General features: G+C 41.8%; 1 protein-coding gene across 15 annotated transcripts; it reads left to right on the plus strand.

The window, feature by feature from the left end:
• Positions 1–1,823: 1,823 nt before the first annotated feature.
• On the plus strand, positions 1,824–95,500 carry LOC101121244 (nuclear body protein SP140-like protein). Of its 15 annotated transcripts, XM_012148287.3 has the most exons (22): positions 1,824–1,953; positions 34,442–34,604; positions 35,915–36,083; positions 38,096–38,179; positions 39,634–39,684; positions 39,952–40,023; positions 44,216–44,365; positions 44,882–44,965; positions 48,054–48,200; positions 48,895–48,975; positions 53,953–54,006; positions 54,617–54,700; positions 61,313–61,366; positions 74,686–74,733; positions 75,993–76,097; positions 78,574–78,716; positions 81,220–81,258; positions 86,974–87,089; positions 92,593–92,713; positions 92,998–93,069; positions 93,579–93,722; positions 95,202–95,500. In XM_012148287.3, exons 1-22 carry the CDS (start codon positions 1,922–1,924, stop codon positions 95,301–95,303), a joined length of 2,115 nt encoding a protein of 704 aa, XP_012003677.3. In that variant the 5' UTR covers positions 1,824–1,921; the 3' UTR covers positions 95,304–95,500. The 15 variants fall into 15 exon arrangements, with proteins under 15 accessions (XP_012003677.3, XP_042100317.1, XP_042100318.1 ...); XM_042244383.1 differs by lacking the exon at positions 81,220–81,258; XM_042244384.1 differs by lacking the exon at positions 74,686–74,733.
• The last annotated feature ends 26,046 nt before the right edge of the window (positions 95,501–121,546 follow it).

Genomic DNA, 121,546 nt, shown 5'->3' on the forward strand with positions numbered 1-121,546 from the left:
ACTCTGTGTGACCCCATGGACTGTAGCCCACCAGTCTCCTCTGTCCATGGGATTCTCCAGGCAAGAATAATGGAGTGGGTTGTTATTGCCTTCTCCATGGGATCCTCCCAACCCAGGGATCGAACCCGGGTCCCCTGCATTGCAGGCAAATTCTTTACCATCAGAGCCATCAGGGACGCCTGTTTATATATACATTCTCTCTCACACACACACATATATTCTTTTCCATTATGGTTTATCATAGGACCAACCTGCCACCTGTCCTTTCCCAAACCTGAGTGGGTCTGACGTTATTTCTTGGATCAAAGAAACTGCTTTCTCCACAGAGGACTTGGGGTGCTTCAGACCCTCCCACCCCACTGCTCTCATGGGTGTGGTGCGGGCCCAGCTTTCTCTGACCCACAGGAAGGTCTCCTCCAGGGGCCAAGAGCAGCCCCAGCTCGGGAGTGTCTGTCCTGCAGATGGTCCAACATCAGCTAAGCGGCCTCTGACTCCAGGTTCTCATCTTGGTGGCCCTAAGCGAGCCCACAGAAAAGCTGGCATGTTTATGTCAACATGCAGCACGGCGATGACCTGGTCCACCAGCCGCCCAGGAACAGAGAGGAGAGAGAGGGGACCCTAGACAAGGCAGGTGTGGTCTGTGCCAGCCTTGTGTGGACCCTGTGCCCCATGGAGTCAGGGGCAGAGGACAGTCCTGCCCAGACAAGGCTCAGCTCAGTAGTCCTGCTACCCACTGGAGTGAGGGGGGCGAGAGAGGGGTCCATGCGTGTGCAGGACCAGGTACCCCTGAGACCCTGCCCACTGGTAAAGAAGTCCTCATTGGAGTTCTGGGCTCTGTGAAAAGAGCCCACAGTGAAAAGAAAGAAGTGAGCAGAGAGTAGAAACCCTCCTCTTATCCTCACACATGATTTGGTTTCATTCTGACTCACAATCTGGTCACTTCTGATCCTTTGTGGAAGGATGACAGAATCTGAATGAAAAATCTATGGACAGACACAACTCCAGGGCCAAGGGTCATCCCCTCAGCTGGGGTTACCTGCTCATTCATTTCTACATGATCTGGGTCCTAACCTCCATCTCCGTCTGGAGAGAAGCCTCTTGCCTCTGCATTCCCATGACAGTGTCCCAGGTTTCTGCTCGTCAACCCCTGGCTACACTGGTGAAGCAACCCTGTAGTCAGGACACCTTAGACCCTTGCACCTAAGATGTCAACCCACATCACCAACTGGGCTCCACTCTCCAGCCCCAGGGCCTTGGAGGTTCTTCTCCTACCCCTGGCTGATTTCTAGGAATGCTAAAAATGTTCTCCCCACTTTATAAAGCTGAGCATTTGGGCTCGCTCCTGCTCGGTGTCCAAATGCTGGGACCTGACTCGGTTGGTCCAGGCTCTCTCACAGGCTGGAGAGAGGATCTGAAGTCTCTGTCTTTCCCTCTTCCCCTGACAACCATCTCAGCAAAGGGGAAGGGGCACACCTGAGTTTGCTCTTGACCCCATACTAAACTCTGAACCACCCTGAGAAGGCAGAAGCCTGCAGACAGCTGGGGTCACGCAGATATCATTGTTGCCTTTGCACAAACAGCTGGACCCCTGGGGGCTGACCCAGCCGCTCCCTTGGCCCTCCAGGCCCTGAGTGTCACTCCTTGTCTTGCATCCCTGGGACCACATGTCTTGATGGCTGGAAGCACCAGGGAGCTGCAGGTAGAGGGAAGGAGCCAGTGTCTGCCCAGCGCAGCTCACTGGCAAGTACTTTCACTTCTGTTTTCCGCTCCATGGGCGGAGCCGCCAGCCCTGGATGAGACCCAGAGCTGACTTCCTGCTCGGCGCTCAGGGCTCCGGCAGCCTCTCCGGACCCAGGCTGGGGAGGCTGGAAGAATCAGAGGCCAAGCCCAGGCCCAGGCCCAGGCCAGGCTGGGCGGGAAAATGGCTGGAGAGGGCAGAGAGCTCAGCACCAGGTCAGTCTTTCTCCCTCTTCCTTCCGCCTTTCCCTGTGGCCACACTGCTGTTCAGTGCTGTCTTTGGACTCTGCACCGAACCTTTGCTTTCCACCTGGTGCAGGGGAACCTTTGCCTGCCATATAAGGCTGGCCAGGAATGTGTGCCGAGGAGATGGGATTTCGAGCTGCAGCAGGGCGCCTGCCGGTTGAGTCCTGCTGCCACACACACATGACTGCTTGTTTTGCAGCTACGGCTCCGCTGGCCGGTCTGCCTGAAGGCGCCTTGTCCTTTATGACGCTTTATTTCCTCGTGACCCCAGATTACTCTCATTTCCCTCTTGTCAGTTCTACCTTTGCATAGATCATTTCAAAGAAGGTAGTTTAGAAAACACGAAATTCAGGGTAAACCCCTGACTTATTTTGAAACCCTGGGTGGTGTGGGCTCACGTCTGTCCTATGAGTGACACCTCTGTCAGCTCTGGATATAATCTCATTTCTGACTGGGGGTCCTGGGCTCCTCCTCCAGCCATCCTGAGCAAAGAAACAAAAGGAAGAGAAATGCCTCAAACTGCCCAGGGCTAGCACAGGCTGAGTAATTTTATGTTTGGTTTCATTTTCTATTCTGGAACAGGTTACATCTCTACAAGGAAAAAAGTCGTGTTTCTATCTTTCTCTAGTAATGGATCAGAAATAACATTACTTAATATTTTAAAATTTTAATTTTTTTAATACAGAAGAAATACATATGCAGTCTGGCTCATAAAATTTCAAACAATACGGAAGTAGAGAGAGGGGAAAAGTCCTGTTCACCACTCACCCCCTCGCAGCTTCCAATCCCGGTCCTGTTAGAGTTGTAGGCATAACCCTCCAGATTTGCATTTATGTATATAACTCATTTTCCTAAATACATAATGTGAGCCCTGTTTTTTAAAACATGGAATTATATTGTAAATGCCATTTTGCATTTTCACTTAGTTTAGTAGTGAAAATCATAGAGATCTTCTTAATAATCATGGGCTTGCCTTATTCCTTTTAACAGCCACATATAATACTATTCTATGGAATGGACACACCATAGTTTTATGTTGTTGTTTGTTTATTTCTTTAATTGAAGTATAATAGTTTTACAATATTGTGTTAGTTTCAAGCGTACAGCAAAATAATTCAGTTGTACATATATGCGTATATATGTATATACACATATTCTTTTTCATTCTTTTTCCATATATGTTATTACAAAATACTGAGTAAAGTTCCCTCTGCTACGAGCAGGTCTTTGTTGTTTGTCTGTTTTATATAGTAGTGTGTATATGTTACTCCAAAATTCCTAATTTAACCCCCCTCCATATGTTCCCTTTGGAAACTGTAAGTTTGTTTCCTATGTCTGTGAATCAGTTTCTGTTTTGTAAATAAGTTTATTTGGATCAGTTTTTTACATCCCACATATAAATGATAGATGATATTTGTCTTTCTCTGACTTACTTCACTTAATATGATAATCTCTGGGTCCATCCATGTTGCTGCAAATGGCGTTGCATTTTTTTCTGACTGAGTAATATTCTGTTGAATGTATATATCACCTCTGCTTTACCCATTCCTCTATTGATAGATATTTAGGTTGTCTCCATGTTCTGGCTACTGTAAATAATTCTGCAATGAATACTGGGTTGCATGTATGTTTGTGAAGTATGGTTTTCTCTGTACACATGCTCAAGAGTGGGATTGCTGGATCATATGATAGTTCTGTTTTTAGTTTCTTAAGGAACTTCCATACTGTTCTTCATAGTGGCTGCACCAATTTACATTCCCATCAATAGTGTAGGATTCCCTTTTCTCCACACCCTCTTCAGCATTTATTTGTAGACTTTTTGATGATGGCCATTCTGACTTACACCATAGTTTTTAAACCACTCCACCGTTCTACTGACAGACCTTCAGGTAATTTTCAATTGCTCACTTTTGCCAACAAGCTATGATAACAAAGATAATTTATTTCTTTATATTTTTTGCACATATACAAGTGTCTGTGTTGTGTCAATAACCAAAAAAGTTATAGTGCTGAGGCAAAGGGCACTCATATTTAATTGTTTATAGATTCTTCCAAATGCATAAGTAGCGGAACCAATATATCTTCCTACCAAAAGTTAGGCTTCCCTGGTGGCTCAGTGGTAAAGAATCCATCTGCTAATGCAGGATACGCAGGTTCAATCCTTGGGTCAGGAAGATCCCCTGGAGGAAGGAACGGCAACCCATTCCAGTATTTTTTGCCTGGAAAATCCCATGAACAGAGGAGCCTTCAGGGCTACAGTCCATGGGGTAGAAAAAGAGTCAGACACGACTTAGCGACTAAAAAACAACCCAAAATTAGACAAACCATCTCCCCACACCCAAACTTTGCAGATGTGGTGGATAAAGAGTGGCATTTTGTTAACTTCATTTCAGTTCAGTCACTCAGTCCTGTCACACCAGGCTTCCCTGTCCATCACCAGCTCCTGGAGCTTACTCAAACTCATGTCCATTGAGTCAGTGATGCCATCCAACCATCTCATCCTCTGTCGTCCCCTTCTCCTTCCGTCTTCAATCTTTCCCAGAGTCAGGGTCTTTTCAAAGGAGTCAGTTGTTCACATCAGGTGGCCAAAGTATTGGAGTTTCAACCTCAGCATCAAGTTCTTCCAATGAGTATTCAGGACTGATTTCCTTTAGGATTGACTGGTTGGATCTCCTTGCAGTCCAAGCTACTCTTAAGGGTATTCTCCAACACCACAGTTCAAAAGAATCAATTCTTTGGCACTCATCTTTCTTTATAATCTAACTCTCAGATCCATACATGACTACTGTAAAAACCATAGCTTTGACTAGACGGACCTTTGTTGGCAAAGTAGTATCTCTGCTTTTTAATATGCTGTCTAGGCTGGTCATAGCTTTTCTTCCAAGAAGCAAGCATCTTCTAATTTCATGTCAGCAGTCACCACCTGCAGTGATTTTGGAGCCCCCCAAAATAAAGTCTCTCACTGCTTCCATTGTTTCCTAGTCTATTTGCCATGAAGTCACGGGGCTGGATGCCAGGATCTTAGTTTTCTGAATGTTGAGTTTTAAACCAACTTTTTCACTTTGCTCTTTCACTTTCATCAAGAGGCTCTTTAGTTCCTCTTCACCTTCTGCCATAAGGGTGGTGCCATCTGCGTATATGTCATTACTGACATTGCTCCTGGCAATCTTGATTCCGGCTTGTGCTTCATCCAGCCTGGCGTTTGGCAGGATGATGTACTCTGCATATAAGTTAAATAGGCAGGGTGACAATATACAGCCTTGACAGACTCGTTTCCTGATTTGGAACCAGTCTGTTGTTCCATGTCCAGTTCTAACTGTTGTTTCTTGACCTGCATACAGATTTCTCAGGAGGCAGGTAAGGTGGTCTGGTATTCCCATCTCTTTAAGAATTTTCCATAGTTTGTTGTGATCCACACAGTCAAAGGCTTTGACATAGTCAATAAAGCAGAAGTAGATATTTTTCTGAAATTCCCTTGTTTTTTTGATGATCCAACAGATGTTGGCAATTTGATCTTTGGTTCCTCTGCCTATTCTAAACCCAGCTTGAACATCTGGAAGTTCACAATTCACTTACTGTGGAAGCCTGTCTTGGAGAAATTTAAGCTTTATTTTACTAGCACGTGAGATGAGTGCAATTGTGCTTTGAAGTGAAGTGAAGTGAAGTCGCTCAGTCGTGTCCGACTCTTCGCGACCCCACGGACTGTAGTCTACCAGACTCCTCTGTCCATGGGATTTTCCAGGCAATAGTACTGGAGTGGATTGTCATTTCCTTCTCCAGGGGATATTCCCAACCCAGGGATCGAACCTGTGTCTCCCGCATTGTAGACAGACGCTTAGTTTCAACATTTTTGGCATTGCCTTTCTTTGAAACTGGAAAGAAAACTGAACTTTTCTAGTCCTGTGGCCACTGCTGAGTTTTCCAAATTTGCTGGCATATTGAGTGCAGCACTCTCATAGCATCATCTTTTAGGATTTGAAACAGCTCAACTGGAATTCCATCAGCTCCACTAGCTTTGTTTATATTGATGCTTCCTAAGGCCCATTTGACTTTGCATTCTAAGATATCTGGCTCTAGGTGAGTGATCACACCATCGTGATTATCTGGGTCATGAAGATTTTTTTTGTACAGTTGTTCTGTGTATTCTTGACACCTCTTCTTAATAACTTCTGCTTCCATTAGGTCCATACCATCTCTGTCCTTTATTGCGCCCGTTTTTGCATGAAATGTTCTCTGATTTTCTTGAAGAGAATTATTGTCTTTCCCGTTCTATTGTTTTCCTCTATTTCTTTGCATTGATTGCCGAGGAAGGCTTTCTTGTCTCTCCTTGCTGTTCTTTGGAACTGTGCATTCAAATGGGTATATCTCCTTTTCTCCTTTGCCTTTAGCTTCTCTTCTTTTCATAGCTATTTGTGAGGCTTCCTGAGACAATCATTTTGCCTTTCCTTTTCTTGGGAATAGTCTTGATCACTGCCTCCTGTACAATGTCATGAACCTCCCTCCATAGTTCTTCAGGCACTCTGTCTATCAGATCTAATCCCTTGAATCTGTTTGTCACTTCCACTGTATAATCATAAGGGATTTGATTTAGGTCATACCTGAATGGTCTAGTGGTTTTCCCTACTTTCTTCAATTTAAGTCTGAATTTGGCAATAAGGAGTTCATGATCTGAGCCACAGTCAGCTCCCGGTCTTGTTTTTGCTGACTGTATGGAGCTTCTCCATCTTTGGCTGCAAAGAATATAATCAATCTGATTTTGGTATTAACCATCTGGTGATGTCCTTATGTAGAGTCATCCCTTGTGTTGTTGGAAGAGAGTGTTTGCTATGACCAGTGCATTCTCTTGGCAAACTCTGTTAGTCTTTGCCCTGCTTCATTTTGTACTCCAAGGCCAAATTTGCCTGTTCCAGGTATCTCTATCTCTTATTAATTTGATTCTCTTAATTACATGAAAGATTGAAAAATTTTTGTGTTTTCTATGATTACTGGTTAATTTATTGCCAATGTGAGTTCAGATGATTGTTCTTTCTTTAACAATAAGAATTTGCTAAATATTCTGAAAGTTATGAATATACTTTTCTTGCCTTTTAACTTTGCTCATGGGGACTTTTTCTTTTTTAATATAAATTTATTTATTTTAATTGGAGGCTAATTACTTTACAATATTGTATTGGTTTTGCCATACATCAACCTGAATCTGCCACGGGTGTACACTTGTTCCCCATCCTGAACCCTCCTCCCACCTCCCTCCCCATACCATCCCTCTGGGTCATCCCACTGCACCAGCCCCGAGCATCCTGTATCATGCATCCAGACTGGACTGGTGATTCATTTCATATTTGATATTATACATGTTTCAATGCCATTCTCCCAAATCATCCCACCCTCTCCCTCTCCCACAGAGTCCAAAAGACTGTTCTATACATCTGTGTCTCTTTTGCTGTCTCGCATACAGGGTTATCATTACCATCTTTCTAAATTCCATATATATGTATTAGTATACTATATTGGTGTTTTTCTTTCTGGCTTACTTCACTCTGTATAATAGGCTCCAGTTTCATCCACCTCCTTAGAACTGATTCAAATGTATTCTTTTTAATGGATGAGTAATACTCCATGTGTATATGTACCACAGCTTTCTTATCCATTCATCTGCTGATGGACATCTAGGTTGCTTTCATGTCCTGGCTATTATAAACAGTGCTGTGATGAACATCGGGGTACATGTGTCTCTTTCAATTCTGGTTTCCTTGGTGTGTATGCCCAGCAGTGGGATTGCTGGGTCATATGGCAGTTCTATTTGCAATTTTTTAAGGAATCTCCACACTGTTCTCCATAGTGGCTGTACTAGTTTGCATTCCCACCAACAGTGTAAGAGGGTTCCCTTTTCTCCACACCCTGTCCAGCATTTATTGCTTGTAGACTTTTGGATCGCAACCATTCTGACTGGCATGAAATGGTACCTCATTGTGGTTTTGATTTGCATTTCTCTGATAATGAGTGATGTTGAGCATCTTTTCACATGTTTGTTAGCCATCTGTATGTCTTCTTTGGAGAAATGCCTGTTTAGGTCCTTGGTCCATTTTTTGATTGGGTCATTTATTTTTCTGGAATTGAGCTGCAGGAGTTGTTTGTATATTTTTGAGATTAGTTGTTTGTCAGTTGTTTCATTTGCTATTATTTTCTCCCATTCAGAAGGCTGCCTTTTCACCTTGCTTATAGTTTCCTTTGTTGTGCAGAAGCTTTTAATTTTAATTAGGTCCCATTTGTTTATTTTTGCTTTTATTTCCAATATTCTGGGAGGTAGGTCACAGAGGATCCTACTGTGATTTATGTCAGAGAGTGTTTTGCCTATGTTCTCCTCTAGGAGTTTTATAGTTTCTGGTCTTATGTTTAGATCTTTAATCCATTTTGAGTTTATTTTTGTGTATGGTGTTAGAAAGTGTTCTAATTTCATTCTTTTACAAGTAGTTGTAAAAGACCACTTTTCCCAGCACCACTTGTTAAAGAGATTGTCTTTACTCCATTGTATATTCTTGCCTCCTTTGTCAAAGATAAGGTGTCCAAAGGTGCGTGGATTTATCGCTGGGCTTTCTATTTTGTTCCACTGATCTATATTTCTGTCATTGTGCCAGTACCATATTGTCTTGATGACTGTGGCTTTGTAGTAGAGCCTGAAGTCAGGCAGGTTAATTCCTCCAGTTCCGTTCTTCTTTCTCAAGATTGCTTTGGCTATTCGAGGTCTTTTGTATTTCCATACAAACTGTGAAATTATTTGTTCAAGCTCTTTGAAAAATACCTTTGGTAGCTTGATAGGAATTGCATTGAATCTATAGACTTTTTTCTTATTAAAGCTTAAACTTCAGGCATAGACTTCTTATTCTATTGATTTTTTAAAACAGATTCACCCTTGTTATTTGGAATAAATAAAGCCATTCAGAAAGTTACTGATGAATTCCATGTGCGCTGTCTTTAACCATAGCCCTTGTGCTCTTAAGGTGATAGATTCAATTCTACCTTTACGGTAAGGTTCTCTTCTAGTATATCCAAAATTATTTTCTTTTTCAATTTTTGGATAAAATTATTCTTTCATTGTAGCAGTTTTAGCCTTCATAGCATTTATCTGTCTTTCAACTTTTATATCTTTAGCATTTTGCTTTCTGCTCATACTGGTTGTCTCAAACTTTTCTTCATGAGAATTATTTAATATTTAGTAATTTCTGGTTTCTTGTTTTTTTTTTCCAAGTTGACTGTGTTTATTTGGGGGATCTTAATTTGTTTCTACAGCTCTCCTAACTTGAAACATTTTGTTGTTTTATCCCCTCACCTTCGTGCTCTTTATTGTTTAGGTCTTTGTGTGATGCTCAGTGCTTTGAGGATGTTTTCTTCATCCTCTGGGTTATCTTTCCAGAGTGATTCTGTTTGCAGTTTGGTTTCACGCGCTGTTTAACTTTCTCGTTCATGCGCCTGCCATGGATTTACAGCCCATTTCACTTCGACTTGACGTGCACAGCTCGCTGGTCACCCACAGTCTTAAGTTGAGTAAATGTTTTTGTTTTTTTACCCATATTTTCTTTAGGTATCTGAGACCAAATAACTTCCTGTCTGATAAAGCGTCTACTTTAATTCTTGTCAGTTTCAGTTTGAGAACCCTGTGATCCGTTAAACCATCCCTTTCCCCACTGATCTGCTGTGCTCCTCTTCTCATTAGTCAAGTGGCCATATCTGCAGGGTGCTGTTTAAGTGCTCTCTCTTCTCTGCCATTGACCTATGGCAGGCTTTCCTTACGTGTCTCCATACCATCATGGAAACAAAAGCTTCACATGAACTCCTGAAAATGGTAGAGTAAATCTTCCCATGTTCTTTTCTTTTTCCAAAGTGTTTTGGTTTTAGCATTTCCAAATCAGTTTGTCAAAATCTTGTTGAGTTTTTGTTTAGGATTGTGTTGAATATGTAGGTCAATATTGTCTTCTATGTCATTATATGGCATTTGTATGTTATTAATTTTAAAATTTTTCTAATAAAATTTTCTGCCTAGAAGTCTCACACTTCTTCTGCTAGATTTATTCATAGATACTTGACATCTTTCTGCAATTATACCTATGTAATTTCAAAATCAACTTACTAACTGCTTGTTACTAATATATAAAAATAAATGGAAACTTTGCCAAAAAATTCTAATAACTTGTATGGAGATATATACTTTTGTATGGACATAAATTTATGAAACATATACACAATGATGGCTTTGTTCCTTCTAATCTAATCCTTATTCTTCCTACCTCTCTTTCTAGCCTTTCTGTGTGGGCTAGGACTTTGGGTATGGTGAACACAAGTAGTAGCAGTAATCATCTCTGTTTTGATTCTAGTTCCAAAGGGAAGGCCTTTATCATTCATTGTACAATTATGAATGATGTTTGATGTAGGTTTTCTTTTTTAATAAAAAGGCTTACACAGGTTAAAGAAGTTTTATACTTGACATCTGACACTTTTCATAAATGAAGTGTTTGTGGCCCTGTTTTCTCTTGTTTCTGCCAGTTCTCACACACAAATTTTATTTTTTAAGTAAACTTCTTTTTTGGAATAACTTTATATTTACAAAAAAGTTACAAAGGTAGTACAGAAGTTTCTAAACCCTGCACACCCAGTTTCATATCCTGTGATGTTACCCTCTCATATTATTGCGGTACACCTACCAAAACTAAAAAACCCCATACTGTTAGGTTATTCAGTTCAGTTCAGTCGCTCAGTCGTGTCCGACTCCTTGCGACCCCATGAATCACAGCACGCCAGGCCTCCCTGTCAATCATCAACTCTTGGAGTTCACTCAAACTCATGTCCATCAAGTTGGTGATGCCATCCAGCCATCTCATCCTCTGTCGTCCCCTTCTCCTCCTGCCCCCAATCCCTCTCAGCAATAGGGTATTTTCAAATGAGTCAACTCTTCGCATGAGGGGGCCAAAGTATTGGAGTTTCAGCTTCAGCATTAGTCTTTCCAATGAACACCCAGGACTGATCTCCTTTAGGATGGACTGGTTGGATCTCCTTGCAGTCCAAGGGACTCTCAAGAGTCTTCTCCAACACCACTATTCAAAAGCATCAATTCTTCTGCACTCAGCTTTCTTCACAGTCCAACTCTCACATCCACACGTGAATACTGGAAAAACCATAGTCTTGACTAGACGGACCTCTGTTGGCAAAGTAGTATCTCTGCTTTTCAATATGCTACCTAGGTTAGTCCTAACTTTCCTTCCAAGGAGTAAGCATCTTTTAATTTCATGGCTGCAATCACGATCTGCAGTGATTTTGGAGTCTGACACTGTTTCCACTGTTTCTATTTCCTATGAAGTGATGGGACCAGATGCCATGATCTTCATTTTCTGAATATTGAGCGTTAAGCCAACATTTTTACTCTCCTCTTTCACTTTCATCAAGAGGCTTTTTAGTTCCTCTTCACTTTCTGCCATAAGGGTGGTGCCATCTGCATATCTGAAGTTATTGATATTTCTCCCAGCAATCTTGATTCCAGATTAGGTTATTAGGTTACTATTAACTAAAGATGGTGGCTCAGACGAGAAAGAATCTGTGTGCAATGCAGGGGACCCGGGTTTGATCACTGGGTCTGGAAGATCCCCTGGAGGAGAAAATAGCAACCCATTCCAGTATTCTTGCCTGGAGAATTCCACGGACAGAGGAGCCTGGAGAGCTACAGCCCATGGGGTCGCAAAGGGTCAGACATGACTGAGTGACTAACATCAACACTAAACATACCTGACTAGAGCCCAGACTTTTTTTGTTTCACCAGTTTTCCCACCAGTGTTCATATTCTGCTGCAGGACTGAATCCCGGGCACCGCAATGCATTGAACTGTCCAATCCCCTATTCTCTTCTGGTCTGTGACCGTTTCTCAGTCTCTTCTCATCTTTCATAACCTTGACAGTTTGAAGAGCACCAAGCAGGCATGTGGTAGAATGTCTTTCAAGTTGGGTTGGTCTTGATGTCTTCCTCAGAAGTAGGCCGGGGTTACAGGTTTTATGAAAGAAAACCACAGAGATGAAATGTCCTTTTCATCACATCCCATCAGGAAACATGTCAACTGACTTATCACCAGGGGTGTTGACACTGATCATTCGAATTAGGTGGTGTTTGCCAGGCTTCTCCACCTATCAAGTTACTAGTTTTTTCCTTTTTATGCTCTATTCACAGGATTATTTTGCTTATATAGCTGGTTATCTTGGACTATATACTAGCACTGTATTTGGAAAATTATTTATAGGTAAAATTTGGGGCCGCAGTGAAGGTACGAAACTTTGGAAAGGATTTCTGTTTGTTACATCCGGGTGCTTCAAGGCACCCCCTCTGGAATCTCTTAGGTACAAGCTCAGAGACTGAGAGAACCTGGGGGAATCCAGGTGATTTCACCAGGAATGCAATTCAGTAATTCCAGAGCTGTTCCTTCTTCTCTTTATTCTCTCTATGAAGATATCAAAGTCAGGAACTGGACTCCCATTGGACTCTGCACCCTGTGTGGACTCTAGACTTTATTTCTGTCCATCTCACCTCTTAAGGCTCTCATACCTGAGGTTCTGATTTTCTGGGATCAGCAAATACCCTCAAATCATAAGTGTCTCTATGCTTTGTCCCTCCCCCTTTGCTTTTGCTGGCAAATCCTTACTGCAGTTTCATCTCTTCAGTGATTGATAACATTTTAAAATGCTCTTTCCAACTCCTAAGTTTTTTCAACAGAACACTGTACTGCTTGTGGGAGCTGGTGGGAGACAGATGTTTTGAATCCTGCTCCACCACACCAGAAACTCGCTGTCATTGATTGAAGGATTGATTAATTGGTTAACTGCCAGTTTTCAAAGTCTATGGTTTGAGGTTTGATGGTGACTCATGAAGTTTCCTCTGACTGCTTCTGAGATTTTTCTCTTAGCATTTAAACAGTAGTGAGCCTAAATTTGTTTGCCTTTTGCTTTTGTTTTGCATTTATCCTATTGGCGTTTTCAGTTTCTTTAATTTGTGACTTGATGTCTGCTTTAATTTGTGACTGATCACTTTTGGAAAACCTTAGCCATTATCTCTTCAAATATTTCTTCTGCCCTCCCCCCAGCTTCTTCCTCTCTCTTTCCAGGACTGAAATGATTATACTAGAACTTTGGCAGTTTCTCACATATTTCATGTTTTTCTGCACTTTCCCACTTTTTAAATATCTGTACCTTGGTTGCATATCTTTTATTTAGCTGTCTGTCTTCTAGTTAGCCAGTTCACAAATTTTGCCTTTTTAATTCGATCTTCTGCTAAATCCTGCTATTGAATTTTTAATTTTTTAAAATTGAAGTACAGTTGATTTATACTACAATATTAGTTTCAGGTGTACAACAGAGTGATTCAATATTTTTATAGATTATACTCCATTTAAAGTTATTATAAAGTAATGGTTATATTTCCCTGCGCTGTATAATATATCCCTGTTGCTTATTTATTTTACACAGGGTAGGTTTTGTCTCTTAATCTCATATCCCTATCTTGTCTCTCCCTACTTCCCTCTTCTCCCTGGTAACCATTAACTTGGTCTTTATATCAATGAGTCTGTTACTGTTTTGTTATATATATCCGTTTGTTTTATTTTTTAGATTCCAGGTACAATGGATAACACAGAGTTTATGTCTTTTTCTGACTTATTTCACTGAGCATAATACTCTCTAGGTCCATTCACAGTGTTGCAAATGGGAAAATTTTTAATGACTAATACTCTGATTGGTGTGTGTGTATATTTCATCCTATTTCATCTACTAATGGGCACTTAGGTTGACTCCATGTCTTGGCCATTGTAAATAATGCTGCTATGAACCTTAAGGTGCATGTATCCATGTCCATATACTCATGTCTACCAAGGTTATCCTCCTTGTGTCTTTTTTCAAAGCACCTTTCATATACTGGGCTTCCCTGGTGGCTCAGACGGTAAAGAATCTCCTGCAATGCAGGAGACCCGGATCTGATCCCTGGGTCAGAAAGATCCCCTGGAGGAGGGAATGGCAACCCATTCCAGTATTCTTGCCTGGAGAATCCCCATGGACAGAGGGAGCCTGGCAGGCTACAGTCCATGGGGTCACAAAGAGTCAGACACAACTGAGCAATTAAAACTTACTTCATATACTCAGAATTCTAGCCACATACTCCTATATATTATACTAATGCTTGATTCATTCATCCACAAATATTTCCTGACACCCTATTCCCAGCACTTAATTAGGTGCTGGAATATAAGGGTGAGTAAAGCAGACCAAGTCTCTGACCTAATGGAGATGACATTCAAGACAAAGAATAAGCAGATGAACAAATAAATTTATAATTTAATGACAGAAGGTAGTAAGAAAAAAAAACCTATAGGGTACATGAATAGGGTGTAATGGAAATGTTTTCTAAGAGGCTAGTATTGATATTTAATGGAAGTCATGAATGAATGAGTGAAAAGCACCACATAAATTCCTGAAGAAATGGTCCAAGTAGAGCAACAGTCAATGAAAAGTCAGGTATAGAAACATGCCTGGAATGTAAGAAGAAAACTTGGCGATTACAGTGCCAAAAGGCAGTGATCCAAAAGGAGTAGAAAAGGAGACTGGAGAGGTACCAAGAGATAGATCATGTTGTTTCTCATAGGTCACGGTCAAGAATTTAGAATATAAATTGTGGGGGTCAGGGGAGGGTTTTTCAATAGAGTGAAATAATAGAATTTCAATTTCGAAAAGATCTCTATTGGTATTTAGAGTTTGGAGAACAGCTGCAATATGACATGAGTGTAAACAAGAAGACTAGTTGGTGGTCATTGCAGTAGCCTGGTATTATTGTGGTTGGGACCAGGTTAGAGCAGTGGATACAAAGAAAAGATGTGGGATACTGGATATGTTTCTATAGTAAAGTGAAGGACTGTTGAAGATGGATAAAACATTAGGTATGGGAGGAATAGAAGTGTCATAGAAGACTGCAAAGGTTCTAGCCAAAGAAACTAAAGGATGGAGTTGTCATTTACCTAGAGGGCAATATTATGTAATGATTAAAGGGTCTAGACTCTGGTCCAAAGCCTCATTCTGTTCTTTCGTAGTTATGTGGCCTTGCAGATATCTCTTAACATCTCTGTACACCTGTTTCTTCATCTGTAAAATGGGATGATAAGAGCATATACCTCATGGGGGCTGTTTTATGTATTTATTAAATCCTATCGATGGAAAAGTTAGAAAAAAAGTATGTTTCAAGATGTGGCTCAGGTCTGCAATCAGTTCCTACATGGCTAAGTGTAAAAAGCCTGCTGGCATCATCATAGTGGAGATTATTGTTGTTGTCTTTTAATCACTGTTATGTCCAATTCTTTGCAACCCTATGGACTGCAGCATGCCAGGCTCCTCTCTCTATGGGATTTCACAGGCAGGAATGCTTGAGTGGGTTGCCATTTCCTGCTCCAGGGGATCTTCCTGACCTAGGGATTAAACCCACATCTCTTATATCAGCAGGCAGATTCTTTACCACTGAGCCACCAGGAAAGCCCAAACATGCCTACTCTGTTATCAATGTTCCCCAACAGACTGGTACATTTTTTACAATTTTATGAACTTACATTGACGCTTCACTGGTGCCTCAGCTGGTAAAGAATCCGCCTGCAATGCAGGAGACCTGGGTTTGACCCCTGGGTTGGGGACATCCCCTGGAGAAGGGAAAGGCTACCCACTCCAGTATTCTTGCCTAGAGAATTCCATGGACTGTATAGTCCATGGGGTCACAAAGAGTCGGACACAACTGAGCAACTTTCACTTTCAACCTACACAGACACATCATCATCACTCAGAGTTCATAGATTACATGAGGATTCATCCTTGTACACTGCTGTTGCTGTTCAGGCACTAAGTCATGTCCAACTCTTCGTGACCGCATGGACTGCAGCATGTCAAGACACTCTTTTACTATCTCCCAGAGTTTGCTCAAATTCAAGTCCACTGTGCACTGTGGGCTTAGACAAATATATAATGACATGTGACCACCATCACGGTATCATAGAGAGTCATTTCTCTGCACTAAAAATGCTCTGTACTCTGCCTATTTATCCCTTCCCCGAATCCCTGGCAAGAACTGATCTCCTTACTGTCTCCCTTATTTTGCCTTTTCCAGACTATCATATGGTTGGAATCATACAGTATGTAGCCTTTTCAGATTATCTTCTTTTACTTAATAATGTGTATTTTCTTTTGGCCTGAATAGTATTCTCTTCTCTAAATGTACCGCAATTTATTTATCCATTCACTCCCTGGGGGACATTTTGGTTGCTTCCAAATTTTGGCAATTATATATAGATTTTAAAAATTTATATATAATTGGCATATAATGTTATATTAATATCAGGGGTATATCATAGCAATTTGATATTATGAAATGATCACCACAATAAGTCCACTTAACATTCAGTACCATACATAGTTACAAATATTTTTCTTGTGATGAAAACTTGAAAATATACTTTCTTAGTATTTTTAAGCATACAGTACAGTATTATTATCAATAGTCCCCATGCTCTGTGCTGCAGTAGTTTCAGGCCTTACAGTTAAGTCTTTAATGCATTTTGACTTAATTTTTGTATGTGGTAAGAGAGATCCAATTAGGTTTCTTATCCCTTCACTCTGTGAAGCTGGCTACCACCTGGGCTTCCCCAGTGATTCAGTGGTAAAAGAATCTGCCTGAAATGCAGGAGATGCTGAGAAGACCAGGATCCAGTTCCTAGAGTGGGACGATCCCCTGGGGAAGGAAATGACAACCCACTCCAGTATTCTTGCCTGAAAAATCTCATGGACAGAGGAGCCTAGCAGGCTACAGTCCATGGGGTTTCAAAGGGTTGGACACGACTGAGTGACTAAACGACAGCAATATACATCCACACCTCATCTTCAGAAGTGTCTGCTCAACGTGTGTTCAGCGTCCGCTTAACGTGTGTTCAGTGTCCGCTTAACATGTGTTCAGTGTCCGCTTAACGTGTGTTCAGTGTCCTTCCTTCCTTCCATTCTCTCATCCTTGCTTTCTGCCATATCACTTTCTGACAGATGATCTCATGTCAGAAGGACATAATGCAAGTATGTTCAATCTGCCAGGTTTAACCAGAAGCACAGAAAGATGTTCTAACCTGTCCTGTCCTAGAATTCCTGAGATGATTCTTATCTGGTCATATCACACTATGTTTTCATCTACCCTTGGACCGAGCTCACTAATATCTTATGAGGGGATTTAATAGTACATGTTTATAACCAATATTAACCTACAGTTATCACTTATCTTGTGTTTACCTGGATTTGATAGCAGAAATGTGGCAGCCTCATGATGATTTGTGGTGATTTAAATTTTTTTTAACTTATTTTAATGATTGAAGACAAATATGTTCTGATCTTTGAAGGATGACTGGAAATTTCTCATTAAACTCTTTGAAACCGATTTCTGGGAGGGAAATGAGGAGAGGGCAGGCTTAGGACAGGTCTGGAAGGATATTATACATTTCTCCTATTCATTTTAGTTCTATTTATTTCTCAAGTTTTCTCAGTTTTGATCATTTCTATTTTCTTAAAAAGTAACAATTTTTCCTAGATTGTCAATTTATTGGTAGGAAATTATATAAGAATTTCTTTTATAAACTTTTAATCTTTTCTTTAACTAAAGACATGTCCCTTTCCTTATTCCTAGCATTGTTCATTTATGTCTTTTCTTTCATTTTCTTGATCAAATGTTCTATTTTGCTGTTCTTATCCAAGAACCTTTTGATTCTTTTGGTTCCATTACACTTATTTTTTGTTTGAGATTTAATTACTGTTTTTAAAAATAATATTTATAAAAAATTATATTTATATATTTTTCTCTTCTTTATTCTAGTCTTTGGCTTTCTTGGGGGATTATGTTGATTTCTTATTCTAACACCTTGATTTAAAGTTTAATTTACTTTTCAATAGAGGAGAAATATCGTATGACATCCCTTGTATGTGGAATCTAAAAAAGAAGTTATACAAATGAACTACTTACAAGACAGAAAAAACTGACAGACTTAAGAACGTATGGTTGCCAGGAGGAAAGGCTGGGGGAAAGGATAGTTAGGGAGTTTGGGATGGGCATGTAAACACTGCTGTATTTAAAATGGATAACCAACAAGGATCTACTGTATAGCACAGGGAAGTCTGCTCAATTTTATGTGGCAGGCTGGATGGGAATGGGGTTTGGGGGAGGATGGATATGTGTATATGTACATACGTGTATATGTATGGCTGAGTCCCTTCGCTGTTCATCTGAAAACATCACATTTTTAACTGGCTACCAGTTCAGTTCAGTTATTCAGTTGTTCAGTTCAGTAATTGGCTATACCCCGATACAAAATAAAAAGTTCAAAAAAATCAAGTTTAACTTAGTATATAGTGTTTCCTATTTTTTAATAAATGCATTTTAGGCCATGAATGTTCGCCTTTGTGCCGCTTTGAGTATGTTTGTGGTTTTGTATGTATTGTTTTCATCAGCGTTTATTGCTCAACCATGTGTAATCTATATATTTTTAAAATTTCATTTCATTTTGTTTATTTATTTACTTCTGTCTGTGCTAAGTCATCATTGCTGCATGTGGGCTTTCTCTAGTTGCAATGTGCAGACTTCTCATTGCAGTGACTTCTCTCCTTGCGGAGCACGGGCTCCGGGCACTCAGACTCAGTAGTCATGGGGCACCGACTTGTTGCCCCTTAGCATTTGGGATATTCCCGTGGCCCTTGCATTGGTAGGCGGATTCTTTAGCACTGGACCACAGAAATCCCTGTAATTTATATTTTTATTTTCTTTTTAACTTTTTTTAAAAAATTGGAATATGGTTGTTTTACAATGATTTGTTAGTTTCTGCTGTACAGTGAAGTGAATCAGCTGTATGTACACATATATCCCCTTCCTCTTGGACCTCCTTCCCACCCTCCCCACAGCCTACCCATCTAAATCATCACAGAGCAAAAGCTGAGCTCCCAGCTAAGGACTGTTGAGGAGCTTTTTTTTTTTTTAATATAAATTTATTTATTTTAATTGGAGGTTAATTACTTTACAATATTGTATTGGTGTTGCCATACATCATCATGAATCCGCCACAGGTGTACACGTGTTCCCCATCCTGAACCCCCCTCCCTCCTCCCCTCCCGTACCATCCCTCTGGGTCATCCCAGTGCACCAGCCCCAAGCATCCAGTATCATGCATCAAACCTGGACTGGCGATTCGTTTCATATATGATATTATACATGTCAATGCCATTCTCCCAAATCATCCCACCCTCTCCCTCTCCCACAGAGTCCGAAAGACTGTTCTATACATCTGTGTCTCTTTTGCTGTCTCACATATATGGAATTTAGAAAGATGGTAATGATAACCCTGTATGCGAAGAGGAGCTTTGAAATTTTCTCAGAGGATGATTAGGAAAGGTCTTTCTTTGCCTAGTTACTTATTCTGATCTTTTCACATATGATTAAGATTTTTTCACTTAATAGTCTACTGTTATTTCTTTTGTAGTCTAATACTCGTCATCTTTGAGGCTTCTCCGTGTTTGAAAGACAGTATTGTGTAATGATTAATAGTGTAGTAGCTAACACCAGATAGAGGAAGGGTAGAAGGTGAAGGGATAGGTACAAGATTGCGAGGGATGTTTTGAACCCCAGGTCTGCCATTGTGGAGGTAGGGCAGCCTGAGTTTCCTACCTGTAGAATGTTGCTGTTCAAAAAAAGTACCCATTGCATGGGAGAGTTAAAGTGTGTTAAACCACATACAGGAGAAGGCAGTGGCAACCCACTCCAGTACTCTTGCCTGGAAAATCCCATGGACGGAGGAGCCTGGTAGGCTGCAGTCCATGGGGTCGCTAAGAGTCAGACACAACTAAGCGACTTCACTTTCACTTTTCACTTTCATGCACTAGAGAAGGAAATGGCAACCCACTCCAGTGTTCTTGGCTGGAGAATCCCAGGGACGGTGGAGCCTGGTGGGCTGCCGTCTATGGGGTCGCACAGAGTTGGACACGACTGAAGCGACTCAGCAGCAGCAGCAGCAAACCACATACAAAGCCCTTAGAAGAGTGCTAATAGTGAGCATTCAAAAATACCAAATGCTTACTTACAAAACAGAAACAAAGATATAGAAAACAAACTTTTGGTTACCAAAGGGAAAGAGGGGAAGGGATAAAATAGGGAGATAAGGATTCACATATAAACACTACTATACATAAAATAGACAACTAATGAGAACCTACTGTATAGCACAGGGAACTCTGCTCAGTACTCAATGCTCCTTAGCTTTGTAATTGTTCGGTGTATCTATTCCAGTCCCTTGGGTTTGAATCCCATTGAGTGGTTTCATTCACATGCCCCTTAAAAATAGAATATAACTGGATTTTGTTTTCTACTCTACATACATATTTCTATACCTTGTCAGTTTTTACATTAAAATTTATTTTGACCATTAGTGTGTTTGTATTTATTCTTGCTATTATTCGTGCTTTGTGTGCATAAGGTACTCAAGAAAAATCGAAGGACAAAGCAGACAAAATTCCTATGCTTCTGGCATATGTATTTTGGGAGAAAATAGTCAGAGAATAAGATAATAAGCACTAATTAAAATAAATAAGTTATTTAGTATGTTAGGGAGTGATAAGGACATGGACAATAAAAATAGAGCCAGATTAAGAGGTTGTGAGTATGTAGTTCGGGTGGGAGGGCTGTGGTTGTGGTTTTGAGTAGGTTGATCAAAACGGTCCTAATTGAAGTGACACAGAATAAGGATTTTAAAAAGATGAGAGAGTCATTCATTATATAAATGTCTGGACAAAGAACATACCACATGGAGGAAAGAGCCAGCATCTCATTCCTAGAACTGTAGTATGCCTGGTATAGTCAAGAAAAAACAAAGAGGATGGTGAGTTACCCCAGACAGAAGTGAGATAGAGGAGAGGAGAGAAGGGCTGGATCATTTTAGGTCCTCTGAGCATTGTAAGGACTTGGCTTTTACTCTGGGGAGAAGTAGGGAGCCATTGAAAGTTGTGGAGCTTTTTATATGCATAATGGTGCTTTTATTTCCACAGGATAATTTCCAACAGTAAGATGGACTTCTGGGTCAATCTATGTGTCTTAAAATTTACTAAATATTGCTAAATCTTTTCTGAAAAGGCTATAGCAATTCTTGCTCATTCCAGCAATGCATGTATGTTTCTTTGAATCTTCTCCCACATTGCAAGGCCATTTAAGAAGTTATTTTTGCCAATCTAAGGGGTGAAAAATGGTTTCTCATTACCATTTTAGTTTGTATGTATTCATATGTTTATTGGAGGCTTTTACTGTCTCTTTTCTAAACTGTTCAAGTCCATTTTCTTTAGAATTATTTGTCATATTTTATCAACAGGCTGGAGCCTTTGTATATCATATATATTAAGCCTTTGTCATATTGGTTGAAAATATATTTATACATTGTATTTTAATGTCTATATTGTTTTTTACATTTAAATGTATTACATCTTTTTCTACTTTCTTCTTTTAAATTAATTGTTATTGGGATAGAGTTGATTTACAATGTTGTTAGTTTCTGCTGTATAGCAAAGGGAATCAGTGATACATATCCACATACCCACTCTGTTAAATTATTTTCCCATATACTAATAGGTCATTACAGAGACCTGAGTAGAGTTCCCTGCGCTATACAGCAGGTCCTTCTTAGTTATCTAGGTTCTTGGTGGCCCAGTGATAAAGAATCTGCCTGCCAGTACAGGAGATGCAAGAGAAGTGAGTTTGCTCCCTGGGTTGGTAAGGTCCCTTGAGTAGAAAATGACAACCCACGCCAGTATTCTTGCCTGGAAAATTCCACAAACAGAGGAACCTGGTGGGATACAGTCCAGGGTGTCAGAAAGAGTCAGACACGGACTGAGTGACCAGGCATACACACAAACACACATTAGTTTTCTACTGTATACAGTCATTTGTATATGTTAATCTCAATCTCCCACTTTATTCCTCCCCTCTTTCCCGGCATCGTGTTTATTTTCTACATCTGTGACTCTGTTTCAGTTTTGTAAATAAGTTCATTTGTACCATTTTCTTAGATTTCACATATAATTGATATCATATAGTAGGTTATCTTTGTCTGACTTACTTCACTCAGTATAGCAGTCTCTAGGTCCATCTATGATGCTGCAAATGGCATTATTTTGTCCTTTTTAATGGATGGGTGATATTCCATTGTGTATATGCACATATATGTACATACAAATGTGTGTGTATATATATATATATATATATATATATATATATACTGCATTTTCTTTATCCATTCCTCTGTTGATGGATGTTTAAGTTGCTTCCATGTCCTGGTTATTGTAAATAGTGCTGCAATGTATGTTTTCAAATTATGGTTTTCTCTGGATATATGCCCAGGGGTGGAATCACTAGATTATATGATAGCTCCATTTTTAGTTTTTTCAAGAAACCTCTGTACTATTCTCCATAGAGGCTGTACAAATTTATATTTCCACCAAGAGTTGCATTCTCCACACCCTCTCCAGCGTTTATTATTTGTAGATTTTTGATGATGGACATTCTGACCAGTGTCAGGCGATACCTCAAGATGGTTTTGATTTGCATTTCTCTAACAGTGATGTTGAGCCTCTTTTCCTGTACCTTTAGGCCATCTGTATGTCTTCTTAGGAGAAATGTCTATTTAAATCACATACAATTTCGATGGGATTACAAGCTGCAAGTGTACCACACTTTTACAATAATTTTGGAAGGATTGACATTTTAAAGTTATTATGCTTTCCTGATTGGAAGCAAGTTATATTATCTCTATATATTTAGATCTTGTTTTACTACCTTCATTAAGATTTTATATAAATCTTATATTTTATATGAATCAATAATAAGATTTTATAGTTTTTCTTCATATTTTCAGGTGTTTATACACACATATATACTTGCTATTACATTTGAAATATTGCTTTATTTCTTTTCAATTTATGGTGTTCCAAATAACATCTATAAATTTTGTTCATGCACATTGGCAAATTCTTTTTCTAGTTCTTATGGACTTTAGTTAGAACTCTGGGGTTTCTATGTATGTATGTTTTTAGCATTTATACCAGTCACTTCATCTTCTTATCAAAACTTCTAAAAATATGTACATATATAGTATACATATAACAATGATGGTAATAGTAGGCATCCCTGTCTTTTTTTCTATTAAAATTATTTCATCATTTCAATGTCTATGGTAATATTTGTTATTTTTGTAGACTTAATATTGTGTTCAGTATCTGTATATTTCACGTAGATTTTACAAAATGGCTGTTAGGTCTTAAGAAATTACCTTTTAAAATTATTATGGATATATTTATATACTTTTTCTCCTTTTGTTTGTTGAGGTAATAAATTGCATAAAGAGATTTCCTGACGCTAAACTATTTTTACTCATTCTCACTGTACTATTTCCCATTTTCTTCCACTTTTTAAAAAAATAACCTCTAAACCACAAAATATCATCTTTGACCCAACAGAGTAATTTTTGTTTTGTTTCATAAACCTCTGGGTGGTTTATTTTCCTTACTATGCAGTCTATTTAGCTTCTACTGCTTATAACTTTTTGTGACATCATTTATGTTCAAGACTGTGATCTGTATTGATCTGCGTTTAAAGGACACTGGAGGGAAATGTTCTGTTTTCAGGTTATAAGATTAAATAATAAAATATTTTTGCTAATTTATCCAGAGCTTATATATTTTGATCATTTTTAAATATGTGAAGAGTCAAAAGCTAGAAGTGAACTGTTTCTCAATATTCATGAAACCTTTGCCCCATTATTTGTCTTTTGAATTTTGCTTTGAATTGGGTATTAATACCTTTATTTTTTGTTTTGTTTATATTTGAATACCATAACTTGCCTATATTTGATTTAACAAATTTTGTGTCACTTTTTTTGTCTCTTGTTGGATTCTATTTTTGATCCTGTGCCTTTCAATATAATTTTTCATTTACATCTAGTGTTCTTAATGATACATTTTTCATGCTTTTTTCTTAGTTTTTAGAATTCTATTGTTTTTCTTGTTTTGTCTTCTCTAAAAATTCAAACAATATTTCCATTTTATGTTATCTTTTAGTGCTTCACAAGGCTCTGTAAGAGTCTGATTTCACTCAACCAGTGGTTACTTTCAGCTTTTCAAAATAATTTAAATCTATATTTCTATATTTTTAGTGTTGAATTTGAAATCATATATTCAAAATTTTCATATTTAAAAGAAATAATACAAATTTTCCTTTACCAGTGAAGTCAATACTGTTTGTTTATATAACTCAAAATTTTACATCAAACCAGTTACAGTTATGTTTTTATGCCAAGTTAAATTTGTCTCCTTCTAGAATAATTTTGTTTATTTCGATTCTGTATATATTTTGTTAGATTCATACCTAAATATTTTAAATTTCAATTAAATTAATTTTTAAAATACTTAGATATAAATCTAATAAAATACATACAGAATTGCTCCATGGAAGGAAAGCTATGACAGATCTAGACAGCATATTTATAGGCAGAGACATCACTTTGCTGACAAAGGTCCATCTAGTGAAAGCTGTAGTTTTTCCAGTAGTTGTGTGTGGTTGTGAGAGTTGGATCATAAAGAAGGCTGAGCATTGAAGAACTGGTGCTTTCGAAGTGTGGTGTTGGAGAGGCTTGAAAGCCCCTTGGACTGTAAGGAGATCAAACCAGTCAATCTTCAAGGAAATCAACTCTCAATATTGACTGGAAAGACTTCCGTATCAGCTTGGGAGGCCAAAGATGAAGCTCCAATACTTTGGCCACCTGATGTGAAGAGCTGACTCATTGGAAAAGACCCTGATGATGAGAAAGACTGAGCAGGAGGAGAAGCGGCGACAGAGGATGAGATGGTTGGATGGCATCACCTACTTAATGGATGTGAGTTTGAGCAAACTTAGGGAGATGGCGCAGGACAGGGAAGCCTAGCATGCTGCTGTCCATGGGATCGCAAAGAGCTGGACACGACTTAACGACTGAACAACAGCAAATACCTAAATATTTTATATTTTTGGTGCTATTGTAAATGGTGTTGTCTTCAGTTCAGTGCTCAGTCGTGTCTGACTCTTTGTGACCCCATGAATCGCAGCACGCCAGGCCTCCCTGTCCATCACCAACTCCCAGAGTTCACTCTAACTCACGTCCATCGAGTCAGTGATGCCATCCAGCCATCTCATCCTCTGTTGTCCCTTTTCCTCCTGCCCCCAATCCTGCCCAGCATCAGAGTCTTTTCCAATGAGTCAGCTCTTCGCATAAGGTGGCCAAAGTACTGGAGTTTCAGCTTTAGCATCAGTCCTTCCAAAGAAACCCCAGGGCTGATCTCCTTTAGAATGGACTGGTTGGATCTCCTTGCAGTCCAAAGGACTCTCAGGAGTCTTCTCCAACACCACAGTTCAAAAGCATCAATTCTTCGGTGCTCAGCTTTCTTCACAGCCCAACTCTCACATCCATACACGACTACTGGAAAAACCATAGCCTTGACTAGATGGACCTTTGTTGGCAAAATAATGTTTCTGCTTTTCAATATGCTGAATAGGTGTTGTCTTACTGCATTTCAAATTCCAAATTTGCAATGCTGGTATATACAAAAGCAATTGATCTTTGTCCAGCAACCTTGCTATACTTAACTATTAGTTTCAGATTTTGTGCGCATGTGAATTTTGGGGATTTTATACATAGACAAACATCTTATCTGCAAACAAAGTTAGTTTTATTCCTTCCCTAACTCTGTACCTTGAATTTCCTTTGTTTCTTCTTCTTCTTCTTCTTCTTCTTTTTTTTTTTTTGGTGCTAGCTGTGCCTTCCAGCACAGTATTGAATAAGAGTAGTGAAAGAGGGGATCTCTCCCTTGTTTCTGATCCTAGGAAGAAAATGTGCAGATTTTCAGCAGTAAGTATGATACTAGCAACAGAGTTTTTATTAGATTTACTTCCTCATTTTGAAGATGTTCCTATCTCTAGTGTTCTAGGGAATTCTACATGAAAAAGTGATAGAATTTGTCAAATGACTTTACTGCATCAATTTAATAAGATCATTCAGATTTTTTTCTTTTACCTTGATTGATATCAAATGTTACATTGATTGATATCAAATATTGAACCAGCCATGCATATCTGAAATAAGTTATACTTGGTCATGCTGTAATTTGCTAATACTTTCTTGAAAATTTTTACATCTATGTTCATGAGAGATATTGACATGTAGCTTGTCTTTATCTGCTTTGGGTATTGCAGTAGCTCTGAGCTCATAGAAGAAATTAAGTGTTCCTTCTGCTTCTATTTTCTGCACAAGAATGTGGAAAATTGGTATCATTTCTTCCTTAAATGTTTGGTAGGATTAACCAGTGAAATTCTCTGGGCCTAGTACTTAGTTTTTTCAAAGTTATTAATTACTAATTCAATTTTGTAATGAATATAGGCCTATTTAAATTATCCATTTCTCCTTGTGTGAGTTTTGGTAGTTTGTGTCTTTCTAGGGTTTGGTCAATTTTATTTATCAAATTAGTGGGAATAGATTTGTTCATACTAATCCTTTGTTATCCTCTTAATATTCATAAATCAGTTGTGACAATCCTACTGTCATTTCTGATATTGGTAATTTGTGATTTCTTTCTCTTCTTTTCCTTAGTTAGCCTGGGTAGAAGTTTATCAATTTTATTGATCTTTTCCAAGAACAAGCTTTAGGTTTTGTGGAATTTTCTCTTTTGTTTCCTATTTCCAATTTCATTGATTTTTGCTCCTTTATTTCGTTTCTTCTACTGTTTTAGGCTTAAGCTTTCTTCCCCCACATTCCAGTTGGAGAAACATATTGTTGATTTTACATCTTTCTTCTTTTCTCAATGGAATGTATTTCTTTGTAGTCACTGCTTTTTCAGCATCCCGCAAATATTGATAAGTTGTGGGTTTATTTTTATTCAGTTCAAAATATTTTAAAATTTCTCTTAAGACTTCTCCTTTGACTTGTGTGTTACCTGAATGTATTTTTAACTCTCCAAGAATTTGGGGGAATTTTTCATTTCTTTCTGTTATTTATTTGTAGTTTAATTTCCTTTTGTCTAAGAATGTACTTTTATGATTTCTATTCTCTTACATTTAAGATGTGTTTTATAGCCCAGAGTGGATTCTCTCTTGGTAAGGGTGATTATTCCATGTGATCTTTTTTAAAATTTATTTATCTTTTAATTGAAGGATCATTGCTTTACTGATTTTTGCTGTTTTCTGCCAAACCTCAACATGAATCAGCCAGAGGAGTATGTATATTCTGCTGTGGTTGCATGGAGTATTCTAAAAGTATCAAATAGATCAAGTTGATTGGTAATGGATGTTCAGGTCAGCTATATTCTGATGGCTTCTCTACCTGCTTGATCTACAAATTACTTTACAGAAAAAAAAGGGGGGGCTGTTTGTGTATCAAACTGAAATAGTGGATTTGTCTATTTCTGTCACTGTTCTATCAATTTTTACCATACACAATTTGATGCTATGTGTTTACCATGTGTAAATAACATATTAAGGATTGTTATGTCTTCTTGGAAAACTGATCCCTTTGTCATATGTAATGCTCTCTTTCTCTTAGTTAGTATTTTTTTCTTGTCCTAAAGTCTTTTTTTCCCTGGAAATAATATAGCTACTCTTTCTTTTGATTAGTGTTGACATGGTATCTCCTTCTCCATTCTTTTTTTAAGATTTTTTTTTTTAACTGTGGACTATTTTTAAAGCCTTTATTGAACTTGTTGCAACACTGTTTCTGTTTTGTGTTTCAATTTTCTGGCCATGAGACATCTGGTATTTTAGCTCCCTGACCAGGAATTTAACCCCCACCCTCTACTTGGAAGGTGAAGTCTTAACCACTGGACCACCAGGGAGGTCCTTCTTTCTCCATTCTTAGCATGTGTCTTTATATTTATGGCTTTTTTCTTATTGACAATATAAGATAAGATCTCATTTTCTCAGTCATTTTAACAATCTCTTTTTTTATTGAATTATAATTGCTTTACAATGATGTGTTCATTTCTGTGATACAATGAAGTTAATCAGCCATATGTATACATATGTCCCCTCCCCCTGGACCTTCCCACCACCTTCCCCTTCCCACCCATGTAGGTCATCACAGAGCACCACGCTGAGCTTCCTGTGCTTTATAGACAATCTCTGCTTTTAATTGGAACATTTAGGCCATTCACTCTGAAAGTAATTATTGATATACTGGATTACATTACCATGTTTTAACTCTTCTTTATTTATTGTATTTGTTTGTTTTGTGTCTCTTTTTTCCCTGCTCTTTTTCTGCCTTCTCTAATTTAAATTAACATTTTATATGATTCCATCTTAGTCTTCTATTAACATACTAATTATACTTCTTTTAAAATGTTTTTGATGGTTGTCTAGAGATTATAATACACGTTTTATAGCACTTCCTGTGTGGCACACATACCTTATAGCAGAGTATATGCAGTTCCCTTCTCCCTTCGCTTGTGACATTGTTGTCATTCATGGCACTTCTCTGTATTGGCCTTCCGGGTGGCACAGTGGTGTGAATGGAAAGGAAAATAATGATTGTATAGAAATTTTAGAGCATGTGTAAATTGTGTTTTTTAAATCTCAAATCTATATATTGACATAAGCATAAAGGAAAGAAAATTTTAGGAACAACACTCAAAATGGATGTTTGTAGAGTGAAATTTCTCAGCCCTGCATGGCTGGAGTTGTCCTGATTCACTCTGCATTTTGAAGGCCTAGATCTGTTACTGACGAGAGGTCTCAAGTTATTCTTGCCATCATCCTCAATAACTGACCAATTTCTTAATTCCTTCTGGAATATTTTAAGTTCTTCTCTGGTTTTTTAGGTGTTGGCATTTCATCACTATGTGCCTTGGTTTGGTTCTCTTTCTTAAGATTTTATTTATTTATTTATTTTGGACTGTGTTGGGTCTTTGTGGCATGCAGTCTTCTTGGTAGCTTCTGGTTTGGTTCTTTTAAAATTTATTTTTCTAAGTCCTTTGAAGAAATCCATGTTATTCTACTCTATAGAGATCATATCTCCTTAAATAATTCTCCTGGTACGGCCCTCCTCTGCATTTTCGTGAGTATCTTCCTTGACTCTAATAAGGTTGCTGTTAGGCCTCTGAAGTCATCTTGGACTCCTGTGTGCTGTGCTGTGCTTAGTCGCTCAGTCGTGTTTGCCTTTTTGTGATTCCATGGACTATAGCTCTCCACGCCTCTCTGTCCATGGGGATATTCCAGGCAAGAATACTGGAATAGGTAAGCTATCCCTTCTCCAGTGGATCTTCCTGACCCAGGAATCCAACCTAGGGTCTCATGCATTGTAGGTGGATTCTTTAAAAGCTGAGTTACACTGGGAGCCCTAGACTCCTGTATTGTCTCTCAAATTTGCTCTTTTGTGTTCTTTTAATCTCTTCATTTTGGACTTCCCTGCTGGCTCAGTGGTAAAGAATCTGCCTACAATGTAGGTCGGGTCAAGAAGATCCCCTGGAAAAGGAAATGGCAACCAACTCCAGTATTCTTGCCTGGGAAATCCCATGGAGAGAGGAGCCTGGCGGGCTGCAATACATGGGGTCACAAAAGGGTCAGACATGACTTAGCAACTAAACAAGAACAACAATCTATTTAATTTTCTGGGGAATTCCCCCAACTTTATTTTACAACCATTTTAGTAAATCTTAGTACATTTCTAAAAATCAATACCACTATCTCTTTCTCTGTTATTTCCTTTTCCTTTTCTTTTCTTTTCTTTTTTTTTTAATTTTTATTTTTACTTCATTTTACTTTACAATACTGTATTGGGTTTGCCATACATTGACATGAATCCACCACGGGTGTACATAAGTTCCCAAACATGATGTTATTTCCTTTTTCTTTGTAAACAGGGGTACAATGTGTGTTCTCAAATCCTATAAAAATTTTAGAGATTTTGGAAGTTTCTCCTACAATATCTCTGTTTCTCCTGGGGTAACCTTTTTCTCTTTTTAGTGTTATTATTTCTTCCTGAAATTGAAGAATTTCCTCAAAAGTCTGCTGACCTGTGGTTATCTGTTTCTACTTAAGAGGAGGCTCTGGAAATCAATGCATCTGACTCACCACATTAAAGAATAAAGAAGGAAAATCATTGCAGGAAGGGGGACCCCTTCCAAGGCCCAAAACTGGGCTCTTGTCTAACACTCAGAAATGAATTGTCCAAGGAGACACATGTGCTGACAAAGCAAGAGATTTTACTGGGAAAGGGCAGCCGGGTGGAGAGCAGTAGGGTAAGGGAACCCAGGAGAACTGCTCTGGCTCAGTCTTGGGTTTTATGGTCATAGAATTAGTTTCCGGGTTGTCTTTAGCCAATCATTCTGGCTCAGAGTCCTTCCTGGTGGTGCACGCCTTGTTCAGCCAAGATGGATGCTAGAGAGAATTCTGGGAGGTGGTCAGACCTGTGGGATCTCCTTTTGACCTTTCCCAAACTCTTCTGGTTGGTGGAGGCTTATTAGTTCCGTGTTCCTTACCAGGACCTCCTGTCGTAAAACAGCTTATGTAAATGGTTACTATGGTGCCTGGCCAGGGTGGAAGGTTTCAATCAGTGTGCTTCCCCTAACAAAACCATATGAACACCTCAATAGATGCATTTCATAATAATCAACATCTGACCATGGTAAAACTCTCAGTAAACTAGTAACAAACAGAAACTTCCTCTGTCACGTGTGTGTATCTGTGTGCATATGACATCATACTTGATGCATACATTAAATGCATTTTCTCTAAGGCTAGAAACAAAGTAAGGAAGAAAGAAAAAGAAACAATTTTTGGAAAGGAAGGAGCAGAGGAGTTTTATTTTCTGATGCCATGGTTATTTTTTCTATAAAATCCAAAAGTAGTCTACAAATATATTACTAGAATACGTGAATTTAGAAAGGTCATGAATACATGGTTACTGTTTCTTAAAAATCAATTCTATGTTCATACAATTGTTAGAAATAATTTAAAAAGCAGAATCACTTAAAGTAGCCCCACAAAGAATAAAATAGCTAAGAATAAGTTTAAGGAAAGAAGTGTATGACTCCTGTGTGTGTGTGTGTGTGTGTGTGTGTGTGTTCAGTCATGTTTGACTCTTTGCGACCCTGTGAACTTCAGCCCGCCAGGCTCCTCTGTCCATGGAATTTCCCAGGCAAGAATACTGGAGTGGATTGACATTTCTTACTCCAGGAGATCTTCCTGACCCAGCGATCGAGGCCACATCTCTTGCTCCTCCTGCTTTGGCAAGCAGATCCTTTACCACTGCACCACCTGATACTGAAAGCTATAAACACTTCTGGCAAGACTAAGGAAAATTAAATAAATGGGTTGAACTCAGTGTTGTTAAGATGTCACGTTTCACCAAATGAGTCTAAAAGTTCGATGCAAACCCTATAAAACTCAAAAAGGCTTTTCTTGTAAAAATTGACAAATCAATTTTAAAAGACATGTGGAAAACCAAAAGACGTAGAAAATCCAAGGTAACATTTTCCTAATAGACTTCAAGTCTTTCTATATGCTGTAGATTCAGATCACTATACTGTTGGCACAAGGGTAGGCAAACAGACAAATGGCACAGAGTAGAAAATCTAGAAATAGAACCAGGATTACACTTTAAATTAATTTTTGAATATTTTAATTAGCTTGGGGGAGGCAAAGATTTCTCAGATAGTACCTAAAGTTGTTAGCCACAGGGGGGAAAAAATGATAGCTTTGGCTTTGTCAAAATTAAAAATTTCTCCTCATCAAAATACATGGTTAAGAAAATGAAGGCAAACCACAAAATGGGTGAAAATGTTCACAATACATTTCTGTTGCTGTTCAGAGGCTCAGTCGTGTCCAACTCTTTGTGACCCCATGGACTGTAGCATGCCAGGATTCCCTGTCCTTCACTATCTCCTGGAATTTGCTCAAACTCATGTCCATTGAGTCAGTGATGCCATCCAACCATCTCATCCTCTGTCATCCCCTTCTCCTCCTGCCCTCAATCTTTCCCAGCATCAGGGTCTTTTCCAATCAGTTGGCTCTTCAAATCAGGTGGCCTAAGTGTTGGAGCTTCAGCTTCAGCATCAGTCCTTCCAGTGAATATTCAGAGTTGATTTCCTTTAAGATTGACTGATTTGATTTCCTTGCAGCCCAAGGGACTCTCAAGAGTCTTCTCCAGCACCACGATTCAAAGCATCAATTCTCTGATGCTCAGCCTTCTTTATGGTCCAACTCTCACCTCCATACATGACTACTGGAAAAACCGTAGTTTTGACTATACAGACCTTTGTTGGTAAAGTGATATCTCTGCTTTTTTAATACACTGTCTAAGTTTGTCATAGATTTTCTTCCAAGGAGCAAAAGTCTTTTAATTTTGTAGCTGCTGTCATTGTCCGCAGTGATTTTGGAGCTCAAGAAAATAAAGTCTGTCACTGTTTCCACTGTTTCCCTGTCTATTTGCCATGAAGTGATGGGACTGGATGCCATGATCTTAGTTTTTGAATGTTGAGTTTTAAGCCAGCTTTTTCACTCACAGTGCATATATTAAACAAAACATTTCTTTTATAATATATACAAACTCCTACACATCAACAAATAATAAAAGACAACCCAGTAATATAAATGGGCCAAAGGCTTGAAAAGGCACTTCAAAAAAGAAGATTATGAATAGCCAATGAGCATATGGAAGTGTGCTCAATATTATCAGTAATTAGAAAAATACAGGTTAAAACTGTATGAAATACCATATTATATATTATAGACTAAAATGGCTAAAACTAGAAAGCTTATTTCTAACAGACTTTGGAATAGTTTGATAGATTCTAAAACTATTAAACATACTCCTACACAATGACCCAACAATTCCACTCCTAGTTATTTGCTAAAGGGAAATTAAAACATCTTGTCACCAAAAAACTTGTATAAGAACCACAGCTTTAACCAAACTAGTCCCAAACTAGAATACACCCAAATGTCCATAAATAGGAAAATGAATAGGAAAAGGAAGGTTGTGGTCAGTCCACACAATGGAATATCTTCAATAATAAAAGAACCAAATTTCTGTTCATCTAACATAGATGATGAGCAAAAGAAGTCAGACACAAAGCACACGTGATGTATTGTTTTCATGTATACAATGTTAAAGTGTTAGTCACTCAGTCATGTCCAACTCTGCAAACCCATGGACTATGGCCCTCCAAGTTCCTCTGTCATGGAATTTCCTAGCCAAGAATACTGAAGTGGGCAGCCATTCCATTCTCCAGGGGATCTTCCCAACCCAGGTCTCCTGCATTGCAGACACATTCTTTATCATCTGAGCCACCAGGGAATATGAAGTCCAATCATGCCTGCATGCTCAGTCATGTCTGACTCTTTGCAACCCTGTGGATGATAGCCCACCAGGCTCCTCGGTCAATGGAATTTTCCAGGCAAGAATATTGGAGTGGGTTGCCATGCCCTTCTCCAGGGGATCTTCCCAACCCAGGGATTGAACCCACGGCTCTTGCATCTCCTGCACTGGCAGACAGGTTCTTTACCACTACTGCCACCTGGGAAGACTGTGTGAAGTTCAGTAACAAGTAAAATTAACGTATGGTTACAAAAAGGATAGCACTGTTTCCCTCTGAGTGGCTGTCTGGGTACAAGTGGTCAGGATGCAAACTGAGGGTGGAAGGTGTGATGTTCTGTTCTTAATTTTTCAAATAACGCAACAGTTTTCCACAACATGTCTCCCTTGTGATCTCCACTGGGTCTCCAGGGTCCTGAAGGACTCACTGGTTGCTTTCCTGACCTCTGGGAGTACTTTCCACCTACAACAGTGGTTAGCGATCCTCTGATCACTTTTTGTCTCATAAATTTTGGTAGAACCCTCTTATCTGCTCATTGCCCCTGCCATTGCCCTTGTCATTGTGAATCCAACCCCTTTATTAGCATTTTTAGTAGGGAGGCGGTGGCAATAATAAAAAGAAGATAAATTATTTTCTTTAATTGGCAGTATTTAACCAGAAACATTTTTTACAGGATGTTGATGCAATAAAGTGATTATTCCCCAATGCATTTTGGGTACTGAAAGGTATCCAAATATACCAGACAAAGGTGGATATCTTTATGATGGTTTTGATTGGGACAGACTGGAATGGGCTTCTTTAGTCCTGTACTTCAGTCGTTATTAACTTCCACACTTCTCTTCAGTTATATCATTGTTTGTTGTTTCCATTGCTTTTGTTTCTTTACTGAAACCACTTATTTTATATATGTTGGTTCTTCACAATCTATCCTTTATATATAAAATGTTACAGCCTTCACAAGCATCTCGGAATCTTGATGACCATTTTCACATGATATTCTTCTTCCTTAGGATGTCCACAGAAAATCAGAACGTGGAAGAAAGGCTTGTCTTTGAGACTGCACTCAGGCACTTCAAAAGACATAAAGTGGAGATTTCAACTGCAATTAAAAAGACATTTCCTTTCTTTGAAGGCCTTCGTGACCGCGAACTCATCACCAATAAAATGTATGAAGTAAGTGAGGTTTCTTATGTAACCATCTGGTAAACCATCCCCAAACTAAGTTATCCTTTGATATCCTGAGCACAGCTAGCTAACTGAGGAGTGTCCTACGAATAGAAGACTTCTTACTATTGTTGCAAATGTTCAAGTATTGTTGTGAGGTAGAAAGGGGAAAAGAGTGGAAACAGGCATCACTGGAGACAGTCCTTCCTCTGATTGAAGGGACGGTGCTCTTGGCAGCCACTGGAGTCAGGCAGGCTGGATCTAAAACAACTGTGTTCCACAGATGTTTAATACACCACAGTACAGCATAAACTAAGAATTAAAAGTAAGTGTAATTTAAATGAGGTGATTTAGTGAAATAATAATTAACACAGCATTCCTTTTTGAAGAACATCAATTTAAACAGTTGGGCTTCCCTCGTAGTTCAGTGGGTAAAGAATCTGCCTGCAATGCAGGAGACCTGGGTTTGATCCCTGGGTTGGGAAGATCCCCTGGAGAAGGAAATGGCTACCCACTCCAGTATTCTTGCCTGGAGAATCCCATGGACAGAGGAGCCTGGCAGGCTACAGTCCATGGGGTCACAAGAGTCGGACATGACTTAGTGACCAAAGCAACCAATTTAGATCTGAGAACATTAAAACCCACAGGGAACTGATGTATTGTTAGGACAAACTTGGGAATAGATGCTTACTATTCTTTCTCCGACAGTTTTCTTTTTCCAACAGGGGTTTTTCTTTTTTCATTTATTTATTTTCTTATTTATGTGTTTATCTGTACTTTTTCTGGAGTCTTGGACTTTGAGCTAACTTTAATGATAGGCATTGTTGGAGATACAGGGGTGCAGGTCCTCAGCTTGTCCTCCGAACATGCTTTCCCTGTGGCCAAGTTCACAAAATGGAGCACTGTCCCCTGGCTTCCTTGAGCTCTTCCAGGCGAAGTCAGGATTGGTGAAGGGGCAGGAGCTGTCCAGTCAACAGAATAGTGGCTCATCACCTGCCAAGTCCATTCCTCCAAGAGTTGACCAGGCTCTTAGCTACATATTCATTAACTTTGAACCCACTTTTAATCTTCAGAATTGTGCCTTCTTACATCTAATGTAAGTTAGGATGAGCAGATCAGATTCACAAATGGATAGTTTTAAGAAGAGAGGATTTATCGTTTCACTTAGTAGTCATACAAATATACAGAAATGCTAACTCTCTACATGAAAAGATACCTATGTATGGAAATTGGAATGCATTAACTTGACATCTCTTTCTAGGGCTCTCTTGTAACCTGGAAGTCTGTATTTATACTTTTCTTCATTCATTGTTTTTAAGGACTGTCAAGATTCTTGTACAAACCTGGTCCCTGTACCAAAAGTGGTGTACAATGTTCTCAGTAAGCTGGAGAAGACATTTAACCTGTCACTTCTGGAAGCTTTGTTCAGCGACGTCAACATGCAGGAATATCCTGATTTAAATCATATTCGCAAAAGCTTTGAAAATGGTAATTAGCTTATTTTCTACCTTTTGATGTTCAAGGTCAATTCTGTTCAACAAGTATATATTGAGCTCCCATCACGTGCCATACCTGGTACTGAGCAGTGGGGATATAACAGTTAACAAAGCACACTTGGGTCTTCTCAAATCAAACCTAGGTCTTCTACGTTTCAGGCAGATTCTTCACCATCTGAGCCACCAAGTTCTTCTCAAAGCTCATGTTATAAAGGCTATGGTACAACACCCACCTGGAGGTCTGCTTAACTAGACACTTAGACTCACGGGAGGACCAGAGCCACAGTGCCATCCAGTTTAGATAGAAGGACAAGTGACAGGCTGGCAGTGGCCTGCACAGCAGTCCACTGAGTTGGTTACTACCCATCTGAAGCTTAGCTATGGGTATAGGATCCATCCTGGCTTAGAAACAGCAGATCAACAGGGTCAGTATCTCAACAACTCCAGAATCATAGCTTTCAGGGACCCCCTAGAGGGACAAGCCAGATTATAAGAATCACCACAGCCCAAGAATGTGGTGATTCAAAGAAGACCCAAGAACAGTCCATAAGTAGACCCTCCCAGTCCCATGTCATTTTAAGCCCTCAAACCCTGGGTTGACCTGGTAACACAGAAGAAAGGCCACTTTCATCAGATTTCTAGAGTGATTAGCACAAAAGTTAACTTATATCAAATTTCCCCTTAAAGGAAAAATGGTTTTAATCATATTTTCTCCTCAAATAATCACAAAGGCTATTCTCTTCCAGGGCTTATTTTTGGTGCCACATATAACTAAATGTTGGCTTTTTCCTGAGAAGGTATAATTTATCCTTTTTAAATGCTAATGACTCACATCTACACTTGCTGCCAACCCCTTGACCCTGGCAGAGGTCACTGCTGTCCACAAGAGCTTGGGTCAGTGACTAAACTCCAGAGGATGGGGACTGTGTTCAGGGCATGATATCTCTCCTGTTTCTAGGTTCCCCCTTCATCCCTGTCTCATGTGCTGAAGTCCTCCAGCCCTTAGGCCTCCTTCACCTTTTCGGGGCTTTGGGCCACTGTCCTCCTCATACCTGCCATCTGATTTTGCTGGAACTTGACCCATGCTCTGGGGAAGACAAAGTAGTACCCGTGGCTCCCACAGTCCTGTCCATCCCACCCCTTAGTGGGCATTTTCCCAGGAGGCGCTCCTGCCATCAGCTCTGAGGCAGCGTCCCACCATGTCTCCTTCCCAGACTCCTCGCAGTGATCTACCCACTAGGCCCCTTGGTTTATTTCCTTCCTCCTACATCTCCTAAGTTACCTACATGCAGGGTCTCTGGACTGGTGTCCTGGCCTCCTCTTGTTGGCAGCCTCTTGGGTCCGTGGTCCAGGAGTCGTGGGGATGCCCTGCAGTACCGCAATAGGCAATCCCCGCGTGCAGCTTCAGAGTTTCCTTTTTTGTGGGATCTGGACCACTCTGGGAGCTCCAACTAGCAACCCCAGCATGCCCCCCACCCCCTCTGGTTTGTCTCTTTGGAAACTGAGCATCCTTTCCAACACAATTAAGCCCAAACCTCCTCTTATCTAGAGCTCTCTTTAAAGTCTTTGGGCTTTCTCTTTCACACGCACACACACAGACACACACACACCTCTCTAGGATCCTAGTCATTCTCCAGAAGAAATTTGTTTCTTTCTTACATTTTGAACAGTGCAGTTAACACATTTCACTTCCCCTATTTATTTTGACATGTATTGTCCGCATGGTGTGACATTTATTGTACATGACTGACAGCCTCAGGATGTTCCCAGGACTCCTTTGTCCTTATATTTGAGTGGCTCATTTCTATGCAGGGAACATAACTGCTCCCTTGCTGGGGTTTCTCTTTTATGTCCAAGGATGATGGGGGAACTTTACCATGAAGGTTGGGATCCACTGAGCTCTAAGTGACCCAAGAGCTGGAAATACCTAAATGTATAATTCTGAGATGATGTTCCTGGTCTCTGGTGGAGATCTCTAATTGTGTTTTCTCTTTCTCTTTTCAGCAATCCAAGAGAAACTTAGTTATGAAGAAACTGATGGAGAAGAGAGGGAGGAGAGGCCTGCCATCCAACTGAGCCTTGAGCAAGGTGATTGAGACCAAGAACAAACCAATTCTCCCTTGCTAAGAGGAAAAAGAGAAGGGGAGGTGGAGGCCCGAGTCCTGCGCAAAGATTGAGAATCAGGGAAGAAACGATGAAGGACCACGGAGAAGGCAGGCAGGGATGAGCATCTAACCAGAGGCTAAGTCCTGGAAGAGTAGCTAAGACAAGAGGTTTTTGCCTCAAATACCAAGACAAAGGAAGAGGAACCCAAGGTGTCAGTAACCAGATTTAAAGAGAATGACTGCCTGGAAGTCATTGTGATTTAGAAAGAATCCTATAGGAGAAGATCAGTGTCAAGGTGTGATGGGCTAATCGCTATGGGCCCAAGGTCAATGTAAGAGAGGAGGCCATTGATGATGGCAGCAGAAAGGACTGACTTAAATGTGGGGGAGGTTGTTCAAGAGCAGGAATATTCAAGGAGAAAGGTGGTCATATGGATTCAGTGGTGAGGAATGGTAGAGATGCAGAGGAGAAAATGTGGGTATTTGAGAGAGGGGGGAGAAGAAAAAGAAGAAATGAAAGGAGAAAGGGGTCAAGGACACAACAAAAACAAGCAAAGTAATAACAGCCCACTTGATTGAAAGTTTCTTCTGGCAGTTGTGGGTTTAGTGCCATTGGATGGTATTATCACTTATGTGCCCATTTTGCAGATAAGGAAGCTGAAATCTAGAAAGACCATGTATGTAGTTGGCCTGGGATCAAATGAGCAAGGATGGAACCAGGCATTCTGAACCCAGAGCCTGTGTTTTCAACCCTGGATACTCCCTGGTAGCCTAATGGGACAGACAGGACCCAGAAACAAGAGGAGGGCAATATACAAAGAGGGAAGTGAAGTGAAAGTCACTCTGTCATGTCTGACTCTTTTCGACTCCATGGACTGTAGCCCACCAGGCTCCTCTATCCTGGAGGATTAGGATTTCCCAAGCAAGAATACTGGAGTGCGTTGCCATTCTGGAGAAAGTGGAGGGGAATCAGATGTTGAATCCTCAGGGAGAAGCTAACAGTACAGATTAAACAGATTTGTACAGGGAGGGAGTGGACGAAGAGAGGGTGGGGACTTTGTAGGAAGTAAGGTAAGGTCGCCAGTCAGGGCAACTCTAGGGACGAAGGCCGGTTCACCATGGCTGTGGAAATCAAGATAAGCCATCGCTAGGTACTGAATGGCTGGTGGAGATCATGCAGTGAGATGGCCTGGCCAAAGCCCTCTCAGCCAGGAGTGCCCCTGACCTGCCTTCCACTCGAGGATTTGGGGTCAGGCTACAAGAGTTGGATGAGATCCATCAGACCCAGATGGCCTCTGTATTGTTGTCTACCGGGGGTCTCAAGCTTCTTATTTATAAAAAAAAAGAAAAAGAAAGAAAAGAAAAGGGGAATTAGGGGAGGGTGGCTCTTCATTCCCTACTTCAATTTCTGAAATAAATTTTAAATTTTCCCCCTAGGAACTTCCAGAGGCCTGACTTGGTCTGGTGGAGGATCCTCATCTTCTGATGGTCTGTTGCTGACTCTGTTGTGTGTGATGCTCTGCTGCTTGTGCCCCTTCTAGGCTGTGCTGGGGGCGGAGCGGCTGCTTCTTTGTGTCAGAAATCTGTTAGTATTTGCACCTGCAGTTTCTCCAAGGGTCAGTACTCTGAGTTGCTGGAAGGTCGCTGCTTCTGGGCTCCTTAAATGCACTTGCTGCCAGTCCCCAGGGACTCTGGGCCTGACTGTTTTGCCCCAGCATCCGGCTTCACCATTTTCTGTTCTGCTTTTTTGATCAGGCAGTGATCTTGGTGCTTCGATGTCATGTCTGGCAGAAACCAGTGCTACAACCAGAACGGTGGAAGAAGCAGGTGATGGGCGTTCCTCGGGGCAGGGGGTGGGGGTGCGGGAGGGGGAGTCCTCCCATCGCTTCAATTAACCCATAACATTCTTAATGATGTTATTATTTAAATTTTATTGCTCAGCTTTCTCATTTGTAATATAGAGGTATTACACGCAGATTGTCATGAAGTTATGAAATGGAACAAGGATGGGAATGCATTTAACAGTCACTAGGTATTCACTGGGTTTCCCTGGTGGCTCAGTGGCACTGTTGACAATAGCTAGGACGTGGAAACAACCTAGATGTCCATCGGCAGATGAATGGATAAGGAAGTTGTGGTACAAATACACGATGAAATATTGCTCAACTATTAAAAAAAGAACACATTTGAGCCAGTTTTAATGAGTTGGATGAAACTGGAGCCTATTATACAGAGTGAAGTAAGCCAGAAAGAGAAACACCAATACAGTATATTAACGCACAGATATGGAATTTAGAAAGAGGGTAACGATGACCTATATGCAAGACAGCAAAAGAGACACAGATATAGAAAACAGACTTTTGGACTATGGAGGAGAAGGCAAGGGTGGGACAATATGAGAGAACAGCATTGAAACACGTATACCACCATATGTAAAACAGATGACCAGCGCAAGTTCGATGATGAAGCAGGGCACTCAAAGCTGGTGCTCTAAGACAACCCAGAGGGACGGGGTGGGGAGGAAGGTGGGAGGGGGGTTCAGGATGGTGGGACACATGTGCACCCATGGTTGATTCATGTCGATGTATGGCAAAAACCATCGAAATATTGTAAAGTAATTAGCCTCCAATTAAAGTTAATAAGTTAATTTTAAAAAAAAAAAAAAGGAGAATCTGCCTGCAATGCCGGAGACCCAGGTTCAGTCCCTGGGTCAGGAAGATCCTCTGGAGAAGGGAATGACTACCCACTCCAGTATTCTTGCCTGGTAAATCCCATGGACAGAGGAGCCTGGCAGGCTACAGTCCATGGGGTTGCAAAAGAATAGGACACACCTTAGCAACTAAACAACAACAAGGTACTCAGTACATGTTTGTTCCCTGAATAAAAAGTACTGGTACAAAAAGTATATGTAATGATTTGATTTTTTTGATCATGGTATCCCATATATTGATGCAGCCAGAAGTTCATTTAATCTTCCCCCAAACCTGAAAATGTGTATATATTATCCTTGTTTTTCAGATGAAAAAGAATCAGCTTAGAGAATTCGCTTATTTGTACAAGTTCACCCAGCTGAAAATTAGGATTGAGCACTGCTCTACGCAGTGTCACAGCAGGAATTCAGGGGCCCGTAGCCTGGCTTCAGCTTCTACCTCAAGATCTTGGGGTAGTGACTAGCCCTCTTTGTTCCTCAGTTTCATCATCTGTAAAATGGACATGATAATAGCACCTATTTCAGAAGGTGATGGATTTTAAACAAGTTACATCATATAAAGCGTTCACAGTCTTGTCTGGGGTTATATCGGTGTTCCATGCATTTGTCGTTATTACTACCTTTAATCATCATCTTTATTTGTGTCTGGTGCCAGAGTCCATGCTTTTAACTGTTACATTCATGGTACACTTTGAGATTTTTTTCTCTCATAGGTGTTCATTGGATTTACTGATTCCCCAGGCTGGAAAAGCAGTGAGAATAGCCCAGGAAGATAGATTGAAGGTCATAGTTTTCCCTGCTTACAGCGCACTACTCTGTAACAAATTTTAAGTCTTTATTCCATGACTCACCTTAGTAAGGAAGGAGCATAGAGGAATCTTAGGAAACTACGTACAACATGAAAGGCTCTTACTATGTAGCTTCCCTTAGGGATGTATTACTTTAAAAAGAATGTTCTAAATTAGTAATATGTTTTTATAAAAGAAATTTCAAAGTGATTTTTGAAAGCACAGTAATACTTTTTTGCTACTTTAGCTTTTTTGAAGGGTATTTGCTTTACAGAACTTTGTGGTTTTCTGTCAAATACTAACAAGAATCAGCCATAGGTACACCCATGTCCCCCCCCACTCCCATTTTCCTCCCCATCCCACTCCTCTAGATTGTCACAGAGCCCATTTGAGTTCCCTGAGTCATACAGCAAATTCCCATTGGTTATCTATATTATATACAGTATTGTAAGTTTCCATTTTACTCTCTCCTTTATTTCATCCTTTCCCTCCTCCTCACTCCACGTCCATATGTCTGTTTCTCTCCTGCTGCGCTGAAAATTTATTGATCAGTATAATCTTTCTAGATTCCATATGTAGGTGTCAGTATACAATATTTATATTTCTCTTTCTGACTTACTTCACTCTGTATAACAGGCCCTAGGTTCATCCTCCTCATTAGAACTGACTCAAATGCATTTCTTTGTACGGCCGAGTAATACTCCCCTGTTATCTGTAGATGGACACCCAGATTGTTTCCATGTTCTAGCTATTGTAAAAAATGACACAATGGACATTAGGGTACATGTGTCTTTTTCAATTTTAGTTTCCTCAGGGTATATGCCTAGGAATGGGATTGCTGGGTCATATGATGGTTTCATTCCTAGCTTTTTCAGGAATCTCCATACCGTCTTCCATAGTGGCTGCATCAATTTACATTCCCACCAGCAATGTGAGAGGGTTCCCTTTTCTCCACACCCTCTCTAGCATTTATCGTTTGTAGACTTTCTGACATTGGCCATTCTGACTGGTGTAAGGTGGTTATCTCATTGTAGTTTCAATTTGCATTTCTCTAATAATGAGCAGTGTTGAGCGTATTTTCATATGTTTGTTAGCTATTTGTATGTCTTCTTTGGAGAAATGTCCGTTTTGGTCTTATTCCCACTTTTTGATTGTTTGGTTTTTTTTCCTGGTATTGAGTTGTACTAGCTGCTTGTATATTTTGGAAATTAATTCTTTGTCAGTTGTTTCCTTTGAGATTATTTTCTCCCATTCTTGTTTATAGTTTCCTTTGCTGAAAAACACAGTAATACTTTTAACAAATCACATTTATTCAAAACGTTGAGTTAAAAATACATATGGATGAATATATATTGCCCATTCATCTGCTATTACAGCTGATGGAAACAGGGAAGGATAAGCGGATGGACTTGTGACAAGCAATGAGTAGAAGAGAAAGGATTCAGTGTGTGTGTGTGTGTGTGTGTGTGTGTGTGTGTGTGTGTGTAGGGTGTGGAGAGAGGAGGCAATGAAGTTCTCTGAAATTCACAGCATGGTCTGGGAGCACCCTTACCAGGAAATGAAATCCCAGAGCATCTTGATGTTGGGGAACAAGGAATATAAAGAGAGAAACTTCAACCTAGGACCCAAATGATACACAGCAAGTCACCAGTAAATGTGTTCGAGCATCTGACCTGACAAGGTGGGCTGACGTGCCCAGGTGAGAGGAGCACTGTGTCTCACGCCCGCCCCCCACCCCAAGGGGAGGCTCCCAGTCCTGAGGATATGGCACAAATCAGGCACCAGGACCCACATTCCATACTAAAACTTTGGGAAATAATTTTAAATCATGCTTCATATTAATTACTTTGTTCAGAAAAATAACATTAAGAGAGAAAAATCCAAACTGCAGTGAAAAACATGTCTATGTGTTCACACATTATTGAGGCTGGAGGGGACAGAGTGGGAGAGGTTGATGGAATCAGTGAGGACCAGAGATGGTTGCCATGGAGGAAGGGCGTGTGTGCTGGTCCTGGGTGGTTTGCCTGGGGATTCAGTCCTTCCCCTCCCCTGCTCTGCTCGGCCCTCTGTCTCTGGCTGCTGGCCCCTGTGGACTTGTTTGTCAGCTCCCCTTGCTGCTGACTCCCTGCTGGGTTCCTAACATGCAGACTCTGGCAGGAGAGTGGGAGTAAGGGAGCAGCCAGGTGTTTCTCCATCACTGCCTCCAGCCGCAATTCTGGCAGCAGCCACATCTCAGCCTTGACTGCACCTTCCACAAAGCAGGCAAATCATGGTCCAGCCTCTGCCTGCCCAGTGACCTCAGCCCGTGACCTCCTCTATCCCTCCCGTAGCTTCCTGCTGACTCTTCTTTATGTTGCCACGTTCTTCCCCTTGGTCTTCTGTGCTCTTCCGTCAGCTGTGTAGCCAACCCCTGGATTAAATATCCTCTGCTCTAAAAACTTGGAGTGCTTTGTATTTTCCTGTTGGATTCTGCTGGACGTTGGAAGAAAATAAAATATTTATAAATCAAAATGTGGTTTAGGTACAGCCTCCCCTGAAAATAGACTCTCAGATTACCTCAGTGAAACAGAAGAGATAAATACAAAGAGGAATGATACACCCAGCAACCAGAACGATGCCCTGGAAAGCCAACAAGCAAATGAACAGTGTGACCAAGAATCTGAACCAGCAGGTAAGGCTGGCTGGATTTGCCTGGGGAGTAGAGATGCTTACCACAGGGGAAGGGTACGTCCAGGACGTGCTGGTCCTGGGAGGTTTGCCCAGGGATTCGGTCCTTACCCTCTTAAAGGGGTCAGGAGGGCCTGACTGGTGGCAGAGAATGAATTCATGCACCACTTAAGGAAACATCTATTAACAAAGAAAGGGGAAATTACCCGGACACTGAGGGCAGGAACTGAGCCTGATGTACTGATGGGAAAGACCTGGAGGAAGAAAGGGAGAAAAGAAAAACTAGGAAGGTGAAGTGTCCCAGCCCCACCGAGGAAGAGAAGCAGAAACAAGGGTCAGGGAGAGACTGGCTCCAGAATCAGTGCAGCGCGGCACTTTCTTGGGGTAAAGTAGCAATAAATGCAGACAGGCTCAAAGCAGACACATAAGAAGGAAAGAGAAGTTGGGGAAGAGGCAAGAAAATGGAAATAGGGCAAAGCAAAGCTCTGCTGGATGTAGCTGTGCTCTTCTTTATTTTCAGAGTTCTGTGAACCAGCACCTATCCAATCAAATGATGCAGATGCCGGGGAGGAGACACCCAACCCATTGCCTTCTAACAAAGAAAGTAATTATTACTTACCTTACCTATTTTCTTTCTTTTTTTAATTTTTATTTTATCCTTTTTTTTTTTTAATGGCCATGTTACATGCACGTGAGATCTTAGTTTCCTGAACAGGATTGAGCCCATGTCCCCTGCATTGGAAACGCAGTCTTAACCATTGAATTGCCAAGAAAGTGTCATATCTTACCAATTTTCTAATTATAGCTTTGTTTTTCTAAGAGCCTAAAAGCTTTCCTTTGCTCTCCCATACTACCTCACCCCTTCCAGATCCTAACACCATCCAAGACAATGCAGCCTTACCCACAAGCTCTAGCTGATTTAGCAGGTGTAAATTGCAATGGAGAACGAAAGTTGAACTCTGGTGGACAGGGTGTCCCTGGGAAGACGGTGCAAAAAGGAAGAATAGGAAAAGGTGGACTGGGAGCATCAAATAACAAAGTACAAGAATGAGATAGATTTCAGATACATTGACATGGAATCCAAATAATGCCATGTTGTGGAGTTGATGAAAAGAATTAAGTTGCAACTTCCTTTTCAGAAGTTACAGCAAAAACACGGAAATCACGTAAGATGCTGCAGGTCGGATTTGCATGAAAGGAAGCTCAGATGAAGGGCCTTCTAGAAAGAAAGTAACAGGTAGAGGAATGTGGTGCTTTGGACACTGGTGAAACAGGGAGAACTTTGGTGATGATCTGAGAGCTTAAATGAGGAAAATATATTAAATGACATAATTGACACAGAGGAGACATACAGAGTATTAATATGACCTCTGAGAATAGGAGAATAGGAGAAAGGGAACTTAATAGAGAATGGATACATTGAAAAAGCAAGTAGGGGACAGCAGGGTCAGGTCAAGGGTGAGACCCTGGGGCACACCTAAGGACTGTCTTACTAGTGGCACCTTCGTGAGTCCTGGGCACCTCCTTTGCCTCATCCTAGACACTGCTAGGTCTTGGAGACAGTGATTTTTAAAATGCAGAGGAAAAGAGATGAATAGAGAAAGATATTAATGAAAAAGAATACAAAAAAAAAAAACACAGGAAACTGGAGGTGGGAGAGGCACAGAGGATAACTTGACAACAAATGAAAAATTGGTAGAGAGCGGACCATACAGAGAGAGGAGACAAACCAAGATGCTATCCCATTAGAGGAGACTGTCATCAAAAAGGAGGCACAAGGAGTCTGTAATGATCAAAATAGCCCTGGAACCCCCTAGATAAAAACAGACCTCTCCCCAATCATCTTCACCCTCCCCACAGTCTCCACAACACCCATGAGCTATTGTTTCTTGAACGTACATCTTTAGCCTCCACTTGATCTTTAGACTCATTCCGCCAAGTGCCTGGAGATCTTTATTCAAAGATCTGTTGGAAGGATTTCCCTAGTAGTCCAAGGGTTAGGGCTCCGTGCTTCCACTGCAGGGGGCAAAGGTTAGATCCCTGGTTGGGGAATTGAGATCCCACGTGCCACACAGCATGGCCAAAAAAAAAGGTCTGTTGGACATCTCAATTCAGAAGCCATATCTATAACTATCTATTGCTGTGTAACTAACAGTCACAAAACTGAGCGGATTAAACCAATCATGGTTTTCCTTCTCACTTCCATCGATTCTAACTTTAAAATCTTTCCAGCTTGTCCAATTGTTCTCCAGTCTTTGCCGTGCCCATGCTAAGTCGCTCCAGTCGTGTCCGACTCTGCTACCCCATGGGCTGTAGCCCACCAGACTTCTCTGTCCCTGGGATTTCCCAGGCAAGAATACTGGAGTAGGTGGTCATGCCCTCCTCCAGGGGACCTTCCCAATGCAGGGATTGCTTCTGAGTCTTTATAAGTCTCCTGCATTGGTGGGCGAGTTCTTTACCACGAGGCTCGCTGTGATCCACGTCTTGTCACTTCTCACTTCAAATAGAAGAACAGTCTCCTGCTCGTTCCTTCCCTCCTGTCTCACTTCCTTCAGATTCACCCTCTGCATTTTAGCTCAGTAGACCTTTCCAAAATGCAGACCAGTTCATAAGGTTCTCCTGTTTAAAGCCCAATGCCATCCCTGGGTTGGGAAGATCTCCTGGGGGAGGGCATGGCAACCCACCCCAGTATTCTTGCCTGGGAAATCCCATGGACAGAGGATCCTGGCAGGCTATAGTCCATGGGATTGCAAAGAGTCAGACATGACTTGGCACGCATGCATGCACCTTCTTGTGGCCCTCAGCATGAAGTCAAAGCTGCAGGTGTGGAGTACTGACACATACCTACCAGTTGTGTATTTCCCCATTAAACTACATTCCCATCACACCAAACTCCTTTTAGTTACTTAAATTTGACAAGCTCTCTCAACCATCCCTGCCTTTTCATATGCTTTTGGAAACAGTTTTGTATAATCTTTCAAAGTAGAAAGTACAGGTAGCTTATGACTTAGCAATTACACTCTTCAACAAATCAACAGAAATGTATATTATCACCACACACACAAAAGAATGTTCACCATAGCATTATTTGTCATAGTCTAAAACTTGAGCCAACACAAATGGAGATTTTTTAGTTTTATTTTTTAATGGATAATTTCTGTAATGGAATGTTATACAGCAGTGAGAAAATACATATAACTGGATACAGATGACTATTGCACACATAATGTTGATAAAAGAAGCTAAATCCATATCCACCCTGCCCCCAAAAGAATAGACAGAACAAGAGTGAATGATTCCACTCAAGAGTGTTAGTCACTCAGTCATGTCGGACTCTTTGCAACCACCTGGACTGTAGCCCATCAGGTTCCTCTCTCCAAGGAATTTCCTAGGAAAGAATACTAGCGTGGGCTGTCTTTCCCTTCTTCAGGGGACCTTCCTGACCCAAGGATCAAACCCGGACTCCTGCATTGCAAGCAGATTCTTTACCATCTGAGCCACTAGGGAAGCTCTGATTCCACTTAGAGTTGAGAGGGGCATGAAGAAAGGGACAGAGTTGAGCAGCAAACAGGAAAAGGGTGGGGTGGAGCCTCCCTCTGTAGTAAGATGACAGGAAGAAGACTTCTTAATGCTAGTGAGCTCCTTTTGGGGGAGACAAATTAAATTTTTTCATTCGTTAAAATTTGATCTAGGAGCAAAGGCATCCAACTATGGACTACAAATCAATTCCTGTTCTGTCCATCTAGTGGATATAAAGAAGGAAAAGCCATTTTTTAACTCAGAAGTTCGACTGCGAGCCCAAGCAAGGACTGGCTATAACCGAGTATCTGACATAATAGGTAAGGCTGACAAAGAGAAAGTGGAGTTGGGGGTCATGGGAACCAGGCAAGAGGCTGGGGCATCAGGGTCCAGCCAGCCAGTCCAGGTGGCCTTGGGCAGAGGAAAGAAGGGCAGGGAACCAGCACCCTGTGCTGTGAGTTTAGCAGAAGAGATTCCCCAGGGACCCAAAAAATACCAGAAGACAGATGACGGGTAATAAATATTGATGTCCAGGAGATTATTTCCAAAGTAAGAGAGGAAAGTATGAGAAAGAAAGAAAAGGAGGGAAAAAGTAGAGAGCCAAGATATTCAAGAGAGTAGATGGAAAAGAAACACGTGAAGACAAAGTGAGGTATCAAGAGATACCGTCCCTGGAATGAGAGGCATAAGTAAGGAAAAGGGGCCAATTGGAAAGTGAAGAAGTAAAATGAGAATGGAAGAAAGAGGTAGAATGGAGTAGAGGGTCAGAGGTAGATCTAGGGTGGGGGTGAGGGGTAGCAGGAGGGTGGGGCACGGAAGTGTGGGCCCTCTGCGTGTGAGCGTCATCACTGTTCATGCAGGACCGGGAGCTACCTGCAGCTCACCCACATTCAAGCACAGACCACGTGCCTTGAATTAACTTAGCTTCTAGGTCTCCCCGGTGCTCTCATTCTGGGGTTTCCTGCTGTGTGGGCTCACCCTGAGATCCTAAGGGGAAGTTGTTCCTCTGTGCAGTGATCAGCAGTGAGGACTCTGCAGAATCCAGTGATGGAGACGAGTTCCCAGAACCCTCCACGTCAACACCAAGGATAACTGGTAAGGAAGTGGGAGAGCAAGGCCAGGGCTGCAGGAATCTGCACGAGAGCTACTGTTTCTGGAGCATCTTACTCGGAGCCCTTTCTGAACCATGGATCCAATTTTTCTCGGAATCGTATCCTCTGAATTTTACTGTTATGGGAAATGCAGGATGATATGAAATCTCTATCTGAGGATGAGGTCTATTAACTGATGGTTGTTGCCATTTAGTCATTCAGTAGTGTCCAACACTTTTGCGATTCCAAGGACTTTAGTCCATCGGGCTCTTCTGTCCATGGGATTTCCCAGGCAAGAATACTGGAATGGGTTGCTATTTCTTTCTCCACTATTCATTGATGGGTCCCATTAATTAATACATGTTTTCTATTTTATTACATAAAGAAAGAAATTTTAAAAGTAATGGGTGTGTTTAAAACTACTAGTTGCTATGTCTATAAGACGTTAGATTTTTTCAATGATTTTATTTATTACATATTTATTCCTGGCCGTGCTGGGTCTCCATTGCTGCCGTGGGTTTTCTCTGCTTGTAGCGAGCAGGGGCTACTCTAGTGATGGGCCTTAGGCTCTCTCATTGCAGTGGCTTCTCTTGTTGGGGAGCACAGGCTCCAGGACACAAGGGCTTCAGTAATTGTGGCCCACGGGCTCAGCAGGTCAGGCTCCTCTAGAGCATGGGCTCAGCGACTGAAGCACATGGGTTCAGTTGCTCCGCTGCATTTGGGATCTTTCTGGATCAGGGATTGAACCCGAGTCTCCTGCTTGGCAGATGGATTCTTTACCACTGAGCCACCAGGGAAGCCCCCAAATGTTGGATTTATATGGTGATTTCTACCAAGAACAGAAAGTTAAATGTGGTTGGCAATGCACGGGTTAAGTGCACCAACTCTCAGCGCAGTTGAAAATCTGCTCATCACTTATACTCAGCCTCTATATACACAGGTCCTCATCCATGTTGTTGTTGTTTAGTTACTCATTCATGTCCAACTGTTTGCGACCCCTTGGACTGCAGCACACCAGGCTTCCCTGTCCATCACCCACTCCCAGAGCTTGCTCAAACTCATATCCATTGAGTCAGTGGTGATGCCATCCAACCATCTCATCTTCTGTCGTCCCCTTCTCCTCCTGCCTTCACTCTTTCCCAGCATCAGGGCCTTTTCTAATGAGTCAGCTCTTCACATCAGGTGGCCAAAGTATTCGAGTTTCTGTTTCTCAATCCATGAATTCTACCAACTGTGGATTGTCTAGTGATGTAGTGTTTACTATGGAAAAAAAAAATCTGAGTCTCATCTGGACCTGTGTAGCTCAAATCCATATTGTTCAAGTGTGAACTGTATTCCTTTATTGGAAAGTCATATTATTATCTGGATAAGGAAAAGGCAACCCACTCCAGTATTCTTGCCTAGAAAATCCCATGGACGGAGGAACCTGATAGTCCATGGGGTCGCAAAGAGTCGGACATGACTGAGCGACTTCACTTTCACTTCCGTATTATTATCTGATCACAAACTTGAATCGTGTCACAAGATAACTCATCTAGCTCTCTATTATTACCAGAAATAAAGACTTCAGATAAGGTATTCTGAAACCCAAAGTGTTTTTGACAATTCTTCAGCAAGTCATGGCATATATAGTGATTTTTCAAAGGACTTTTTGCAAACAATCTTACAACAACCTTAAAGGGTAAGCAGGACAGACATTGCTATCATTGTTTCTAGATGAGAAAACACAATCACGTAAATGTTTCAAGGTCTCTAATAAGTCTCATGAGAGATGAAAGGGAATAACAAAGCTGGCATTCTGGATTCTACATTATTTCCTTTGTAAAACTGGAGCTCCAAATGATTCTCTAAATGCTGTTTCCTCAGTCCTGGCGACAGCCAGATTTGCCATAAGATCTGTATCTCTGTAGTGTACAAAATGATTTTTTCCTCCCTTTCCACTTTCTAGACACAGACAATATTAGAAACATACCTATTTATAGAAACACACTAGGAAAAGTGCTAAAAAGAAGCAAAAATATTCCTTGATCTTGATGCTACAAAAGAGTAATATTTTAAATAAAATGTTCAATCTACTTACTCACTAGATTTACCAAGTATATGTTAGTTGCTCAGTTGTGTCCAACTCTGTGCGACTCTATGGACTGTAGCCTGCCAGGCTCCTCTGTCCATGGAATTCTGTAGGCAAGAATACTGGAGCTGGTTGCCATTCCCTTCTCCAGGGAATCTTTCCAACCCAGGGATCAAACCTGTGTCTCCCACATTGCCTGCAGAGTCTTTACCATCTGAGCCACCAGGGAAGCCCCAAGCAAAATATAAATTTGCTTCGGTTTTGGGGGAGTCCACCTTCTACTTTCATCTTAGTTGAGTAGGTAAATGGCTCTAAAATATAGTCCCCAAACAAATCTATGGTTCAGACACATAAGAAGATTATTTTCCAGGCTTGCAAATAGTTCAAAGGCAGCAGGTTGGCAGGGGGTGGAAGGAGGTGGGAAGAGGAGACTCAGTCTTGAACAGGTTTTCAAGGTACCCTACATGAGAAACAGCAGATGAATGACGTGTGAAAAAGACAGTAGAAGGGGTCAGAAGTAGAAGGCAGAGAAGGGTAGGATGGTTAAGTTTCAAGCAGAGCAAAGTCTCCCCTTGCATTTGAATTGTCTCTGCTGTGGGGAGAAGGGATGGAGCATCACTAACCTAAATGGCAGGCGACTTAGATGAACAGACCACACTTTCCTTGGCTTTTCAAGACTTCATGAGTTTTCTTATTAGGGAATTTCCTGCTCAGTGGGTTCCTTGGTCACACACCCAGTCTCTTCAAGCAGTTCCTTTGTGCAGAGGCCAATAACCTTGAGTCTTTAGGATCAAGTGAGGGAGGAGAGGCCCAAGAAGCCACCGTCTCTCCATCCTAGATGGTTCAAGTAGGAAGATCAGGATTGCAGCCCTGGACCACAAATATCCAGAGTCTAAATCCAGAGTTCCGTTTTCCTGATGAATCTTATTCTGACCATTCTCCATATGCCTTGATTTAATTACTTCTAGGATATCATTTTCCACATTTAACTTCTCTGGCCATGTTGGGAAGTGGAAAGAGGCAAGAAGGTGTTATATATAAACTGTTGTTTAACTGGGTGAACCCAATCTGTTGCTATATTGAAACTATACTAAAAATATGTTAGTAAAATGATATTTTTAGTACATACTATCACAGCTACTAATACTAAAGAGTGGAAATAGTATTCTCCAGCATGCTTTTATTCTATAGAGCATACTAAGCAAAGTATTCCTCTATGCATTGTTAATATTGTCTTTAGTCCCCACTTTAGAAAGTCTTCACAGAGTAATTTGTGCTTCTGTTAAATTATTGATGCAAAATGGCTTCAGACTAAATACTCTCAAACCCTAATTATAGTTAAACCATTGCCTAACAGTGATTTCTCATAGGGTTTTTGTAAATAAAGCTTCATCTTGTTTTTACAAAAACCTTAACAGGGAGTGAGGGTAACCAGCTTCTCCCAGGTTTATAGATGAGGAAACTGGAATTGGTAATGTTTGAGGGTCTTTTGATCTTCCCAGTTGGCCCTAGTGGTAAAGAACCCACGTGCTAATGGGGGAGATGTGAGAGACTCAGGTTCAATCGCTGGGTCAGGAAAGGTCTCCTGGAGGAGGGCATGGCAACCCACTCCAGCATTCTTGCCTGGAGAATGCCATGGACAGAGGAGCCTTGTGGGCTGTGGTCCACAGGGTCCCATAGAGTCAGACAAGACTGAAGTGACTCAGCACACATGCAAGCACTCACGAGTATTTTTTATGGATTCACATGGAGAGTACAAGGCAGTACTGGGTAGGACTCCAACATGACCTACCTGCAACATGACATGGACCTATAGTCATATTCAAAAATATCTTCAGAAATAAAGTATCCTTTTATGTTCATAACCGCCTGAAATGTCAGTTAGAAGACTATTGTTCCCTCATTTCACAGGTGAGAAAACTCCAACACATAAACATTTAAGGGTCTTTTACACATCATAGTGATAAAAGCAAAAATGTTAGTCGCTCAGTCATGTCCAACTCTTTATGAACCCAGGAACTGTAGCCCACCAGGCTCCTCACTCCATGGAATTCTCCAGGCAAGAATATTGGAGTGGGTGGCCATTTCCTTCTCCAGGGGATCTTCCCGACCTAGGGATCAAACCCAGGTCTACCACATTGCAGGCAGATTCTTTATCATCCTGAGCCACCAGGGAAGCCCCAAGAATACTGAAGTGGGTAGCCATTCACTTCCCCAGGGGATCTTCTCAACCCAAGGCCTGAATCCACATCTCCTCCTTGGCAGGTGGATTCTTTATCATCTGAGCCACCAGGGAAGCCCATTACACATCATATATGGAAACTTACAGAAACTCACCAGAAGAGACAGAACTAACTATCTGGACTCTTAGGAAACATTTGTAATCCTTTATTCAAAATCTTTAACACAACGTTATAAAGCAACTATACCCCAATAAAAATTGATAAAAATTTTAAAACCAGATATAAAATAATAATGCTTTATTATTTTAGAATGGCAGTGTGGTGTGTATCCTATAGATTACAAGACAACCCAATAAGTTTTGGACAGAATCTCATTCTCAAATAGACTGTGTTGGTGTTCCTGCAACAAACTGTGTGAATTCACATCAACTGTGATAAATATTTATTGAACTCATGGCTGCCAAAGTCCAAGTTCGTTGCCAAATTAGTTAGCTGCAAGCCTATGAAAAAATACTGGTTTTCAAAACTTCTGTGACTTTGCAACTAAGATTGAATGATTGGGGGTCTTCACTCCATTTGGTAGTGATCTTTTTCCCTTAGATGAGACAAGACAGTAATGTTCATCATTGCATCTTTATAGCCTACATCCTGTCTGTAATGTGAGTAGTCATAAGTTCATAACTCTTTTTGATATAGATTACTGGTTGTATTTTCCTTTGCTTACTAGATCCATCAGCCATTGGAAGCACGTCTATCTTCAGAATGAGCAGTAGGAAGAGACGTAAGAACAATTAAAGCTCTTGCAATAACAAATATCTTTCTTTGCTACAAAACCCCCCTTCAACTTTTTGGTTATATCATTGAAAATGAAGCGATAGATTTATAAGTATTTTAGATGATTTACATTTATTTTGAATTAGGTGAGCTGGGCTAATTGATGTAACACATAGACCTCAAGAAGTTGAGTGTCGCAGTGCAATACAAGTTTACTCTTCACTCACATGAAAGGATAAAGCGGTTCCCAGGTTGGAGGGGTGCTCATTGAGGGCCCAGCTGATGGAGGTTCTGATGTTGAAATTGTTGCTTCCATGGTCTCTTTGGATAAGAGACAGAGTGGAAGAAGGAATGTTAATATGTACAGACAAGAGAAAAGGGTAAAAGCTAGAGACCAAAGGGAGTGCCTTCCATAGCAAAAGTTGTGCCCACTTCCAGCCTTGGGGGTGGTTCCTGGAGCAACTTTGACCGCCAGGTCAGATGGAGCCATAGGGTGATTATCCTTAACCCTCTTACACAAGCTTCCCTTTTCCAAATTTCCTTTTAAAGAATTCCATGCTATATTGGTCCTAGGACACAGACTGAGATTGTAAAGGACTTTTTATTTCTTTCGGCAGGGATGAGCGGTGGTGACTCTTCAGACTTGAGTAACGAAGGAGAGCCTCAGGCAACATCTAGTTCAGCCCTAAGAGATGGGTCAGGTAAAGATTAGGATGTCCAGCCTTGGCCTGCAGCATGTCAGGAGTCTGAATTTAAAGCTACTGCTTCCAGATGCATTTCATTCTGAGCTCCCTGACTACCTTGTATCCAGTTAATCCTGGGAACTACTTCTGGGATTTTTAGAAAATGGAAGGAGGCAGGAAATTATTATAAACTCACACTTAACAAAATGAGTATAATAATATAATATAATAATGTGTGCGTGCTCAGTCATGTCCAACTCTTTGTGACCCCATGAACTGTAGCCTGCCACGTTCCTCTGTCCATGGGATTTCCCAGGCAAGAATACTGGACTGGTTTGCCTTTTCCTACTCCAAGGGAACTTCCCCATTCAGGTATTGACCCCACAATTCCTGCACTGGCAGGTGGATTCTTTCCCACTGCACCACCTGGGAAGCCCTAGTAAAGAAATGTGTACTTTTGTATTTCTATTTTAGCAGAAAAAATTACCACAATGATGGTATCTTTTTAAGCACTTACTGTCATGTCTACTAACACCGAGATCCTAGATTTCTATAGTGCTATACTGGTTGGCACTAACGCCATTTGTAATTATAAAAACATCAAAAGACAACTGGTCCTGCTGTGTAATTATAGGCAGAAATAAAAGCTTCAGATGAACCATTGTAAAACTTTAGCATAGATTTTGTCAGATACTCAATGTATTGTGTTTGGATTGTCTGGCAGTATTTTAAACTCCTTTGGCAAATAAGACCTTACTCTGTCATTGCGAAGTCTTTAAGACTTAGGCAGAATAGCTATTGCTTCCCCATTTGGGGATGAGGAAATATTAATGGATGTACAGATGTTTAAGGATAAAAACGAGTGACTATTTTATGTCACAGGAAGACAAGAGCTGTGTTGTGTGATCAGAATCCAAAGAGGAGATACCGGGATCTGGCATAGTCACAGGAGAATGTATCAGTGTCTGATGCAAGAAAGTATATTTAACAATAATAAATGCATGTCATCCAGTCCCATTACTTCATGGCAAATAGATGGGGAAACAATGGAAACAGTCAGAGTTATTTTCTTGGACTCCAAAATCACTGCAGATGATGACTGCAACCATGAAATTAAATGACACTTGCTTCTTGGAAGAAAAGCTATGACAAGCCTAGACAGCATATTAAAAAACGGAGACATTAATTTGCCAGCAAAGGTCCATATAGTCAAAGCTATGGTTTTTCCAGTAGTTATGTATGTATGTATGTGAAATTTGGACCATAAAGAAGGCTGAGCACCGAAGGACTGATGCTTTTGAACTGTGGTGTGGGAGAAGACTCTTTGAGAGTCCTTTGGACTGCAAGGAGATCAAACCAGTCAATCCAAAAGGAAATCAACCCTGAATGTTCATTGGAAGGACTGACGCTGAAGCTGAAGCTGAAGCTCTGATACTTAGGCCACCTGATGTGAAGATCTGGCTCATTAGAAAAGACCCTGATGCTGGGAAAGATTGAAGGCAGGAGGAGAAGGGAATGACAGAGGATGAGATGGTTGGATGGCATCACTGACTCGATGGACAAGAGTTTGAGCAGACTCCAGGAGTTGCTGATGGACAGGGAAGCCTGGTGTGCTGCAGTCCATGGGGTTGCAGAGTCAGACACGACTGAGCAACTGAACAACAAATAAATGCACGTGTATATATGTATGTGTGTATATGTCACACATGTATATATGTGACATATACACACATATATGCATATATATGTGTATATATTGATGAATATATTTAACCACCAATATTAGTGTGAATATTGAAATATATATATCCAGATTGAGAGGGAAAAAGCTAAAACCATAAACAAAGAGGGTGGGAATGGAACCAGCTAGATGGCGCACAAAACACCTAAAAAGATAAGATGAAAAAGGATGAACAGAGAAATTTTTCAAAAAACAGATGTTAACAATGTAACTGGACTTCCCTGGTGGTCCAGTGGTTAAGAGTCTGCCTTGCAATGCAGGAGACACAGGCTCAATCCCTGATCCGGGAAGATCCCACCTGACATGGAGCAACCAAGTCTGGGTGCTGTAACTACTGAGCCCAGGCACTCTGGAGCCCATGTGCCACAGTTAACACCCAATGCAGCCAAATAAATAAACATTAAAAGTACAGGACCTACAATTAAATTTGAATTTCAAATAAACAAAGAATAATTCTTTAAAAAAAAAAAGAGTATCACTGATGAAATGAGAGAAATCAACACAGAAGACACGAGAAATCAGGGGCAGAGAAGCTCACAGAATCAAAGTGATGGAGATAAATTTTCTAAGGAGACCATAAAGGGGAAAAGAAGTAGGAGGTGTGGCTAGGTAGAAAGAGAGCAAATCTCCATTGGATATGAAGAGTGGTCATCGGAGCAGATGTGTTTCTCCTCAGCCCATCTGAGTTGTGGATGTTTGAGTATGTTTCAAGCTTCACAAGACCCAAATGTCACCAGATTGGGAAGTGTTATAGAGGAAGATGGGTAATTTTCAAGGTATCTCTAGGAACTTTCCCATAAACATGATAATAAAATCTTGTGATTGACAGGCCTGTGATGCAGGAAACTCATAGAGAACTGGCAGAAGTAATAATAACAGAGTGGCCAGCATCAAAAGAAGAAGCAAATGGTGACGATGAAAGTGATATACTGTGAGATGAAGCTAAATAGCACTGAAGGAAAAAACAGATAAATGCAAAGACTGTAATATTTTAAAGCCAAAAGATCCAGGTAAAATTGAAAGAAAAGAAAAATTAGAAAGGGATGTGACAGTATAGAGAGGATCACTTCAATAATAACACTAGCTCCAGAGACTGAAGCATAGAAAACCAGATGGAATGAGACACAGAGGGGAAGTAATCAGTGGAGGGGATAAAGACGAGGCACAGAGAGATGGTTGGATGGCATCACTGACTCAATGGGCATGCATCTGAGTAAGCTCCAGGAGTTGGTGATGGACAGGCAAGCCTGGTGTGCTGCAGTCCATAGGGTCGCAAAGAGTCAGACATGACTGAGTGGCTGAACTGAAATGAACAGAGAGATAAATGGTTAAAAGATGAGGGGAAAAAAATGGTAGAGAGAGAAGCAGGGCAGTGCAAAAGAAAGAGAGGAGAGAGATGGAGAAGTTGTGGATCTGAGATGCTCATGAGACCAAAGCAACATTGTTCACAGTAGCAGTAAGTTTTCAGGGTAAGGCGTCCCCAGGTATCAAAATGGCTCCTGTAACTCACCCAGTTCATAAGAGACATCGCCAATGGAGTTTCATGCACTCTTACAGCTTCAATAACCATCTATAATCAAATTGTTCCTAAACCCACATTTCCAGTCCAGCCTGACTCTGTCTTCTGTGCTTTCAAACTCAGTTATACAAATATCAGAAAGACCTGTCCAAGGTCCTAAGGTTTTAGACTTCTCCACTTAGATATCTCTCAAAGACCTTCAAACTCAACACTTTCAGAACTGAGCGCATCATCTTTCCCCTGAAAACCAGAATCTGCTCCTCCAATGTTCTCTATCTCTAAAACACTTACTAACTGACTCATTCTTTCAACTTGAACTTCTCAGTCATCCGTGACAGACATCTCAATTGATATAATCCATCTGTCACCTGAGCTTCCCTAGTGGCTCAGAGATAAAGAATTCACCTGCCAGGGCAGGAGATACAGGTTCAATCTCTGGGTTGAGAAGATCCCCTGGAGAAGGAAATGGCAACCCACTCCAGTATTCTTGCCTGGGAAATCCCATCGACAGACGAGGCTGATGGGCTACAGTCCATGGGGGTCACAAAACAATCAGACCTGACTTAGCAACTAAACAACAACAATCTGTCACCTAACTCTATCAGTTATTCCTTTTAAATGTCTCCAGCCTGTCCACTTGTTTCCATCTCCATGTCGGTACCCTTATCCATGTCTGTATCACTTCTCACTTGATCTAGCTCTATGGGCTCCTGTTTGTTCTCCTTCTAACATTGTTCCCACCAAACAAAGTCTAAGTGATTTAGCTAAGCTGATCTTTCAAAAATGTGAATGTGTTCACGCTGCTCTCCTACGTAATAGCTGAATGTCCTTTAATTTTCCTTTGGAATAAATTAATTCTTTGAGTGACTTCCAAACTCCCTCCCTGAGACCCCTGCATCTTTCTCCATCCTCATCATTGCCTCTCCTTGTCTCACTCGGTATTCAGACACACTGAACTCTTCTTGGTTTCCTGCATTTGCTGAATCCAGACTTTGGTATGTGCACTTCCATCCATTTGGGGCTGTCATCTTAGTCACCTTTCTCCCTAATCTGTTTACCTCCTTCTTCCATGATTCTTCCGCTAGAAAAGGTCCCTCATTTCAAACCAGGCTAGTTCTTCCTGCCTTCTGCATCCCCAGAGTAGACTGTACAATGTGTCTTAACAGTCTCCGTGTTTCAATGTGCATCCGTCTTTGTGCATCAGTTCCCTAGTTGCTCATAAGATTGATAAGCACTGATGCGTCAGTAGTCTTCTGCCCTGCGTCGTCACCATCATTCACCTTAGCACCTGACACGTGAGAGATGTACAGCAACCTTGATGAATGAGTAGAAAGAAAAAGTCTACCTTCTGTGTTTCAACATTTGGACATTTGTCTGGCAAAAATTCATTTATTACAGTATTTATATGAGAATATCTAATAAAGTTACTTTAATAGTTGAATATGTGTATAGAGGAACTAAAAAGCCTCTTGATGAAAGTGAAAGAGGAGAGCGAAAAAGTTGGCTTAAAGCTCAACATTCAGAAAACGAAGATCATGGCATCTGGTCCCATCACTTCATAGCAAATAGATAGGGAAACAGTGGAAACAGTGGCAGACTTTATTTTGGGGGGCTCCAAAATCACTGCAGATGGTGACTGCAGCCATGAAATTAAAAGATGCTTACTCCTTGGAAGGAAAGTTATGATCAACCTAGATAGCATATTCAAAAGCAGAGACATTACTTTGTCAACAAAGGTCCATCCAGTCAAGGTTATGGTTTTTCCTGTGGTCATGTATGGATGTGAGAGTTGGACTGTGAAGAAAGCTGAGCACCGAGGAATTGATGCGTTTGAACTGTGGTGTTGGAGAAGACTCTTGAGAGTCCCTTGAACTGCAAGGAGATCCAACCAGTCCATTCTAAAGGAGATCAGTCCTGGGTGTTCTTTGGAAGGACTGATGCTAAAGCTGCAACTCCAGTACTTTGGCCACCTCATGCGAAGAGTTGACTCATGGGAAAAGACTCTGATGCTGGGAGGGACTGGGGGCAGGAGGAGAAGGGGACGACAGAGGATGAGATGGCTGGATGGCATCACCGACGCGATGTATGTGAGTCTGAGTGAACTCCGGGAGTTGGTGATGGACAGGGGAGCCTGGCGTGCTGCAATTCATGGGGTCGCAAAGAGTCGGACACGACTGAGCGACTGAAGTGAACTGAACTGAATATATATAAATGTAACAAACAGTATTTTTGGAAAAGAATAATGTCACATAAAAGTACAAATGTATGTAAAAATGTCATCAATGAGTGGATTGGAGAAGTATATAGAAGTATATAGAAAAAAATAGAAAAATTAAAATGCATATTTTGGGTGAAGAGTAAAAACAGATTAAAAGGAAGGGACAAGGACAGTGAGGAGCAGTAACAAGAGAAAGAGATGTCAGAGGCAGAGTCACCCTGTGATGTGGGAGTCAGGGAAAGAGGAGGGGAGGAGGCGTAAGTGAAAATTTCTTTACAAGCCATAACTTAGGAGCAGAGCTCCAAGGGCTTAGAAGTGCTCCTGTGTCATGTATTCTTCAAAAAGTGTTCCAAGAGGCCAAGAAGCAATGACTGAAAGTCACCAAGCATTGATAGGATGGGTAAGGCCACCCAAGGTCAGGGTAGAGGTGGTTGAATAGATACCCCAGACCCAGGAGCAGCTGTGCAAGGTGATCAGTGTTCAAGGAGAACTTCAAGCAGCTCCCAACAGGGGGTGGACCAGTTACAGAAGGTGCAGGTCACAGGACCTTGGGCTGCAGGATGTCAGGAGTCTGAAATTAGAGCTCCCAGTCCTGATGCACTTGACTCTAAACACACTTTGACAGGGAGTGCACTCAGTTCACATCACAACCTTATTCTCTGCACTTACTTGACCTGACCATTTGGGGAACTGCAGGGAGGAAAGAATTCTATTTAACAGAATGGGTCCAACTGATTATACCTGTATGATATAGTTGAAATACACTGATGAAATCGACAATATCATGGGGCAAAGAAATAAATGTGTTCTGCTGGAAGATAATAGCGTCATTTTGTCACAACCTTGGAAAGACCTCAAAAGACAAACAATCCTTTACGCTATCAGAAAAAAAAGACCTCAGACAACTATTTGTAAACTCATTAGATAGTTTTGAAGGAGGCCTTCTAACATATTACTGATTTATATAGTGATTTCTCATTAGCTTTTGCAAATAAAATCTTATTTAATCTTCATAAAAAATGTAAAACCTGAGTGGCATACCTGTTGCTATCCCTGTTTCATAAATGAGGAAACTGATGCACATAAGTAGTGAAGAGATTTTTCAGGTTTACAGTTTTTTTAAGTTTCTGACCACCACCTGTTACTTTCTAGATTCCACGGATATTGGAAGCAATTCTACTTTGGGAAAACACGGTGGGAAAAGAAGTAAGACTATATAAGAATTTACTCGATTTTCATGTTACAAATGAACAATTTTTTAATTTATTTTAATTGGAGGTTAATTACTTTACAATATTGTATTGGTTTTGCCATTCATCATCATGAAGTTTATTATATTTTCTATACCTTTAATAAGAAAAAGATTAATGCCTTTTAAAGTAATTATTTTTCAAAATGCTCATATCTTCATGTGAATATCTTGCTTTTTATTCTTACTTTAAAATGTTTCTTGTAAATATTAACATATACATTTCCACAATTTTTCTATGCATGTGTTAATACTTTTTGTAATACAGTTTTATTTATCTAGAGTAATTCTATGCATACTCTCTCTCTTAAAAATTATATCATATCTAGAAAATTAAAATACATAACATTTTAAGTTGAACTACAAAAAACCTTTTTTAAAGGATGCTTTAACATGCACTCTTCCCATTTTTAGTGTGGTTGAGTATTTTCCATTTGTTATTGGTCATTTTTTTTCCTTCTTCATAGAATGCTTTGTCATGGAATGCTCGGTCAGTGTTTCCTGTTGTGATCTTTTTCTTTTCCTTACTATACTGCATAACTATAGAGATCTTTGTATCAGATACATGCACACTAAATCTTGTTCCTCTATGTTCCTAATATTTTGTCCCATTTGTTGTTTTTCTTTTAGGTTTGTTAACGGAATATTTTGTCTTAAAGAAGTTATAAATTTTTAGGAGGTCAAATTTGTTAGCCTTTTTCTCTCTAGTTCTTTGGTTTCCTATCATATTTATAATAGCCATTTCTAGATTTTTAAAAATATTGCTCTGTATTTGATTCTAGAATATTTGAAGTACCTGATAATTTTTATTATTTTCATAAAAATAAAGTTTTGCCATGAGTTTCGCCTATTTGTATATAGGCACTTTGATCACACAGCACCTTTACTTGTCTGAATATTAGTTTTTCTTTTATGAAAACATTGCAGGAGAAAAGGGAGAGCTCAGAAGTAGCAACAGACTGATGCTAGGGGTGAATTTTAGAATTCGCTCAAGAAGATGCCCTCCCCATCTCCTTCCCAAGTTCTTTGGAAACTCTAATTAAAAATACATTGATTTTGCAGAATGATTTAGGGAGAAGAGAGACATACCCATTTGTTTATGTCTTATTTAATGTTCTTCCACTAAGAATTTTCTTAACACTTAAAAAAAATTTATATACTGTACACATTTGTTTCCATCTATAAATATCTTTTTCCCATTACAAAAGAGCTGGGATAAATTTAAATGAGATAAGACTCTCGAAATCTTTTTAAGTAGGAAATCTATGGTCATTTTATTGCCTATTTGCATATGAGGAAATCAGAATGCCAGGTATCTTTTTCTGATTTAATATAAAATCTTAGGAGCATCTATATAATAGTTTAAGGATCTACCTGCCACTTAAAATATTAGGGCCAGGCCTCCAAATGATCAAGACAACCAATCAGAATTAAGTTTCTTAAGAAATTTGTAATAAGTGGCAATACTTTCTAATGAGGAGAGTATTACAAGACCCTTCCAAATAACTCTTTCAAGGCAAATTTATATCACAGAGAACAGAACAAATTGGTAATGGTTGCAAACAGACATGTCTTACCTTCTTATGAAAATTCTCAATACTGTCAAGGCAATTCTTGTTTTGAATTTATTTATTTATTTTAATTGGAGGATAATTACTTTACAATATTATGATGTTTTTGCCATATATCAATATGAATTGGCCATAGATATACATATGTCCCCTCCATTCATATGCTTATTGTGGGACATCTCCCCCATGAATTCTTTGTGTTAGTTTTATGGTAGAGAATTCTGTCTCTCCTTCTAAAGCTATGGGCTGAGAGGGCTTCCCCTTGTTCTCTTTGTGTAATTCTTTGTTAGGTACAAAGACTTACATTTAAAAAATCTGGTCTCTGGAATTTGACTAGTTAGCCTTATACAAAACACAGACCCATAGAGTTGGATTTTGTTGGCAGAAATAGAGAAAGTATTTGGAAAGAATCTTACCTAAAAACAGTAAAATATGATGAACATAGATTTTTCTACTACAGTCTCCAATCTTGTTGCTAAATCTGAACTAGTTTGAGATCCTTTATCTTTTTTCTATTCAGATTTCCTTTCTTGTCTTCACCTAAAGATATAACATAAATGATTTGTTCAGTGATTTAAGCGAGGATATTTACAACATCCTTTTTAAGACGATCTCTCTCATATAGTATTTATAAGTATTTACTACTTATAGGTTAATTATTATTCCCAGCATTGTCAAAATATTTTCTGTAATGTTCTTTGATCTCCAAATACTGAGGACCCTTCTTTATACACCTTCTATTTATCAGACCTCATCCTTATGGGCCTCGTCCCATTTCCACACCTCTCAACTTACCCATTTCACACTCTCAACCTTTCTACAACTTCTCCTTCCTGAAAAATCAGACCACATCTCTACTAATGGCTGCTGAAACTCAGTCTTTCCTGATGGTACTCATTTTGGGTGAAGATATGTTAACAGACTTCAAAAGTGAGCTTTATTACTGGCGTTGTGTGGGAATTTAGCATAATTGAAGGAAAAGCCAGATTTGGGGTGTCCCCAAAAACAAAAGTATAGAAGGCTTCCAATTTTGAAAGACTTTGGCCAAGCTTGCACTCATGCTAAAGACCGAGTTGCTGTTGGCTGTAGATAAAATTCCCATAGCTCATCCTATAGAACATGGCAGGATAATTTATAATGATTCCCTACTTCCACAGAATAAAGAAGTGAACTCAGAGCTTCCCTTTTTAAAAAAAATTCTGAGTTTCACCCAGAGGCAAAGAGTCAAGCATCTCATTTGCAACATAGCCCAGGGTCCGGTCACAATAGAGGATCCCAGTGACAAATATACATATTGACACAGCCTCACAATCTAGCAACCTTAGGTGCTAAATGTAAGGTGGGAACCTCCATATTTTTCCACCATGATGAAACCAAGGAGGACTAATTCCACAAGATTAAGCCAATGACATACCGCAAATACTTGGAGTGATTTATGCCTCCAACTATACTTGGCCCAGGTTAAAAGTAGTAGCGCCATGTGGCAGGTGAGAAAAAACTCTGCATTAGAAATAGTTAAGCTTCTGTATACTGATGCATCTAAGAATGTGTTGGAAGAGTAATTTAAATGACTCATTCTATCAGTCTGTGAAAAGTTTAATCCAAGTATATGATTGTATACTTAAATCTGGGGAAAAATGTTGAAATAAAGGGAGGGATAAGGAAATGTTAGGAAACTACAAATTAGAAGGTTGGTCAGTTTTCATTGTTGGTTCTTTGTCATGTACAGTGATGTAATCAGTGTTGTTGGCTAAGGAAGAGTCTCTGTAGATCTCATTGCAATGGTAAGGATGCCTCTACACCACATGCTCCCAAGAAGACTATTCATATTGACCATAGATGAGCAGCTCTGCTGACCTCATGGGTGAGGCAGGAGTAGGCAGCAGGGGTGGGGAGCATTGAGGATGGGGAGGCAGACCTCCTCCCAGGAGCCTGGGCTTTAGACCTGAAGGGATCTCTTTCTAACAAGCTCGCTTCTCCAGTCAAGAGGATGAAGCTGGTTGGCCTATCAGAGGAAGGTCTGATCATGGTCTTTCTGACTGGGAGGTTGTTGGTTGCTTCTTGCTTCCTAACACCTGGTGGGTCTTGGCATCACTGTGATCAGGTGAGTAAGCTGGGAGAATGTGATGCATTCTCTTGTCTGCTAAAGTATCACAATCTCCTACTTGCTTATAGCTCCTTCCTGGTCATTCATTGATAATGTTGATCAGAGAGTTGATAGTTGTGGTACTGTTGGTGGTAATGGTCCCTTCATGGCTTCCTGTATCTACATGTTGGAGTGCAGCTGAAATAGCATCCCTAGATATTTCGTCCAGTCTGGTAGCTATAAATTCTATCGATATGTTAATGACCACCAATTTTATTTCACCTCCTTTGGTCCCTCTATTGAACTGCCAAGTCATAAGTTCAACTTCTGACTCCAAACTTCTACTTGGAGTCTCAGATTTGACACATGAAATCCATTTCTTTATTTCACTCCCAAACCTGTCATCCACCACCTTTCTCTCACTAAATGGCATTATTTCTACTCAATTTACTTGAGTCAAAAGTATAAAATAATGTGCTTGATTCCTCTTTTTTTCCCTAGTTCCTCCACATCCATTCACAAAAATGTTTCAAAACTATATATATTTTTTTAAAAAAAGAACCAAATATAGATAAGTATAACATCTGAAATCAAAAACAATGAAAAAATTGGGTGGACTCTGAAAATACATTGTGTGTGTGTGCATGTGTATACAAATACAGCCAGTTCTCATTATTCATGGTATAGAGGTTATATGAAGTCATCCCAAACCCAAAGTAGCTAATAGCAAAACTTTGCTTCCAAAAGAAATAGAGGGTTTGGTTCCTGTGAGCCTCTGGTCCTATTTTTGTAAACCAATAAACATAGATCTTTGTTTCATGAGTGTTTCTGTTTAAAGACACCTAATTTATTATACACGTTGATTCATTAATGTTGAACTCACATCCAACGGCGTTATAACTCATGCCTGATTGGAGCTCGTCTAACACACGTGTTTTCTCCATAAGACACGTCACAGTCTTAAGAACACTAGACAGCACTTCAGCACTAGGCTTGAGGCCATTTTAAGCAGCATAATTACCAATAAAAAGCACAAAAATGAGAACAACATGGAATTAAGTAGATGGCAAAAGGATGCTTGTTTACAAAATGAGCTGAAACAAGGAGGCAGAGCTTTGTCTTATTCAGCCTCTGCTGGGAACACGTGTGTCTGGCAACACAAATTTTTCACTGCTCTGTACACCACCATGAATGACCATGGAAACGCCATGAGAACTGACTTGGGAGTTTCAAATCAATTTTAGAGAGTGGGTGACTTCACAAATTTGGAATATGTGAGTAATGAAGATTGGCTGTATATATACATATTTTCATTCTTTCTAGATTAGTTTTTTAAATTAAATAATACATAGGTTCTCATAGGCAATATTTTATTATTGTTGCTTGCCAGACAGCCTGCAATTTGGATTTATATTTACTCTCTGACCCAAGAGTTGTTTAACAGAGGGTGGGAGAAAATGTACATTCTCTATTTCCATTTTCTAGGTATGAAGTTGAATGTATATCAGCAATATCAACCTTGTTAAAATGTATTATTTGGGTCTTTCATACCCTTCTCATTCTGTCCACTTGATCATTTGTGGACTGAGGGTAATAAAAAATAAGATTGTCTACTAGTAGAGTGTTTTTACCTCTTATGATATTTCCTGTAATTTCTATTTGCTTAAAATATTTTGTCCTGGATTATACTTTTTTTGATAATCATATCAGGATTCCCTGGTTTCTTTTCGTTGATGTATGCCGAAATTACCTTTGCCTGTACATTGATTTTCAGCGTTTAAAAATGTGTTTTTATTTGAGTCTTTTGTATATGGTTAAAAGGTGGGATTTACTTTGTAATTTAATTACAAAATATATTATTTAAATAAGTGAGTTAAGTCCATGTCCTTTTATTGTTAGGACCAAAATGTTTGAACTCATTTCTGTCATGTTAATTTGTACTGATGACTCATCTTGTTCTAGTGTCTTGGATATTAAAAATGTCAACACCCTGCATTCTGTCTTCAATGCATTTATGTGCATATGCATACCTGTGATACTTAGGAAGGTTTGCATTTTGGTTGCAGTGGTTAAAGCTGGGCATAGGATTGCTTAGCTGAGACTAACCCTCCCAACTGGTCTAGCAGTTAGCCCTGCCACATTTCTCCTGAGTAGGAGAAACATGAGACACTTCTTTCCTTTAAAAGAAATGAATGGTTGAGTTCTTGTTCATTTCCCATATTTCCTTTGGTTGGGAGTATATACTTTTATTTACAAAGGTTTATTCTTTTGTTGTAGTAATTACTCTCAGAAGTACCTTTATATGGCACCTTTGATCCTCTCTGAAGACAGATCCCGTTAATTTCCCACCCAGTAGATCTGCAAAATTAGCATGTTTCCTACATTTCTCTGTCCAGTCTCTTTCCTCTCCCACCCAATTTAGGCCACACTTTCCTTTTATTTTTTACCTCTCATATATAAAAAGTGCTTTATATTTATCCTTTATTTATCCAAATAATACCCCTTGACTCCCAACAGTAAAACAGACAATGACCTTGCTCTACCATTCGTATTTCTGCCTTCCTCTGCAATTTTTTTGGTATTACATTATATCTATATTTTCAGGACATATACACTTATCACTCTGGTCTTTCACCTCATTTACATTTTTATTTTAATCTTCTTGCCAAAATGTCTCAGTCCTGTCTTGGTTTGCTAAAGGGGACCCTCTATCAGTTTTCTCAATAAGTACTCACAGGACCAATATTTCCAAAATATCCCTATTCAAAAGTACTTGCTTTTATTATTTATACCTGAAAATAATTTGCTTGTTCTTTACTTCTAGAACTGTCTTGTAGGATTTTCCCAAAACCTTCTGCGACATTCAATGTTGCTATAGAAAATTCTACAGCCAAAGAGATTCCTCTCCCTTGAAAATGACTTGGTCTTTGGGCCCAGGCTGCCCATTCAATTCTTTATCTTTAAAGTCCAGTAAGTTTGCTGGAATATATTTCAGGGTTGACTGGAATCTATTTTCTCTGCTACAGAGTGAAAATACATGTACTTACGCAAAGTATACTTGATTATTTAAAATAATCTCAGAAAATGTTTTCTTGAACTTACCTTTAGTTATGTCTTCTCTTACTTTGGTCCTCTTCTTCAAGAACGCTAAGGATTTGTTCACTGCTTTCTGTTGATAGGGATATCACCCACATTTTTCTTCTAATGGAAAGACCCAGACTATTCTGCTCACATCCCATTGGCCCACACTTGGTCACATGGCCAGAGCTAAGTGCAAGGGGAGGCTACAGGCAGCCAAGCGTCCTATGAAAGAAAAGAGGGAGTATTTATGGGTGACAAACAGCAATCTGCTTACTTGTTCTCCACATTTTCCTCCCAAGTCCCTGATTTCCTCAAAGAGGCAAAGTCAGACTCTTTGTTGGTTTAAGCCTGGCCTTGTCGTCTCCTGAGGCACTTGGGCAATAAAAGGAGCTGGAATATGGATGCAATCTCTGAGCTTTGTGGCCAGAGACAAGTTAGCGTTGAGTGGAAAATAAGGGAGAAAGTGTTAGAAAAGTCTGTTGTAACTGATGAACACAGCTCTCAATGGAATGAGGAGAAGCAGACAAGAGAGAATTTAATCAATTAACCAGAAGCCAGACTCCTGGTATCACATCAGATCTATGCCCAATATACACACAATTACTGAAACCAAACTCAGAGCACATACCACACTGTGGGTGCCGTAGAGACAGGTGACACCCCATTCTCTGAACTGAGTTCTGTGATTTTCATTTCTACCTCGTTCCTTGTATTCTCTTCTTTATCTCTCTTCTTTTTCCTGCTCCCTTCCCGTTCTACTAATATTTTTCTTCTCTACTTTATTTCTTTTGGTCATTCTTTAAAATCATATCATATAAAACACTGCTGCTGGGTTTACCTGGCGCTGTAGAGATGACAAGATTTTTCTTCTGGAGCTGAAAACATATTTGGATATACATTTCTTTCATTTGGAAGAAATCCTTTCAATTTCTTCTGATTATTTCTAATACTAGATACATATTTGAATATATTATTATTATTATATATTAAATATATTTTAAACTATAGTAGTAGTATTCGTCACTCAGTCATGTCTCTTTGTGATCCCATGGACTGTAGCCTGCCATGCTCCTCTGTCCATGGAATTCTCCAGGCAAGAAAACTGGAGTGGTTTGTGCACGCTTCAGTAGCAGCTTGTGGGCTCAGAAGCTTCAGTTCCCAGGCTCGAGAGCACAGGCTCAGTAGTTTCGATGCATGGCTTAGTGACTCCACAGCATGTGGGATCTTCTTCCCCAACCAGGGATCAAACCCATGTCTCCTACGTTGGCAGGCCTATTCTCAGCCACTGCACCACCAGGGAAGCATCCCATACTTATCTTTATCATCTTGTTTATTTCCCAGGTTATACTTACCTGGTCTAAGAATTCTGTCCTCTGAGTTTTTGTGAAATCTCACTGCCATATTTGATTTAATAGTTGGAATGAGGAGTCTAAGCACAGATCACATTTTTTTCCTTCTCCTACTTTCTTCCTTATCAAACCTGTTCTCTTAAATAGTTCTTTCTATGCCACAGGATGAAGTCTTAAGCCCCAGAGTTGTGTTAATCCTTTTCAGCAGCAGTGATATTCTCACTCAACATTAAAAAGACTGAGCTGATATAGTATTAAAACTTTAAAATAGGTAGGGGGGAAATTGGGTAAGAACAGCCTCTTCGGCCATCTACACATCTTCTCTAATGCCGTTCAGTATCTACTGCTTTCGGCTGATTCAAGTTGGGGAGGAAGGAGAGAAGGAAGTAGTCAAGAGCAGGAATGGCCCTCTAACAATAAACCCTTCACTTCTCCCAGAAATGGCAGAGGCATGAGTCACATCTGTGGGTTCTTCAGAGATCCTCCCCCTTCAGGGAGAATTTCTCAACTGAAGTTCCCCTGATGCAGGAAATCCAACTGATGGCTTACCACTTCCTTCTTAGTCTCCCAGCTTCCAGGAGGTCCACACCCTTTCTAGGGTCACCTCTTTCATCCAAAATGTCTCCTGGACACAGTACCTCTCAAGAATTAACTGAACCTCTCCCTTCCCAGGGAAGGCTCATGCCTCTTCATGGTCTTCAGACTTTCTAGGCCCCTCTCTAGACTTTCCAGGTTTGAGTCTTTAAACACCGCTGCCTCCCTTAAGCCCTTGGAGACACAGATTAATTATCTTGGAAGCTTCCTCACTTGCCTTGAGGGGAGGGGAGCACTGAACTTCTATAGCAAGTCTCCGGTGCCAATAGATAGTCTATTTGAATAGGAAACCCAAGAACAACCACTCTACTTTCTGTGGTATATTGAGAGAGAAACTTCACAAAGAACACTTATTACCTGGACTTAAACCCCAAAGCTCCCAGTAAGGAGAGCTCTTAAGCTAAACCAGACTACTTTTGTATCTTTAATTTATTTGGCCTAGCAGGTTTGCCTGGTGGCTCAGATGGTAAAGCATTTGCCTACAATGTGGGAAACCCAGGTTCAGTCCCTGGGTCAGGAAGATCTCCTGGAGAAGGAATTGGCAACCCACTCCAGTACTCTTGCCTGGAAAATCCCATGGATGGAGGAACCTGGTAGGCTACAGTCCATGGGGTCACAAAGAGTCGGACACGACTGAGCGACTTCACTTCACAACAGGTTTGAAGGAAGGTGAATCAAGCAGTGCCAGAGAAAAACAGGAAGAGAAGATATTTTTTGTTCGCCTAAGAACCTACAGTTAAACAGGCCCAAACTGTAGTCCAGTGCAAGAAAGAGAAAGGAACAAAGGAAGGAAGAGAGAAAAGGGGAAAGAATGAAGGGGAGAAATGCAAACAAAGAATAAAAGAAGGAAGGGAGGAGAGGCGCACATTCCACGGCCCTGCCTTGGGAATCAACATGTTTGAACACGGCCTTCAAGAAATTCACCTGCACAAGCCCCCCTCATCGTTCCTCTCACAGCCTCTTATATCTGACAGCCTATTCACCTGAGATAGGGTTTCAATCAACCTTTTTTGATATCTCTCACCCTAAGATTTTCTGTGACTTGAAATTATATTTCTACAAATTCTACTTTGGCAATTTCTCTTGGTTAATTCTTTAGATCTTTTTTTGTCCAAACCCATGTGAACAAGCTCTTTTGTCTCTTTCATATTTTCAGCCCAAAAGCCTTCATTCAGGGTTAAGATGATGGCCAATGTATTATTTGTGTAGGTCACCATCACATATCCCTACTGCTGCTAAGTCACTTCAGTCATGTCCGACTCTCTGCGACCCCAGAGACAGCAGCCCACTAGGCTCCCCCATCCCTGGGATTCTGCAGGCAAGTACACTGGAGTGGGTTGCCATTTCCTTCTCCAGTGAATGAAAGTGAAAAGTGAAAGGGAAGTCGCTCAGTCGTGTCCGACTCTTAGCGACCCCATGAACTGCAGCCTACCAGGCTCCTCCGTCCATGGGATTCTCTAGGCAAGAGTACTGGAGTAGGGTGCCATCGCCTTCTCCGGCACATATCCCTAGATAATCCAAATTCTTGCATTACTGCATTGATTCTGCCTCTCAAGCAAAGGAAACCTGGATTGCTAAACTTAATTTTTTTAATTTCAGGATGCTTCAGTTTCTTTATAGGTAATGGGGATAGTAAAACTCCCTAAGATAAATTAATAAATGTAAGGGCCTTAATTTGTGTCTAGCATGTAATAAGCACGTAACAACTGTTCAGTTCATCGCTCAGTCGCATCAGACTCTTTGCGACCCCGTGGACTGCAGCACAGCAGGCTTCCCTGTCCATCACCAACTCTCAGAGTTTGATCAAACTCATGTCCATTGAGTCAGTGATGCCATCCAACCATCTCATCCTCTGTTGTCTCCTTCTCCGCCTGCCTTCAGTCTTTCCCAGAATCAGGGTCTTTTCCAATTAGTCAGTTCTTTGCATCAGGTGGCCAAAGTATGGGAGTTTCAGCTTCAGCATCAGTCCTTCCAATGAATATTCAGGACTGATTTCCTTTAGGATTGAGTGTTTTGAACTCCTTGCTGTCCAAGGGACTCTAAAGAGTCTTCTCCAACACCACAGTTCATAAGTATCAATTCTCTGGGACTCAGCTTTTTTTTCTAGTCCAACTCTCACATATATACATGACTACTGGAAAAACCATAGCTTTGACTAGAGGGAACTTTGCTGGCAAAATAACGTCTCTACTTTTTAATATGGCATCTGGGTTGGTCATAGCTTTTCTTCCAAGGAGCAAGCATCTTTTAATTTCATGGCTGCAGTCACCATCTGCAGTGAGTTTGGAGCCCAAAAAAATAACGTCTCTCACTGTTTCCATTATTTCCACATCTATTTGCCAAGAAGTAATGGGACTGGGTGCCATGATTTTAGTTTTTTGAATGTGGAGTTTTAAGCCAGCTTTTTCACTCTCCTTCATTTTCAGCTTTCATTATTATCATTCTCAAAGTGTTCCTTTAGATACAAGAAATAAAACTTGCCTTAAGTTCTTTTAAATGTAGACATAAATGTGTTTGGATTAGTGAGAGTAAGCAACATGAAATCTAGGAACCCAGGTTAACCATCAAAGGCTTGGTAAGTGCAAGGCTCTGGAGCATTTATTTTTCTTTATGCAGTAGGATCTTGACAATTTACAGTAAAATGGAATTTTTTAAAAGTATTATTACATGCAATGCAACTGTTCAGCAGCATCTGTTTTATATTTTTCTATTTTCTCAGAAAGAGGGGAAAGACATAGAATTGAGATTCTGAGTAACAGAGCCTCAAAGAGGCAAACCAAGAGGAAAGAAATATATAAATAAATGTTCAATAACTAAACATCTAAATTCATATGTTTTATTCTACACTTTTATTAATAGACTTATTTCTCTAATTACTTTCTATAGCTACTAACCATTGAGAAATATACCAGATTTAGTCAACTTCTAAAACATGACAGGGAGACAAAGATGATGCTTCAAACAAGTAGCATAGTGGTGGAATCTGCAACCAGAACCCAAGGCCCAAGGGCTTCTGCAGTGCTGAACTGATAACTTTTGAGGCTGGAAATAGTTGTAGCTATAAAACACTGGGTAACTCACGAGTGATGACACTGTCCTGCCCTACGTCCCACCCCCGTGAGGCAATCCTGTGGACTTGGGTCCGTCACATTGCCCCTTCTGCCTGAGTTTATTCCTCTGTAAAGTGAAATAATAATAAAGAGACTAACTGGCCAGCAAGGCCCACCTCAGCTTCATACATGAGCTGTTTTCTCCTGGAACCAGCATTACCAAAGTAGTACTCTAGGATTCTAGCCGTGGGAACTGAATGATGGGCACAGACCTTTAGCTAGAAAGCATCCCTGACTTCAACGTTCAGACACTGCTGAATGATGGCACATGGACATGCCTGATCTTTTCGGATGCAATCAGTAATTGAATCAGATACTACATTTTTCTGAAATATCTAAGTCAACATTTTGTGCTATCTCTAACCCTACCTACAACTTTAGGAACTTAGGCATCAATTTTACATTGAAGGCAAAAAGAGAAGGGGGCAGCAGAGGATGAGATGGTTAGATAATATCAATGATTCAATGGACATGATTTTGAGCAAACTCTGGGAGATAGTGGAGGACAGAGGAGCCTGGCATGCTACAGTCCATGAGGTCACAAAGTCAGACACGACCTAGTGATGGAAAAACAGCAACGAAAACAAAAATCAATTTTATAAGCTTCCCTTCTTTGGGCCATTGAACTAGTTTGTTTGTTCGCTTTTTGTCAGTCCTTGCTCATTTTTGCCACCATTTTTTATCAAAAAGCTTTCAAGTTTAGTTTTGCAGCAGTTACCTGACCTACAGAATTGAGCATAAAGTTTTCCTTGAGACCTAATATTACTACCTTTAATCACTGCCTCTTTATAAAAGTAAATCTTCAGTGCTTTTATTTAATTTGTATTTTTAGCTGTGCACATTCAATTTTCTCATCTGTAAGATGAGGATAGTATTAGTTCTTATTTGATAAATTTGCTCTAAGGATAAAGTAAATCAATAGAGACAGGTTCTAAGGATCGTTCCTGGTGCACAATAATGAACTGACAGATGTCCAGCTTCATTACTCTGCTCACATTGCTGCTCTGTTACTTGGGAAATGTGTAAGACATGGTTTCAATTTTATTTGGAATGACTGGGAAATGTTAGTAAAAGAAATACAGGATATATCTCGCATCATCTTTGTAACTAAGTCTAGACCACAGTTCCCCAAACTAAGGTCCACAGGGCAAAGTCAATCCATGAACTGTTTCATTAATGAATTTTTAGTGGAACACAGCCAGAGCCACATCTTACCATTTATGAATTGTCTATGGATGCCTTCACAATAAAACAGTAGAGCTGAGTAATCACAAAAGAAATTGTGGTCCATAGCACCTTAAATATTTTCTTCTCTGGCCCTTTACAGAAAAAACCCCTAACTCCTTATCAAGGTATCTGACATTTTTCTTGATGTACTAGACAGACTCCTGAAAAGTGACATTTGAATGGTATTTTTGCAAAACACTATTTGCAACATAATGTTGTAAAAAGACACATTTATGTTATTTTTCTACTTTCTCCCAGGGATAGAAACAGTCTGCACTGAGTCTTTGAAAAGAGGCAGAAAAAGAGGTAAAAAATAAATGATTAATGCATTTTTAACTAAAATAATGCAAATTTCTATTTTATAATTCATGTTTTTAGTGATCAATCAATTTTCTTAATTAACTTATAGAGCCAGTAACAAATGTTAGGATAGTTCCTGCTCCTGCTCAGTTTCAACAACATGACAGGCAGCCACTTCATTGATTAGTCAATCGATCTGTGAGAGACCCCCAGGCCTCCTGAGCAGGTCTCCCCTCACCATAGTGATAACTTTTGAGGAAGGAAATATGAAGAAATGTATCTAAAGAGTATGACTCACATAGTATTTAGCTCATTCATCTCTCTTGCCTACACAGAGAGCCATAGGCTAGCCACCAAAGGGGACTCTGAGTGGCAACGGGACCTGTTACCAAAGAAATTCCTAAAATTTCTTTGATTGTATAACTTTGGCTTGTCACTCATTTTTTTGGCCTCAATTTCCTCCTCTGTAAATCGGTGGGTGGCAGGTGAATTTGAATGGCCTCCTGCACCCACCCAACTCTAATAGAACTGACTCTGGAAGGACTGTCCACAGCCTACCCTCCCCATCAAGAGAGAAGCCCCAACATTAGTCTTTAATGGATCCCCTTTAATACTGGCCAGAAGGGCAAGAGAAAATGTTCCCACTACTGACATCCTTTCTAAGATTTTCAGCACCTGCTTCAGAGGAATCAGACCTCAGCACCCTCACCCCAGGGTATACAGAGGCCCTCTCCCTGAGAAATCTGTGGTTTCTTTTAGAGCAAGTTACATTCTAGGAGCAGAGAAAGCTCACATGAAAGAGAAGTGAAGCAAAGCAGAAAGCAAGGCGGGAAGGTGGAACTGACCCGCCGGGGGCCCATTGCAACCCTGCTTTGTTGCCCCAGCTGAGCCCTCAAACAGGGAGAAAAAATGAAAAATTGAGGCTTTTTCTCCATCTGTATAACTTCAAAGCAATGATATGACTATAAATCTTCCTTCAAAACAGCAGGAAGAAAATGATCGTGCAATAGGTAGCTGGGGCTGGCAAGCTTGGGAATTCAGATCCTGCTTCAAGAGGTGTGTATTTAGGATTTCAGAGGATTGGGATATAAAGTGACATTAGGTTTATGGACCTAACCTGCCATAAAGAAAGACCTAGATATGTATCTAATTCATGGGAGAAATCCTCCCATTACATTTTAAGTTATAAAGAAGGATCTCAAGATGGGGGAGGAGAGACCATTTTAGAGCAAGATGGAATGAAAAAAACGCATGCTTCCTTGCAGGTCCAAGAGTTCCCAGAGATACAAATATGGATTTTCAACGTGATCAGCTTCCCGTGGCTTGTGGTGAGGCGAAGGGAATTTTATATAAGGAGAAAATGAAAAAAGGTGGGCTTCACAATATTCTACACTTTTCAGTTAGAAAACTCTCATGTGAATGATGTATTGTACAGGTTGTGGACCCTTGTTGGGGGGAGGGACATGTTTCTAAGACTGTCCCCAGGTCTGGTGGTTCTCTAGGAAGACTGAAAGGAGTCAGCATATTGTTGAACTCGTGGCTGTTATTTATTCTATTGAAAAGGCACACCAAAAAAATCAGCAAGGGGAAGAAGCACATGGTACAGATGTCAGTTTCCAAAGTCGTCTCCCAGAGGGGTCACCGTGACGCACTTAATTCTCCAGCAATGATGTGCAGTGTTGTCTGCCAGGGAAGCTGCCCTGAGCCTGAGAGTCCAGGGCTTTTACCAGGGGTTAGTTACATAAGTACCCTCTGGCTAGCACATGCCAAAATTCCAAACTCTTGGAAGGAAAGCAGGCATTCCACACACACCATATCGTTTATACCAACAGTTCAGGCACAGTGAGCCACGCTTAAGTCTGGGAATAGTGAGACCCCTTCCCCAGACCACGTTCCCAGATGCCAGCCAAGGGCCATCTGGGAACCAGACTTTCTGAAGAAAGCAGGCTCAATTCTTCTCTGTTGGCTCTTTTCCACATAGCATCCTAGAGAAGCTGGGGGAAAGACAGCATTTCCACACTTAATAAATTAATGAACATTAGCTAACCAGGTCATCTCCTCTCCTGCCATGGAAAGTGCCCACGGGTTCCCATCTGCACCCAATACAAGGGCAAGTGCTTCAATAACAGGATGGAAGATGTACACATTTGAGAAACCCAACAACAGCCTTCACAGTCGATTCCCTGTAATGTCTGTCTGGCCTTCGGCTCACTGAAAAAGAGCACAGCCTTTAGGCTCAGAAGACCTGAATTTGAGTTTCAGCTGTACCAAGAGTGTCTATTTTGTGTGGGTCAATGCAGTATCTCTCATACTGAACTTAGTCTTCACCCAAATGGGAATAATAATAAAACTTGCCTCACCATATTATGAGAAAAAAGCAAGATAATAAATGTAAAAGCTTGCAAACTATAATTGTTATAGTACAAATGCTCAACTTGCTCATCTATCCTAACTGATTCCCTCCTCCCAAAATATAGTTTATTCGATACCAACAAGTATTGGGTTGGGCAAAAAGTTTGTTCAGGTTTTCCATATCTTACAGAAAACTCCAAATGAGCTTTTTGGCCAATCCAATATAAATGGGTTTTTTGCTTTTGCGTGTATGTTAGTTGCTCAGTCATGTTCGACTCTTTGCCACGCTATGGACTGGTAGCCTGACAGGTTCCACTGTCTGTGGGATTCATCAGGCAAGGTAGGTAAACCATTCCCTTCTCCACAGAATCTTCCTGACCCCGGGATCAGACCTAGGTCTCCCTCATTGCAGGCAGATTCTTTACCGTCTGAACCACCAGGGAAGTCCATATATAAATGTTTGCCTAATGACTATATCAGATCAGTTCAGTCGCTCGGTTGCGTCCAACTCTTTGCAACCCCATGGACTGCAGCATGCCAGGCCTCCCTGTCCATCACCAACTCCCAGAGTTCACTCAGACTCACGTCCATTGAGTCAGTGATGCCATCCAACCATCTCATCCTCTGTTGTCCCCTTCTCCTCCCCTCTTCAATCTTTCCCAGTATCAGGGTCTTTTCCAATGAGTCAGTTCTTCATATCAGGTGGCCATAGCACATATATAATTTAACTTTTCCCACTTTATAGCATTTTCTAATTTCTTTTAACATAAAATAGCTTGAGTTCAAAATATGAGAAATAGTTGCTTGCCGTGAGCTGAAATGATCAATTTAGTACAAGACAAGGCAGATGTAGCTGTGGTGACCCCCGTGTGACCTGACTTGCCCCCTCAGAAGCTCAGCCTGGTTCTATCTCAGGTCTCAGAGAAGGGAAGAGAAAGAATCTTCCCTACTCATCTTTAGATTCATTCATTTTTTTTCTCTTTTGAACATAATACTTTTTTATGTAAATATGGGTAGTAACTGGGGGCTTCCCAGGTGGCACTGGTGGTAAAGAACCTGCCTGCCAATGCAGGAGACATAGAGATGAGGGTTCAATCCCTGAGTCGGAAAGATCCCCTGGAGGAGGGAATGGCAACCCACTCCAGTATTCTTGCCTGGAGAATCCCATGGACAGGGGAGCTTGGCAGGCTACAGTCCATAGGTCCCAAAGAGTCGGACACGACTGAAGTGAGTTAGAACGTGCTCCTGGGTAGAAATCACTGTCCTTCTCATTGCATGGAGGTCAAAGTATGCACACTGGACAGGAAGTTGGCTCCTACCCTTGCCTTTCAGACTGCTCTGGGTCCCCAAGAGGGGACTCTGCTCTCCTGCTGCCGATTCTGAACCCAAAACGGGTGGCCCAGATTCATGTGGTGGGAGGTCAAGTCTTGGGGTTCTCACAGGCCGGTGTATGCCCTGGCAAGAAAGGGAGCTCACCTTGTCTTGGTCCCACAGGCTCCTCAGAAAAGTGTATAAAGGATAAAAATGGAAAGTGGTTCACCCTCAAGGAGTTTGAAGATGAAGGGGGCCACAGAGCCTCCAAGAACTGGAAGCAGAGTGTGCGCTGCGGGGGATGGCCCCTGAAAAACTTGATTCAGGTATTCTAGCATCAGAGCGCTGCAGTCAAGGGTTTTGTGTCATGGGTCACTGGTTTCAAGCTTTAGCAGGACACTTCCAGAAAATCACCATGCCTAGGTCACAATGCATATATTACCCCTAATAGTTCATGTGAGTGCTATCTTCGCTGGTTTTCATTACAACTCAATTCTCTAAGTGTGTAAACTTTTACACTTAAATTTTTAAATTTTTTATTTAATTTTTAAAAGTTACTTTCCACTTCCAATTATTACAAAGTATTGGCTATATTCCCCGCATTGTACAATACCTCCTTGAGCCTGTCTTATACCCACTAGTTGTATCTCCCACTTCCCTACTTCTATGTTGTTCCTCTCCCCACTTCACTGTTAACCACTGGTTTGTTCTCTATATCTCTGAGTCTGCTTTTTTATGTTATATTTACAATGTTTTATATATATATATATATATTTAGATTCCACATGTAAGTGATGCCATGCTTACATTTGTCTTTGTCTGACATTCACTTACTTAGCATAATGCCCTTCAAGTCCATGTATGTGGCTGCAAATGGCAAAATTTTGTTCTTTTCTATGGCTGAGTAGTATTCAAACTCTTACAGTTTTGGAGGTAGAACAGTAAAAATTGTGACCTTGGCGCTGCCACTAATAATTGCCATTGTATAATTTGGTCACAGGAAAGTAAATTAAATTTAATAAATTTAATTTGGCGGGGGAAGATCTTAGGCTTTGTCGGGGGAATGTTTAAAATAACAATAATAGAACTGTGTATCTGAAAATAATGCATCAGAATGAGTGTTTTCTAGATAGATTTATGAAGTTCATTCTTGAAAAAGGATATTTTAAAATAAAATATCTCTTTGATCCTCATATCAGCCCCTGATGTGAACAAAACAGGCCAGATCTCTGTTACAGACGAACTTGTGCCTCCTGGCTCTGTACCACATGCCCCAGATGGTCCTTCCTTGTGCCAGTCTACTGATGAGAAGATAGTTATTGAATACGTCTAAATCCACAGGGACTGTAAAGTGTGGCCCCCAGCCCCTAACCAGGAAGACAACTACTCATTTATAAGCACAGGACGGCACAGCTCATGGGTAGGATAATGAGATTCGCTGGCAGGAAGAGACACAGTAGCTCAGGGAAGGGAAGGTCGTTTCTGTCTTTGAAGTTGAGGCCAGTTTCACGGAACAGTTTGCACTGAGCTAGGTCTTAAAAGAAGACTAGTTCCAACAAGCCGAAAGGTAGGACTGAGAAATTCTGCACAGAAAGGATGGTGTGATTTGTCAAGAAGTTGTGGGTGCTAAGGCTTCCTAATGAACAGGGCTGAATGTAGAGGCCCAAGGCAGAAGACTGAGCCTTTCATTTAATCATGGGGCAGTTGTGAGGGGTTTGGGTTCGGGACTGACTAAGTTGAAAGAGTGTTGTAGAGGTAAGAATCTGATCAGGGAATGCAAGATAGATTACAGGGTGGGGAACTTTAACCCACGGAGATGTCAAGTGACCTCCATCACCTTTCCACCTGATCAATCCCACTCACCCTGCAAGGCCCAGCTCAAACAGCACACTCTGCTGGAGTCCTTGGAAATTCCCTGAGCTTGCTTCCTGTTGCAGCTCTAACAATTTCCCACAAGCTTAGTGCCTTAAGACAACGTAAATCTATTATCACACAGTTCTGCCGACCAGAAGCATGAGATCAGTTTCATAGGACTCAAGTCAAGGTTCAGCAGGGCTGGTTCCTCCTGGAGCCTTGCAGGGAGAATCTGCCCCTTGCTTTTTTCAGCTTTTGGAAGCAGCCTTCATTCCTTGGCTTGTGGCCCCTTCCTCACACCACTCCAGCTCTTGTTCTGCCATCACATCTCCCACTACTGACTCTGGTCCTCCTGTCCCCTCTGCTAGGGGCCAAAGTCCCTTTTACTGTATAACTTAGCACATTCAGGGGTCTGGGGATTGGGATGTGAACATCTTGGTGGGGATGGGGGAGTGTGGGGAACAACAGACATTATTTAGCCTACTATAGCTATACATCTCTAGATCCTGAAATATTCTGAAAGCACAGTTAAAACTTTATCATTCTTACTAATTCTGTGCCAGCTTTTTCCCACTTGTCTCCCCAAAGAGAGTGTGTGTCCAAGGCCACTGATAAGGCCTGCCACCTGTCAATCACTCACTAGGTATGTTCCAATGGAGTAGCTATAGTACTCGAGGTATAAATAAATAATTTAGACGGATACTGGGGGATGGGAAGGAAGTGGTTGTAAAGGAAATTCTGGCAAGACTTTATGAGGAGAGCAAGAGTGAGGATGCAGTTTTTAAAGCTGACTTTAAATCTGAGGCTGGGTGACAGAGAGCAGTGCGTTACAGACTTGGGGAGGGAGGTTATTTCCCATGAAGATCCCTTGAACTTGTGTTGAGAGTGGCACATGAGTGAAAGGCAGTTGGGATTACTGAGCTCACAAAGTAGAAACAAGGACCCATCGCAGCATGAATCTCATTTTTCTTTCAGGAAGGGTTCCTACCAAACCCATCAAGAAAAAGGAAAAAGGTAACTATTAGCTTCTGTCTCACCTACCATATTGTTGATTTTCCATCTCTCTGGCTTTATTTCATAGTTTCTAAATTAACCAATTATGATGAAGCTTGACTTTATAGTATGGAGTTTTTGCTACTTCCAAACATTTATGTGTGTGAAGCTGGGACTCCTTTGAGTTTTAAAATATTTGAGATAGAGGGTGGAGATGATCCTTAAAAATAGATAACAAGGCAGAACTGACCTTCTACATTTGTTTTAGAAAAATAGATGAGTAAGTCCCCTGTATAGGAACGTTAAATTTGCAAGCTTTCAAAGATGCGAACGTGCGTTCGCGTGTTCAATCACGTTAGTTCACGTGTCTGGCTTGTGTTGTCATGTATGTGAATCCTCCACAGCTGATTGAGCCTTTGAGTACTTTACTGTACAGTGCAGTATAGAACACAGTGGTACAGTATCTTTATTTCAAGTCCAGGATGTCTGGAAGCAACTGTAAAAGCAGCAGTGATGTAGCTGGTATGGCTAAGAAACTCCAGGAACTAGAGGCCCAGAGGAAGGATGAAGAGAGACAAGAGGAAGCAACTGCAGAACTGAAGAGACTCAGGAGGCAGGAAATGGCAAGGGGATTTTGTTTATCTGAAGAGGCAGCCTTAGTGTCTGAGGCACAGGACTCGGACATAGGACGGTACGTGAAGAAGGTTGTTGCAGCCGTTCAGAGTGCAGTCCGGTGCTACCGTGTCACCCATGATGAGAAAAAAAGAGCCTCTACCCAGACATCACTGGATCATTTTTTAAAGCGAGTAGACAGAGTTGAATCCAGCAAAGAACTGGAACCTGTGTCATCAGTGTCAGGCGTGAGTGAAATTGCAGCTTGCCCTCCGTCTCCTATTGCCGACGATCCTTCAGCTCTGCCGTCTTCCACCTCCTGTCCCTCCTCCAGTCAGTAACCCTCCTTGCCTGTTCACGCGATGCCAGCTGTTGTACTGTACTCCTGCACTTCTCGAGGTACTCTAACTGTACATTAAAAATGTTTTCTTCACTCTTTGTGTTTGTTTGCTTTTTCTGTATTATTTGTGTGATAAGTGACAAGTTTATTACAGTGCAGTACCATAGAGTTGATTGTGCAACAAATTGGACTTTCAGTATGCTCTCGGAGTGGAGCTCATTAGGAGGTAGGCGAGTTTCTGTACTGTCTTTCTTAAAAAAGTGTTTATTGGAGTACAGTCGACTTGAAGGTTGTATTAGTTTCAGGTATACAGCAAAGTGAGTCAGTTATGTATATACATATATCCACTCTTTTTTTTTAAATTCTTTTCCCATATAAGCCACTGCAGTGGGCATACTGTCTTAAAATTAGACATAAAAGATGGAGCTAGAGGTGGAAAAGCATGATTTGGGAAGGCACAAAAAAAGTATGTTTAATGATGGTTGCTTTTGCAACACTGAGTGTATTTTCATTGGCTTTTCTGGGTTCTGGCTTTAATGAAATAAAGATTGAGCAAAATGGAAACATCTCATGGTCACTCCAGCTGACCTAGTATAGACCTAATGTAGACATCCCCTTCAGAACGAATATACAGCCATATGTCACCTGGTAAAGCAAAAACAAAACAAAACCTCTTCTTCACATGCACACAGCCACTGACACTGAGTCCTGCCTCAGGGGGTCTGTTTTCAAGGTAAATTTTATTTCCTTCATGGAGATGACACTTTAAAGAATAGAGTGATTGGGAAGCAGAGGTGCCCTGTAGAAGAGGCTGCTAACTTGGAAAATCTTTTCATTTGTGGAGTTGCCCTTCAACCCCATCAGAGGGGTTAGTGCAGACCTTAGTGCCACCAATGAAGGCAAATTCTCTCCTTCAAAGTAACGTGTGACAATCATGGACCAGCACTGTCTGTGTTGTGTGGATTCTGGGGAAGGCGTCAGATAGTTGATGTCTTCCTCTCCAAGACAGTGTGTGAGAGAGAAGCTATGAGGTGAAAAAGAGGAAATAGAACAGCTTCCATTTTCCTAACTTCCAGCAGAGGTAACCTTGGCCATCTCTGCCAAACCAGGAAGTCATGATCTTCACAAAGCTGGTTTCTGGGGATACCTGCTCCACTGACTATATGCTAGAGATTCAGTAACTAGGATCTGCATCCACTGGGTTTTCTGGAGAAACAGATGCTATTTGCACTGTTCATTAAGACCAATGCTTCCACCTGGTCCTAGGGAGTGAATGCTAGGCTATGCATGCATGCTCAGTTGTGTCCGACTTGTTGCAACCCCATGGACGACAGCCCACCTGGCCTCCCTGCCCATGGGATCATCCCAGGCAAGCATACTGGGGTGGGTGGCCATTTCCTCCTCCAGGGGATCTTCCTGATCAGGGGATCGAACCTGTGTCTCCTTGGCTCCTGCATTGGCCAGCAGATTCTTTACCACTAAGCCACTGGGGAAGCCCTAGTCCTAGGGGGTCAAGGGTAGTTCGGTCTGGGTTAATCCATTAGTTGATCTTCTCCCACCCTTCATCACGGATGCCTTCTCTTGGTTTCCTCTGGGCTTACAGCTCAAAGGTGTCACTGCCTCAGTTCTTGAAGGGTCTCTCTACAGCATCTCTTCCCTCTCTAGCCCCTTGGCTTCTGCTGCTTGTGTCTTCTTAGCACCAAATGGCATAAGAAAGCCTGACTCAGTAGCCTAAAAATAGTGGTCAGCATCCTTGAGGGTGAGAAGAAAGAAATGCAGTTACATGGTCCCAAGTCAGGACATCTCAAACACAGGTAGGGATGTCCCCAAGGATCTCCCTAACAGGCCATTCCTCAAGCCCTCCTATTGACAGGGAGCACGTGCTCAAGATATGCCTTGCAGCCTAGAATTTCCTATGTGTGCATTTTGTGTCTCTTTTTCTTATGTTGAAATTATAGATGCAAAGAATCTACCGATCAACATGTGTTCCAATTCACCTCAGCTCATTGGGCTCAAGGATAATATTCTGACTGTTATGCTTTAGAAATATCAGGCCATTTTGCTTTGGCTCATAATACTATAAGTAGAGGCTCTGCATTCTTGTAGCAACAGACCTCATGGAAGCACTGAGAATGAGAAGTATTTAAAAATTCAGATCAGCAGGACTGGTAATGGGTTGGATGTCTGGGATGGGGTAAGGGAAGGAATCCATGTTCACTTCCAGTCTCCTGGGTTCTTAATGAGATGAAGGGCACCAGAAGAGGAGCACATTCAAGACAGAAAGACAAGCACTGTGGTCCGGGGCACAATGGGTTTTAGACATGATGAAAGACATATAATTTTATGATTAAAAAAAAAGTAGCATTTGGATGCGTGGGTACTCAAAAGAAGACCAGGAGACCAGAGACACAGGTCCGAAAGCCCAGGGATGAATGTGGTAGGTCATGGGAGTAGTTGTGGTCATCTAGGAGAGGAAATGGCACCCCACTCCAGTACTCTTGCCTGGAAAATCCCATGGATGGGGGAGCCTGGTGGACTGCAGTCCATGGGGTTGCTAAGAGTCGGACACGACTGGGCGACTTCACTTTCACTTTTCACTTTCATGCATTGGAGAAGGAAATGGCAACCCACTCCAGTGTTCTTGCCTGGAGAATCCCAGGGACAGGGGAGCCTGGTGGGTTGCCGTCTATGGGGTTGCACAGAGTCGGACACGACTGAAGCGACTTAGCAGCAGCAGCAGCAGCAGCAGGAGAGGAAAATAGGCCTACAGAATTCCAACATTCCAGGTTTGGAAGCTGAAGAGAAAGAAGAAACATGTTAGAAAAATTAAAGAGAATGGAGTGTCATGGAACAAAGCATAAAGAGTGTTTCTAGAAGGAAGAGCTGAATGGCCCTCCCCACCACCTCCCCACTTCCTCAACACCCACCAGAGTCCCAGCTACCCATCACCAGGCGGGCTGGTCCCCAAATCTGTGACTGTTTTGTACCTAGACTGTCATGCAAGCACTGTCGTGTGAATTTCTTCTTCTAGCCGGTGGTGTAGAAAGGGTGGCTTCATCTGAATGAAGAGCTGCTATCCATTAGATGAACTGTTTCTCACCACACGGTTATCTTTCCACTCAGGTGGCCCAGGAGAGGGACCAGGTGCCCATTCTCTGGGCCTTTCTGCAGAACAGACCCATGACCCTCCTACATAGAAATCATAGTATATAGAGATTCACATGTTATTGCCACATAGATTATCACCAAAAATAAAAAGGAAGAAATTTAATTCTTCTTGCCCACCAATGGGCTCCTTCCTTAATCATTCTTATTTTGGTTTATAAATTCTATAGGGTTTTTTTTTTTAAGATTTTTTTTTATGTGGACCATTTTTAAAGTCTTTATTGAGTTTGTTATAATATTGCTTCTGTCTTATGTTTTGGTTTTTGACCGTGAGGCATATGGGATCTTAGTTCCTCAACCAGGGATTGAACCTGCACCCCCTGCATTGGAAGGGGAAGTCTTAACCACTAGGATGCCAGGGAAGTCCCCATAAATTCTGTAGTTTTAACATGTGCTGCTTGTTACTCCATGATACTTAGATGCACACACTGTCCATATTTTTCTTTTTAAAAATAAATTTTATTTATTTTTAATTGAAGGATAATTGCTTTACAGTATTGTGTTAGTTTCTGCCATACATCAGCATGAGTCAGTCACAGGTCTGTATATGTCAGCCGTAGGTATACACATGTCCCCTCCCTCTTGACTCTCCCTCTCACCTCCCACTCCATCCCAGCCCTTTAGTATGTCACTGAATGAAAGAAAATCTGGCTAAAGCCCCCACATATTGAGCCTGGTGAAAAGTCCCACACCAATTGACTTTGTGGGCCCTTCCATCTTCCTTACACAGGACAAAGCACCAGGTCTTCCATGGGCTCAAAACTTAGGGTAAGACCCTGGCCTTCAACTCCAGTGGTTGCCATTGCCACAGTTCCCAGCCATTGAGAGATGGCACCTCCACACCTAGATGCCAAGCTAGGTCCTGGGATGGCTTTCCCTAGGCTTCAGAACTGGAGAGGTCTGTCTGCCCTGGCATACACCTGATTATCTGTGCCCGTCGTCTTTCCAACCAGAGGCATTGTTGCAGTTTCAGGGGCTCTCCAGCACAAAATCCATAGCCCAGGAATGCCTCCCCAGGTCCTTCAATTCACAGAGAACTGACAGCAAGGAAAATGGGATGCAGTGATCTCTCAGATGTTTATCCTAGCATGTGAAGTCTCAGTAGGGACTTTCCCGGTGGCCCAGTGGTTATGACACTGCTACCAGTGCAGGAGGTGCAGGTTCAGCCCCTGGTCAGAGAACTAAGATTCCCACATGCCGTGCAACATGGCCAAAGGACAAAAAACAAAAAAATAGTAAATCACTCTTCAGTGAGTCACTGTGAACGATGCAGTGTAGACAGCTGGATGAGACGCTGTATTCCTGAGACAGATTTGCCTTCAGAATAATACATTTCTCAGGTTATCTTCAATTTATCCTTTTCTGTGGTTGTTGAAAGACTTGTCAGAATATCTGTCTCTATAAAGAAAACTTTGAAAGTTTAACACACAGCCACTTCCTCCTGAACGTCACTGCAGACCAGACTGTCTTCTCCCTGACCTCTTGTAAACCATTTTGAGAATGGTTTCCAAGTATCGCCTGGGTACAAGTAAAGGCTGTGTGTCTACAGTGCCAACCACAGGGTTGTCTTTCCAGAGTCTCGCTGATCCCAGTGATGTCTATATCATTTCCCCTTCCAGCGAGAAGACTCAAATAAATGCGAGGTGTGCAGTAGAGAGAAAGAGCTGTTATCCTGTGATACGTGTCCAAGGTTCTTTCACGGGAACTGCCACATTCCACCTAAACTTGCTACCAAGTGAGTGAGACCCGGCCCCCTCCTGCCCTTCCTTCTTATGTTTCTCCCATCATGCACACTCAGACTGAAAAGTTGTCTCTTATTGTATGTGTCTTGATTCAGAAGCAGAGTCTTTACGTATCCGGATTCAGAAAGAAGACACATAGCTGTTTAACAGTGCTAGTAGCAGTAGGTTAATGAGAAGAAAACTCTTCAAGTGGTGATTAGGTATAACAGAGAAAGGAATAACCCTCACTTCCTTCTCTTGATTCCCGAACCCATGCATTTTGATGGGGTGATGACGCTCTATATTAGTTGCTGGTTTAAAACATATACCACCTGCTATGGAAATATCAATCTGAGGCTGAATTTTGCAATAAAGAACTGATGATCTGAGCCACAGTCAGCTCCAGCTCTTGCTTTTGCTGAGAATATAATAGGAGCTTCTCCATCTTTGGCTTCAAAGAACATAATCTGATTTCAGTATTGACCATCTGGTGATGTCCGGGTGCAGTCATCTCCTGGGTTGTTGGAAAAGGGTGTTTGCTTTGACCAGCATGTTCTCTTGACAAAGCTGTTAGGCTTTGCTGTGCTTCATTTTGTACTCCAAGACCAAACTTGCCTGTTATTCTGGGTATCTCTTGACTTCCTGATTTTGCATTCCAATCCACTAAGATGAAAAGGACACCCCTTTTTGGTGTTCATTCTAGATGTTGTAGGTCTTCATAGAACAAATCAGCTTCAGATTCTTTGGCACCAAGGGTTGGGGCATATACTTGGATTACTATGATATTGAATGGCTTGCTTTGGAAACAAACCAAGAACATTCTGTTGTTTTTGAGATTGCACCGAATATTGTATTCTGTACCCTTTGATTGACTATGAGTCCCACTCCATTTCTTCTAAGGGAATTTTGCTCACAGTGGTAGATATAATGGTCATCTGAATAAATTTGGGCTTAAATTGAAGAAAGTAGGGAAAACCACTAGACCATTCAGGTATGACCTAAATCAAACCCCTTACAAATATACAGTGGAGGTGACAAATTGATTCAAGGGATTAGATCCAGTATGCAAAGTGCCTACTATGGACAAAGAACTACGGACAAAGGTTTGTAACACTATCCAGGAGGCAGTGACCAAAATCATCCAAAGAAAAAGAAATGCAAAAAGGCAAAATGGTTGTCTGAGGAGGTCTTACAAACAGCTGGGGAAAGAAGAGAAGTGAAAGGCAAAGGAGAAAGGGAAAGATATACCCAACTGAAAGCAGAGTTTCAGAGAATAGCAGTCAGGGCTAAGAAGGTCTTCTTCAATGAACAATGCAAAGAAATAGAGGAAAACAATAGAACGGAAAGACTAGAGATTTCTTCAAATAAATTGGAGATATTAAGGGACCATTTCACGCAAGGCTGGACACAATAAAGGACAGAAATGGTAAGGACCTAACAGAAGAGGAGAGATTAAAAAGAGGTGGCAGGAATACATAGAAGAACTATACAAAAAAGATCTTAATGACCAAATAACCGCCATGGTGTGGTCACTCATCTAGAGCCAAATATCTTAGAGTGTGAAGTCAAGTGGGCCTTAGGAAGAATTAATATGAACAAAGCTAGTGGAGGTGATGGAATTCCAGTTGAGCTATTTCAAATCCTGAAAGATAATGCTGTGAAACTGCTGCACTCAACATGGCCACAAATTTTGAAAATCCAGCAGTGGCCACAGGACTGGAAAAATGTCAGTTTTCATTCCAGTGCCAAAGAATGTTCAAACTACTGTACAATTGTGCTCATTTCACATGCTAGCAAGGTAACACTCAAAATACTTCAAGCTAGGCTTCAGCAGTACATGAATCAAGAACTTCCACATGTACAAGCTGGATTTAGAAAAGGCAGAGGAAAAAGAAATCAAGTTGCCAACATTCATTGGATCATGGGAAAAGCAAGAGAGTTCCAGGAAAAAGCATTTACTTCTACTTCATTGAGGACATGAAAGCCTTTGACTGTGTGGATCACAAAAAAAAAAAAAAACAAAACTGGAAAATTCTCAAAGAGATGGGAATACCAGACCACCTTACCTGTCTCCTGAGAAACCTGTATGGGAGTCAAGAAGCAACAGTTAGAACTGGACATGGAAAAATTGACTGGTTTAAAATTGGGAAAGGATTCCTACAAGGTTGTATATTGTCACTCTTTTTATTTAACTTGTATGAACAGTACATATGGAAAATGCTGGACTGGATAAACCACAAGCTGGAATCAAGATTACTAGGAGAAATATCAACAATGGCAGAAATCAAAGAGGAAGTAAAGAAAGAAGAGAGTGGAAAAGGTGACTTAAAACCTAACATTCATAAAACTAAGATCATGGCATCTGGTCCCATCACTTCATGTCAAATAGATGGGGGGAAAGTGGAAATAGTGACAGATTTCATTTTCTTGGGCTCCAAAATCACTATAGACGATGACTGCAGGCACAAAATTAAAAGATGCTTGCTCCTTGGAAGAAAAGCTATGACAAACCTAGACATCATATTAAAAAGCAGAGACATCTCTTTGCTGACAAAGGTCCATATAGTCAAAATTATTATTTTGCCTTTAATCATGTACGGATGTGAGAGTTGAACCGTAAAGAAAACTGAGCATCAAAGAATTTATCCTTTTGAATCATGGTGCTGGAAAAGACTCCTGAGAGTTCCTTGGACTGAAAGGAGATCAAACCAGTCAATCCTAAAGGAAATCAGTCCTGAATATTCATTGCAAGTACTGATGCTGAAGCTGAAGCTCCAATACTTTGGCCACCTGATGCAAAGAGCCAATTCATTGAAAAAGACCCTAATGCTGGGAAAGATTGAAGGCAGGAGGAGAAAGGGGTGACAGAGGATGAGTTGGTTGGATGGCATCACCAACTCAATGAACATGAGTTTGAGAAAACTCCGGGAGATAGTGATGGACAGAGGAGCCTAGCATGCAACAGTCCAAGGGGTCGCAAAGAGTTGGACAAGAATGAGCGACTTATCAACAACAGCAAAATGGAAATATCACAAAGCTGACAAAGCTGGGACTGTTCTGAGCCTTCAGAAGATGATCATCTCAGTTTTATCAGGTCAGCTGATCTTGAATCTCAGAGTTCAGGATAAGATGCCTGAATTCTGTGTGTGTGAATCCACTGCTACATATCCTTTGTGATAAATTGTATCTTTGGTCAGAGGTGATGATATGTCAGATAACATGTAGAAGGAGAAGGCATTCTAGAAGTAGTAGAATTCCTGTGGCCAAGGAGGAGAATCTCCAGGATTATGTCCATCCCTATGAGGATAGAGCACTTTTCCTGCAAAACGGGAGGAGTCTAACGTAGCTCATCTGCTCCCATGAATCTCCCAGAGATTGTGCCACCTCAGGAATTCAGCAAAGAGAGGCAATGCCAAAGAATGCTCAAACTACTGCACATTTGCACTCATCTCGCATGCTAGTAAAGTAATGCTGAAAATTCTCCAAGCAAGGCTTCAACAATACATGAACCATGAACTTCCAGATGTTCAAGTTGGTTTTAGAAAAGTCAGAGGAACCAGAGATCAAATTGCCAACATCTGCTGGATCATTGAAAAAGCAAAAGACTTCCAGAAAAATGTCTATTTCTGCTTTATTGATTATGCCAAAGCCTTTGATTGTATGGATCACAACAAACTGTGGAAAATTCTGAAAGATATAGGAATACCAGACCACCTGACCTGCCTCTTGAGAAACCTATATGCAGGTCAGGAAGCAACAGTTAGAACTGGACATGGAACAACAGATTGGTTCCAAATAGGAAAAGGAGTACGTCAAGGCTGTATATTGTCACCTTGCTTGTTTAACTTATATGCAGAGTACATCATGTGAAATGCCAGGCTGGATGAAGCACAAGCTGAAATCAAGATTGCCAGGAGAAATATCAATAGCCTATACATGCAGATGACACCACCCTTATCGCAGAAAGTGAAGAAGAACTAAAAAGCCTCTTGATGAAAGTGAGAGGAGAGTGAAAATGTTGGCTTAAAGCTCAACATTCGGAAAACTAAGATCATGGCATCTGGTCCAATCACATCATGGCAAATAGATGGGGAAACAGTGGCAGACTTTATTTTCTTGGGCTCCAAAATCACTGCAGATGGTGATTGCAGCCATGAAATTAAAAGATGCTTACTCCTTGGTAGGAAAGTTATGACCAATCTAGACAGCATATTAAAAAGCAGAGACATTACTTTGCCAACAAGGGTCCGTGTAGTCAAGGCTATGGTTTTTCCAGTGGTCATGTATGGATGTGAGAGTTGGACTGTGAAGAAAGCTGAGCACCGCAGAACTGATGCTTTTGAACTGTGGTGTTGGAGAAGACTCTTGAGAGTCCCTTGGACTGCAAAGAGATCCAATCTGTCCATCCTAAAGGAAATCAGTCCTGAATATTCATTGGAAAGACTGATGTTGAAGCTGAAACTCCAATACTTTGGCCACCTGATGTGAAGAACTGACTCATTGGAAAAGACTCTGATGCTGGGAAAGATTGAAGGCGGGAGGAGAAGCACACGACAAAGGATGAGATGCTGGATGGCATCACCGACGCGATGGATATGAGTTTGAGTAAACTCTGGGAGTTGGTGATGGACACGGAGACCTGGCGTGCTGTAGTTCATGGGGTCGCAAAGAGTAAGACGCAATGAGCAACTGAACTGAGCTGAACTGACAGGAATTCAGCATAAATGTCTGCAGTGGGGCATTCTGCAGAGGTAGAACAATTCACTTTTCTGTGGAGCTCCTGTATAGTGCAGGCCACCCTTGCACCATAGGCACTGTAACGGGTCCCCTTGAGCAACCTCTGGGGAGGCCCAGGAGAGATGCTAAATGACATATCTAGGTTGGATCACTCTCTCTTCCTCTCAGATTATCAGGAGTGCCCTGGGACAGAGAACCTTGTAGAGGAGAGTAGAGAGCGAATCTAGGGGCATATGAGAAACATCTGGCCCTCTCTTGGTAGATTTCCCTCCCAAGAAGTTTCTGCAGCATAGATTCTAGACACAAAGATAGCAATGACTAAAAAAAAATAATGCTTATGGCTTATGCTCTGTGCTTATTCAGCAAAGCTGAGAAGAAGGGCTGATTTCATTATTTTTACTGTGAGTTGATGGATCATCAAGGCCCAAGACTCCAGTACTTAACATACCAATTTCCAGTTCTTACTTCTAAAAGGCAGAGTTCATGACCAAACTCACAGTAGCTCAGACAGGAACCCTAAGTTTTGCGGAGAATGAGAGTCCTGACCCGCTGTGATACTTCACTTAGACCATCAGTCTTCTACCACTGTTGATGGGAGAGCTGTTTTTGGCAGCTGAGCCCAAATGGGGCTTCAGTGCAGAAGGGTGTCAGAGAGAAGTTGTGTACCAGTTACTACCAGTTACTACCAGTTACTCCTGAACAGAGGACTTTAGCAGCTATGGAGACAATGGTTGAGTCACAGAGAACCCGGCTTTGCTGACCTTATATTTGACCTCTCAGGAACCCATGGAGTTGCATCTTCTGCCAGATAAAGGATCTTAAAAAATGTTGCCCAGAAAGCCAGCCAATTTATCAGGAATCTGAGATCTTGCAGAAGCGGATGCTGCCTAGAGAGCAGTTGGTGAGTCGAAATGTAAACCTAAGCCCCCTCCTTTCTGTTTACACAAGAGAAGGAGCACCATCTTGCAGGGAGCATGAGGAAGAGTGCCCAAGGCAAACTGCTGTGCCTTGATGTGTTCTGATCACACTACCTGACACCAAAATCCATAAGCCACAGAAAATTCCCATTCTGTGTTTGTTTTGGGAGGTCTGCAGGTTTGGGGGTTGTGCATTGATTTGAGCTTATGTAAGAGCTCATTCTTTCCAAGCTGCTCATCACTTAAAAATTTCATCTATCTTTGGCAGAAATGTGAGTTTCTCCTCTTGAAGGTCTATTGCTCTCCGAAAAGCTCCTTTTTTGTCTCAGAACCACATTATGTAAGTAACAGCAACAAAAACTGCAAACTGTTATTTGTCAAATTTGTGATGTGAATCAATGGGCACACGTTACCAATTTCTTCGCCTTGTTGGTGGATGTCTTAGTCAGCTCAGTGAGCCCTTAGAAGCTTAGGCTGTTTTAACAAACTACCATAGACTGGGTGGCCGGAGGCTGAAAGGTCAAGATCAGGGTGCCAGCATGGTCAGGCCATAGGGAGGGCTTTCTTTCAGGTTGCAGACAGCCACTTCTCATCTTGTCCTCATATGGTGGAAAGGGAGAGAGAAGTCCCTGGGATCCCTTGTATAAAGGCACTAATCCTATTTGGAGGGCCCCATCCTCACAACTACTTAATTATCTCCCAGTGGTCTCACCTCCTAAGACCATCACAGTTGGGGGTGAGGATTTCAGCATATGAATTTGGGGGATACAAGCACTTAGTCCTTAACAGTGGAAATTGATAGAAGGGAAACTTGGAACCACACCTACCATGTGTCACTTTTGTCAACAGACTAGAAACACTTCTCAGGACCTTGAGGAGCCCATGTGGTTAGATAAAATCAAGCACAAGCTGACGATGACCTTGTACTACCAAGTGTGGGACTTTGTGCGGGACATGCGTCTCATTTTCCAGAACCACAAGGTAGTTTACAGGGTAAGTGGCTCTTCTTGCTTCTACTCTTCTTCAGTTAAGTCATTTAGCCTTTCAACTTCTTGTATCAAGTAAATGTTACAATTTCCCTCAAGCTCACACAAGTAAAAAGTCTGACAGTTTTCTACAAGCCCTGTGGGCAATGGTAGGGAACATAATAACAGATCAGAACGGATCGCTGGAAGCATTACCCTTGGACCTCAGAGTTGACTTCTCCATAATTCCTTCTTCAGTTTGCCCATAAAGAACACTGGTGCTCTGCTCAATCATGTCTGACTCTTTGTGACCCCATGGACTGCAGTCTGCCAGGCTCCTCTGTCCATGGGATTTTCCAGGCAAGAATACTGGAGTGGGTTGCCATTTCCTACGCCAGGGCATCTTCCCGACCCAGGGGTCAAACCCGTGACTCTTGTGTCTCCTGCATCAACAGACGGATTCTTTACCAAGGCACCACCTGGGAAGCCCAAGCAAAAGTTGACTGCAGACCCAGGACCTTCCACAGGAAATGGAAGTACTTTTTTTTTATTGGACCTGGCAGTACTGTGTGTGCCTCAGAAGTCCCTGCCATTGGCCTAGGCTTCTATCCTCATTCATCCCAGACTTGGAGACCACCCCAGGGAGTCTGGATGCTGAGGCATCGTAGGTCCATGTGCAGTTTGCTGCTATGCACTTGCCCTCTGGCATCTGGGCCCTCAGAAATGTGTGTACAGGGGCCTCCCCCCAACACCTGAGCATCTCCCTATTTCCAGCATTTCTGGATGGGAAACAGAACTCTCATGCCCTTGGTGCTCATCCAGGGATTTTTTTTTTACATGGACCATTTTTAAAGTTTTTATTGAATTTGTTACAATATTGTTTCTGTTTTGTGTTTTGATTTTTTGGCCTCAAGGCATCTAAGATCTTAGTTCCCCAACCAGGGATCAAACCCACACACCCTGCATTGGAAAGCAAAGTCTTAACCACTGGACCATCAGGAATATCCCTAGAAGCACGTTTTAAAGGCAACTTGTGCTTCTCTCCTCTAAAGGAAGATAACAGATCACTTTTCTCAAACTTAAAAATCTTGGATCTTTTTACATTCACATTTCCTACTGCTGTATCTAAAAGTTAATAACGATTATCTCAAGGGGTGGGAATGAATAATAAAGGAAGACACCATAAACTTACCTTAGACCTTTCAGTACTTTCATACTGTCACGTGGAATATGGGCTATGTTCAAAATCAAATAGCTAGAATTTTTTTAATTAATCAAAAAATTTCTGATGAAGAATTAGATTGCAATACAGTGCCATTTTTGCTCCTACGTCTTCCAGATAAAGAGAAAAAATCCAGCTATCAGGGAACATAAGCTACTCTCAACTGGATCAATTCTCACTTGACATTTGGGAGTCTAAAATAAAGCTCTGGATTAACCGAAACATCAGGTGTCTAAGCTCATTAGCAGTCTATGACTATTATTATTTCTGTCTTTGCTTTTTCAGAACAATAAATTCATCAATCTGGGACGTCAACTAGAGGCTCAATTTGAGAACGATTTCAAAGACATTTTTGGCATCCAGGAAATAAGTACAAACAGCACTTAGTTTGAGCCATTCTTTTATAATGGAGCCCATTTCTAGTTGTCCCTTCAGAGCCTCCAGCAGCTACATAAGACTGTACCTGTGGCCTCACTGACCATCTGCCCATTTCTGTGCAAGTAACACACTCCTTTTTCAAACTTGTTGTTGTTGACATTCCTGCTCATTTATTTTTCTAAATAAAATTAAAAATTTTCAGATTCTTTTACTGGGTAATAAGGGGTGAAATTCACAAAGGAAAATGTCAGGTCTTTCTATAAAGGATCATATTTTGTGCTTCCATTTACTTAAATCTTTATTAGGTTCTTAAGTAAACTTTTCTCTTTTCTCCTCCCCACACAGGACTTGTTGGTATTGTTTAGTCATTGTGTCCGACTCTTTGCTGCCCCATAGACTATAGCCCACCAGGCTCCTTCTGTCCTTGGGATTTCCCAGCAAGAATACTGGAGTGGGTTGCCATTTCCTCCTCCAGGGGATCTTCCTGATCCAGGGATCGGATCTGCATCTCGGGCATTGGCAGGCAGATTCTTTACCACTGAGCCACCAGGGAAGCCCACAGAGGACTTAGTCATTTCTTATTTTCAGTTCAGTTCAGTTCAGTTGCTCAGTCATGTCCAACTCTTCGCGATCCCATGGACGGCAGCACACCAGGCCTCCCTGTCCATCGCCAACTCCCAGAGTTTACTCAAACTCATGTCCATCGAGTCGGTGGTGATGCCATCCAACCGTCTCATCCTCTGCCATCCCCTTCTTCTCCTGCCTTCAATCTTTCCCAGTATCAGGGTCTTTTCCAATGAGTCAGTTCTTCACATCAGCTGGCCAAAGTACTGGAGTTTCAGCTTCAACATCAGTCCTTCCATTGAATATTCAGGACTGATTTCCTTTAGGATGGACTGGTTGGATCTCCTTGCAGTCCAGGGGACTCTCAAGAGTCTTCTCCATCACCACAGTTCAAAAGCATCAATTATTCAGCATTCAGCTTTCTTTATAGTCCAACTCTCATGTCCATACATGACTACTGGAAAAACCATAGCCTTGACTAGATGGACATTTGTTGGCAAAGTAATGTCTCTGATTTTTAATATGCTGTCTAGGTTGGTCCTAACTTTTCTTCCACGGAGCAAGTGTCTTTTAATTTCATGGCTGCAGCCACCATCTGCAGTGATTATGGAAACCCAAGAAACAAAACTTGTCACCGTTTTCACTGTTTCCCCATCTATTTGCCATGAAGTGATGGGACTGGATGCCATGATTTTAGTTTTCTGAATGTTGAGATTTAGGCAACTTTTTCACTCTTCTCTTTTACTTTCATCAAGTGGCTCTTTAGTTCCTCTTCACGTTCTGCCATAAGGGTAGTGTCATCTGCATATCTGAAGTTATTGATATTTCTCCCGGCAATCTTGATTCCAGCTTGTGCTTCATTGATCATTTAGGAAGGCTTTCTCATCTCTCCTTGTAATTCTTTGGAACTCTGCATTCAGATGGAAGAATCTTTCCTTGTCTCCTTTGCCTTTTGCTTCTCTTCTTTTCTCAGCTATTTGTAAGGCCTTCTCAGACAACCATTTTGCCTTTTTGCATTTCTTTTTTTGAGGGATGGTTTTGATCACAGCCTCCTGTACAACGTTGCAAACCTCCACCCATAGTCCTTCAGGCTGTGAAGAACTTTTAATTGTCTGTCTATCAGATCTAATCCCTTGAATCTATGTGTCACATTCACTGTATAATCATAAGGGGTTTGATTTAGACCACACCTGAATGGCCTAGTGGATTTCTCTACTTTCTTCAATTTAAGTCTGAGTTTTACAATAAGGAGTTCATAATCTGAACCACAGTCAGCTCCTGATCTTGTTTTTGCTGACTGTATAGAGCTTCTCCACCTTTGGCTGCAGAGAATGTAATCAATCTGATTTCGGTGTTGACCATCTGGTGACGTCCATGTGAAGAGTCATCTCTTGTGTTGTTGGAAGAGGGTGTTTGCTATGACCAGTGCATTTTCTTGGCAAAACTCTGTAGCCTTTGCCCTGCTTCATTTCGTACTCCAAGGCCAAACGTACCTTTTACTCCAGGTATCTCTTGACTTCCTGCTTTTGCATTCCAGTCCCCTACAATGAAAAGGACACCTTTATTTTGGTGTTAGTTCTAGAAGGTCTTGTAGGTCACCACAGAACGTTCAGCTTTAGCTTTTTCTTCATTATTGGTTGGGGCATGAACTTGGATTACTGTGACATTGAATGGTTTGCCTTGGAAATGAACAGAAATCATTCTGTCATTTTTGAGATTGCACCTAAGTACTGCATTGCAGACTCTTTTGTTGACTATGAAGGCTACTCCATTTCTTTCAAAGGATTCTTGCCCACAGTAGTAGCTATAGTGGTCATCTGAATTAAATTTGCCCATTCCAGTCCATTTTAGTTCACTGATTCCTAAATGTTGACGTTCACTCTTGCCATCTCCTGTTTGACCACTTCCAGTTTACCTTGATTCATAGACCTAACATTCCAGGTTCCTATGCAATACTCTTCTTTACAGCATCAGGCTTTACTTCCATCACCAGTCACATCCACAACTGGGTGTTGTTTTCGCTTTGACTCTGTCTCTTCATTCTTTCTGGAGTTATTTCTCCACTCTTCCCCAGTAGTATATTGGGCACCTACTGGCCTGGGGAGTTCATCTTTCAGTGTCATATCTTTTTGCCTTTTCATACTGTTCATGGGGTTCTCAAGGCAAGAATACTGAAGTGGTCTGTCATTCCCTTCTCAGTGGACCACATTTTGTCAGAACTCTCCACCATGACCTGTCTACCTTGGATGGCCCTACATGGCACGGCTCATAGTTTCATTGAGTTAGACAAGGCTGTGATCCATGCCATCAGTCTCATTAGTTTTCTGTGACTGTGATTTTCATTCTGTCTGCCCTCTGATGGTTAAGAATAAGAAGCTTGTGGAAGCTTCCTGATGGGAGAGACTGATATGGGGGAATCTGGATCTTGTTCTGATGGGCAGAGCCATGCTCAGTAAATTTTTAATCCATTTAACCCAAGCAAAAACTAGAAGAGTTAATCAATACTAAACCTACCCTAAAAGAAATTTTAAAAGGTCTTCTCTAAGTATATAAAGAAAATACTACAACCTTAAGTAAAAATCTAAAGGAAAGAAAAAATCCTATTAGCAAAAACTGTGGATCAACCACTCAAATGAGCTAAATAAAGATGAAAAATCCAAAAACTGTCAAATGAACTATAGCTATAATAAACAGTTAAGGGATAAACATGAAAGTGCAAAATACAACATGTAAAACATAAATGGGGATAGTAAAAAAAATATAGACCTTTTAGAATGTACTGCTGTTGTTCAGTTGCTAAATTATGCCTGACTCTTTGCAACCCCATGGACTGCAGCACGCCAGGCTTCACTGTCCTTCACTATCTCCTAGAGTTTGCTCAGTTCCATGTCCATTGAGTCAGTGATGCTATCCAACCATCTCATTCTCTGCTACCATTGTCTCCTCCTGCCCTCAATCTCTCCCAGAATCAGGGGCTTTTCCAATGAGTCAGTTCTTTGCATCAGGTGTCAAAGTATTGGCGCTTCAGCTTCAGCATCAGTCCTTCCAATGAATATTCAGGGTTGATTTCCTTTAGGATTGACTGGTTTGATCTCCTTGCTGTTCAAGGGACCCTCAAGAGTCTTCTCCAGCACCATAATTTGAAAGCATCAGCCCTCTTTACAGTCCAACTCTCACATCTGTACATGACTACTGGAAAAACCATAGCTTTGACTAGATAGATGGACCTCTGTCAGCAAAGGGATGTCTCTGCTTTTCCAATGTCTAGGTTTGTCATAGCTTTTCTTCCAAGGAGCAAATGTCTTCTAATTTCATGGCTACTGTAACAGTCTGCAGTGATTTTTGGAGCCCAAGAAAATAAAATCTGTCACTGTTTCCATTGTTTCCCGATCTATTTGCCATGAAATGGTGGGACCTGATATGCCATGATCTTAGTTTTTTGAATGTTGAGTTTTAAGCCAGCTTTTTCACTCCCCTCTTTCACCCTCATCTCAAGGCTCTTTAGTTCCTCTTCGCTTTCTGCCTTTAGGGTGGTACCATCAGCATATCTGAGGCTATTGATATTTCTCCTGGCAATCTTGATTCCAGCTTGTGATCCATCCAGCCCTGCATTTCTCATGATGTAGCCTGCATATCAGTTAAATAAGTAGGGTGATGATATACAGCCTTGACGTACTCCTTTCCAAATGTGGAACCAGTCCTTTGTTCCATGTTGGGTTCTAACTGTTGATTCTTGTTCTGCATACAGGTTTCTAAGGAGGCAGGTAAGGCGGTCTGGTATTTCTGTCTCTTCAAGAATTTTCCACAGTGTCTTGTGATCCACACAGTCAAAGGATTTAGCATAGTCAATGAAGCAGAAGTAGATTTTTTTGGAATTCCCTTGCTTTTTCTGTGATCCAACAAATGTTATCAATTTGATCTTTTTCTTTTTTTTTTTTGTATACATTTTATTTTATTATTTTTTTTTATTTTAAAATCTTTAATTCTTACATGCGTTCCCAAACATGAACCCCCTCCCACCTCCCTCCCCATAACATCTCTCTGGATCATCCCTTCATCTTCCTTTTCTAAATCCAGCTTCTACATCTGGAAGTTCTCAGTTCATGTACTGTTGAAGCCTAGTTTGAAAGACTTTGAGCATTATCTTGCTTTTAGAATGTGTTTGAACTTAAATTACTACCAATTTAAAGCAAGTAGATGTGATTACAGGTCAACACAGATGAACATCACAGTAACCACAAATAAACAGCCAACAATAGATACACAAAAAAGAGAAACACAAATACACCACTAAAGGAAATTATAAAATCACAAAAACAGAAACTAAAAGAGAAAAGAACAGAGACAAACTACAAAAACAACCAGAAAAACAAGTAAGGAAATGATAATAAGTACATATCTATTAATAATTAATTTATGTCAACGGATGTGCCAAAGGCTCCAGTCAAATGACAAAGGGTACAGATATTTCACCTCTTTGGTTAAGTTTATTCTTAGGCATTTTATTCTTTTTGATTAATTTTTATTAGATCCCTCAAAAAACTAGAACTAGCATGTGACCCAGAAACTTCACTCCAGAGTATATATCCAAAGAAAATGAAAACACTAATTCAAAAAGATACATGCACCCCCATATTGAAAGCAGCATTGTTTAAAATTAGCCACAATATTGAAGCAGTCTAAGCGTCCATCAACAGATGGATGAATAAAGAAGATGTGGTGTGTAGATAATGGAATACTGTACTCAGCCATAAAAAAGAATTTGATTCTGCCATTTGCAACAACATGGATGGATCTGAAGGGTATTAAGGTTAGTGAAATAAGTCAGACAGAGAAAAACGTTTGAGTGTATGTTATGACTTATATGTTTCAATATAAAAAATAAAACAGATGGATGAGTATAACAAAACAGAAACAGACTCACAGAGAAAGAGAACAAACTAGTGTTCACCGGCAGGGAGAGGAAAGGGGGGAAGCACAAGATAGGAGTAGGGGATTAAGGGATACAAACTACTATGTATAAAATAAATAAGCTATAAGTATATATTATATAGCACAGGGAATACAGCCAATATTTTACAATAACTTAAAGTTGAATATAATCCATAAAAATATTAAATCATTATATTGCACACTTAAAACTAATATAGTACTGTAAGTCAACCATACCTCAATAAAATATTTTATATATCAGATATGTGTGTTAGTCACTCAGTCATGTCCGACTCTTTGTGACCGCACCGACCATAGCCTTCCAGGCTTCTCTGTCCATGGAATTCTCCAGGCAAGAATACTGGAGTGAATTGCCATTCCCTCCTCCAGAGAAACTTCCCAACCCAGGGATCGAACCCTGGTCTCCTTCTTCACAGGCATATCCTTAACCACTTGAGCTACAGGGAAGTCTGGCCAATTTGAGTCAAAGTTGTTGTTATTTAGTCAATAAATCGTCTCCAACTCTTTTGTGACCCCGGGAGCCTGCCAAGCTCCTCTGTCTGTGGGATTTTCCAGGTCAAAATACTGGAGGAGGTTGCCCTTTTCTTCTCCAGGGGGTCTTCCTGACTCAGGGATTGAACCCACCTCTCCTGACGGCAGGCAGATCCTTTCCCGTTGAGTCCCCTGGGAAGCCCACCTGGCTCCAGCAGTGCCTTGATCACGGCTCCCATTATGAGGGACACTCTAGGCGTCTTATATCTAAGCCACGTCCCCCAGTCCAGTTTCTTGAGGGTTGGTTTTTTTCTTTCTTTCTTTCTTTTTTTTTTTTTTTTTGGCCACACCACATGGAATGTGGGATCTTAGATCCTGGACCAGGGATGGAACCCCATGCCCCCTGCCTCGGAAGCTCAGTCTTAACCACTGGACCATCTGGGAATTCTGCCAATCCAGTTTTGATTAGTACTAAAGCTGAGGTTACAATCTCCAAATGGTTGACTCTATATCTCTCCCTTAAGTGGATCTGAACTCAAGCAAGTAAAATGTGTGTTATTGTGAAGCCTCCTCAAATCCCCTCTGAAACCAAGAGAGACACATAGCTGTAGCCTTTGCTTGGAGAGGTGCCTGTCATAAATGAAGCTACCTTCCTAGACAGGTCCAACACTGATTTATCAGTGGTGTGGCCAGAGCACAGGGCTCAAAGGGCCAGTGAAAATCAACAGGTTTTAAATATCCAAGGTGGACACCACGGAGGAGAAGGGAACTGATGATGCTCTCCCTGAAAATTTACAAAGTTTACAAGACAGATGCCACTCGCTAGGGCACTCAGATAAGCAGATTTTCCCTAGCACATAGTGCCACATTTGACCTTCAGATGGAAAGTAACCCAGGTTAAAATTAAGTTCCACAATGGACTCTAGACAGTGACCAGCAATTTTTCTTCCCTCTGTGGTTTGATCTGTTGCTCACACCCCAGATAAGAGGAAGTTTTTACTCGTGTATAGCCATTGTTGTCCTGGGATCAGATTATACATTTCTAGGTTGGCTTCAAATTTTCTTGGGTTGTTCTGTTTGTTTGTTTTGATTTCTTTGTTTAATTCTGTGGGGTGGAACCAGACTGGTGACATTCTTGTTAGTTCTGGTTACCCTCTTACTCCAGGGACTCAAGAAGCACAGGACACATAAGAGACCAAGGCATAGACACTGGGTTGGCAGAGTTAAAAGAACCACATCTTCCAAGAGGCATAGTTGCTGCAGCCAGGACACTGAGAATCTAGTCTATACCTGGTCCTCTGCAGCTAGGTCTGAGCAGGGCAAGGACATCAGCTCGGGGCACTTTGGGCGATAACCCCTTTGGGAGCTTAACTGACAAAACAGTTCAGTTCAGTTCAGTCTCAGTCGTGTCCAGCTCTTTGCGACCCCATGAACCACAGCACACCAGGCCTCCCTGTCCATCACCAACTCCCAGAGTCCACCCAAACCCATGTCCATTGAGTCAGTGATGCCATCCAACCATCTCATCCTCTATCGTCCCCTTCTCCTCCTGCCCTCAATCTTTCCCGGCATCAGGGTCTTTTCAAATGAGTCAGTTCTTCACATCAGGTGGCCAAAGTATTGGAGTTTCAGCTTCAACATCAGTCCTTCCAGTGAACACCCAGGACTGATCTTCTTTAGGATGGACTAGTTGGATCTCCTTGCAGTCCAGGGGACTCTCAAGAGTCTTCTCCAACACCACAGTTCAAAAGCATCAATTCTTCAGCGTTCAGCTTTCTTTATAGTCCAACTCTCACATCCATACATGACTACTGGAAAAACCATAGCCTTGACTAGACGGACCTTTATTGGCAAAGTAATGTCTCTGCTTTTTAATATGCTGTCTAGGTTGGTCATAACTTTCCTTCCAAGGAGTAAGTGTCTTTTAATTTCATGGCTGTAATCACCATCCGCAATGATTTTGGAGCCCAGAAAAATAAAGTCAGCCACTGTTTCCATTGTTTCTCCATCTATTTGCATGAAGTGATGGGACCAGATGCCATGATCTTAGTTTTCTGAATGTTGAGCTTTAAGCCAACTTTTTCACTCTCCTCTTTCACTTTCCACAAGAGGCTCTTTAGTTCTTCCTCACTTTCTGCCATAAGGGTGGTGTCATCTTACAAAACAGGAGAGATTTTATTTGGGTCCCTGGTGACTGCAGATATGAAATTAAAAGATGCTTGCTCCTTGGAAGAAAAGCTTTGACAAACCTGGACAGTGTATTAGAAAGCAGAGACATCACTTTGCTGACAAGGTCCGTATAGTCAGAGCTATGAGTTTTCCAGTAGTTGTGTACAGAGGTGAGAGTTGGACCATAAAGAAGGCTAAGCACCAAAGAACTGGTGCTTTTGAACTGTCGTGCTGGAAAAGACTCTTGAGAGTCCCTTAGAGTACAAGGAGATCAAACCAGTCAATCCTAAAGGAAATCAACCCTGAATATTCATTGGGAGGACTGAGGCTGAAGCTGAAGCTTCAATACTTTGACCACCTGATGTGAAAAGCTGACTTATTGGAAAAGACCCTGATGCTGAGAAAGACTGAGGGCAGGAAAAGAAGGGGACGACTGAGGATGAGATGGCTGGATGGCATCATTGACTCAATGGACATGAGTTTGAGCAAACTCCAGGAGATAGTGAAGGACAGGGAAGCCTGGCATGCCACAGTCCATGCAAAGAGTTGGGCAGGACTGAGCGACTGAACAACAGTTTTACTATGGGGCTTAATTATGGGAGGGGGAGTCAAGAAAAATGGCAAAATGTCAAGCTCCAAACTCTGTCTCTCCACTTAGACAACAGCTGTACTAGCAGAAACTGGCCAAAGGGTGGGAGGCACCCAGCAAGGTCTCAGAGAGAGAAGAGTGAGGTCCTAACAGATCACTCAGCTCTGTAGCTCAGAGCTACGCCTGAGCTTCCTACTCTGCTAGTCTCAACAAACTCCAGACAAGCGCGGGCAGAAAGCACTGGGTCTCCGCTTGAAGGGAGCCTTCCAGGGGCTCTCCTCCTCTTTTCCCTTAATTTCATCCTGGGGTGAACTAGGTTTGGCCAAGGTGGACTTAATGGCAAAGGTGAAGACCTTCAGGATGAGGAAGAACTCCTGTCCCCAAAGGAAGGAATCATGATCGGATCGACAAGGGATGAGAGACTGAGGCCGCGCTTGGGTAACAGGCAGGAGCGGTTTTCGCCCAGCAAACACCGGATGTCGGGGGAGGGGTCGGGACTTCCCCGCGGGCACAAGGTCGCTTACTGGAAGTCAGCTGCTGACGCAAGCTCAGCCCTCTGGGAGCCAGCCACGCACTTTCCCAAAGCACCCTCCCCTTGTGGGGCAGAAGTCAGCCAAGACGATCCTCTAAAGCGATGCACATTATCAAACGTGGTTTTGACGCAGTGGGTAAATAGCCGCTGCCCTGAGCCCCTTCAAGGGCCTCCCTCCACTCCCTGCTGCCCTTGCCATTCATCTTATACCTAAACACCACCACCCGCGCCACCCTACCCCAAGACCTCTCCAATCAGCAACCAATCAGTCCCGGATCCTCCAAGAACCTGCTGCAAACTGCGGCCGGTGTCAGTTTTCATCCGGAGCACACAGAGCAAGATGAAAGGAGAGGCATGCCACCGGGGTCACTTTCTTATAATTCTAATTTTAGCAAATGAAACTTCGCTTTAAATCTGCATTTTTCAGGGTAGGATGCGGGGACGTAGGAGGGATATTCAAGTGGCAAGGGGACATAGGTAGACCTATGGCTGATTCATGTTGATGTGGTAGAAACCGACACAATACTGTAAAGCAATTATCCTTCAATTAAAAATAAATAAATTTTTTAAAAGATGTGGTGTTTTTTTTTCATTTTTTAGGGTTCTTCCTCTACCCCGTTCCCAGCTCCAGAACCTTCAGAACGTCTACACTGCCCTCTGATGGCTGAATGTTGTTATTGATCAGTCCCCTTTAGAAATGTCTTAAAACTTTTCCTCTCCTAATTCATCCTGTTGTCAGTCCTGAAAAAGTAGAACTCATTTTTTAATCCTCTAAACAAAGATCTCAAAATCAAGATTAGAAGTTATATTGTTTGTTTGGTTGCAAAGCCTGTCTGAATCTTTTACCACCCCATAGGCTGTAGCCCACCAGGCTCCTCTGTCCATGGGGTTTCCCAGGCAAGAGTACTGGAGTGGGTTGCCATTTCTTTCTCCAGGGGATCTTCCCCACCCAGGGATGGAACCCACGACTCCGGTGTCTCCTACTTGGCAGGTGGATTCTTTACCAGTGAGCTACCTGGGAAGCCCTAGAAGTGACATTGTGAAAGTCGCTCAGTCGTGTCAGACTCTTTGCGACCCCATGGACTATACAGTCCACGGAATTCTCCAGGCCAGAATACTGGAGAGGGTAGCCTTTCCCTTCTCCAGGGGATCTTTCCAACCCAGGGATTGAACCCAGGTCTCCCACACTGCAGGTGGATTCTTTACCAGCTGAGCTACAGGGGAAGCCCAAGAATACTGGAGTGGGCAGCCTATCCCTGCTTCAGCAGATCTTCCCCACCCAGGGGTCTCTCTTCCCCAGTCAGGGGTCTCCTGAATTGTAGGTGTATTCTTTACCACCTGAGCTGTCAGGGGAGCCCAGAAGTGACATTATTTCCTTCTAAGTAAAAGGGAGTGAAATAATATAAGAAATTGGTGCCTGAGATAGTTTTCCTGTTTGGCAGTTCATATGCCCATAATTGAATTCATGACCTAGACAGAGAGGTCTTAGTTCAAATTGTGAGGATCCTATATCTTTCACTCTTTTTCACTGCCACTGCTGAGCTGTCCCTGAGAATGTCCTTGGGCCTAGATGTCCTCAAGGACCAGACATCCCTGTCCTCCGGACCTCCCCCTTAGGCTGGCAGTGCTACCAGGTGAGCCTCCCTCAGGGGACTCCCGCAGGGACCAAGGGCTATCTGAAGCTACAGGGCAGCGACACAGCGCTGCGCATTCATCTGGACAGCCTCCACCTCAGCACGCAGCCTGTTGACCTCCACTGGCTTGCCTTACAGATTTTGAATCTGAGAATGCTTCTTATAAGAGGAGTCTCACGGTGCCTTGCACAGAGAAGAAAGATCTGGGTATTAAGGTGAGCATCACCGCAGCTGACAGCTGTCTTTTAAGGGGCGACGAGAAGTGGGTTGCTGTGGATGGACATCGTCTTGGGGAGGGCTCCATCTGTGCACCGTCATAACTGTTGCCCAGCACGAGTTCATGCGCAGGATGTGACCTCTGGAGGTGATGTGTGTAGAGAAGTGGCTTCACACCAGAGGTCATGTTCCAGTGGGAGCTCCTTCTGTGATGTGTGTGGTTGGCAGACGGAACCAAACTCTTCGTGCATTCATGAGGAGTCCCACACAGAGAACAGGGTGAGTTTTCTCAGACTGACAGTCATAACTAAGACGGCATCATGGCTCCAGCCCCAGGAAATTGTATCCACAAAAAGCATCAGGCAGGGGCAGCAGACACTGAAGCAGGAGCAACATGCCCAGAGATGAGTGTTTCCCAGTCTCGTGACAAGGAAAACAGTTCCCATAAGCAAAAGAGCTTCACATCACAAGTCCTGAAAGGAGAAATAAAATAAAAATAAAGTCTGTTCAACAGGATGTGAACTGAGAACTTCCAGATGTGCAAGCTGGATTTAGAAAAGGCAGAGGAACTGGAGATCAAACTGCCAACATCCGATGGATCATAGAAAAAGCAAGGCAATTCCAAAAAAACATCTACTTCTGCTTCATTGACTATGCTAAAGCATTTGACTGTGTGGGTCACAACACACTGTGGAAAATTCTTAAAGAGATGGGAATACCTGGCCACCTTACCTGCCTCTGAGAAACCTGTATGCAGGACAAGAAGCAACAATTAGAACCTTACTTGGAACAAAGGATGGGTTAAATTCAGAAAGGAGTGAGTCAACACAGTATAGTTACCCTGCTTATATAACTTATATGTAGAGTACATCATGAGAAATGCCAGGCAGGATGAATCACAAGCTGGAATCAGATTGCCAGGAGAAATATCAACAACCTCAGATATGCAGATGACACCACCCTTAAGGTAGGAAGTGAACAGAAACTAAAGAGCCTCTTGATGAAAGTGAAAGAGGAGAGTGAAAAGGATGGCTTAAAACTCAACTTTGAAAAAACTAAAATCGTGGCATCCAGTCCCATCACTTCATGACAAATACATGGGGGGAATAATGGAAGCAGTGACAGACTTTATTTTCTTGGGCTCCAAAATCACTGCAGATGGTGACTGTAGCCATGAAATTAGAAGACATTTGCTTCTTGGTAGAAAAGCTATGACAAACCTAGACAGCATATTATAAAGCAGAGACATTACTTTGCTGACAAAGGTCTGTATATTCAAAGCTATGATTTTTCCAGTAGTCATGTATGGATGTGAGAGTTGGACCATAAAAAAGGCTGAACACCGAAGAAGTGATGCTTTTGAATTGTGGTGCTGGAGGAGACTCTTGAGAGTCCCTTGAGCAGTAAGGAGATCAAACCAGTCAATCGTAAAGGAAATCAGTCTTGAATATTCATTGGAAGGATTGATGCTGAAGCTCCAATACTTTGAACACCTGATGCGAAGAGCCGACTCACTGGAAAACACCCTGACGCTGGGAAAGATGGAAGGCAGGAGGAGAAGAGGGCAACAGAGAATGAGATGGTTGGATGGCATCACTGATCCAATGGTCATGAGTCTAAGCAAGCTCCGGGAGACAGTGAAGGACAGGAAATCCTGGAGTGCTGCAGTCCATGGGTTTGCAAAGAATCAGACATTACTGAGTGACTGAACACCAATGTATGTATGTCTGTATGTGTGTGTGTGTGTGTGTGTGTGTGTGCCCGAGCTTAGTCATATCCGATACTTCGAAACCCCATAGACTGTATCCAACCAGGCTCCTCTGTCCAGGGAATTTTCCAAGCAAGAATACTGGATCTGGTTGCCATTTCCTTCTGCAGGGGATCTTCTGGATCCAGGGATCGAACCCAATCTCTTACATCTCCTGTATTGGCAGGCAGACTTTTTACCACTTCGCCATCGGGGAAGCCAGTATGTATGTACATAACAGTTATATGTGTATATAACTGAATCATTTAGCTGTACACCTAATGCACAATATTTTAAATTATTATATATATAATTTTATCAATTATAAAAATGATTATAAATACCTTCTACGATGCTGGCTAACTCTTGTAAATAATTCTCCATGTAAATAATTTTTAAAGAAGCAATCTCAGTGGTTGCTAATCAATGAAATAAGAGTTGTTACAGAGAACAAGGAGTAAGACTATGAGGAAAATAGAACAGAGTGATTTTATAGTCTGGGAGCTTGGGTGGCGCAGTGGAAAAGAATCTGCCTGCCAGTGCAGGAGACCCAGGAGACACGGGTTCCATCCCTGGGTCAGGAAGATCCCCTGGCGTAAGAAATGGAAACCCACTCCAGAATTCTTGCCTGGAAAAATCCCATGGACGAAAGAACCTGGCAGGCTAAAGTCCATGGGATCACAAAGAGTCGGATACAACTGAATACACACAGCCCAGCACTGTAAGGAGGGAACACTTGTCCTGTGACCTAAATTTTCATGTGCAAAATCATCCAGACACAGTGGAGTCATCCATGGAGGGAACGGTTCTGATAACCCCTTCAGTCCCTTATAGGCACTCTGTTATAATGTCTACCATGGAGCTGTCATATGTAATACTTCTTTATCTTGCCTACAAAGTTACCGTGGATGAGTCACATGTGCCTCAACTAAGGCTACATCCCTCACTGGCACACTGGACCCTGCTTACCTCCTCAAGGGCATCTCTTCTGCAATCCTACCCTCCACCTACTCATCATCAGGTTTTCCACTATTTCTGGCTCTTTCCCAGCAGCATAGGCACACACTATTATCAATTCAGTTCAGTTTGGTTCAGTCACTCACTCTTTGTGACCCCATGGACGGCAGCACACCAGGCCTCCCCGTCCATCACCAACTCCCAGAGCTTGCTCAAACTCATATCCATTGAGTCAGTGATGCCATCCAGCCATCTCATCCTCTGTCGTCCCCTTCTCCTCCTGCCTTCAATGTTTCCCAGCATCAAGGTCTTTTCCAAGGAGTCGTTTTTTCACATCACGAGGCCAAAGTATTGGAGTTTCAGCTTCAGCATCAGTCCTTCCAATGAACATTCAGGACTGATTTCCTTTAGGAGGGACTGGTTGGATCTCCTTGCAGTCCAAGGAACTCACTATTATCTCTCTTCCTGAAATCACCGTTTCCTGTCCCGTTAGCCCCTCCACCCACTGCCGCATTTCTGTCTTTGCCTTTACAGCAGAATGCTCCAGAGAGGTCTTTGCTCACTCTCTCTGCTTCCTCTTCTCGCTTCTCTCTTGAACCAGTGTAGCAGGGCTCTCAGTCCCACCACTCGCCAACACGGCTCATTGCCAGGGTCATGAGGCAACTTTACGTTGCTGAATCCAATGCTCAACCTTCATCCTTAATCTAACTGAAACTTCTGGCAGCGTTTGACGCAACCCGCCACTCCCTCCTTATTGCACTTGCTCTTGGCTTCAGAGACTTGACTCTCTCCTGGACTTCCTCCAGGACTGCTTTCTTGCAGTCTCTTGCTGGTTTCTCCATGTCTCCCCAGCCTCTACATGAAGACATGGCCCAGGGTTCAATTCTTGGATTTCATCCCTTTCCTAACTATTCCTCAGAGATCTCACCCAGCCTCACAGCTTTCGATACCATCTCTGAGTGGATGATTCTCAAACACATCACCTAGCCAAGTGTCTCACCTGAGCTTATTTGAACATATGTGGGTATCTGTGTAGGCATGCGTGTAGTCACTTAGTCATGTCTGACCCTTTGAGATCCCATGGACTGTAGCCCGCCAGGCTCCTCTGTCTGAGCTCCAGGAGGAGATGTTAAACAGGCAGAGGCTTCCCTGGAGGCTCAAGTGGTAAAGAATCTGGCTGTCATGTAGGAGATGTGAGTTCAGTCCCTGGGGCGGGAAGATCCCCTGCAGGAGGAAATGGCAACCCACTCCAGTATTCTGGCCTGGGAAATCCCATGGACGGAGGAGCCTGGCAGGGTACAGTCCATGGCATCTCAAAGAGTCAGACACAACTGAGTGGGTGAGCATGCCTGGAGCTAGAATGATCCTTCAAAGGGTGAGGTGGATGCTGTCACTCCCTTGCTTAAAATTCTACAGTCCTTGCAAGCTTGCTCAGCGTAAAAGCCAAGTCATCAAACCAGTCTATAGCGTCCTCTCCCTGGACTTCCACGACAGTCCTGAATTCATTCTAAGATCTGCTCGTGCTGTAAGAAATTTGGCAGAGTTGGAACCTAATGGTCAGATACTAGTTCAAGATCCCAGACAGCAGGTGAAGGAAGTCCCCACAAAAATGCCTCTTTGCCATTAAAATTATTTTGAGCTGAAGGCAATTAAGAAGCAGCAAACACAGGAAAAGCTCTCTCTACCCTCTGCTTTTCTGCCTAAATGCATGTGTTCTAAGTTGCTTCAGTCACGTCCAACTCTGTGCGACCTTATGGACTGTAACCTACCAGGCTCCTCTGTCCATGGACTTCTCCAGGCAAGGATACTGGAGTGGGTTGTCATTTCCTCCTCCAGACGGATCTTCCTGCTCCAGGGATTGAACCCGTGTCTTTTGGGTCTCTTGCATTGGCAGTCAGATTCTTTACCGCTAGTGCCATCTGGGAAGTCCCTTTCTGCCTAAAGATAGAATATAAATTATCCTTGGGCTGGCCACAGACTGTTAGCAGCCCCAGTGGAATCTGCAAGCAAGCTTTACACCATCAGCTTCCTCCCATGCATTTATTTACCTTATCACAGTTTGTCACCCTAGGAAACCTAAACCTGCTTTCCCCCGTCCTCTCATTTCTCTGCAGGTTTTTTGATCTTTGTTGAAGATGCTAATAAGCCAGGGTTGTAAGCCTGCACTTTGAGTTACTTTTTCTGGCGGGTTCTCCCACAATATCCTACTCAAGTTAATAAACCTTTTTTCTCTTGTTAATCTGTCTTTTTATTAGATCCCCCCATTGGAAGCTTAAGATGAGTAGAGCTAAGGTTTTGTGTCCCCTCTGAGGGCCGGGAGCAGGTCATTTCTTTGAGAAGTGGACTAGGACACACACATGATGGAGGGACTGCAGAAGGGAGGGAAAGACAGAACAAACGGCCTGTTTCTGAAGTAGGGACATCAGTGGCTCTGCCCCCGACAGGACTCCCTGAGAAACTATGGCCCACGCCCTCTGAACCAGCTCCTGAAGGGAGGAGGTGGCAGCTCCATGGGCTGACTCGTGTTCTCCACTCATTGATTGCTCCCAGGGACAAGAACAGCTTGGAATTTCCAAGGTTTGCTGCCTGCAGCCCAGCCAGCTCCCAGTGTTCCAGAAATCCCTCAAGGAGACAAGGGAGAGGCCAGGCACTTGGGAGGAAGCTGTGAGATGCTGGACCGACCGTCTTCCTCAGGCTCCATCAGGGAGGAAGAGGGACTCACAGGTCGGCTGTGAGCCCCCACCAGCCTCTGATTGTTGAAGGCCAAGGACATCACACATCTGAAAACTTGACTCAAATGCTATTCCTGGCCATTTCCTTTCAAATATTCCTCTTGCTCCATATTTTCTTCTCTTTCTGTCTCTGTCCTCTGGGTCTTTTATTTTGGCCTTCGTCCCTGGGTCTGCCACTTGCTTCGGCACAAAGGCCCCGCGGTAGAGACCGATGTAACCAGCAGGCAGTGAAGAGGGAGCTGGTGAGGTGGCCTCAGAGAGCAGGCAGATAGACAGATGGCAGAGGGCCTGGGAGGCTGTTTTAGGACTTTGCTTGAACGTGAAATTGATGGACTCTGTTGGATGGTTTTAAGTTGAAAATTTCATGTTCTGTATCATATTCACGGGAAGTAAATTTTCCTTTCACCTTCAGAATCTCTTCTATCTCTCCCTCTTACATTTCTCATTTCTTCTTTCTCTCAAGTGCTCAGTTACGTTGTTGGTGTGACCCTGGGATCACAACACAGGGGAAAGGCATCAGCATCTGTGAGAAGTCCAGGGGGCCATGAGTTCTCTGATGACATCACACCCAGCCTGTCCCAGGCCCTGAGCCAAGAAGAAGCCTGCTTCTTGCAGAAATTGCTCTAGGCAGAGGAAGGACCAGAGACTACAGTCCTTGATCCCTCCAAGTTGGGAAAATTGTGCACTGAAATTAAGAAGCATTTTTCCATCTCCCAGGAAGTAAGGTCGTGCTCAGTTACTTCAGTCGTGTCTGACTCTTTGCAACCTCATGGACTGTAGCCCACCAGCCTCCTCTGTCCATGGGATTCTCCAGGCAAGAATACTGGAGTGGGTTGCCATCCCCTTCTCCAGGGGATCTTCCAGACCCAGAGATTGAACACATGTCTCCTGTGTCTCCTGCATTACAGGCAGATTCTTTACCCACTGAGCCACCTGGGAAGCCTGGAAGTAAGATCTGAACATACTTTTGGACCACGCCTGTCCTCTGGTCTGGGAAAACCTACCTCCAAGGTCATTGAGGTAGGCAGAATTTTGGCCCTTATGACCTTCACCCTCTGGTGTCACAACCTCAATTATTTTGCCTTACATGACAAAAGGGAATTTGTAGATGTACTCAAGGCTATTAATCAACTGCCCTTAAAATAGTGAGATAAGCTGGATTGTCCAGGTGGACCCAGTGTGACCACATGAGCCCTTGATAACAAAAGAAGAAGTCAGAGATATTTGGAATTTGAGAAGGACTCAACCCATCAACATCAGTCAACATCACTGTTGGCTTTGAGGACAGAAGAAGGGCCACAAGTCAAGGGATGCAGGCAGCTTCTGGAAGCTGAGCAGCTCCTCCAGCTGACGACCAATGAGGACATGGGGACCTCAGGCTTGGAATCACAAGGAAGTACATTCTGCTCACAACCTGAATGAACCTGGAAGCAGATTCTTCCCAGAGCCTCCCAGTAGGAACATAGCTGGCCTGTATCCTCATTTCAGTCTTAAGAGACCCTCAGCAGAGGTCCCTGTTGAGCCTGGCTGAGATTTCTGACCAACAGAACTTTGAGATAAAAAACATGCATTGTTTTAAGCCACTCGATGTGTGGTGGTCTGTTACGGCAGCGCTAGGAGACTAACACGTCCCCTCTGATTAGACCACTGTACGCTGGAGCTATCTGCCTGACCTCTGCAGCTGTGTTCCTTCTGGAGAGGTCTTTCTTTGCCAACTGTAGATTGGGTCAACACTGCCCCCAAGCTCAACAGGAAAATCCTCTCCCACCATTTACTCTTGGAGACTTGACCAAGATATTCTACTTCTCCCTTCCTTAAAGTAACATGTGTGAGGATAATATAATTTAAACTTCCCATCAGTTCTAGATGTTGTTGAGACCAGAGACATGATGTCTTAATCAGGGTTCTCTAGAGAAATAGAATAGGCTGTGTGTGTGTGTGTGTGTGTGTGTGTGTGTGTGTGTGTGTGTGTGTACAGAGAGAAAGAATTTATTTCAAGGAATTACTGATGCAATTATGGAACTGGCAAGTCCAAAATCTGCAGGGTGAGCAGGAGGCTGGGGACCCAGGGGAAAGCCAAAGCTGTGGTTCAAGTTCAGAGGTCATCTTCTGGCAGAACTTCTTCCTGCTTGAGAGAGGTCAGTCTTTTGTGTTATTCAGGCCTTCAACTGATTGGATGAGGCCCATTCATACTATAGGCCACACTGTGCAGCAGTGTTGGACAAATAGCTGAGGAAAGAAGAGAAGAAAAAGCAAAGGAGAAAGGGAAAGTTACACCCAACTAAATGCAGGGTTCCAGAGAATAGCAAGGAGAGAAAAGAAGGCCTTCTTCAGTGAACAATGCTAAAAAAAACATAGAGGAAAACAACTGAAGGGAAAAGACTAGAGATCTCTTCAAGAAAATTGGAGATATCAAAGGAGCATTTCATCCAAAGATGGGCATGAACTTGAGCAAACTCCAGGAGATGATGAGGGACAGGGAGGCCTGACGTGCTGCAGCCCCTGGGGTCCCACAGAGTCGGACACAACTTGGTGACTGAACAACAACAAAATGCAGCCGTATTACCTGTTCCTTAGAATGAGATGGATCCATATGTGTGGATATGGGAATTGTGCTAAGATATATCATTAAGCAACGAAGGCAGAGTGCACAGCAGTGCTGCTGCAGAACCCAGTTTGGGGTGTTTAAAGAATCCACGTGTATTGAGTTCTACACAACCACTGCGGAAGAACTTTTTTTGCTTTACACAGTTCTGCGATTCTCATTTTTAACTGCATGAATGTAAAACTCTTGTTCTTTAAAGTTTATTTCTTAATGAGAAAAATGACGTGACAGCTATTAAAATGGAGTGATATTATGTGGAAAAGGTTGCGCAACAGGACGTATATGGCCATCGTATTTCTTCACGCATCTGTAATTATTTCCAAATGTATCTCTGTGCATTTTTAAAAATCTGGAAGAATTTGGCCAAAATGTTGATTGTACAAATCCCCAGGAGATACTATTTTCCCATTTGTTTCTTCAAAGTTTCTATTGTTCTACAAAGGATGTTTCAAACTTAGCACTATTGACATTTGGGTGGGGCAAGACAATTCTTTATTGTGGGGGCTGTCTTGTGTCTTATAGGACGTTTAGCAACATTACTGGCCTCCACCCACTAGATGCCAATAGCACCCCCCCCAGCTGTGACAACCAAAAGTTCTCCAGACATTGCTCAATGTCCCTTGGGGAGAAAAATTATATCCCCACCGACCCACACCCCCACTGTTCTACAGTAAACATGATTTGTTTATGTAATTAATTATTTATGTAATTAAGTGGTTAAATATGTATAGATTGGACAGAAACATAGATGATAGACAAATGGATAATATGAGAGAGGAAGAGATGGATATATACAAGACATGCAGGGTAACCACAGGGAGGCAGATATAAGTCAAGAAGCTCTTGGGAGGGTGTTAGTCACTCAGTCATGTCCTGTAGCCCCTCTGGCTCCTCTGTCCATGGAGTTCTGCAGACAGGAATACTGGAGTGAGTTGTTCCCTTCTCCAGGGGATCTTCCCTACCTAAGGATTGAACCCAGGTCTCCTGTATTGCAGGCAGATTCTTTACTGTCTGAACCACCAGGCAAGCCCAAGAAGCTCTTAGTGAGCAGCTGATGAGATCACTCCACAGAGATTTTCTTCTGACCTTTTTCCAGGTTCCTTTCAGAGAGAAATAAAGACAGTGCCTGTCCCCCAAATTCACCAGAAGGTACTTATCCAAATGAGTGAGTGGCCACAATACCATTCTTTGAAGGCTCTGCCTATACGCTAATGATATTGTCAATGTAAAAATATTTTTGATACTCCTCTTTGGAGTTTATCTTCAGAACAGATAGCATGAACTTTTGAATAACTTCTGAGAGGGTTAATAGTTCTTCTTCTTTTAAGTGAAATTGCTTATGAGAAATAAACAAATGTCATTTTGATTCAAGTGTGATGAGTAAATTATATCATCAGATTAAATACTTCTGTGTGAAAATAAGCTGTGAGGATAGTTTTACACAGAATGTCTGTTGTTATTATGAGTTGAATGGTGTCCCCAAAAAAGGTATGTTGAAGCCTTAATCCTCAATACCTCAGACGGTGACTCTACTTGGAAATAGAGTCATTGCAAGTTAAAGTGAGGTCATACACTTGTAGAGTGGGTTTTTAACCCAGTCTTACTGGTGTCTTTGTAAGAGAAGAGAGCATCTTGTGAACACAAAAACACTCAGAAAACAACGTGAAGATGCACAGGCAGAGGGCGGCAATGTGACTGCGGTGGCCTACCTGCAAGCCAAGGGCTGTCACGGGCTGCCGGCAGACACCAGAGCCAGAAGGGTCCTCTCCTACAGTCGTCAGAGACAGCAAGGCCCGGCCAGCACATTTTTGGTCACACCACGCAGCTTGTGCGATCTTAGTTCCCCAATCAAGGACTGAACCCACACCCTCAGCGGTGAGAACGTGGAGTCTTAACCACCAGACCCCCAGGCAGTTCCCCCTGCCAACCTCTTGATTCAGACTCCTAAAACTGTGAGACAGTGAATTTCTGTTGTCTTAAGCCATCCAGTTTAGAGTGCTTTGGAACAGCAGCCCTAGGAAACGAATACAGTTGACTACTTAGCGCCCATCACCCTCTTTCTAATACCTAGTTTTCACTTGTGTATTCAACCCATTTTCACACCAACCATGTACTGCAGAGGAACTGATACGCCTCCAGTCGTATCAAGTCAGACCCTGAGAGGCTTAGCCAATCAGCATCTTCCCTCCCCTCACCCGCAAGTCCCTGGTCCATGAACAGGTATCTTAAACTGGGCCAATCAGAATGACTCCCAAGATCCTCCTTAGAATGGTGGGACAGAGAGATCTCTGGAGAAGGAGGGAAACTGCTCGATGTGAAGCAGAAGACAGGAAACCTAAATTGCATCTCCAACAGCCATCTTCAGACGCAGCTGAGAGGGTTAGCAGCAAAGCACAGAAACGCAAAGCCCCTGGGTCTTTGGAAAGATCTTTAAACTACAAGATCAGTCTGCCCTGAAACACTCTTATCTTGCAATTTAGCAGCGTCATCATTTAAGCCACTGTGACTTGGATTTTGCATTCCTCTCAACCCAAAGCTTCTAGCTGATAAGCTGGCATCGCAAGGCAGTAGGAACCACTTCAAGCCACCGAGGGGGGCTTTAAGACAGACCTTTGGAAAGCTAGATATGAAAAGGGCTTGCATCAACATCCACAGAATCTAAAGATTGGAGGTTGTCGCTGAACTCCCGCTGTGAGTCGTAAGAAGCTGGCAGCTTGCAAGAAGAGGCATAACCTGAGTGGGAACGGGAATGGCTATAACTTGGAGAGCCTGACAGGACAAAAATGGGTGTGCATCTCCCAGAGGCCAGAGCTAGACTTGAGGAAGGGAGCTGGACCAGGTCTTCCTGAGAGAGAGTCTGCCCAGAGAACCACAGCGACGTACAGCAGGAGATTGAAACAGAAAGCAGAGGTCAGGGGGTGGCAGTGGGGGGCACCTACTGATAATCAGTTGGCCAGCAGGGGGAGCCATTGCCCACTTCAAGGGAACTGCAGGGGCAAGACACCTGGCAAGGTTAGAATCCCTGAAAAGCAACCCCCTCAAAAAATTGCTCCCTGAGAAAACTAGTCACAGCAACTGACATCTCTACCATGCAGAGACGGCCAGAGCCAAATTACAAGGGAGCCAGTCAGGTCACGCCTTTCCTGCCACTTTTGTCTCCTCTACTGCAGCCCTGCAGAGACCAACCAGAGCAGGTAGTAGAGAGGGAAAAACGGAGACAGAGAGACAAACCAGGTTGTCTTCCTGCTGGTGTCCAGACCACGGAAGGCCTCAGCTAGTGGCATGGGAAGGATTTAAGGACAATAAAGTATCAACCATGATGAGACTATTTTTGACCGTTGAGAGGAGTGAGTCTTCTCTTGTGATTAAAAAGGCCTGGAAAACCTGTGGCCCTTCCCTAGATCTTAACCCATTCTAGTGAACACTCACGACCATACCCCTTGGATTTCACCCTGTGCAGGAAGACCGTGTTGCCAATACCTGCAACTCTGGCTGAGGGCTTTTATCCAAGCCTTGAGCAAGGCAAACCGGGCGTGCCACAGAACTCACGTATCTGGAAGCAGTCCTCAACCAGGGAGGAGCAGGAGGCTGCTGCTTAAGTACCAAGCCCCACAGCTGGCGTGGCTCTCGATTCCCGGCCAGAAAAGTCACTCTTCACTGGCTCACTCCCCTTCCTGTCTCACCTCCTCACTCCTCCTACCTGTGTGTTCTGGGCTGGTCTCCATATGAACAGCTTGCACTCAAATTCTGCCTCAGAGTCTGTTTCTGGGGAGAGGCAAACCAAGAGACCAGAAAAAAGATAAGATGATCTCAAAGAGCAGGTTTGAGTTGTCATGAGGGGACAAATGGCGCCTTGCAGCTTATCCAGTCAACACATCAGTCACACTGGTGTTCTGGATGTCCTCATCGCTGGGCTTCCTGTCTAACACCCGGGGACGGGAGGCCTTGGGGTTTTTCCACTCCCTTCTGCATGCTCATCAGATCTTGAAACTGAATCTGAATAGAGTCAGATACTCATCACACCACTCATGACTTCTTCCTGCCTACCGAACCCTCCACTTCCTCTCCCGCTGTCCTCGGAATGGGATGGACTGTACATGGGGTGGGGCTCACATGATGCACCGTTCATCAGGTTGGACTTGGTGACTGACCAGTGTCAGGGACACTAGCTCTGATCAGCCCTGACTTACCTTGCCTTTTTATTTTCCTGTTAAAGTGTAATTTACTCACAGTAAAATGTAATCATTTTCGAGTTCTTTTACTTTTACCTTGCTTTCCAAATAAACTTTATTGTGGACTATAATTCAATGATTAGGAGAGCATAAAACACATATCTGGGTGGATGAATTGTCATGAAGTGGACAAACATATAACAAATTATACGATCATACACCACCACCAAGGTCAAGCAATGCCACCACACTTGTTTTCAGCTTTGCCATTTAGGACTGTGATCCATCTTAAACTAATTAATATATTGTGAGAGGTAAGGGTCAGGATTATTTTTTCCCCATTCAATTGATCCACATCATTTATTGACAAAAGTCTTTCTTTACTGACTTACCATGGAGCTTTTGCCATAAATCAAGAACCATATATGTGAGGACAGTATTTTTTAAGTCCAATTTTTTAAAATATATATTTGGATTATTTATTTATTTGGTTGCACCAGTTTTTAGTTGCGGCATGAGAGATCTTAGTTCCCTGACCAGGGATCAAACACCAGACCCCTGCATTGGGAAGACTGCACGAAGTCTTAGCCACTAGACTAGACCACCAGGGAAGTCCAGGACAGTTTCTTGATTCTCTTTTCTATTCTGTCTATCTGTTTGCCTATTCTTGCACCACCACCAGACGGTCTTAATTGTTGTAGCTTCATAGTAAGTCTTGAAATCAGGTAACGTGTCTTTCATCTTTGTTTTTATTCAGAATTGCCTTGCTTGTGTGCTAAGTCACTTCAGTCGTACCCGACGCTGTGCAACCCTATGGACTTTAGCCTGCCAGGCTCCTCTGTCCGTGGAATTCTCCAGGCAAGAATATTGGAATGGGTTGTCATTTCCTTCTCCAGGGGATCTTCCCAACCCTGGAATCAAACCCACGTCTCTTATGTCTCCTGCACTGGCAGGCAGGTTTTTACCACTAGCGCCACCTGGGAAGCCCAGCATTTCCTTGGCTATTCTAAATTATTTTAATTTCCACACAAATTTCAGAATCATCATCTCAATTACCACAAAGTAACCAGTTAGGATTGTTACTGGGATTGCCCTGAATCTATAGGCAGATTTCGAAAGAACTGTCATATTTAACTTTTTGAAATATTTAGTCTTCTAATCCATCACTAGGGTAGAGATCTTCACTTTCGGCCTTCTTTAAATTCTCTCAGTAATGTTCCGTATATTTACTATGTAAATCTTAAATAACTTTCATTAGATTTTTTTCCTGGCTATTTGATATTTCTTTAAGGTGAAGACTAGAATAAGGGGAGAGATGAGAAGGAGAGTGAATTCTTCCTTATGTTTTTATCTGTTTATTCTATGGAAGTATTGTACACAGTGTTGCAGGTATACAGCGAAGTGATTCGGTAATATATGCACCTTTCCTTTTTTAGATTCTTTTCCATTATAAGCTATTACAGATACTGAAGGCAGTTCCCTGTGCTGTACAACAGAACCCTGTTGTTTGTTTTATATATAATAGGATGTCTGTGTTCATCCCGAACTCCTAACATATCCCCTCTCTTAAATTTTGCACCCTAGGTGCTGCTCTAACTTTACCTAAAGTCCTAGCCTTGGATGTTCTCAGGTCAGTTCACTTCAGTCGCTCAGCTCCCTGATATGCAGATTCAGAAGGGGCTGCCCCACCGGCTGGAAAAGAATGGAGTTTCTGCATTTTTAGGGACCTATGGGCTGTCTTCCAAAGCTCTCCATTGCCTCCCTTGACTTCTGAGTCTCTTACCAGGCTCTCAGTATGCCACGGGCAGCTGGGAATGCAGGAGGGAGAAACAGAACTCAGAGCAGGTAAATATCGGGGTGTGGGCGGGGTGGGAGCCACGAGCAGCGGAAGGAGTCAGCTTCGTCGAGTCCACGAAAGCCAGGAATCTGCCCACCTGACTTCCTGCCTACCACCTCTTTCTTTTCCCATTCAGTTCAGTTCAGTTCAGTCGCTCAGTCGTGTCCAACTCCTTGCAACCCCATGAACCGCAGCACGCCAGGCCTCCCTGTCGATCACCAACTCCCGGAGTCCACCCAAACTCATGTCCATTGAGTCGGTGATACCATCCAACCATCTTATCCTCTGTCGTCCCCTTCTCCTCCTGCCCTCAATCTTTCCCAGCATGAGGGTCTTTTCAAATGAGTCAGCTCTTTGCATCAGGTGTCCAAAGTATTGGAGTTTCAGCTTCAACATCAGTCCTTCCAATGAACACCCAGGACTGATCTCCTTTAGGATGGACTGTGGATCGCCTCGCAGTCCAAGGGACTCTCAAGAGTCTTCTCCAACACCACAGTTCAAAAGCATCAATTCTTTGTTGCTCAGTTTTCTTTATAGTCCAACTCTCACATCCATATGTGACTACTGGAAAAACCATAGCCTTGACTAGACGGACCTTTGTTGGTAAAGTAACGTCTCTGCTTTTTCATATGCTGTCTAGGTCGGTCATAACTTTCCTTCCAAGGAGCAAGCGTCTTTTAATTTCATGTCTGCAGTCACCATCTGCAGTGATTTTGGAGCCCAGAAAATAAAATCAGCCACTGTTTCCACTGTTTCCCCATCTATTTGCCACAAAATGATAGGACCAGATGCCATGATCTTAGTTTTCTGAATGTTGAGCTTTAAGCCAACTTTTTCACTCTCCTCTTTCACTTTCATCAAGAGGCTCTTTAGTTCTTCTTCACTTTCTGCCATAAGGGTGGTGTCATCTGCATATCTGAGGTTATTGATATTTCTCCCTGCAATCTTGATTCCAGCTTATGCTTCCTCCAGCCCAGCGTTTCTCATGATGTACTCTGCATATAAGTTAAATAAGCAGGGTGACAATATACAGCCTTGATGTACTCCTTTTCCTATTTGGAACCAATTTGTAGT

This window comes from Ovis aries, chromosome 2 (genome assembly GCF_016772045.2).
Source record: "Ovis aries strain OAR_USU_Benz2616 breed Rambouillet chromosome 2, ARS-UI_Ramb_v3.0, whole genome shotgun sequence".
Lineage (NCBI taxonomy): Eukaryota > Metazoa > Chordata > Mammalia > Artiodactyla > Bovidae > Ovis > Ovis aries.

What these genes read in the sequence shown, in the direction of transcription:
- LOC101121244 (XM_012148287.3), top strand. Translation starts at nt 1,922, where the DNA reads ATGGCTGGAGAGGGCAGAGAGCTCAGCACCAG. An exon ending in AGCCCTAAGAGATGGGTCAG is followed by an intron (nt 54,701 to 61,312) that starts GTAAAGATTAGG and finishes GTTACTTTCTAG; the next exon opens with ATTCCACGGATATTGGAAGC. An exon ending in CCCTGAAAAACTTGATTCAG is followed by an intron (nt 78,717 to 81,219) that starts GTATTCTAGCAT and finishes TTTTTCTTTCAG; the next exon opens with GAAGGGTTCCTACCAAACCC.